At 39.8% G+C, this 144,179-nt stretch overlaps 1 protein-coding gene across 1 annotated transcript; it reads right to left on the reverse strand.

The window, feature by feature from the left end:
* Positions 1–1,682: 1,682 nt before the first annotated feature.
* On the reverse strand, positions 1,683–104,707 carry FBXL7 (F-box and leucine rich repeat protein 7). Its single transcript, XM_054381913.1, has 3 exons — positions 104,626–104,707; positions 6,985–7,596; positions 1,683–2,419 (listed from the first exon to the last, which is right to left on the reverse strand). Exons 2-3 carry the CDS (start codon positions 7,580–7,582, stop codon positions 1,683–1,685), a joined length of 1,335 nt encoding a protein of 444 aa, XP_054237888.1. The 5' UTR covers positions 7,583–7,596; positions 104,626–104,707.
* Positions 104,708–144,179: the final 39,472 nt, after the last annotated feature.

Genomic DNA, 144,179 nt, shown 5'->3' on the forward strand with positions numbered 1-144,179 from the left:
TGAAGGAACATGTCCAAATCATTGCTTCCTCAGCTGTTGTGTATATTTCTTAAGCATATGGATTTTCAATTCATATCAATGATTTTATTAGTGTTGTCTGGAGATGATGGAACTAGTGCTTATGAAAACCAGGCTTCCCTTCTTGTGTTCTCTACCAAGATGTTTATAGCTTTTGAGCTGAATGTATGAATTCATCTGTCAGTCAGGTGCAGGGGGTCTGCCTGTAAATATCATCATCCCTAACACGTCTGGCTTTCAGATCTGAGCATTACATGTGAAAACGCAGAGAAACAGCTGCTAGAAAATGGTGAAGAAAGTAATCATGAAATGGCCACACGCTCTAGGGAAGGAGGCAATGAGATGGGGGAACCTCCAAATCACTGGGTGACCATGAGAATACAGGGGGTTCCCAGTGTCACAGGGCAACATTGGCAGTTTAATTCCTGTTGAACAGCAGCTGTTTCTCCAGCCTAAGGGAACACACACAGACAAGGTTTCACAAAATCTAAATCTAATTTGAATAACACTCTAAGGCCCTCTGTCCCCAGGGGAGGTATTGAGCATCAGGCTGATATCTCTGAAATCTTGAGATCAGCCATCTCTCCCTTGAACAGGAAGGCCACAGAAAAGGGTCAGGTTTCTCATGTGTGTGAGAGCACATACTGAATTTGCCTCAATGCACGTGGTTTGCTCAAGGAGTGTCAGCTGCAATGATGCCATGGCTGCTGAAGAGATACAGTGAAGGAACAAAGAGTTTCTGGCAACAGTCCCAACAGCACAGCAGTTGGGACTGCTCTGTGCAAGCTGCTCCACAACACCTCAAGAGAGTCCCCAGTGTACTACAGTGTTGTCTCAGCTTGTTTCAGAATTACAGCAGCTTCTCAGGATGATTTGCTGGCTTTTCCCTGCCAGGTCACCAATATCTCATCTGTTTTCCTTCACCCAGGTGAATATGTCATTGCATAGCAGAAGTCCCTATCTACTAGCAGACAGTGGTACTACACATGCAGAATAGGGTAGATTTCTAAATGAAGGCAAGTAGTGATGACCTGGAGATGGGCTTTCTGAGAGAATTCATGCATGGGCACAATCTCCAGATTCATTCAACAGCATGTTCAGCAATAGCCAGTAGATCTTGTTCTGCCTCAGTCAAGTACATTTAAGAATATTACCCAGTATTTCCTGAGGGACTACAATGGATGACTACCATAGAACAACTAGTTGGAGACAAGGGGATGCTTTACCAGCCATACTGGAAGAAGTTGGAGAACACAGACACATATTTGCATAGTCAGCTTCATGAGCTCAGCTGGAATTCAGATGTATTTGACACAGCTTAGTGACATTTCCAAAGGAGGGATTATGTGCTATTTCCTTTGGAGGCAGCTAGTGTAGCCTGGGACAAGGTCAGGGCTGTTATGAAAATGCACCCCCCTGTGGATGTTGAGCACTCATTGCTTTTGCATTAAGGTAGCCTCTCCATGGAGACCTACCACATGTTAAAAAGTGATCATACAGAAACCAGACAAATTAGTCCTCTAGAAACCTCCTTCACCCACAACATAAAAGGAAAGCTGATTCCTGTGAGCTATAGAAAAGTCAGCATTACTGAATATGGGAGCACATGTTTATACATCAGTGGTTTTAATACTGCATTGTAATGATAGGTGTGGGGTGTCCTTTCAGAAGAAGGCAGGGTTGGTGTGCTCTATAATACAGCGTTTGCAATGCCGCTTAACAAATCGCAGAGCATCCACAGTGACATCACAGTCCTGCACATTCAACATCTGCAGGTCAAAACAGTTGGCAGCTACAATCTGCAGGCCCTGCCCAGTGATACTCTCACACGATTTCAAGCTCAGGCGCTTCAGGTTGAAGCAGTTGAGGGCTAGAAACTCCAGGCCGGTGTCTGAGACCAGAGGGCACTTGCCAATATCTAGTGATTTGAGTTTTGTGCAATTTTTGGCAAGGTACTCCACACCATGGTCCGTGATGCCCTCGCAGCCCCGCGCGTTGAGGTAGCGCAGCTTGCTGCAGTATTTGGCTATGTAACGGATGCCCACATCTGTGATACGGCCGCAGTGAGCAATGCTAAGGTATCGGAGACGCGACTCCAGCTTGGCAATCTCCCGCATGCCGAAGTCACTGACGAAGCGGCAGTCACTCACACTCAGTTCCTTAATGGATGTGCAGTAAATCATCAGGTAGCGGAGACCCTCGTCGGTGATGCGGACACAGCGGCGCAGGTACAGGTGGGTCAGTTGAGTGCAGTGCACGGCAATGGTGTGCAGTCCTTCATCCTCCAGGACGAAGCAGTCTGTCATGTCCAAGTAGCGAATGGAGATTTGTTTCCCATGCAAGGGAGACAGCTTGATGGAGGCTTCGCGTGTCAAACTGATGCATGTTACCTTGGAGCAGCCTACATGGAAAAACACAGTGAATTTAAGCAAGCAGTAAAACCAGATCAGACTGCAAGACTAGAAAGGTGGGCATGAAATTGTGTGCTGTATGTGATGTAGATATCTTCATGTTCCCAGAGCAGAGTCATCCTGACTGATTTGTCTGGATTCGCTGTGATGCATCTCTACATCAGAGGAAATAATGAACTACACTAAAGTCAGAGAGGTTGATTTGAGATTCTGAGCACAGGCAAAGCAACAGATCAATTTTTGTCCATATCCAAAATGTAAAATGACAGTCCTAGGTTTATCTAGGGATGGCCTATAACCCATAACTGCAATGTAAATCCAGTGCCAGTTTGAGAAAACGGTACTGCATGACAACCAATGCAGCATTTTAATCAGGGGCAGTCTCATGGCTGACTGGTTGAATTTGTAAACAAACATCAGAGGCCTTTTTACCATCCAACCCCATTATAAAAAAGACAAACCCCACCCACCCTCCAAGAAGCATTTGGAGAGCAGATGTGAATCCAGCCCCAAGCCTGCAGCATGGGAAGGATGCAAAACCTAAGGAGAATGGGGAGAGTCAGCAGGAGTCAAGACTGGCCAGAGCATGGGAAGACACGGACAGATGCAGAAAAGAACTGTTTCAAGTGAGAAAGTCTGGCCATAAATGGACATAACTAGACTAGAAGAGAAACACCAGACCTTGCCAGGAAAGATAAAGAACTAGATTAAAGGGGAAAACATGCTCACAGGATTCCCTATTTTTAACCTCCACTCTGTGTATGGTAGTGAATGAAAGCTTTCTTTGGAAAGTGCTGTTTCTGCTCTAGTGCAAACTGGCAGCCTCAAGCTCCTGAAGGGAAATTCTTATCTGTGCCAAGTTCAGCTAGGCACATTACATTGGCGTAGCCAGGAACAGCTGCAAGGAGTAAGGGAGGATTTACCTGTTGGTGATCACGGTCCAACTATTTTAGCCATAAATGTCTACTCAGACAAATTCTGCAGTTTATGTCTGAAGAGATGCCCTCAGATAGGGAGAAAAAGAGCTTTTCTGTATTGGTGAAACATTAGCCAACAGGGATGAAGTGACCCATGAAAAGCCAGAAAAGTTAGGATGATAGCCTTAGAGCTCCATGTATCAGAAACGCTGACAGACCTTGTAGTCTGGAAATAAAGAGCATGACAACGTGTTGAGACCACCTCAAAAATGAGACCATGTCTAAAGTGAATGACCCAAACCCATACCACTGGATACAACAGCTTCTCATTCAGAGGCTTAGTGGAAGGTATGAGTATACTTCAGAGCTTAAAAATAACAAAAGGAAAAAAATCCGCAGACAATTCAGACGGATCACAAAAATGCTGTTAAGAAGTATGAGATATGGATTTCAAACAGTTCACCACCTGCAATTAGATTTCTACAATAATAGTCTGATATTGCAGCTGGGTCTTTAATTTAGGCTTCAAATTTATTTGAACAGATGCAAATTTACCTTAGTCCTCACACAATGAAACAGGCAAATTGTCCACAGGTCATGCAGAATCTCTGGGACCTTGAAGCAAAGTACTTTGTTCAACGAATAACATCTTCATAAAACTGAATGCTGCTCTTTCCTCTTCAGACTGTGTTGCAGATCCATCCATGTTATGGTGCAATCTTTGGAAATACATTTCCCTTCAAATAAGTACTATACACATGCCCAATAATGCAAAGCAAGTTTTCTAAAGGGAAGCAGTACAGTGCTAATGGTATAAAAATTTCACCTCTAATATGTTCTTTGGATATAAAATGCAGCACAGTAGTTCCCATCCTTGCGCTGGATTTCCACAGAAGATAGCACCTAGCCAGATTTCTGCTGGACTTGATGTGGCTCTCTCTATTGCATTTCCCTGAGGAGGTTGCTGGATTAAGAAGTTAAGCCTGGTTATTTCCCATGCTGACTATAATTTGATTTTAAAATCTAGCTAACTAATAATGAGGCGTCCACAAAGCCAAGGAGAATGTTCCGTCAAGAAAGGAGAATGCTTTAATAACCACAATCAGAAAGCAAATAGGTCAGAAGTCTCAAGAAGGGTTGGAGTCACATTAGTGTGTGATCACTGCTTCAACAAACTCAGCATCACCTAGCCTAGTTATTTTGGCTACAGTGTAAAATATTTAATAGGAAGGATATTCCAAATAATTTCACCAGAAAGAGTCCATGTTGATACAGAACTGTCTGAATCTTAGGCAAAATGACAGGTTCCTGGATCTGCAAAATTTTTTGTCCTAAATAATAAAAAAATGTAAACCCCAAAGCTCTTTTAGCAGGATTTTCCATAAAGTATAACTGATTTTTTGAAGGGAGGAGAAACTGACAAACAGATTGAAAAAAAAAAATGTTGGCTAGTGTGTTAGATAATAACCTGCAGTCAGGCTCAACCAACTTCTAGAGATATCTCAGACCTGCTCACAAAGTGGATGTTGAAAGTGTCAGAACTTACATTGTGGAAAACTCTTACAGTTAATACAAACATCTGTTTTTGACATTTAAGATTTTGGTGTTATTGCTGCCAAGTAAGCATCCAAGGGGGAGAGTTATTCAACTATATGTACAACTGTGAACACTTCCAAAACATGCTCCAAAATCACCCACATCAGAATGAAAAAACATGGACTCAAAACAAGACCCCTGGAGATAAATTATCCTCAATTCATATGCAGGCACAGGCAGAAAAAGACATGTTTGAACCCAAACCACTCTGATTTCTAAGCATGTTCAAACCCAGGATTTTTCCTTCACCTGTTTCAAAAAGAAAGGACAGCTAGAAAAATGTGAGATTAAAATTAGCTTCCTGTCCTGTTGATGAAAAAAAAATTCAAGGATAGCAGGTATTTCACTTGCCTTCTACACACTTTGGATGAAACTGAGGAGCTCCTAGGGACAGACACCATCTTCTAGGTCTGCAAGTAACAGGCTTTGCAGAAAACACAGATGGAGACAGACCCCAAAAGAATTTATTTCAAGATGTGGTATCATCTTTTCATTTACTCAACTTTTGGAAAAGTCGTATCTATCAGTAAGACCAATGCATTTTCAGCCACCTACCAGCCCCCAAGTGCACCCAGAGTGTCAGCTAACAGACTGGTGTGCCAGGGCAGTTCACTCTCAGCTCAGCAATGCTATTTGTCCTATCTCTTCAGGCCTAGCATACTTAAGCCACTCAACTGTCCATAACACCCTAGAGGACGTAGGAAGAAAAGCATAAATATGCTGGAGATACAGCCAACCTTCAAAGTGATATGTAGGTATAAATCACACGGGCACAGACATTTTCTCCTGGTGTTGAAGATGCTTCAGCCTGAAAGTGTGTCCAGAACTAATGTCAGTATGTACCAACAATAAGAAATTTATATGCAAGCTCATTGTGAATAGATTCCATGGGACAGGACTTTCTTATCACCTGGTGGTTTATCATTCTGATTTGTTGCTATTTGTTTTGATAACTCAGATAAAAAAAAAAAGGCAGAAAAAGAGAACACAAATCAGTGTAGACCAGCCTTGGAAAAAGTCCGTTTATGTGAGGACCAGTGACTCACTGGCATTGCCTCCTATTCTCACATCATCCTGCTTATTGCCATTAGCACCTTTGCAATGGCAAACCTGGTCCAGATGGTTAATAATAACATTAGGCTGATAACAGTGAGATTAAAAAAAATATAAGTATTGAACACCAAATTTACCTCAGTACTCTGTTTGGCTACAACCTTTCCACTAAGTGCCAATCTATTTGTAGAGAGGAAATTCTGTGTGGCTGATCTTGAGAAAAATCATCTTGTTTCCCCAGAACAGGTCTTATGAAAATAGTTTAAAATATTTCTGCTGATCTAATCAGCTGCAGTGATACATTGTAACTGGGTGAAAGGAAAAGCAGAAAGTCACTCAGCAAATATATACACTATTTAAAAAAAAATCAAATAAAAAAATCCAAGCCAGCTAAATCTGGTTAAAATAGCTCTGGAAACAAGAGGACCTTGAAGTTTAGCTAGGGATAACAACAAAAGCCTAGCACTGATTCTGAGCTCCTCCTCAAGTTACATATTAAAAAAAAAAGGAAAAAAAGAAATTATATTTTTCTGAGGTAACGAACCTTCACCACATGAAGGCCTGTTCCTTCTGGTGCTTGGATGACAGCCAGCTGAGAGGTAGAGTGAGACAGATTGGAGGTGGTGAGCGGACCATGGCAACAATTTGCCCTGTAACTAGCCTTCACCATATGAGGGCTAGTTAGCACTGAATGCAATGTAGGCCCTTGCAGAGGTGCTTTGCGCAAAAATCTGTGAGTACTCTTCATGCTACTTGAGTGGACCATCTCTGCTAGCTTGTCTCCGCTGGAGACAACTTAGAAGTGGTACTGACATTTGGGGCACTGAGATTCTAGAGGTGCCTGCATCACTGGTACCCTGTTGGGAGACTAGCTTTCCTATTTCAAAAGACAACACAGAAAGTGAAAGTGTGCAGTTGTGGAGTCATGGGTTTGACAAGCATGAGACTTTTAGAATTAAAGGCACCTATCTTGAGGTATTTCCTGTTACCTGACACATCCAGATGTTCCAGGTTTGGGCACAGTGACACGACATCAAAGATTGCTTCATTGGAGATGTTGTAGCAGCCAGACACCTCCAGCCTCCTCAGTTCTGGACAGCACTGGGCAATGGTGTAGAGTCCTCTGTCTGTGAGCCGCCTGCAGCCACTAACAATTACTGTCTCCAACATGAGACATACGTTGGGTGTATCCTGACAAAGCCTTCGGGTCAGCACTTTAAGAGCCCTGTCTACATTGATTGTCTCACCAGTCAGGCGAATAGTCCTCCAAAGGCGGGGGTCCCAAGCAAGGTTGTACCAGCGGCGGCACACGTGGGCACAGCGGCACAGCTGGTTGGTAGGCAGGAAGGAGAATATCTGGATCATGGAGTGGTCAGGCAGGCGGTCTATGTTGGCCTGCTCCTTCTGGTGCTTGGATGCCAGCCGGATAAGAGGATGGGTGAGACGGGTTGGAGGTGGTGAGTGGACCATGGCAACAGTTTCCCCAGTGACTGAGGATGAAGATGTGGATGACGCTCTGCCATTTTGGAAACCAGGGGAATTTGGTGGAAATATTAATGCTGGACTGGGTGTGCTGAGTGTCCGCATGCTCAGGTCGGAGTCTGAAAGACAAAACACATTGAGTGGAGTAAGCAGTGGACAGATGCAGATCTTTGCATAGCACCGCACTCTGCCCATCCACTTGCTAGTGGAGCATGATGGACTTTGGAATGTGGAGGGTTAAGCAGTCACTTTTACCAGAAAGAGTGAGGAAACACATATTTTAAATATTTATCTTAGAGTAACCTCTGAAAACCCTACCTTAGTGTTGGGTACATGAGAAAGATGCACCCCTATCTGTGCTATCAAAGGTATGCTAGCAAAGGTCTGAGCCCTGTAGTGGAAATGGCAGCAGAAGTCCTGGGATTTTAATTCTTCATACCCTCAATTAAACACTGCAAAAATGAGTACATTTCAGTCACAGGGTTTTTTTTGAATAGAGAGTAATTGCTCATAACCTGGGCATTACCTACACAGCTGTGAGCTGTTAGGGTAGGAATATGGTGGTCCTTCATCCCTCAGCTCCTTCAGCCAAGAAAGGAGGCCAAAGAAGAGCTCGCAAGGCAAATACTACTTCCTTCACCACACCTCTGAAAAACACAGCCCTGTACGCATATTTTCATGTATCACTAAAAAAACTAATTTTTCATTCTTGCAAACTGGAACTCAGCAGTTCAATCAAGAGCCCAGTGACGCAGTTCTTGAAGGAAGGCTGGCTGCCTCTCATCATCTGCACGCAGAAAACAATCCTTTCCAATGGACTAAAGTATACTTCAGTTGATTGGAAAACAAAACAAAAGTCCAGAAAAGTAAGTGGCAAAGAAACAGTTTAAACTGTTACAGAGCTGTTGCATGATCTTTTTGCTAGGGATGATTATCACACTGGAAACAGTCAACCCCCCAAAACCCACAAACCAAATTTGCTACTTCTTTACTTTCTTTATTTCTCTTTACGGGCAAAAAGCACTCACAAAAATGAAAGGCCTCTGCTACTATGAAAGGTTTTCTTTCCTGTTTTCCCTCTGTGCTGACATTGCTGTCTATGAGTCATTTCCACTCTTCCTCCCAGCTCTCCAAGAAAAGCCAGTAAAAGACAGGAAGACAACTAGGCTATAATTTTGATAGTGAAGAAAATGCCATTGGCAATACATTTAGAGACCCTGAGATGATTCAGTACTATGTTGCACAAGATGCAATCAGCACATGAGAGATGAATGCTGCTGCTGAGAACATGCTTTCTGTCTCTGACCTCTCAATAAAAATTCTTTACGAAGGACTGCACCATTCAGAGGTGAATACAGGGACCACAATTCAGTGCCCATTGGAATAATGAATATCAAAAACCCCACAAGAATGGTGATTTTAGAACACCAAGCTCTCCTCCACGTCTTCTGTTATCACTTCAGTGTTCAATCATTTCATGGAAGTATGCAAAGCCATTCCTTAAGTAACACCAATTGTACAACTCTGTGATTGTGACAGCATAGACACAGGCTAAGCAGCGTAGAGTCATTAATTTATTCAACAAACTTAACAAAATATGGGTTTAGACAGAGTTTTTACATGTAGTACATTTTGATCAATGTATTACACATTTTACTTAGCCAAGCACAGGCATGGTGTGATTTCACTAATTACAATGCAACAGTAACAACACCACAGGCTTTCATTTTCACAGTGAGAAGGGCAAGGGAAAGGGGCACAACTATTTAGCTGAAGAACCCTAGACACAAAGTCCAGCAGCTTGACCAAGTTCACCCAGTTCAGTTGCAGAGAGATCAAAATCACCATTTCATACAGTGAAGGAAAAACCTATACTGCCCAGCTCCTTCCCTCTTCCTCCTCCATATCTCATTTTTACTTAGAAACTCAACTATTTCAGCAGCTGATAGGAAAAACATTTTCATCAACACTTCTGAGTCTGTGTTCTAGCTACATGGACTTAACCCTGGAATTTGTGTATTTTTGAGTAAGAACTGTATCTTCATGCAGACTGTTTTTTGTAGACACCCTATTCCCTTTCAAGACCTTCTAATACGTGTCAGCTATTGCAAATAATTGCATTGAAGAGTGTTATTTGCAAAGTATCTGGTATATTCTGGCATTTTTTAAATGAAATTTGCAGCTGTAAAGAAAAAAACCCAAAACACCAGCAGCGGCCAGGCTGCTGCAGGCAAGTACTGACTTCACTGACCACTTAGGCAACAGTCATCTGGATTAATTTTTGCAAGGAGTTACCATATGTTCAACCTCTCTTATATTACCACCAAACCAATGGCAGTGGTTGAAAAAATGCAGATAATGTGACAAACTTGGAGCCTTCACATTTTCCTCTTTTCTTGAGATTTTAACACAAGGATAGTTCTAATACAAAAGTATACACATTTTTTTCAAGTGCTAGATGTGTCTTCCACTATTTGATACTGCAAATTCCTCTCATTTCCTTATTTTTAATTTGCTTGTTTGTTTGTTGTTTTCACAAACCAGCACAAAACAGGAACACAAATGAATTAAATAAAACCCATAGAACAAACATTTATTTCTACATCACAAAACAGACTGAACAAAAATCAAGGTTTCATGTTTTAACATCTGCTGTAAACAATTTTTAGTACTGAGGGAATGATTACCTTCTGCAATACATTCTCCAAGTATATTTTGAAAACAAACATTTAGTCAGTTATTGTTAGCAACACCTGAAAACCTCTGTAGGGTTACATTCTTCCCTCCTTTTCATTCCTACTTAAGTATAAAAAACACATCTCTGGTGATCAAAGCACCAAACTAATACAGGTAAGTCTCTACTCCTTTTGGTTTAAAAGTGTCATTCCTTTATCACTCCTGGGCACTCTGTGAATAATCAATACCTTAGACATTCTGGATCACACTGTATTACCAAAATGTGTTTTTTAACTTAGACCTAGAGCTAAAAAATGTTTGACCTTCTGATTCATGAGTACACTCCATTCTTGCTTCATGCTTTCTTTAATTTTCTCATTAGTACAGCAGTTCCAGATGCACATCCCGTTTTTCCTTTGCTTTCAATTTTGAAGGTGCATCATTTGAAACTTTCTCCCTCCACCTTTGAGCACAGACTTCCAGACAGACACTTACACAGGCATATGCAGGCACCTTGTCTCTCCCCCCTAAGTATTTTGGAAAAAGACAGTAGTGCTGTAATTATGTTTAAACAAGAGAGTGTGTTACTGGTCTGATGAGCCCTTAATGCAATATGCTCTCTGACAGGAAGTTTGCTGGTAACTCAGCTGACCTCTGTACCTCTAGAGGTATTCCCACTTTCTATTCATTGTACACCCCTAAGGGGAAAGAATACAATATCAGGTTAGTCCAGGAGCTTTTTGCCAGTAAAAACTTGCAAAGCTCTTTGCTAGCTTTTAAAGCTTCAGCAGAACACTTGGTCTATTGCACATTTCCTAGTCTTTTCAAAGTATTGTTGGAGGGACTTCCTATAGCACTATCTGAATCTCTAAGAGTTTTCCTTTGGATTTTGTTCTTCACTATTATATTGAGTGCTGGCTAACAGGCTGAGTTAATTTGAGACAAGGCAACTTAACGACAGTGTACCATTAATAAATATGACCCTGCAAGTGCAAATGAAGGTACTGATTGCAGATCTTAATACACATCTTTACACATTCATGCTCTATGCAAGAATCTGTTTTCCTGACAAATCCAGTTGTTTACAAGCCTGAAATGCAGCTTTACATTTTGATGATCTTAGAAAGTAAAACAACAAATTACAAAGCAGCCCTGTGTTTCCTTCCCTACAACGCCTTTTGCCCCTTTTCCAATGACCAATCCTTTGTGCAAGATGCTTTTTATTAAATCTTTGCTTGGGCTCTAAAAATTGTTTGTTGATGTAAGAGAGAATTTCTTAACAATCTTTAAAGAAATCTCAAAAGATGCATGCCAGAAAGAGAACTATAAAAGCTGACACAGAGGGAGAAAATGCACTGGAGGGAGTTTTCTTACTCTGTTAGGAATCTGGTTTATTTTAAAGGGTTTGGTTTTTTCCCAATTTTGTTTCTCAATTAATATACATCAGGGGAAAAGAAGCCTTCAAATATATATGATTTAAACCAAGATCTAGTCTCTGTTCTTGACAACAGTATGCAGTCTCTGATTTCAGAACCAGAGAGAAAAAAAAAAAGGGTAGTATTTTGTCATAACACAAAACATGGAACACTTAATGTTCAGACCCCAGCATGGGCTTTTTAATACTGAACCATAATCCATGCTTAAAGCATGACTCCATTTGTGACTCCATTCAACTGCATCTTTCACTACAGTACTGCAGGTGTAGGGTTTTTTTTCAGAGTCAGGCCTGTACAGAGCTCCTAAAGTTATCAATAGTAAAACAAAAATGTTGGTAAATATCTGTTGTGGTTTAAGGGTTAACTGGTGGGCAGGTGGGAACCTGACCCTGGTAGGAGTCACCAGTCATGTTATTCCCTCCCCTTTCCTGCCTGTGGAACCCAACCCCAGTGGGAGTCCCTGGGTCATGTTATCCTCTCCCCTTTCCTACTATCCTCTTTTTAAGGGAGCAGGAAGTTCCAGTGAGCTCTCTAGGCTTCCACATAACTAACATTGTGGGCTGATTCAAGGAGAGACTTGTGAATTTGACAGACAGACGGCAAACACGGCTGTGTGCCCTTAGAGAAGATTGAGTAAAGGAGTTAGCTATGACATCAGACTACGACAGGGATGTTTGCTCTCTAAGGCCCTGGGCATGGCGAGGTCCTGGAAAGAAATATACCTACAAAAGAGCGTCTTCCACATTGCAAACATCCTTTTTTCTCAGGCTGTTGCTGTACTGACCTCAGTTCCTCCCAGCTCAAGGAGGCTGAGAGGAATCAGCCTGTGATAGCTGAAAGGCAGATGGAAAGTGTGCAAACTTGCACAGGGCTGCAGCATTCCAGTATGACAGAAGAAAGAGCAGTTCACAGGATTTTATAACTTATACAATCAAGAATGTACAGAATGTGAAATGGAGTTGGATGAGCTCTCTTGTCTCTCTCCAAGTACACCAAGTACACTTAAATCATCTCCTGTGTGCATGTGTCTGCCCAGCTCTTAACTTCCAGGGACAGCTATTACTCACCTTTCTAAGATGCCTGTTCAGTGCTGTCACCTTATCAAATTTCTAACTTTTCCCTCTTATTCAACTTATACAAGAAGCTCTTTCTTGACCTTCTTCCTATTCCTATAAACCCATGGATTTCTCACACGCATTTGCTCAAGCTTCAGCCATTTCTTTCTAGTCACATTACTAACACTCAGTTTCTCCTAGTTCTTCCTTTATAATTTCTCCAATTGGTGTGTACTTCTCTAAAAGCACAAGACTCCAAACTGAGCACCACACCTCACTAGCAGTGGCTAAAGTGGAGTCCTTCTCACCTGTATTTCATGGAAATCACATCATCAACCTTTCAGATTTCAACAGTCTCATATTGTACCCATTTCCAGTTTTCCAAATAGATTTCAGGTCCAGTGTCATAAATTCTGAGATAGTCCTTTGTATATTGGTAGTTTTGTGTCTTAATTAGATTTAAACAGATGGCTTCTGGAGAGTGATGGAAAGTATATCAACCTATTAATGAATACTGTAGGGTATAGCAGGGCAGATCCCTAAAAGGGGCCTCCTTGAAGTATCATCACAGATGACAAATACTCAGTGATAACTAGGCAATATACTAATCCACTTCAGTGACCACCTTATGATGATGTCATTTAGCCTGTATTTCACGAGCTTGTTTCCAAGACAAAATTCTAAAAATCCTGAGGAAGGTTACATTTACTGTTTCCCTCTCACCAAAAAAATTATTCTTACCAACACAGAAAATTAGATTAAAAGGTAATATCAAAGGAACAAAAAATCTTTAGGAAAGATGAGAACTTATTTCTTATTCTGTGAGATCTTGTAGGTTGTGTAACTCTCTTTTTGACAGAAAGGACCTACAACAAAGCTCTATTTTCCAATGTAAGAATAAGCAGCCTTGAAGCTCATGAAGTAATCACATTCACATGCTCATGGAAAGAAGAGTTCCACAGAACTTAGCCTTTTATAGTTTATAAAAACCTCCCATAGAATGTAATAAGAAGCTGTACCTATCACACAAGACTAGAGGCATTATTACAAGACCATGTGGAAGAGAGATATGTTAAATTTGAATCCATTTCATAGTAGTTTCTGTGTGACATTTTATACCTTGGATTATATTGGGTTAACTTGCCTGTGATGGTAAGCTCCAGTTTTCTTTAGTCTGTAAACTTCTCCATGTATGTCTAGAGACCTAATCTTGCATTTCTGGCATATTCACACTAGATGCTTAAAGACAAACAACACTGCAAGTGAAGCAATTGTTATAATTTTATTAAGCAATTTATTTGTCAAAAGCTGGAACTAATTTCTCCCCTACTGACTTTGTCCACTGCAACGTGGCAATTATTTTTATCCCCACAGTTTTGAACACTGCTAAAAATATGAAGACTGAGGGGTAAAAAAAGAAAAAAATGTAACCCATCTATTAATTTATGAAGTCAAAGCATCTTAATTTTGTCTTTGATACCACTCATTATAGGAGCACATCAGTTCTGAGAGAAGTGTTTCTCAATGAGTCATTTCTGGGAAATCACATAGAGATAAATGGGATAGTGCATTTTTTTCCATGTCCAGTAAATATCTAACCCCAAAATGAATTTCACACGTGCTTAAGCACAAATTCTTAAGCCCCTTCAGGACAGATCCTCTACCAACTCCTTGTGTATGCCACAGAGCTCCTCCAGCTGAGCTATATCTAACACTGGCAAGGAGTGCAGCAAGAAGAGCTCAGTAGGGCATGTGGATGTTAGGTTTTGGACAATGTCTAATTTAATACCCAAACCTGAATGCCTAGTAGGGGTTGGCTTTGGCACTTCCGGTATCCTGACAGAACACATTTTTTGCTTTAGTTTCACTTGAGAGTGACTGGGTTCATATTATCTGTGGTGCTAACTAAAACATAGTAAGCAGGGACTAAGGCAAGAGTAATTTCAAAACTGAACAAAAATGCTAATGTAAATGAACACACTAGTCAGTAAAACCCCCTTGTCCACTTCCTCCAAATCCTCAGTTACCATGACCTAGAGGAGAAGCATCTTGTATCATGCTGGGTTCTCAGGACTGGATTAGCAATGGACTGGACATGTTGTATTTCACTGTCCCTGATTTTGGGGATTCTCACACCAATGGGGGTCAAGTTCTTTTTTTTTAAAAAATGCAGTGAACAGCAATGTGCAAACCAATTGTAGATAAAATAAAAATAACCATTTACAAGATGTTTATATATATTAGCATCTCCTACATACTTTTTATAAAAAGGTTTAAGATAAGTAAGATGACAAGAAGGTAGCAACCTTGCTTAATTTCAAAGTCATACTAAAAAGCCTGTCATTCTCTCTCTCTCCACCTGACAAGCTGGTATTCACCATCCCAGGGGATGCAAAAACACCTTCCCAATTCATCCAGAGAATGACTTGGTTCAGTAGAAGAGGCTTACAACTGTTCTGCCTTTTCTTTGAGTTACTCTGACATTCTCCAATGTCAAAGTTTTGTAAGGTAAAACACTTTTCTGCCTGACTGGGTAACATTTACATTTCTGTGTTGCATTTTTTTATGTATTAATCTTATATTTTCCTTTTCAACCCATGTTACATAAATATATGTAAGATGAGGGCACATTGCTCAACAGTGGCTCTCAAGCCACACATTAAACTGGGACAAACAGATCCTACTTTGTCTTCGAGATGCTGATGTGGAGTTTATGTTGATGAAAATTTACTTTTGCAATTAATATAGGAAAGTGGAACAAATGTGTAATGGCTCCCAGCTTAAAAATGCAGAAACTCAGTCAGCTGCTTCAGTCAGGTGCAGCTGCTCCATTATTTTACCTTTCAAAACTGGAAAATTTTGGAATAAAAGATGTATCAATTTACATTGTTATAGAACTTCAAGTTAAGTTGCTGGACATAAATTTATGGGAAGAAAACCTTTTCAAAATTCCCAGCTCAAAATCAAGAGGACTTGGAAAACCCTGAATGCATATCTGGTAGATGTGTGTTGCTCTAAATGGAAATTAATATACAAAGAAAGAATGATTGCCTCTAGGGAAAGCTGACAATATAATCACTTCATTGTGTAATCAACACAATTTACATCCAGTTGGTAGGAAACTCTACAGCAGACAAATAACTCCCCCAAGAATGACTGTTTCTGGCAGTTTTACCAAAAGTGAATTATTAGTGTAAAAGAACATGATTTTTTAGAATCAAATACTGGCATTTTAAAAATACCACAACTCTCAGGAATGAATACTTCCGAACTTACAGGGGATTCAGGATTTGACCTTCAAACTCAGAGAAATAAAGAGTAAGCAATAGGCTAAACAATAGAATGAACAGTAACAAGAGATTCAAAGCCATGAAGTTGTGCTCCTCTCTTAACACTCAAGTTTAGATGCTAAAGATTTATTAAATCAATAGTCCTGAATTAACACAGCCTGCTCTCACAACCTCCTCTCACCCCACATGTATGGGAGAGAAAGTAACACAAAAACCTCTGGCTTGAGAGAAGGGATGTAATGAGGTAATACAAAGCACAATTACCTTAGGCTATTTGCAGAAAAGTGCAGCAAAATGCAGAAGTAGCAGCAGAAGCCAGTGATGGCCTGGCCCACTACCAACCTGCAGCCCACCCAGCATTAAAAGAAAACACCCCAAGACTGGAAACCAGAAGCAACAACCAGAAAAAGGAAGCCTCTCATGTTACAATCTGAATGTCAAGTCCCACAATACTTTGCTCCAGCCAGCACTTTCATTTTGAATCTGGCATGACGGCAGCATGGGATTGAATACACATCAACAGATTCAATTTAACCCATGACAACAATGTAATTTAGAATAGTCCGAATATCCTTCTAAAAATAAATTCAAGCTTTCTAAATATAGGCTTTGCTGATAATTTGGGAAGAGACCCTCTAAGTTATGGGACAGAGTTGTATGGTGTAGAAAAGACCTCTAGATTAAAAAACACAAAAACAAAAAACAAACCCAAAAAATCAACACAAAACTGCAAAACCAAAATGACAAACACTACCACCATGACCACACCAAACAAACAAACAAAACAACTCAGCTTGGTTTGGCCCAACTCTTTCTGGATCACTCTGTGAAATACATGCAAGTACCCACTTGGTGTCCCAGCTAAAGAGTTGTAATTCAGAACAGATGACATATTCCTCTACCAGCTAAGTTATTGGTAAGAGAGTGATAATAGAACAACAACAATAGAAAAGAGAACACAACCTCCTTCTGCTAAACCTGCTGAATTAGTCACCACATCACTGCTTACTCCAGGGTAGCCAGGTTGAGCTCTTTTCAGTAGAAGAATTACACTGAAGCAGCAAGAATTTTCCAGGCTCTACAAATCAGAAGTCTTTATTCAAAGAATTATGTTTTTGCAGATTAGGAGGGATTCCATCAAGAGCACTGCCTGGGACTGTAGGATGGCTATGGATTACAGAAATTTAGTTGAACTGTGCAAAGCATAAGTGAAGGCTGATGTGCAATGCTTGTTCCTAATCAGGTCAGATCCCTTTGCACTTTAGTTTCCAAAGTTTATTTTCTTTCCCAGGAATGAAATTCGTTCAAAAGCACAGCTAGCATCCTGGCAGGGATCCTCTCGTTTTGCAGGAAAATACTTAATTTCTAGGGTTGCATCCCTTTTTCCTTTTGACACCTGGCCAAACTGAGAAAGCAAATCTGGTCTTTAGGGATTTTTGAAACTGACATACACGTCAGTTTTAAATTTCTTACAAATCCACAATGCTATCACTGTACTTACCAACAAAGGAATAAATTCAGCAAAGAGATGGCCAAAGCCAGTTACCCAACAAATTGCCTTTTGGACCTGGGTGAGAGCAACACTCTGGAGAGGCTGAACAGAAAGAAATGTACGGTCTCCAAAGTAGAAACCCAGGACACCAGCACAATGTAACTTATCCAACACCTCTCTAACAAAGATATGTAAACCAAGAATTATGGATGATAAACATTTCATGTTATAAGGGCCTCTTCTGTTACAAGCACACAATATTCCTACAATGATGCACTAAGCAAGCACATAGTGCTTATTCAGAACCACAAGGATTAAAATTTTGTTTATGGGAAATTTGGGACTTCACATGGGAGACATGGCCACCAGCAGCTTTCTCCTATTCAAAAATCTAACTGGCTCAAGCCCAAGTGCACTAAGTTACACAGATTCCTGACCACCAGTGTGAAGTAGTCCCAGACTGTGTCAAAACAGATGGTACCTAAAACTGTAAAAGCAGTGCATGAGCCATCCTCTCCCTATTGTTGGAGGTCCCACTTGCTGTGTCTGTGACTTGAGATGTATAAATTGCAGATTGCCATTTATAAAAATAGCATATGGTACTCTGACATTTGAGAAGTATCAGATGTACATACATGTAAGTAAATCAAGAATTTTCTGCTTAGGGGAACTTCAATTACTTTCCAGTCTAGTGGGAAAGTCATGATATATAATTGCCTCATTGTTCATAAAATATTCTCTGACTGTAGTTATTCCTTTTCAATACACTGTAATTTCAGTTTACTGAAATGAGGTAAACAAAATTATTCACTGATTGTTTTAATGTAATTTTCATAGAATCATAGGATCGTTAAGATTGGAAAAGACCTCCAAGACCATCAAGTCCAACTGTCAACCCAACATTACCATGACCACTAAACCATGTCCTGAAGTGCCATGTGTACATGTTTTTTAAATACCTCCAGGGATGATGATTCTACCACTTCCTTGAGCAGCCTGTTCCAATGCTTGACCACTCTTTCAGTAAAGAAATTGTCCCTAACATCCAATCTAAACCTCCTCCAGTGCAACTTGAGAGCATTCCCTCTTGTCTTATCACTAGTTACTTGAGAGAAGAGACTAACATCATGGAATCACAGAGTGGCTTAGGTTGGAAGGGACCTTAGAGATCATGTGCTCCAACCTCCATGATGGCATGGCCAAACCTTGGCAAGTGGTCTGAGTAACAACAGCTTTTAAGACAGGAATGTGCGTGAACCATTTCACTGGTGTGCATGTCTAAAAAATGCATAAAACCAGAGGGTACTTTCCAAAACTGACCATGTTAAATGGAAGAAAAGCATCACCCTTCATCTAGTCATCTTAAAGACAGAGAAAATCAGCCTCCCATTCTGATGTCATAAGCCACCTGCATTCAGGCAGGCTGCTGCAGGCAGAGACCACACCATCCAGGGTGCATGTTAGCTCCTAGGTGCTGCCTCACCAGCTACAAGTCACAGCACAGGACCCCATGAGGGGAGATCACCCACAACTCCTGGGTGCACTCCTAGATGGGGCAAGAGGAACATTATAACCCACACACGCTGGTGGATTATGTCTGTATGCACGTACAGAACTTTTGGGAATTGAAGGTTGTCCTCTGTAGCTATTAACATTTATTCATCAGTCAGTGTTGCACTGTGACATTTGTCTGTGTGGCTGTTTAGGCTGCGTGCCTCCAAAAAGGAGGCCACAGAATTGAGACATCCAGCATCTAGTGTCCAGCCCAGTGGGTGGACGTAGGAAACAGTGTATTCCTATCCATAAATCCAGCACCCCTGGAAATCTGGCTGTAAAGTTATTGTCTTTCTCTTTCTTTCCTCTCTTCTCCCATGGGAGAGAGACACTCTCTTATCTGGTAACAATGGGGAGTGTCACAGGCCTCTTTGGCCTGAGTAACTTTTTTTTCTGTGCAATCTTGGCCTGTTCAGGCCTAATGCCAGGGTAAAAAGTGGAGGGCAGTTCAGGCCTGGCCAGCCTGAACCCAGCATAGCAGTGGGGGATGGGGGAGGAAAGAGCCCTGGGTTTTTTGAACCCCAGGTGGGGAGAAGGGGAGTGTGGGGTTTTTAGTCTGGTATAAAGGATCTTTGCTATGCTTTGCTATGCTCACCACTATGCTTTGCAATTTTTGCAATACACAAATTACTTTCCTATTTAAACTTTCCATTACTATCCAATCCATTTGTGTGAGCATTATTCTTTTGCCCCTTTTGGAGCAATACAGTAATCTGTCCCACTCTAAACTAGGACAATCTGTGACATTACATGTATTGATTCCAAGTGTGCAGTTCATTGTCTATTGATTAATTTTATGTCATTATTAAACTATTTTGATCCAAAATTTGGTTTGAATTATGTGAGCTGAATAGTACTTAACTGCTGCACCTGGCTGTCATTCATTACTCACTGCCATTTGTTTCTCTTACATCATTAAGGTTGAGAAAACGAATTTATAGCAGGTGTTGATGAGAGTTCCAAAATAAAGCTAAGGATTAAAGAGTGTTGTTTAATCAGCTGCAACAAGCCACTGCTTAGAAAAGGTATGGACAAACTCCAAAAGCAACCTAGATCTCACTGTGGATTTGTGAAGTACTGGTAGCACTGCATAGTGGAGCAACAGGGAGATGCTGAACACCTGCACATTCTGCCTTGGCAAGGACTGCAGCTGATCCAGACTCTAGATCTCCAGTTAGGAATCACGACCTTGGTAAAATCTAATTCTCTCTCCACACATAGATGTGGATTATTTCCATATAAAGGTCTATTTGGCTATATCTATAGGTAGATTACTATGATTACAGATGACCAGAAATGAAACAGTGGCTCTGAATTTTCTTACTGAGTATGGGAAGTAGTGGAAACCACAGAAGTGCAAGGATTGAATGAAAAGCTTACCTTTCACATATGAAAATATGTGCCAAGGACAACTTAATAATATATATTTGATATCATTAAGAAACCAAATTAAAGACAATTAGATAAATTATTTAAAACATTTTTCTAGGGAAAGGTGTAAAATTCCTTATAAGGATTTTCCAATCACACAATTAAGCCAGAAGGATTTTACCCTATTCACTTTCCGTCTTATCTTATTTCTTTCTTTAAAATATTTAAGATAATGAATTGGCATGATATGAGAAATTAGTTTCTTTGCAGAAAAACATATATATATATATATATATAAAAATAAAAGAACCAGAGGCATGCTAGTGATGACTATTTTTTAAGATGAGTTAAATATCTCATTATGCTAAAATTAATTAAAAATTAATTAGTTAAGCCACGTAATTTTTTTCTGACAAGTATTTGATATACTTTTACAATAAGAGGCACTTACATAGGCTCATCTGCTATGTTTCAAATTGAGACACTTTGTGATTGCACTGCTCAGAAAACAGATAGATATGAGCTGTAAAACTATAAAGATTCCAAGTTACTGAAATATGGTAACTACGAATTTACACCACAAAGAGAACAGCTTCCAGTGTGTCCAGTGCATCCTTGTAACCCAGCCAGGCAAAGCTCTTCTCATTTTCCTTCCTACTTGAAGTTGTACTAACCTATGAGATGCATGACTACACTATAGTCTTTTCCAGACTCCTACTCATGTTTTAACTCTATTATTGCTTATTAAACACATTTTCCTTTTCAGCAATAAACCCTGAGAATGATTTTGGGCTCTATCTGGTCTTCAGGTCAGCTCCAGTGCAGCTGGTGAGGCACTGAAGCCTGTGAACACACTGATGCAAGACCAGAACTCTCAACCACGGGAAACACAGCATGGCCCAGAGCTGAGGGGCAGCTATAGCTGTGGGAGACATGCCACAAACCCAGGCCATGTTCCCAAGTTAATGGGAAGCACAGTGGTTTCAGAGAATACTACATGTGCTGAACTGGCTGCAGTATGACAGTGTAAAACTACTGCTGCTTCACTCACTTACCTTTTGCACACCCCTCTGTTAAAACCCACAGCTCCACAGCACAATATCAAAAGTGTCATGCATATAATGACAAGTGGAGCCAGAAGATGAAGCTAGATGTTTATTCTTATGTTTTAATCAATGTAATCTAGATTAGGAAATACAATTTATACTTAATTGTGCATTTTCAAGTAAGCCATGGTAGCTGTTGCACTAACCTACAAGGAATTCTGATACTCTTGGAAGTCTTGGCAACCTTGATGTAAATTCATCTTCTGCTTCTTTCAAAAGTCTTTATCCAAAATGAATACTGCGTAAAATGTATCGGTAAGACTTTCCCCAGAACGTGCTTTGACATCTAAACAGATTTTATGAGTCAGGGTGGTTGAGACACTTAAGCAACAGACCTGGTGCTGTTGATTCCAGCAGGTGATGAACTGGAGAAAATCAGTTGCTTGACTTCCTTTGAAGACAAGCTGGACAGGACATCTCAGCCCCTTGGCTTCATGCTTGCCATCAATACATTCACATTCCAGTACTGGACTATTAAAGGCAAGTAATGTTTACAGAGCTGCAGAAAGACTTCTTTCTTCACAGGAATATTATAGGTTGCCATGACCACATGGTGCCACCAACCTTACTGTGTTAGCTATAACATTAAGATGATGCAGAATATGACATACAAAAAAACACATTAAGCAACACACTTCTAATAATTGGGCTCAACCTGCCATGCATCTTTCTCTCTCCTGAGGCCCCTCTACTACTCTGAGCCTTCAGATATGACTGCTGAAAGGCAATCTGTTGTTTCCCAGCACTAGTAGCAAAAACCATGTAGCCAGAGCCAGATGTAACTTGTGCACCATCAGCCTATCTGCCAGGCAGTAGTTGTGGCAGACAAAATGTGAATATGAAGATGCAAAATGCATTAGTTTAAAGGAAAAAAGAAAGGGAAAACAAACAAACAAACAAAAAGACATAAAAGTGGAAAAAAAAAACAACAGGAAAAGCAAGCCAATTGCAGGTGCTTGGGAATTAATCTAATGTACAATACAACACAAAATTCTCAAACACCTCAAGTTAGAGATGCAAGCAGACTTGAAATAAAACTCTCTGGGGCATGCCACTGTAGTATTCTGTTCGGAATCTCCAGCATCCTGCAAACAACTCTGGCAATCCTAAGGGTGACTTTTGAAATTGTTAATTTATCCAAGCTGTGACATGCTGTGGGGATTCTTATCTCTGGATAAACGTCCTGGCATGCACACATAAGCACAAAATGTTCCTTACTAAGTGAAGGAGTTTCAGCTGACCTTTACTATTAAGGAATAAAATCTTGGGATGGCACTAAGACAGTTACACACTGTAGATCCAAGTCTCAAACAATAACAAAACAAAACAAGCAACAAAACAAAGCAGAACCCCACCAAACTCAAAAAAAGCCTCACAAAGAAATGAAGAACAGCAAAATGAAAATAACCATCACAGAGCAAAAATGCAACTCAATTATTGTACTTTGTCCTGGTCCTCTCCTCTTAAAACACGTCAGTGTAATCAGAAGTGATCCAGAGGAGGATGCTGAGGACAAGCAAAAATAAGGAACAGCTTCCGCATGAAAAAGTATTGGACATTTTTCCATCATAAAAAGACACAACTGGAAAAGAATATGATGAAGACCTCTACAGTCACAAATGATGCTAGAAAGCTATACCTTGCTTTTTCTCTTGCACCAGAGAACATAGAACACAAGCAAACTAACCACGGATAAGCTCAAAACAATATCTAGCTGGAGGATGACAGCAGCTGCAGAACAAGACCTGTCAGTTCTCCTTCTATCCTATTCATAATCATAATGCTTACACTCAGCTCAGCAGGTGTTTTAAATCCTGTAAGAATGCCACATAACTGCTTCCAATAAATACAGGACTAAAACATATACTGCAAAGTGCCAGGAGCTGCTGTCTTTTCTATGTAGAGTATTGCAAGCATGATTAAAAGTGATCAGTCTTCTCAAGCCCTAAGGCTGAGTAGAAGGTGCAATTAAATGTCTCTTTTTATAAGACTATCTAAAGCCAAATGGTGGCAAAGTGATGCTGAGGTCCATAAGTTAAGAAAGTAAGCTGTGAACAGGGTCAAAAAATGTTTTGTAACAAACAGGCAATACGATATTTAGGACTAAAAAAAATAATGTGCAGTCAATTACTTAAGCAGGTAAATATTACTCTTCCTAATAAATACATCTGAAGGTAAGAGAACGAAAAAAGACAGCAGGAGATGGGCTGTATACAAAGGTAAGCACAAAGATAAGGTAGAGCTAGGTAATGCACACAGGATTTAACTCAGAAGACTGGAGTGTGTGGTGCCTATGCAAGCTCCTGTGCTTGCCAGTGCCATAACTGCATTATGGCCTTCTGAACCTCAGAGAACTGGGACAGTAGTTCCTTGACTAACCTTTGGAAGCAGCCTTCCCAGTACCTATACAGTGGCCAATGCCTTTGGCTAGCAATACTCCAAATGAACCTTGAGTTCTGTAGACCTGACATAATTTTCTCATCAGATTTTTAAAATTTTAGCCAATCTGTAAAAATCACACAAGAGAGTGGTGACCTATGTCTGACCACCTGCAGTGTTATACAAGAACTCCAATGGAAGCAAGGAGAATTTTATTTCCCCAGAAGGTCCTGCAAGACAAAAAAAATATTCAGAAAATGGTTAGTATTCAACACCAGTTTATTTAAATCTAGTCAAGAAAGAAAGGAGAATATTTTTCCAGCCATCCAAATCTCAGGATGAATAAACAGAACTGTAGAAGGTAGATAGTAAGGAAGGACTAAGTTTAATGCAAATGGGATCTAAAAGTTATTGCTTGTCATTGTCAAAGAAAAATAATGTAATACAGAAGAAACATCTCCCCTCTTCATGGCAAGAGAGGTAAGAGAAACTGAGGAACAGGCTCACACAAGCAGTGCACATACAGTAGTCCCAATCTGTAAATGCCTGATGTGGAAAAAGCAATTAGTTTCCAGTAAAGAAGTAAAAGCTGCTGTTATCATCTGAGGAAAAGAAGAGGGGCACTGGCATGGGAAGGAGAAGTGGTTAAGTTACCACCTGCTCCGGGACTGCAGACAGTTATCGGACAGCCTAAGCCAAAGTTGTGGTGTTTCGGCATGATTTACAGGATAACTGCAGTGGCATTTTCCCAAAATATGTTTTCCCCCTCTTGTCCCTTTAGCATCTCTCTACTCATGCACATGCCTGAGCTTTTGTAGTAATTTAAGACACCTCCACAAGGCCCAGAATACTACAGAAAGGCTGCCAGGCAGTACTGTGGCTTGTAGATACCCGTAGCGCATGCACCAAATACTGCCCAGCCAAAATAGGATTAATCTTCCTTGAGTGTACTGATGCTACAATGTCCTTTTAGTTACATGTAGTTACAATATCAAGCAGCCCCAAGCAGTGTGCAAGCACAGTAGCAAGCAACTTTTGATGCCTTACAGCTGTGAGTACTGCTTTGAAGCAGAACTGGATTGCTGCCAGAGCAGTGTAAGAGGCAGATAGTGTACCAAGAGCCAGGAGACTACACATCTATCCAGTGGTTTAATCCCAGGAAGGGAGAAATCAGATTGAACTGAAGGTGATTTAGTGAATTCTTCACGCTGACCTTCAAGACCGACCTAATTTCACCAGTGCAGAAAGGTCACTTTTGCAATAATAAGCAACTCTATTGAAGTAAGGAGATTCACTAATTGTTTTTCATTGTGTCTTCTTTCTGTTGGAATGTTTTTCTTTAATTGTTTTTCTCTCTGTTAGACTTTCTGTCTGTTAGAAAACTTTCCCAGTATCATAAGAGATAAAGTTTTAGCACAAGAGATAGTTTTTTAGACATAAATAAAAAGTCATTTAATTAACATATGTATTGACACAACCTTGAGCTCAGATGAAGTTGCAGCTGCCAGATGCAGCTGTTGAATGTGGAGGGGGCAAGGTAAAAATTTTCACCTACTTGAAGATTGGCTGGAAACCAAAAAGAGGAATTAACTAGAAGAAGAAGATTCAGCAGTAACATTGTCAGAAGATCAGAAGGTGACAGAAAAGATCCAGGAGTGAAAGGACCTTTTCTATGAAAAATGTTTTCAGAAATCCTAATGCCTATGTATTGTTAAGCTCTATACAAAAGGCATGATTAGCTTTGTTCAGGGTTTGCAGCCTTTTGAAATAATCTTCTGCAAATCCATGCATGCTCAATAAACCAATAGATGCTGCTTAATGACTACAGTGATCATTAAGTCTTTTACCCTGTCACTATCAAAAGCGTTATTTTAACAGTAGGACTGAAAACAATGTGGATCTGTGATTGCTGAAACAAGGAAACCCCACCAAGGTGTTTTTAAAGGGCTTGGTTAGAGCAAGAAGGCAAGAAAGCAACTTAATGAAAAGAAAAAACTTAATGAAAAGAAAACTTAAAAACAAAACATAATGCTCAGACTTCACAGGAGTTCAATTTGCATACATTTTATACACTTTCTTCAACACTATTACTGTTTCTGAAATGGTCTGCTGTACTCCAGGAACAATGAAAATCCACCAAAAAAAAAAAAATCCATCTCTTCTTATGCAAATTGGCCTTATCTCAACTAACAACTCTGCCTCCTGGGCCCTTTTTTTCTTTCCCCTGTCTGTGTCTGAGGAGGGTGGGGGGCTTGTGAGAGCAGCTGTTTTAACCCAGGACAGTCCACATTTGGTGCCCCATCGTGGGGCCTGGGCCTGAGTGCCTAGTTGAGATAATGAGAGAATTCAACTCTGCTAGAGTAAATTTCTTCACCCTATATTTGCTTTAGTACGTTTCTCTTCATGTTAAGTCTTTCAATTCTCAGGTTGTGTCGCCTTTTCTGGTTATGCCACATAAGCTCTTACGCATTTTATGTATTTGTTCTCCCTATGGTATCTTCTTTGGTGCTGCTTGTCACCTTGGGGAAATAGCTTAAGGCAATGGTGGTACCGTGCTGTTTAATGGCATGTCTGATGTGCAATGATTGGATTGTTTCACTGGTTGTTTGGTTAGGCTGGTTTCCATATGTGGTGTTATCATTTATCAGTAATCTCACCCAGATGATGAATGGAACAGAAGAGAGAACTTGTTCACCTTTTGAGGATTTCAAATATCCTTGGGACTCCAACTTAAATTAAACAGCTTCTGTTGTCATGTCTCTTCAATGTGTGCTTGGCCTTGACCATAGTAATACAAATCTTTCCCAAGAATGCCATCTGGAGACCTGCCCTGGGGTTGGATACTTATGAGTCACAGACTATGTGGAATAGTATAGGCAAATGCCTAGGACGGAGTTCACCTCCAGTGCTTTGGAATTTCACCTGTGAGCAAGTGCAAAATCCTGACAAGCTGTTAGAATGTTTGGAAAAAAGGATGTTGTCAGACCAGAAATTCCAGAGAGATACAAATCCCTGCAATGTGTTGGTGCCTGGCCCATGCCTATTGGGCGCTTCTCAGTGATGTTCAGAACACAGAGGAAGAGGAGGTCTCTGGGCCTACAAACAGACCAACAGGCATGGCAGTTGCACCAGAGAGCCAGCCTGTGCCAGTATCAGTTGCCCCAGTACAGAAAAAGTACACAAGAAATAACAGCTCATCCTACAAAGGATGAGGATGAACCAGAGCCATCATAGGAATAAGAGGAAGAGCCAGAGGTAATCACTTGATCTCTCTGTGAGCTGTGGGACCTATGAAAGGACTTCAGCCACCACCCAGATGAGCCCATATGACCTGGCTGCTGTGGTGCTGGGAAAGTGGAGCCAGTAGTTTGGAATTAGAAGGCAGTGAAGCCAAGCAGTTGGGATCCCTGTCAAGGCAAGGGGGTGTTGACAGGGTTGTCAGAAAAATGGCACAAACCTTCAGCCTCTGAAAATGACTTCTAGTAGGTGCAAAGGATAGGCACCCCTTCAAGAAAAATATGAGTCACCATGGAGAAAGGCATCCGATACTTGAGAGAACTAGCTGTGCTGGAAATGCTCTGTAACAGCACAAATGACAAACCTCAGCCTACAGATTCAGGTAAAGGTGTATGTGGAGAAACTTTCTATGAAGCCATGTGGAGAAACTTTCTATGAAGTGCACCACCCTCATATGCCAGCTCATTGGCAATAGCAACCCGAGCCATAAAAGATGACCAAGGACAAACAGTGGACAAAATTATTAGCCTGCTCTGGCAATATGAGGGAAGTCTCCACATGTATGGGCCTGTGCTCCAGTTGTGAAGAAACTGTCCCAAAAGGTTGAATCCAGGAGAACATGTCCTACCCCACATCTGTACAGTCTAATATTTCAGCTATTAGAAGCAGATGTCTCCCTGTCCAAGAGAGAGAATCTGGGAAGCACATACCATGACATATCCTCTGGTTTTAATTAAATGACCGGAGTGAGGACATGAAAATGTGGGATGGAAAGTCTTCTTCAGTCCCAGCTGCGCAAGTCTGTGAATTACAAGGAAACCCTTCCCAGAAGAACACTCCCCCAGTTGCAAGTGGAAAATCTTCCAAAAAGAGCAGACAGATTGATACTGCCTCTGATCCTCTTGAAGGGACTTCTAAGGCATTCTTAGAACATGCAAGTGATTCTGATCAGGGTTAGAGGGGCCCTAACCAGGTAGAAGAGAGGGACAATCAGGTCTATTGGACTGTGTAGATCAGAAGGCCTGGTACAAAAGCCTTAAGCTTTGGTGGATACAGGTGCACAATGTATTCTCATGCCATCAAACTATGACGGTGTAGAACCTACCTATATTTCTGGTGTGATAGGGGGATCCCAATAGCTGAGTGTGTTACAAGCTGAGGTGAGTGTAACCGGGAATGAATGGCACAAACATCCCATTTTTACTGGCCCAGGAGCCCTGTGCACCCTTGGTATAGACTACCTTAGGAGGGGATAATTTAAGGATCCAAAGGGATACTGGTTGGCTGGGGCTTATGGGACTTAAAATATATTCTATATCTTGTAAAGTTTCCTGTTCCAGGTTTTTGTGATTTCTTCCCTGACTTCTGGGCAGGGGTGCAGCTCTACTGCTGTTCTGGTTTCCGCTTGTGAGGTACCTGAAGGGGTTCGGTTCTGTCAGTTTTCCCTGCTGCTGCATACACCGGTGTTTTCTTTCCTGTTTTCTTTTGTGTAATCTGATATTCCTGCAATAGAGTAGCAAACTGTCCTTTTCTCAATTAACAACTCTGCCTCCTGGACCCTTTTTTTCTCTCCCCCATCTGAGGGGGAGGGGGAGCTTGTGAGAGTGGGCTGTGTTAACCCAGGGCAATAACATACCTCAGAGAAGAGCTTTGTAAATTTAACTGCCATTACTTACAGGAAAAAATAAAAATAATAAAAATAATTAAAAAAAATACTGATAAGTTCCGTCTCACCTAAGTCACCACTTGCCTTACCTCTGCAGTTTAAGCCAATGGTAATCTTTATTCTGCACTGTTATTTAAAAATAGTTTCCTATTACAAGAGGGATCTGGAGGTGCTGGAACGTGTCCAGAGAAGGGCCACGAGGATATCAGAGGGCTGGAGCACCTCTCCTCTGAGGAGAGACTGAAAGAGTTGAGGCTGTTCAGTCTGGAGAAGAGAAGGCTCCAAGGTGACCTTATTGTGGCTTTCCAGTATCTGAAGGGAGCCTACAAGAAAGCTGGGGAGGGACTTTTTAGGATATCAGGTAGTGATAGGACTAGGGGGAATGGAATAAAGCTGGACATGAGGAAGAAGTTCTTCACCATGAGAGTGGTGAGAGCCTGGAATGGGTTGTCCAGAGAGGTGGTTGGGGCCCCATCCCTAGAGGTGTTTAAGGCCAGGCTGGATGAGGCTCTGGCCAGCCTGATTTAGTGTGAGGTGTCCCTGCCCTTGGCAGGGGGGTTGGAACTAGATGATCCCTTCCAATCCTGACTGATTCTATGATTCTATTGTATGATTCTATTTAGTATGTTTATCTCAGCCTGCTTTATTTGACTAGCATAATCTTTGGAACTTTATGCTACTACTGCCAGTATTTAACTTTTAATGTATTGTACTTAAAATGCAAGCGACTCTAGGGAAAGTAACATTAATAAACATTATCATATATATATTTTATGGTGAAAATTCAATTTTACCTTTAATAGCATCTCTCAAACACTAACTTTTATTATAAGACCAGTAACTCAATCAGATCCTAGCACCAAAATCAGGTGTTTCATTTCAATTTTTAATCAATTGCTTCTTGAAATATTTTTGCCATAAATAAGATCAAGAAAGCCAATGTAAGGGTCAAATTCTGCTGGAAACTGGACTGATGCCTTCACTCTCCTCAGTTCCAGGAAAATTCTTCTTGACCAAGTAAAGCATTCCTCTTTGATTACCGCAAGATTCCATGTCTGAGACGCAGAGATACTAATGTAAGAGGTGTGTCCAGAAAGTCATTCTGAAACCTGTGTTAGGAGCAATTTCAGAGTCACACTACACTGAGATGATAACTTGACTGATTCTTATGACAAGAAGACAATAACTGTGATACAAGCTGATCATAGGTCTTTATGTTCATTTATTTAGTTTAAGTTGCCATAATGCTTTACACTGTACTCCTGCACATTATCATCCTCTGCAACTATTCCTAATCTTTCCATTTTAAGTTTCCAGAAATGCTCCTCACAACATTTGCAGTACACAGTCATTAGTTTCATTCTCAAGCAACAATCTCTTTAGCATTATTTAAAGGTAACTCCATAAACTTTGTATGCTAGGTTAGTGCATCATTAGCTTTTTAAAGGATGCTATTTACATCTCTTTTCCGATAACACATGGAAGAGCTTTTGCCCATTTGGAAATTCTGTGTGGGGCCAGGATTTCCATACTTCATGGGAGCACTCAGGTTTCTGGGATCCATCAGTTCTGAATGATCAGTTTAAGTCACTACATCCAAAATAGCTGTAAACAGCTGCTTAAGCCTCTCCAATAGGGCACAGGGAAGAGAATGAAGATACAAGATGCAAGCATAATCTGCCATACCATTGTAACATTTCTACCAAACCAAGAGAAAAACTAGTCTTGACTTTCAACTGCAACTTTGTGTGGCTGAAGCGTGTCAAGAAAAACAACAATTTGTGGTCCACATGTGCAGTTTGAAGTCAACTTTTCTGTACAAGTAAAAAGAAACTGCAGAGTCCAGGTTGAATATAAGCACTGTACATACAGCACAAGAGAAGAGATGCTTGGGTTCTGCATGGTTAAGGTTTTATCAAAATACAGAAATATTTGAAGGGAAATAAAAGCTGTCCTATACAATGTTGATCTTTGCAGTCCTATGGATTGTCATGAAATAATGAATGGCAAGAAACTTCCTGGGATCATAACTTTGTTATTACTGAATCTTCTGCACTTTTGTTTCATGACCTGCTCTGATATTGGTGAAAATTAGAGTGTTACAGACTGATATTGGTGAAGCTGCACCCAAGAGTCTGTCCTAAACTCAGTACCCATCCTATGGAAATTCTAATTTCATTTATTTGCAAAGATGTATGAAGTCTATAAAATACGTACATTTTTGTAATGCCACAAAATTATCCTTTCAGCCAGCTATAGTAGCTATTGAAAATGTTTTAATTACTTATCATTAATATTGTACTTCTATAGTGGAAACCGCCCAAAACTAACTGCCTTCTTTTCTAAAAGCTACTGTAGTTCTAAAAGCAGACAAAACTTACACACGAAGTAAGCTATCCATGGGCTTATCACTGAAGTATACAACATCATCTCTGGGCACAAATCAACCCTTTCATGCTCTCTGGAAAGAAAAATATGGCCAGTTCTGGAGGAATTCCTCAACTCCATTACCTGATATTCTGGACAACTCAGACGTATGTTTCCAGTGCTTCCAATAATTTAACAGGCTCCCATGTTTCTGCATTCTCTTGAGATTACTCATACTAGAGAAACTACATGCTGAAAGAACCACAATGGCACTACTTTGGCACACAGGGACAGAAAAGCTCTCTAAAAGCAGGAGCATAAAGGAACAGAAACCAATTATTCTCACAGAACACAACTCTGCAGCATTTAACACAAGCTCCAAAAGGACAGAGAAGATGAAATGTTCCAAGGGAGTTCTCACTAGTCGCAGAACAAGTTTAAGGAGCGAAATAGCAGCTGCCCTTGATTAACAGCTTGTTTCTGCTCTTCTGTATACTGCAAACCTGTCACGCCACAGGACAAAGTTACAAGATGTATTTTCTTCAGCACCAAGCCAGACACATGAGGTTTCACCCTGTCAACTGGACGGGTGCCCAAGTGGAGCTGCATCATTCACTGGATGGCTGAAGTGCTCTACTTGTAAGAGCATCCTATCATGTCACAGCACTGTATGACTCACACAGCTGAATCCTGCTGCTCAGAAGTTTAGCTCTAGCTCACTTTTTGGGAAGGCAGCACTACAGCCTCTTCTGCATGCCAAAAGAAATGGATCAGTGAACCCCAGGTAGTACAGGCTGTGCTACAGCCAAAATGAGGCCAGTTTTAAGAGGCCAAAAACATCTCTTTGATGTGTCAATAGATGTAATGCTCCACATCATCTCACAGGGACCACAATGAAACCCAAGGTTTGCTGCAGAGAGAAATGATCTATAACTCTACTGTCCTGAGTTCAAAGTGTGACAGCCACTGTGCTTTCATCACTAGTGAGGCAAGTTGCAGCTGGAATGTATGCAGCAAGAATGACAAAGGATACAATACGAGATCCACAAGTCAACTAATTCGTAGAATCATAGAATCACTAAGGCCTGAAAAGACCTTTAAGACCATTGAATCCAATCCTAACCCAGCTACCATGACCACTAAACCATGCCCTGAAGCACCACATCTACACACTTCTGTAACACCTCCAGGGATGGTGACTCCACCAATTCCCTAGGCAGCCTGTTCCAATGCCTCATCGCTTTCTCAGTAAAGAAGGTTTTTCCTAATGCCCAATTTAAACCTCCTCTGGTATAACTTAAACCCATTTCCTCTCATCCTATCACTAATTACTTGGAAGAAGAGACCAACACTAGCCTCAGTTCAAGCTGCTTTCAGGTAGTTGTAGAGAGCAGTAAGATCTCCCCTTAGCCTTCTCTTCTCCAGACTAAACAATCCCAGCTCTCGCAGCTGCTCCTTGTATGACATGCCCCCCCCAAGCCCTCTCCAGCCTTGTTGCTCTTCTCCAGACAAGCTCCAGGACCTCAATGACTTTCCTATATTGTGGTGTCCAGAATTGAACACAGTGCTCAAGCTTTGGCCTCACCAGCAACAAGAAAGCTATTATTGCCCAACAGACTGCCACATTAAGAGCTTACTGACGTAAGAAAATTATTAACCAAGGTCAAAAGCTTCAGAATTCACTTTGATGGTACGATCAGCAAAAAGCCAGAAACATTAATTCTAATCCCAAATCTGACACAGCCTGCTTTGTAACTTGGCTTGGCACTTAAATGTCTTGTCTAGCATTACACTGTCAAAAGCCTGGGTCATGAGTCAGAATGTACTTGGTATATATGTATATCTAGATTTTCCTTAGAAGCTGGGAATAAACGCCCATCCTTTGAAGATATAATGGGGCTAATTTTTCAATCCCTGAGACTTTTGAAATACTGTAAAATAGAAAATCCATGTACCTGAAAAATATGTGGTAAAACAAAGAGTTCAAACTTCAGCTTTGTTTCATGTTTTAACAAAATGTAAAAATATTCTTTAAAGAAAGATTGTCTGCAGAGGTTTACCTCTAGGCTTAATTCTGATTTTGATACTGTATTAGAGCATAGAGCAACAAAAGCCACAAAGATATTTCAAAACAAAAACTATTTTGTGGATGGTAAATATGGTTAAAAGTACACTTTCCAGTGCTGTTAGAAATGTATTTTCAATTGCTTCCCAAATCGAAGTGAGAGTTGAGGGAGTCAGTTGGAGCAGCACTTTAGAGGAACACATAGTTTTGCTCCCTGTCAGGATAAGAGGCCTCATGGCTCATTAAGCAGCAGCCACAAGTACTGCTACTCATGTCAGTGCATCTACTCACACTTACACCATATGTCTGTGCATTATCAGAAGCTGAAGTATGCCTGACCATGGGTTCTAGAAGCTAAACAACAATTAAATGCATACCCAAAATTCTTTAAAGCCATTAAGCAGTTCTCCTACAGCTCCTGGTGCATCAATAGTTTTCCAAATCAGTCAACAGACCTGCGGTACTACTCCAGGCCAGCTGGAACAAGATGGAAGATTTTCAGGTGGATCCCTAACTCAGCTGATAGAGAGGCAAAATCTGAAGCATTAAAGAAACTGAGGTGATGTTCTTTCCTTGGTGGTACGTCTGAGTTGTGGGGGACAGAAAAAAAAAAAAAAGGCTGCTGATTAAAAGCTTTTGTTGCATTTGGGTGCCCTGCTACCTAAACTGTACAGTCTTTGGTGTTGATATCTGCAGACACGTCCCAGGGGCTGTCCAAGCCATGTAGTGGCATGGCACATTTCATACAGAACAGCATAAGTATGTCAGAGGAGTAAATGTCCACTCCTAGCTTTCCTCTCCTCTGTAGCTCATACCAACTTTGTACATGTGCCAAGAGACCAGGTGTTTAAAACAGATGTCATAACCAGTCAGGTTAGTAGTAATCATCAACTAGACCAAATGGAACCAGTAATCTGTGTGCAGTGCTTAAAAGAAGAAGCACTCTAATGCATGGAACAAAGGAACTTTAATGGGCAGGCCACAGACTAAAATTAAAATAATGGGTAGTTCTAAGAAAGATCTATACATCTATTGACCAAGGCCTCAATATTTTCAATTCAATATTTCCGTGATCAAGCCTGTAGTTAAACTATGATAACTGCAGTGATGCCAGTTAAGAGTTCTACTAAATATTTTGGTTTATGTATTTTAAATAAGTCCTGAAGACAATAGAGAAAAACATCCTGTTCCTTTAATGCTTAACATTATATACATCTTAACTGGAAAACAAACAAAGAAAAAGCTGAAAGTACTATAACAAACAACTTTTCATTCAACAGCTTTTCTTAAGCATACAGTTTCTTTAGTCATGAGGACTAGTGTTTCTAAAACTAGATGAACAAGGTTTTAGTCCTTTGTTTTAAGAACGAAGGCATTGTAATCTATTAAATATCTGATGATGTGGTTCAATGCCATGTGAAAACAGTGCCTTGGAATAGCACAGGGAACATGTGCTAGCAAAAGCAAAGAATCTCACATTGCCATGAATAGAAAACAAACAAAAAAACCACACAAAAACAAAACAAACAAACACCCCACCCCCCAAAAAAACCCACCAAAACCAGGCCAGGCCACACCACTAAGAAGCACTTGCAAAAGTTAAGCCTTTTACAACAGAAATTAGATGGCAGGATATCCTAAGTTACAGAATCTACATTACCAATATTTCTAGTAAGTTGCTAGAAAGAAAAAAAGAAAGGAAAAAATAAAACCAAGGCAGAGAAATGTGACAAATTCAGAGTAATATTAACCATTTCCTCCAATGTAGTGCCAACTGAAGTGAATGAAAATAAGAGATACAGGAAAAAAACCAATTATTGCTAACCTCACAAATGGAGTGGTATCTAGAAGTCTGTACTGTGTAACACTTCAAATATTAATATTTGGATATTAAAAAAAAGTGAGCAAGCACATAAAAATGCTACTTCATTAGAAGAATCTGAAGGAAATCTTCCAATTGCTGCCGATGTGACTATACATTCTATTGAACCTACAGCTTCATCAGTTGAGTAATTGTGGAAGTGAAAATTTTGGTAATGTACTGAAACCATTACCTGAAATGTGAGCAGCAACCTTGTAACTGTACACACAGAGATATACTCATATATATTGAATATGAAAACACTGAAATACAGACAATCTGTTTTAAAATACTTTATACTTATAGCACGTTACATAGATTTAAATATCTTGTATGTTGTTTGGCTTTCAGAGGAGCTTTGTCACATGTTTTATACTTAAGATGAGTTTTATACTTAAGATGAGTTTTATACTTATGCTGCACCTGCATCTGTCAGGCCTGCAAAGCATGATGAGGTGACCATCCCAGTGGATGAGGGAAAGGCTGTGGACATTGTCTACCCAGATATTAGTAAAGCCTTTGACACCATCTTCCACAGCATTCTCCTTGAGAAACTTGCAGACCATAACATAGACAGGTTTATTCTTCACTGGATGAAAAATGGGCTCGATGACCAGACCGAAAGACTTGTGGCAAACAGAGTTAAATCCAGCTGGCAGCTGGTCACAAGCGGTATTGGGGCCAGTTCTGTTTAATATCTTTACTACTGACTCGGGTGAGGGGATCGAGTGCACAGTGTGCATGTGTGATGGTTTTAGGGCTATGCCTTTAAAATTTTTCACAGATCTTGAGCAGAAAGTAGTAAGAATGTAAACAATTTTGCTTGTACATATAGCTTCATTTGCTTCTGAATTGAGCTAGTCTGGTGTGGTTAATGTGAGGGGGGAATTTCAACCCACCACAGCATGTTTGCAGACCAGACTAAACTGAGTGGGAGTGTTGATCTGGAAGGCACTGCAGAGAGATCTGGACAGGTTAAATCAATGGGCTAAGGCCAATGGGATGAGGTTTAACAAGACCAAGTGCTAGGTCCTGTGCTTTGGTCACAAGAACCCCAAGCAACACTACCAGCCTGGGGAAGAGTGGCTGGAAAGCAGCCTGGTGGAAAAGGATCCAGGGATGCTGGTGGACGGCTGGCTGAATACAAGCCAGCAGTGTGTTCAGATGGCCAACAAGGCCAACAGCATCCTGGCCTGTATCAGGAATAGTGTGTCCAGCATGAGTAGGGAATTGCTAATGCCTCTGTGCTTAGTCCTGCTGAGGCCACAGCTTGAGTACTGTGTTGAATTCTGGGCATCACAGAGTAAGTGTGTCAGTAAGAAAGACACTGAGGTCCTGAAGTGAGCAGCAAGGCTGGTGAGGGGTTTGGAGGACACGTCTTGTAAGGAGTGGCTGAGAGAACTGGGATTGTTCAGTCTGGAGGAGAGAAGGCTAAAGGGAGATCTTACTGCTCTCTATAGCTACCTGCAAAGAGGTTGTAGTGAGGCCAATGTTTGTCTCTTCTCCTAGCGATAGGACAAGAGGAAATGGGCCTAAGTTGTGCCAGAGGAGGTTTACATTGGATATTAGGAAAAACTTCTGTATGAAAAGAGTGGTGAAGTGTTGGAACAGGCTGCCCAGGGAGGTGGTGGAGTCACCAACCCTGGAGGTATTCAAGAAGCATGTAGATGTGACACTTCAGGACACAGTTTAGTGGTCATGGTAGTTGGGTTGTGATTGGACTTGATGGTATTAGAGGTCTTTTCCAACCTTAATGATGCTATGATTCTTTGGGGGTGCTTTTCCCACTTATTCTCAGTTATGCTTACTTCAGCCTCCAATACAGTCAGTTCCTGAGATCTTCCCCTACTCAAATTTGGATCTGATGCCCATGTACTAGGACCAGAGAACTGCTCATGGCAGACTAGTGCAGCTCTCCTGGAAGAACTCTCTCTTCTCTTTACTTTTCTTTGTAACTCATGCACTTGTGCATGTAGAACAAAGGGTTACCATCCCATACTCATATTGTCTCCATACTGACACAGGAGAGGCCACAGGGTTCATTGTGGCATGTAGTGTTCCTGTTTATCTGTAGGAGAGTTCAACGCTGATAGATAAACCCATGGTCTCACCTTCAGCATAGCAGTGTCCTGGCTTCACACAGCCTGCTCTCAGAAGCAAGCCCCCTCCCCCACACACAGATGGCTGGGAAAACAGCACTAAAAAACACTTTGGGTTGAGATAAAGAGTTTACTGAGATGATAAGCTATACAATTACATTAGCAGAAGGTGTGGGGGTTTTTTTGTTTATTGAACTTAATATTGGCCTATCAAAATCATGCTTGGGTTTGTCAATAAATTATCTAATATCCAAGAGGAGTGGAACATCCTGAAACTATCCATATTAAGCATCTAGCAATCACTGAAAGTCAATTATTCATATTTGAATATTATTCTAATATCCATTCTTTCTCAATAACACTGGTTTCACAGTCTGCCACTTTTCCACCCCACCCACTCTATTTTCCCCCCCTTTTTCCCCTCAAATCCCAGAGCACCTGGGCTCTGATGGAGTCTCCTCCTACCCCAGGTGTGGCCACTTTGCCTCCCCACCCACTCCCCTTTTTGATCCCCCTCAGGAAAAGCAGAAGTCCCAAGCTGAGCCCATCTGGGCTGAGGAATCCTCTTCCTTTCATCACTGGTGAGTCCCCATCGTGCACACCATGTGAATGGGGGTGGGGGGAACAAAGGCCGGGGGGCCTGGTGGCCCCCCGGCTAGGTAGGGATAGGGTTGATGGCTACTCTAATATCATCCATGAGTGCTGGCTGAGCCTCCTTGGTGGGGCTGAGCTCCTCTGTTTGGTATTTTGGCTGGTTGAGGGTTTTGCCCCTGGCTCTGGGATGGGTGCAAGAATGGTTGTGGTGGAGCAGAAGCTGTTTAGGCAGGGTGGAGGGTGGTGTAGAGGGAGCAGGGGCTGCTTTGGGAAGATGGAGGCTGGTGGGGAGGGAGGCAGTAGGGTTAAACTAGATAATCTTTAGAGGACCTTTCCAACTCTGGTGATTCTGATTCTATGACTGTGATCTAGTTCCAACCCCCTTGTGATGGGCAGGGACACCTTCCACTAGACCAAGTCAGCATCCTTAAGGGTTTTTTTTTTTTTTTTTTTACTGTACATAAAAATCAAAGCATAATATGGTAGCTATGATGAACTGATGGGTTTTGAATTTGAAGTTACCTTATTTTGAAAATAAGGTCTTCTGTATATTGACATAAGAAATTAAATGATTGCATGAATAAAAATTATTGGCATAAGAACGATTTAAAATCCCACCAAATTTTTTGAAAGGATTTGGCTATTTCAATACTGTTGCTCAGCAAAAGGTAGTCTTTGTCTGAAGTGTAGGTAATGGAAACACTGAAGTCAATTCCTAACTCAAAGACAAGTTGTCTTACCAATATATTAAATTATGTCATTCTAGAAAGAAAATTCCATGATCCATGCCTAATTTTGCAGCCTGACTCAAATCTTGATTCAGAAAAAGGGTAGGAAGGATACTCCAGGAGAGTAGAGATGATCTTCAGAGGTCCTTTCCAATGCCTACCACTCCTTGATTCTGTGCCAGGCACTTGTTAATAGGTAGCTTTGCTTCCAAACACACTGAAATACATGGAAATAAATACTCTTGTGTCTACTGATTTCTTTTTTTTTTTTTCCCCAGAAATATATTAATTTAAAGGTGATTATTTCAGCAACTAACCTCAAAATTTTCTGATTCTTTTATTTAAACAGACTTCTTTTACAAGCCTTCATAGTACCTCAAAAATCAAATTTGGCTTCTGAGCTAGAAAAATGGTAACTGCCTTAGTAAATGAACAACTTGTTGGAATTCTGCTGTGCCTGTGCAAGAAATAAAGGTAAATATGTTTAAAAGGACAGTTACTTAATTTATTTCCTTTTTAGCAGCTCTTCTCAGTGAGATCAAAATGAAACATGCATTGTGATATAAGAAATATTTTGTCGCTACAAATTTGTGACAAATTTCAAGCCTTTCTGCAGATGCAGTTGAGAGTTTGCACACATGTGGAAGGGTTGGGGTTTGTATTCTAGCATCTCTTTCAAGTGACAGCTGAAGTTTTCAGTCACAAGTCTCCTTGTAGAGCCCAAGCTGCTCTCCTTTATCCATGCTTCCTGCACAGCTTGGAGATTGGTAATTTGGGACAGAACAGTTTGAGCTATGGATTTGACCTACAGCACAGGAAGTTCCATCTCAACATGAGGAGGAACTCCTTTACTGTAAGGATGATGGAGCAGTGGAACTGGTTCCCCAGAGAGGTTGTGGAGTCTCCTTCTCTGGAGATTTTCAGCACTCCTCTGGCTGCATTCCTGTGTGACCTACACTAGATTTTATGCTCCTGCTATGGCAGGGGGGTTGGACTCAATGAGCTCTTGAGGTTCCTTCCAGCCTCTAATGTACTGTGTGACCTGTGATACTTAACTGTAGTCCTTTATTATATTCTAGAAAGGTTTTAGAGACAGGAAAGTCACTCTCTCTAACAGGTATTAAAGCCTTCACAGTAAAGTTACCCCCATTCTAGAACCAATACCAATGTATTTTTTTATTTACCTACCTCCTTCTTCCTTACCCCGCTATTTTCCCTTAGCCACAAGAGGGAGCCGCTAGCACCCGAATGCCGACACCATCCCGACCCTCCAAGAAGACATGGAGTGAACACCAGCAGTTTAAACAAAACATACACTCAAGCTCCCAATGACGTTTTATATGTAGTACAGGAAAATTAGGCTCCCTAGAGAAGTGTAAATTGAATGCTTCATTTTTTCATGCGTGAATTCATATTAATTTCTTTACCTGTGAATTTGAAGGTGAAAACATGTTTATAATGCCTAGCAATGATACAGACAGCACAGAATGAATTTTCAGCGAAGTTTCATTCCTTTCAGGGCATCGTCCCACGCTCGCAGCCTTCAGTAGTGGTATTATCAGCCTGATCTCTGAACTGAATTAAAAGCTTTCAGCCTGCACACCCTGTTCCAGTGACTCTCAAGACTTCGGCACACAATAGCCAGTCTCCTGTCCTGTGCAACACTGTATCTGGCACAGAAATAATGTACTTTTGCCAATCCCCTGCAAGACAAATAATTTTAATCATCACTAAGCAGAATTGGATTTTGTGGATAGATGCTTTATGTTGGAAATAGTACTCAAACAAAATGTATTTAGTATATTTTTGTCTTTATGCTTTGCTTACAGAAACAAATTTTTATGTCCATTCCTACAATTATACAGAAGCTCCTAAAATATGGTGAACCAGATTAGAAACACCAAGCCCTGTTTCAATGACTTTTCATTTTTTTTGTGCTTTGCTTTTCTCATACTCTTTCTCCCTCACTGTGTTTTTGAAGAAGGGTAGAACCACCATCCTCATTACAAAGAGTATTTATATTCATCTTATAAGACAAACTACTTTCCTAGGATGTCTTGAAATCACACTTAATTTTCATGTTATACATTTCTTCTATCCAGACATTTACTTTGTCCTGATTCTGCAAAAAAATACTACCTACACAAGCTCTGAAGAGTTTGCTTCAAATCTACGAAGATGCCACAAAGACAGAAACAAAATATCCCATCACACACCTGAAACAGACCAAAAAAAGATCTGTTGAGAACCTCTAGTGGCTGGTGCAGTAGAGCAATATTAGCGTTAATAAGGTCACACAAAATAATTTGGGACCTAATTGGTAGTTTGAATCATCTTTTAGCCTGGTGACATGATAGAGGATGGGTTTAAGTCCCGATCCCATTGCAAAACTGCTTTCATAATACTAATTTCTGTTGTGAATCTTCTTAAGTTCTCCCAGCTACAGTGCAGCTACCATGGAAGCTATTAAAAAGTAAAGATGTAACAATTTTTATTGAGAAGTTGCCACAGAAGATCTCTGCATGGAAGCCTGCACAGCATAGCCCATAACACATCTAGGAAGCCAGTAGAGAGAACTGCTGGGTAGCCATGCAGGAGCATCCATTGCATTCGGAATTTTGTAATATCCTATTCACATAGGATAGGCTCATATAGACATGAGGCAAGATATGGACATCACCCTTTCCACTCTATTTTCCATTCTTGGCTTGATTCAGCTTTGATTAGCCTTTGAACCAGCAACAGGCTGTCAGCACTTAAAGGGCCCTGCATTGCCTAAGTTCAGTCTTTCTGAAAATTAATTTACCTATCCATTAATGCATTCCTAACAAGAAACACTATCAAATATTATGCTTGATGACATCAAAAGAAGTGGGACCACCAGGATGAAGGAAGTGATTCTTCCTCTCTACTCTGCTCTTGTGAGATCCCATCTGGAGTACTGCATCCAGCTCTGGGTAGCAGGTACAGAGGAGGGCCCTAAAGATGATCAGAGGTCTGGCACACGTCCCCTGTGGGGACAGGCTACAAGAGTTTGGGCTGTTCAGCCTGGAGAGGAGCGAGAAGAGAAGAATACCTTATAACAGCCTTCCAGTACTTGAAGTGGGCCCATAAGAAAGATGGGAAGGGACATTTTACAAGGGCTTGTAGCGATAGGATGAGAGGGAATGGATGGAAGCTTGTGGAGGGTAGATTTTGACTAGATATTTGAAGGAAATTCTTTACAGTAAGGGTGGTGAGATGCTTGAACAAGATGCCCAGGGAGGGCATGGATGCCCCCTCCCTGGAGGAGTTCAAGGCTAGGTTGGATGAGGCCCCATTGCCTCTGATAGAAAATCAGTCCTTAGCTCTCTCTCTTGCTTCCCAGTGCTCTGAAATAATGGCCCAAAATGCCAAATAAAGCCAATGTATAGACATCTTTTGTGCCACATGCAAAACTAGTGCTGAGTATGGTTCTCTTCTTCACAAACCCAATGCAAGGCACTGGAACCTGAATCAACTCAGACAAGAGGAGGATAAATGTAGGAGGCAGGCCACTCAGTTGTACAGCTCACTTGGACCTTAATGCAACTTTGAATTTTTGCCTGGCCAAAAAGCTAGAACCACATAAAACCATCAAGTTTTACATGTTTCCATCCACAAAGAATAAACTGGCCTAGACTCTCTCATTCTTAGATTCCCTCATAGTTCTGGCCAGATTTTCAGAGGGTTACTAACCTTGGCTGAGTTAAGGGTTTATAATGAAACACTAAAAATCAAGTATGTTTGAGCTAGTTTGGATTTTATTATGAATGTTTTGGATGGCTGTAATGTTAGAGTCAATTCAGACATTCTGGGTATTTTTCATCCCAAAAAATTGCTGCTTGGAAAAAAAAATTCCCACGTTTACAATAAATTAAAATCAATCATTATTTTGTGCCTGATTCTCCCCTGCACCATTCCAGCACAGCATCTGGTTTAAGACTAGGCTCCTGCAGTTACAGTGAATGTACCTTGGATTTATACTCTCTTACTTACCACAATAATGAAAATAAAACATTTGTGGAAAAACGTACTTGCAAATTCAAGAGAATCAAAAGCATAAGGTGACAGACATTAAGGGTCATGAGTAAAGAAACAAAATACTAAGAGAAAATTTCAGAAAAAAAAGCATCAGAAATTCAAAATATATCAGAAGCAGTGAAACAAGAGTCTGTGGTTTAGAAGGCAGCATCTTCAAGCTTGTGAAATGACATATGAAGATACCCCATTTAATTAATGGTTTCTCATTTAACTGAGAGTTTCATCCTCAAAAAGTTTAAGCAAGGACATACCTCAACTGCCAATCCACAGCTCTGGAAAAAAATGAAAGAAACTTTTCTGAGGCAACTGGTAATGCAAGGCAATACTTTTAACATGCTGTTAAAGCAGAAAGGGCCCAGTTCAGGGAGGTCAAGTAACTAAATATTGAGAGTATGAAGGCAAATGAAAACTCTACTGCAAAGACATCATGTCACAGGCTAAATAATGAAGGAAGTATTTTCAGCACCTGAAGTTTTTTCATACTTGGCTTGACAGGCTCTCAGGTTCTGTCAGCATGTAGTGTAGACCACTGATCTTCAGTTAGAACAGTGATTATGGGTGAGGATTCAGTAGGACAGAGGGAGGAAAAAGAAAAAATAGTGGATGATACAGGGAAAAATACTCTTTCTTTGGAGCTCTTCATACATCAGAGCACTTTAAAAGTGCTACTTTTAAAGGTTTTTCACACATCCTTAAATTATTCTTTCTAAGGAATTTTTTTTCATCTAAAGAAAAGACTAAAACTATTCTCCAACAATGAGGTTACAAAACGTAGTTCCACCGAAGGAACAAAATATTCTATGTTATGCTAATACTGTGCATACCTTAACAATAGACAGCCCTTTCAGAGATGCATGTTTTCATTTACGAACAGGGACAGAGTAACTCTGAGTTAATTTTGTCTGCACTTTATTGAAATAGTTATGAAAGGGAGAAGAAAAAGCATGCTTCAAACTTTGCCAATATCCAAACAAAACAAACAGCAGCAGGGTTTTGTTTTCACTTAAGTTTCATTATACTTCATATATAGAGAATTAGTGCAACTTAAAACTGTTTTGTATTTAAACCCATGTGTATGACAAGAATAGCCAACATGCCCGTTTGCAAGTGGAAAATTCTTATTCCTGCCGTTATTTCTGGTGCAATGTATTTCTGTATGTTCTTGGATTAGTATTTTTTCCTAAAACAGAAGTAGAACTTAACAAATCAGCAGACATGAACCAAAAGCCCAGTCAAGAAATCTGAACTTTAGGGAATTTGTAGCTGGCTTTACAATTTTCTACTACAGTAACTGAACTTGGACAATGGTAGCAAAAGAACACCAGTCACACAAGCAAAACTAACTTGGCAAGGCTTCTGCAACCCTGAAAACGAAACAGCCAGGAGCAAACTACATTTGCCCCAAGTCAGTAGAGGTTACACATCCAAAAGCTCTTTCTTTTTCCTCGAGCAGTTTGGCAGCTGACTCATGTCCTCATAATTTGTGTTACAACCCACTGCAGGCAACTGATGTACACAACCTTAATGACAATCAGGAAGGGGAAATAATTAAATTCATCAAAAATGCACCAATTGTAGATATCTCAGATGAAAACAATTCCCAGACAAAATGTGTCTGGTGCTTTGTGTAATGCATATGTGAAGGCTTGGAAGTTACCTAGAAAACATACACAGAGGAAGAGGGATTAACTTTGCCTAAGTGGGAATTCAAGGTGTCCACTCATTTATGGGTGATATTCAGCACTTAAAATAAGCAAGCTTAAAAAAATTAGCATTACCTGTAGCAGCTAATTAACATATGTTAAACTTCAGACAACTTATGATACAAAATGAGTGTTCAAACTCTATGTTCGTTACCTGCTCTAGTTGCATGCTCATTCCAGTCTTACATCATCCAAAGGAAGATGCTAAGGAGTAAAGTGAATGAAAGGGCAATTAGGATTCCAGTCAGCTGAAGGACTGGCAGGGTTTCTTATTGAAAGTGAAAAATATAGGAGACCTTTCCTAAGTCAGCTTTCTATACTTTTTATATTAACAATTACTCAAGAACTTTTAAGAAGAAATCTGTCAGGATGCCTTAGTAAAGCAATCATGACTTCAGGTAATCTGACTTAGCAAGGAATCAGACGACAGCTTACATCAGTTTAACTTGAAATTCCTCAGTGGTATTTGTGCCATAAATTCATTGCTGAGTCATCCAACAAATACTAGATTCCGTTCCCATAGTTTTCATGCCAATTTGCCAATCAGGCAAAATATTCCCTACTCTCTCTCCATACTCTGTCCACCCCTTCTCCTGAAATCAGACATGAGACAGTGTAGTCAACCAATATGGTAGGCAACACGTGACATTAGTCCACCCCCAGCTGTAAGGAAAGCTGTGAATATGAGCCTTTAACCTAAAGGCAGAATGCTGCATATTCCATCAACACTCCTACAGAACCTGCTTCCTGTCTGATTGGTTAGCTTTAAAAAGAGTAACAGCAGCAATCTGGGAAAGACCTTCTGCAGGTAGAGTGACCATGAAATCGTCACTAGACATATGCTTCAAAATCATGCATTCCTCCTCTGGCTAGAATAAAAATCTTGGGAGCATAACTTAAATTAGAAAATGACCTCATTATTTTTTTTTTCCCTAGACCGATATGTTAGGAACTCCAGAGAGTGAGAAGCTGGATAATGAAAAAGGCCTTCCAGTTGTGAAACAAGTATATCCTACAAAGTGGATGGATACAGAACAGACATGAAAAGGACAAAGTGTTAAGACAGAAGAATCAATCCAAATACTGGATTCAACATTGCTAGAATTTTCACATATTTTCAGAGATGGAAATAAACTTGTGAGGATAAAGAAAAAAAATTAAAATTAGAAAGGGTCATATAGGACTACTGGAAGCAGAATTCTATTGAAAAATATTTCTCTGGCACTTAAAACATTCAAAATAAAGACAAAACCATCACTTTAAAGATACTAAGAAACCCTGAAGAGAAAGCAAATCTCAACTAAAGAAACATGCAGGTGATGTTTTCTAGATAACAGCGTGCACTATTAGTCTATAAACAGTTGGAAAAAGCAATTCGGACTCATTTGTTCCAGTTCATTTAATCTCTAAACAGAAAAGCTTCTCAAGCCAACACTAATGGAGAAAGAATGTCTTCAGCTTCATAAGTCAAATGTAAACAGGCTTAAAATTAAACCATTTCCAATATATTAGAAATGACCCTACCCACACAATTGTTTGCACTCCAGTCAATTCAGACCTGACTCACAAGTTTTGTTCCTACCCAAAGCATTTACTGTTTAACTGAGTATGTGAAACCAATTTACTTGACAGATTTAATAACATTCAGTGTTATCACTGTGAATGAAAAAGAAGTTGATGGTTGTGTGCTCCTTGGAGAGCCTTACATAGCAAGATTCTCCTTCTTGGGAAATGAACAAGTCAGCTATTAACACTGTTTCCAGCCCTGTTCCTGCTGCTTTTTCACCAATTGATTCTCCTCTGCAGCTTCATAGTTCTACCAAGGGTTGAGTAAAAGCTGTCTACATTACTTGAACATCCTACAAATATTTATGTTTAGATGTTGTTGCTTCCCCCAAGTATTTTTTTTTCCTTGCATAACTATACAACAGTAGCACAGTGTTGGGACAAAAGCCAGAATAAAAGTGCTGGAATAAAACTCAGATCAACCCCTTCCCCTGCACTCCCTCAAAGATCCTAAAGCAGACAAAAACACACAATCCAAAAATCATCTTCCCTGCCCACCCTCCCAGCAGTCACTACAAAGAATATTGAATCAGAATCAAAGCCCATAAGCTCTCAGCGACAGTAATTTTCAGCCAAAACTCCAGAATGAATCCAAAGTAGCACCAAAACAGGGGTCAATAATTTTAAGAATTTCACAAGGAAATTTACAGATCTGAACAACAGCAGAGATGAGAGTTTTTTTGGCTTAAATTTTAGCCAGAACCTTTCTCTCTATATCTTCAATTTTTTGAAGCCTGATATACAAGTACTTGGGTTATAGGCTTGCTACCAGAGGTTCAAAGAATGCAAATTTCATGGCCATTGAGCTCATTGAACAGCACAAGCAATGAGGTGCTAAATCCCTTCTGCAAAGTAATGAAGAATGTCATTTTTTTCCTGAACAGACTCTGTGTACTTAGTGTATTGCTGGATAAGACCTTCTAATATCCTCTCATTAACAAAATGGTATCACTTCCTGTCTTGGCAAATCTGCTCGCTTCAACGCACTTAGCTATAAGAATGCCAGCTGTATACAAATAGCCTAAATACTTTCACCTATCCATTACATCTAACCTACCCTGAATAAGGACCAATCAATTATAACTTATTTCAGTGTTTTCAAAGGACTTCTGTTTCTAATCAAGATTTTACATTAGAACTATCCTTTCACACCACAAATACACAAGGGCAAGAGATTTTTTTTTTTCACTCTAGTTCAACAATTTAAAAGCTTCCTAGGAGCTCTTTAGGCTATCAAAATCACACTTGAATAGCATGACAATACCAGATGATGTTATACAGCTGCTATTTATATGACTATGTCAATGAATAGATGTCTTTTGGAAGGCCTCAAAATACTTCTGGGGTAGTCAGTACTGCATAAGTATTGGAAATAGTGATGGAAAGTTGAGTAGTAGGATTTACCTTGCGCTGCATAGAAAACAGCAGCAGAACCAAGTATGTTAATCTGACAGCCAGGGTGACAGCACAAATTGAAGTTAACTCACCTTACTTAGCATGGCCAGAATAAAATTTTTAAAAAGTTCATTGACACTGTTTTTTATGAAAACACCTCCCAGTGTCTATCCTTAACAGAGGCTTGTTTCCTATGAACTGTCATGTTATGGGTAAGATCCCAATGTCTGCCTGTCTCAGAGTTCAGGACTCTTTCTGGAACTATTAGACAAAATTAATGTTTGCCTCTTTTTTTTCCAGTGCCTCAACTGACTGCACTGAGACAGGTTCATAGTGTCAAAACAATCAAATGGTTAAATTTATTAAAGTGACAGGCACAACAGATTCAGATTGACTGCAAAATTGATCTCAGGTTAATAAATCCTGGATAATATCTGACACAATCAGAGATGCACACCTTTGCAATAGCTCCAGTATATAATAGGAATGCATCAAAAGTCAAGCAATATATGGAAGGTGTGATTCTCACCATGAAAGGTGTCCCCATCTTGAATGGAGGAAAAGGAACACAGGCCATTGACTGTTGTCTCCTCTGTCTTTCCTTCCTGTGGCAGTTTAGGCTGGATGCCCCCTGCCACTGTCGCATGAGATACACCTCTGGTGTCCTGGGTGCCCACCCACAGGGGTGGACACAGGAAACGGCGTATTTCTACCCATAAATCCTGCGCCCTATAAGGCCATCTGCAGAGTCATCCTCTTCCTCTTTCTTCCCTCTCTGCTCCCATGGGAGATGTCCTCTCTTATCGGGTAATGCCGGGGGAGTATCCTCAAGGCCTCTTAGGCCTGTCTAGGCCTAATGCCAGGAGGAGAATGGAGGGGGGGGCAGTCTCAGACCTGGCCAGCCTGAGACTTTCCTAGCAGTAGGAGGGGGGGAAGGAAGAGCCCTGAGGGATTGGGTAGACCCTCAGGTGGGAGGAAGGGAGGACTGGGAAGCTTTTGGGAATTCTGTGAGGGGGTTCTGTATGCTTTAGGATGTTCTTTTCCACTATGCTTTGTAGTTTGTAGTTTTCTGTAGCTTCACCAATTCGCTTTTCCATTTAAACTTTTCCATCACTCTCCAATCCGTTTGCGTGTGTCATTCTTTTGTCCCTTTCGGGGCAAGAGATGTTCTGGCTGGCCTCAAACCAGCACACTTCCCAACAACTGCTGCTGCTGCTGCTGCACCTCTTGCTGCTGGTGTGGGTACCAGTGCTGGTGCCACTGGTAGTGTACTGAGAGATGTTGATCTTGTGAGGTTTATGACCTAGCTTCAGCTGTCTTTGCTTTCTAGGTGACATATAGCATGATTTGGGAAGAGAGTTGAGTAGTCATATGTTTAGCATATATTCAGTTTGGCTCATCGTACCAAGGGGTGTTAACTTCAATATTAAAATTGCAGTTAATTAGACAAATGTCTTTGGTCAGCACTCTGGCCTTCAAAGCGTGCTTTGAAGTTGAGTGTTTATGTTATTTTAGCCTAGCTTCATCAGTTTTAGCCAAAACAGGGCCACCTTATCTTCACAGGACTCCCTTCTTTAGCTGTTTGGTAAGCTAGCTCTGTGGATCTTCATTTAACATAAACACCTCTTGATTGTAAATAATCTTGGTCCCAATGCATACTAAATTAATTTGCATTCCTATCCCACAGTAAGCGAGGCAGTTATTCCACATGAGTCCACATGGCACAAGTTCAGGAATTTGTGTTGCTAAAAAAATTCAGGAAGCACCACATACTCTTAGTGATGCCACAGTTCACGTAATTATTTACATCAAGAGCTGTTTTGAGTTGCTTTGTCAGAAGTGCAAGTTCTAAGACAATCTCTCTGTCAAGATTACCACAGATAGGGACATTTTCAGAGTCATCCTGCCAAATCAGTGCAGTGGAGTACATATGATAGGAATCCTGACTGACCAGGGTGCTGCAGATGTAAAATTTCTGCTCTCAGCTCTCAACAGACCTATTCCCAATCAGTTCCATTTCTTGTTGAACACCTGGATAGGAAGACCTGCATTTGATGTCAAGTATGAGAGGTTCTGAGTGGGAATAAAGTAATTTAATAATGCTTAAGGTTTTAATCTTCAAAAATTGGCAGACCATGCCTGCAAGGAGTAGAGGGAATTTTTTAATAATGCAAAACCCTTCCACTTCAGCATTAAATTAAATTTTCTAATCCAGCCCCTCATATACTTGTCCTGCTCAAAAGCTTCTTGATGGGATGAAAAGCTATCAACTTTGATTATTAGCTGCAGTGGATGTTTCACATTTCCACCACATTCAAACAAAACTACTTTGAGAACTTGTGCTATTAAGAAACACTGCTTCAAACTGCAAAGAAAGATTTCAGAAGCCTGTGCCTCCAGAAGCAGGAGAACATTAAAAGTGTTTCATGGTTCTGTGGCCTATGAAATAGCAGAAGAAAGCTGCAATCAAGACAGCTTTCCCTGGAGAGTTTTTCACCTTTGAGCAGTCAGTGACCTCTTTTGATCAGCATGTTGGCTGGGCTCTGGTGCATCTGCACATCTGCAGCCTTGCTGAAAACCCACTGAATGTCAAACACGGACAACATGCTGCTGCTGAGGCATTTAGTGGTGTCTGTTTTCCTGCAAGGTGCTCTTTTTGCCCTGGATAGTGAGCAGTCACAGCACATATTTAGTCAACGGAATATTCTTCTGCTTCACATTAGGCTAAAAATGTGTCACTTCAAAGATGTTTTCCTGAAAACTTGTATTTGCCTTGCTTAAAGAGAAATGTTATTTGGCTGCATGTCTCCCAAGTGTCTGACAAACCTCCTTAGTAACTGAACTGCTGACCATTTAAAAAAAAATAAATTTGGTACCTCTGCTTCCCCAGAGACAAGCATGTCTATAAAAAGTTTTGATTCCAACAAGTCAGCATTTTCCAAAGAAAAGTAATTCTCTTATCAGAAACATTCTCGGTGTCAACAGACCAAATTGTACTTTTGACATACATCTCTGAAAATCTTAAGGCTACTCAAGTGTTTTATCTTCTCTTATTAAATTTTAAATGATTAAAGGGAATGGAGAAAGAGAAGTCTGCTCCAGTAACACAAAGACATGCTGTCTCTGAGATCAAGTACCATAACTCTGCATCCAAATCTTATATTGTTAAGCTCATCCAGAAGTGGCATTTCAGTAAAAACTTTCTAGGTAATACTATAGTTTAAATGAGATGGCCCAGCACCCTAACAAGCTGAGTCTTAAAACTGACCAATGTTGGGGAATTCACTACTTTCTTTAGGAGATTATTCCAGTGCCTAACTGTTCTCATGGTGAAAAATTTTCTTCTGGAGTCCAATTATAATCCCTCCAAGAGTAACTTGTACTCATTATTCCTTGCCTTTTCCATGCGACTCTTTATAAAAAGGAAGTCTCCATCCTCTTGGGAGCCACCCTTTATGTACTGATACATGGTAATAAGGTCTCTCCTAAGCCTTCTCTTCTGAAGGCTGAACAAACCCAGTTCTCTCAGTCTTTCCTCATATGGTAGGTCTTCCAATCTTCTGATTGGTCTTTTGGTCCTCTGATCATTCTTGTGGCTCTTCTCTGGACACTCTCCAGCCTGTTTGCATCTGTTTTGTACAGTTGGGACCAAAACTGCAGGCAGTACTCCAGGTGTGATCTGACAAGCATTGAGAATGGGACAATGCCTTCTTTACCACTGTTGGTAATGCCCTTGTTGATGCAACACAGCATCCTATTGGCCTTCTTTGCCACTGAAGCACACTGTTCACTCATGTTGAGCTTACTGTCCATGAAGACTCCCAGGTCTCTTTCCACAGGGCTGCAGCCAGGTGGATCCCAGTCTGAGGTACGCTCCTGGGTTATGTATTCCCAGGTACAAGACTCTACACTTCTCCCCGTTGAACTTCATGAGGTTCTTGCTAGCCCACCCCTTCAGCCTGTCCAGGTCTTCCTGGAGGGACCCAACAGCTTTGGTAAAGACAAAAGTGAAGCTGGTGTTGAAGACATGTGCCTTTTTAGCACTGCTGGTGACTAGTTCACATCTCTCATTTAATAGTGCACCGAAAGGCTCCTTCTGTTCCTGCTTGTTGTTAATGTATCTGAAGAACCCTTTCTTGAAGTTTTTGCCATCTCTGAACAATTTCAGTTCAAGCTGAGCTTTTGTTTTCCTAACTGCATTTTTGCATACCCTGGTAATGCCCTTGTAATCTTCAATAGATAATGTTCTACTTTTCCATCTCTGATACACTTCCCTTTTGGTTCTGCACAGACCCAGAAGCTCAGAGTTAAGCCAGGAGCGTCTCTTGTTTCACCTACTTCCCTTGCCTTTAAAGGGGATGGATTGGTTTTGTGCATCTAGGAGAGTGCTCTTGAACAATTTCCAGCACTTGCTACTGCCTTGAACACACTGAAATTTGCTCTTTTTAAATCTAATTGAGTTAGTGAGGAATGCTCATTCCGTACAGTCATGTCCCATCTGAAAATTGCTCAGTGCTGCTCATTAATGTTTTCTTGCCTGTGATGCTCACATCACTTTTTCTTCATTTACACAATATGGTAAGTAGCTGCAGCAGTACTGAATGCCAAGGAAGACCAGGTGGTGTCTCTATCTATGGGAAAAGACCCTGTGGGTGTCTAAGAATGGGAAGGGCACATCCAGCACCACTAGCACAAAGGTGTTGTCCAAGCTACACATAGCTTTCCTACAGAAGTGTACACATTGATGCAAATTACAGCCACACCAAATACACACTGCTATTGCTATCTAAGATCAAACAGTCATGAAATAAAGTAGATGACTAAATTACATGCATATTTAGAGATAAATTCATTTCAGACAATGCAGCACTGGAACAGAGCACCACACCAACACATTATGAGAGGTGGCAGGCTAGGGGACGGGGTGGGGGTTGGGGTTTTACAGTTTTGGGTTTTACATTTATTTGGGTTTTTTGTTTGGTTGTTTTTTTTTTTTGATAAATGATTGACAGAAGTTGCAGAAGAGAAGTAGGATCCTATAACAGACTTTGGGAAACATTAGAGGGAAAGAACAATAGCTAAGGAAGAACAGAAGAACTGTTTTGTCTGATGCTCTGCCAAGCCTATGTTAAATAACAAAAGAGTGTCTTAAAAGAATTTGGTAATATGGCAACAAGTCTCCCCTGGACTGATGAAAGATAAGACTATGTAAAGAACTACTAAATTAGTAGCAGAAATTAGTATTCAAATAAAAGTTACAGATCTTGGCTGCTGCAAGTCTGCTCAGCTGACAAGGTTTGCTTTTCCAGCTTCAGCAAGTCTGCAGTGTTCATTGAGGTGCTGTAAGTTCAGCCAAGCAATTTTCAGATCTTTTCAGAGATCAACTCTTTCTCTTTCTAAAGTCACACATGATTATCTGCAGCAGTTTCAGCCTTACAAACAAAAAAGAACTAGCTGCCTACAGAAATCAATATATACTTTATTAAGATCATACACTTTTCAGAAGAGCTCTTAACTTGTTCTAATCCCACTAAAACAAAGGAATCAATTGAAACTATTCCTTTACTAGAAGTTTCCTTTGTTCTGTAAGCTATCCATCCATACCTACTCTCCTGATTCAGGTATTTATGTAATTTTATGCCACCTTTTCTTAGTACAGGAGATAGAATCAGATTCTGATCAAGATAATTTATCCTCTTATTTTAGCTAAGAAGAAAGATGGGGGAAAATAACTGGAACCTGGCAAAGAAGCTATATGGTTATGAAATGGTGTAAGATGCTTCAACAGAGAAATGGGAAGATTAGCAAAGAATTTGTGAAAAGATGCTGCTTTAAACAGCATACTGTGGTACTCCAGATTGAAAAGATGAAAATAGATTATTTGGGTGTGCCATGGATGAGAAATGGACAGTTTACATTACTTAGCTGGAGTAGTATCCATGATTTCGTCTTATGAATGTTACGGACTCAGCTGGCAACTGAGTTCCAAAACAAGTGCTCTCACAAACTCCCACACACACACTTCATAGGGGAGATGGGAAGGAGAATAGGGAGCAAAAGAAAACAAACAAACAAAACCCCCCAAACAAACAGAAAAGCCCTGTGGGTTGAGATATGGATATTTTAATGGAATATTTTTTAAAAATACCTGATTTTTTGAAAAGGGAGAGTAAGTAAGCCAGCCAGCAAGCAATAGGGAAAGCAGAAAAAAGCTACCAAACCCCAGAAGCAGAAGAAGAGCAAGAAAACACCAGAAACAGGAAGCACCACAGGTCACAGTCTGAACTTCAAATCCCATCATTCTTTGCCCAGACCAGCCATTTCCTTATACAGTGAGCATGACATCTAATACATTACCAGAATGGTATTAAATACCCATTAGCTGGCTTGATTGGTGTTTCCCTCCTAGCCAAAACCTAGACATTATCCACCTCTTATTTTATATCATCTGTGTCATGCCCAGCAGCAATTAGCATCATAAAACATACCTTATATAACATTGACTGTCCAAAATGAGATTGCCTTGCAGTACCGAACAGACTTTTCCATCCTCCCACATCACCCACCAGGAGAACCTGGGTTCCCTGTACAAAAGCAATCTGATTGATGGGCTTGCCTTTGCCTGATTCAGGATTAATCCAGACCATCTTGGCTATAGCTCCCTTGCTATAACACAGGTTTCTGATATGTTTGTCCTCCCTTCTCTTCTGGATGCTGCGGGGTGCTCCAAACCCCCCTTCCCTCACCTCCATCTACGGAGGTTTGAATGGGGGAAGACAAAAGCATGAAATTGCCTTTCTCTTCCCCTTTCTTTGCGCCGGGAGCTGAAGTGCCTCATGTGTATTCGCAGGACTATTCACCCAGGCTGGGATCTGGAATTGTGACTGGCTGGGTTCTTCGCGCCCAGTATATGTTGGCACTGGACACATTGTCTAGGGAAATCTCAAACAGAGTGGACCAGAAAGCGGTCTCGGACTCGCTCCGCTCTCGCTCTGGACTTGTGCTGGACTCGGTTTCCTGGGATTCATGCTGGGACTCACTAGATTCGTGGCGACATTAGCCGATAGCACCCGGACCTGGCGTCTCCCCGGACCTGCCTACCCTGGGTTCCTGCTCCCTGCCTGTGCCGAAGCGACCTTCCGCCGTTAACTGGAGCTGTTCGCTGGAAGATGCCAGCAGTGCGGCTTCCCTTGCACTGCTCAGACAGCGCTGCTCCACGAGATTTGCCTCGTGGGAGCCGTGTCTAAGGACACTTTAACTTTGGCGGGTCCCTTTTTCCTTTGGATTTGTGCAGTGTGATCCACAAATTGGATTATAAAGCTTGCAGTTCGGAAGGCAGCTGCTGAGAAGAGATCCAGGGACCATCTCCAAATTCCTGCTCTGTCCTTGTGAGTAAAATTCGATTCTCGGCTTTCCCTAGGGTCCAGGCTTGCCTCTGATTTTATAAGTGGGATAAAGCTATTTTGTGGCTTAGCCTTTTCTGTTTTCTGAATTCTTTAAATTGTACTAAAGTTGCCCATAAGCATCCTTGTAGAAGTTGCAACTGACTTGTAAATAAAATGTAACCAGTTCTATACGTAATCTTGGGGTGGGGTTTTGGGGAAAATAAAGATAACTATATTTTTATAATTCCCATCTCGATTTATTCCCAATCAAAACATATTAGCAGAGTTTTTAATGTAAAAGTTAACCAAAAAAATAATCCCACAACTATGAAGAGTTACCTGCTGAAAGCAACAAGTCTCTTCTCTCTTACTAGCATCATGGGACAGCTTGTATTTATCTCAAACACCAGTGTACGTATGCAGCTCAAATTAAGGCTGTGAGGGACTTGGCAGCTTTTATCTTCACAGGCTTGACACTGAGAATTTTGTTGCTTTCAGACCTGCATTACAACACAACAAAAGCAGCCAGAAATCCCTAGTTTTGTTTGACTAAAGGTCATAAAGAAGTGAAAAAGCTTGTGTAGTTAAGGTGGAAACTGAACTAGACTTGTCTGAGCAGATCTTGACTGAGGCCCAGATTGTTTAAAATAATTTTTGACAAATAGAGGTTTTTTGTTCCGAGGCCAAGTTTCAGGTTAGGATTGAAGATCAGACTGATTTTGTATTCATTTTCCCTGTGTGCAGTTCATTTTAAGTGCAAGGAGAGACAAAAATACTTAAACGTGGTAGTATTAGGTAAGATTAGCAGGTCCTTAATGTTTATAATGTAGAAAATAAAGCTACAAACTGAAAAAGCCTTTCTTCTTTTTTAAAACTAAATTTTATTTTCCACCATCTAAAGGCAATTATAGGATTTAATTTTTAACACTTGGAAATTTTCAGTGCTTGTATGATTTCAAGACTCGGATGACCTTAGGGAAAAAAAATTAAAAAAAAAAAATTGCACTCAGTAACCACTGTTATCACAGGTCACTAATGGCTCTGAAAACCTTTTGAAAAAAAAACAGAGATGCTGGTAAAATATTTAAAAATAACAGACTTGTCTCCAAAATAAAAGCAGCAATACTTAGTTAAGACTAAAACAATGCAAAGATGTCAGTATCTATTACCTGTACACAAAAGGCCTAAGGATTATATACTGAGTGAGGAAATGAAGGAGGAAAAGAAGCATGCATGTGAAAAGAAAGGAATTCCTATCCTCAACTGTTCATCTATGAAACAAACAAACAAAAAAATACTTTAAGGAGGAATTGGCATATGCTAATTCTGGCTACACCTATTGCTATGTGCTGCAGCATACAGACAATTGGAGATCTACCATCACCAAAAAAAAAAAAAAAAAAAAAAAGGCAGTTTGCCAACAACATACCAAACATAACATTAGTGGTCTCTAACATTACTACAGGTTTTGCTAACAGGGTTGCCAAGTGACAGCAGGGTTTTTGCTCAACTGCTTGCTTCACTTTGTCACTGTTGAACAACTGCCTGCCTAGCTATTAAAAACTGTGTACTGATAAATGTGTTTGTTATACAGAAAACTCATGAGGTTTCAGTCATTAGTATTCAACTCCAGAGCCTTTAATTGCACAATCATTTATCAAAACAGTTACTGTGTGAATAGTAGAAAGAAAATGCTATCATTTCTCACAACATAATATTAAGCAAAACAGATTTCCTCAGCAATAGTCAAAGCACGTTAAAAAAGAAGTTTTATACCTAGAAGCTCTAAAAGTTCATTCACTTGCTTTGATTATAATTTTACAAGCCATGAACTCTTAGTTTAAATGTGGTTGTGTGTAAGTCAACTTGTACAGGATCAGTTGAAAATACTTAAAGGCCATGAAAGGTAAAAATGGCTGCAGTCAATGTTAGCTTAAAGAGAACAAAATACCACCCTGTACCTGTCCATGACTATAGCAAAATTCACGTGAAAGCAGATGAAGTTTTCCATTAAGATGCACAAAGCAGAAAGACGAGTGCCTTCTTTAGTCAGCCAAACCATGTCAAAACTGTAGTGGTATAAAAATACAGTACAGGTAAACTGTGTTTTTAAGGGCAGAAGAGCACAAGATCAGTATCTGCGTGCAGTCTGTTCAGTCACAAACTGTAAGCGGTCTCCTGAAAACCACTGTTAAAGAAAACTAAAGGTCAGTTCAGCATCACTGGAGACAAGGTCCAGCAGTCTGCATCTAAACTGAAAGAACTAAGCAGGACATAATATTAGCATTTTGTCTTTTGTCAGTGGTGAAGTACAATCTTTGCTTTAAAACAGCATAGGAAAATTCAAGCAATATTCTTTCCAACTGCTCAGACTAGTCAGTTGACAAAAACCACAAAACCCAACCCAAACAAAAAGTGTCCAACTACTGAGCCCCTCCCATGAAGTTCAGTGGTAGATTTCTTTCCAAGTTAATAGATAGTCTTTGCTTATAATAACTTTTTTCCTATGTGTCCTGTGGCCATTCTTTTCTCCCTCTATACATCTCTTCCCTACTGAACATCACATACTCTTTCACCAAAACAGCAGCCACTTACGTACCTCTGCTGAGGGATGTGCTGCTATGTGCATTCCTTTTCCTGCCAACTAACTCAGAAGGACATGCACACGGTCCATGACTGGCCTCACATTTTTATTGCATAGTCCAACCCATTCCAAAGATGTTTGAGGATTGAAGAAAAAAAATTCACATTTTAAAACTTCCATATGCTACAGCAAAAAATATAAACCTGATGATCCATTAAGTTGGAACAATCAGCTCAGTCTCCTAGTCACGTTAATAATCAGCACAAAGCAGCAAAAGGAAAAGCTGCTCAAGCAGCAGTTTGACAAGGCCCAAACCTCTACATTTAAGTTTATAAAAAATATTTCTATGCAAAACCACCATAGTTATTTCCCAAAACCCAACATGCAATGCTTGCTTGCTGCTATGATACAAGTCTAATGCCAAGTCAAAAGTATATACCAGCGAGTGCTGGGCACTACATTAAATGAAGCCCACCACCTAAACTGAAATGATATTTGAATGACAACAGCAGTGTGCAAGGAATTACAGAAACGTGGGAAGATCATCAGTCCTGCCTGAAATACTTCTATAGCCTAAATTGAGTCCTAACAACTTAATTTAGAAAAAACATGAATAATTTCACCCTGATCTTTCAATATACTGTATTAACTATTCCACTGTATCTGTCAAGATGTATCAAAGTAAATGGAACAAGTAAAATAAGTAATTAATTAATAATTGAGACATATTGCTAGCATTTAATTAAGTTCTAGAATGAAATTGCTAGCATTATCTAAACACTTCGCTTATTAAACCTGATTAATCCTTCAGCCATTTCTTCTTCAGATAGCCCATCATACTTGCAATTTTAGTTCTGTAACAGCATTAGTCACAGGCTGATTATTACATCCACTACACTGAGGAATACCACATTTCAGTTAAAATCCTTTCAGTAAGCTGGTTGTGACAAAGGAAAGTTAGTTCAGTTATTACCTTTCCTTCTTCTGAAAGGAGATGGAACACTACCCATCACAACTAGCATCTTGCTTTTGTGTTTTGTTGATTTCCACCACTTCATTAGAACAAAATTTATGAACAAGATTTCAGAACTCCTGAGTTAGCTCCATGCATAAGGACAACTTAAATTTTCTGTTACCTCTGTTTTTAAAAATGTACCACTTACAGCATTTCTTAACAGTGAAGAATCACTGAGTTACGTAGATTCTGTACCATCCCATATTATATCTGCTTCTTTAAAAGCATTTTGTACATTTTGTGAATAGAAGTATTGGGTCAGCACCAGGTAATGCTACTGACAGCAGAATAAGACATAGTAAGAATCCAAACTCAGTAGGCAGTAGGCCAGATGTGGGAAAGTAGTTTCTGTATCTGCTTCCTGAAATATGCATTAATACTGAAAGTCACAGTCCTACCACCTGGATGTGACCCTAGAAGCTATCATACCACAAATTATGACTCTCCAATTGTAATACTACTCTAGCCTGACACACAGCCCCTTTGAACCAAGATAGGGATGAAGGAGAATATGCTAAGTCTTTCCTAGAAGAGGCTTCATATCCTATTTTACTTTGGAGAACTTGCTTCTCAGGACTAATAGGTACTGTTTACGTTACTTTGGCAAGTTATTATTTTCTTGCTGATGTATGCTGCTCCTAACAAGTGCATAAAGTCCTCTCAGTCTGGCTGGGGAATACACATAAACAAAGGCATGGTTGCTCCTCCAACAGGATTTGATGATTCTAAAATCCAAACTTTAACACACTGAAAATGCCTAGTTTCCCGTGCTAGACTATTTGATATCATCAGCTCAGAGTCAGAAACCCACCCTACCTGATTTTGCAGTTGTGTTATTAAGTATCTTCTCCAGCCATCAGTAAAACAAGATGAAAAGAAAACGCAAACTGGTGAAGCCACTTCCAGCAGATAAACTCCTTGCTAACTCTCTCCTGTCTGTTGCTAAGCCAGCCTTCTATCTAGAGGAAAGACCTTTGTGATTTTTTTTCCTGCTTCATTATTATCCTGGAAACAATAGGCTTTTTGTTCTATGGCAAGAACACAGGAGCCAAAGCCCTGTGTACAATTGTGTGATCATCACACAGCCTTGTGTCCCAACATTTCCAAAACACAGCAGGCACAAAGCTATCCAGCTGACTAGTGAGAAGATAAAGGACGGTCCAAGGAAAACAATGCACAAAATTGTCACTTTCAACAATGCAGAAGGCCACTTCTGTATTCCCACAACCTCTTGCCAATTTTTCTTTTCTCGTTTGATTTCCGTCATCAAATAACTACTGTCAGTTTTGACTGCTTAAATGATTCTGACCGTAAATATTCTTAGGAGAAATGAGAACACTGACCTAGAGGTAGAATATTTATTTATAATAATTTCATAACTATGTCCTTGAACATGAAGGAGGGTCTGAGACACTGAGCTGTTTAACTCCCTAAGCTCCAAACACCAGATACTGCCCTGCTCAGCATTTCCAAAGTAGGTCCAGCCTACAAAGGTCAAACTCCCAATCACATAGTCCTTGTGGAGGATGTCCACATAACAAAACTACTGTACAAGCCAGGCAGAAGTATCATTCCACAAATGAAGAGACTTTTCTAGAAATGTTTTGTGCTGGTCATGATGTAACTTCTTAGTGTGCAGCAGCAATAGTCACTGTGCCACACTTCAGCTGGTTTACATCTGTGCCTGGTCTCTGTAGTGTTGAAAGATTTCAGTTAGCTGCTTCACTCAGCCATACTAGCAGATATAATATGCTGTGCTTCTGTTTTCAGTGGGTCAGAGTCTCACAGGCATGTAGAAATTTTTTGTAATGTTTGGTCATAAGACCAAATCATTCATCTGCATATCCCATTCTGCAATACCATACAAATTAAATGGCCAGCCAGAAATCCAGATATACTATGAAAGTAAGAGGCTTGCTTCAACTCACACTGCTCAAACTTGACAGCTCAAGTGATTGTGACCCAAAATAGACTCTGACTCACGTGCTGGAGAAGAGAAGATTCATCCTAAATTCAGTTCAGTTGTAAGACAGGTATCACTCAATTTCAATCTGACTGTACTTCTTTGAATTCTATCATATTTAGGAGGGTGAGGCTGGGGGTGTATGTCTCTCCTTCCCTTACAAAAAAACAACCAACCAAAAAATCTTAAAAAAGGAAGAGGAAGAGACTTAATATCTCTCTTCTTTCCTTTGCAGTACTCCTGCCCTGTAAGACACAATACTTAACTCTTGTATTGTTGATACTCAGCTATTAAATTATATCTCATGTAAAATGTGCACAAAACATGTACCAAAAGTGTTATTTAGAGCACTAACAGTTCTAACACTTCTGGTTTTGAGACAAAAATCTCCTTTCAAGCACTGAGATAAAAATAAATAATCCAAGGAGCCTTTGGATTTGCTTCAGTTCATGATAAAATTATAGTTTCCCTGCTATGCATTTACTCAACTAAATAAAAACTTAACCTGCCAGGCAAAACTGACTGAAACAACAGCAGAAAAAAATCCATGCATTGTTAAAAAATTGTTTTATATAATGAAGTATTTCAAGTATAATATTTCATAACAGTATATTTGAATGTGTTACAATAATAGATATTATAATTATATACTAAAAGAAATTGTAAAATACTTCCATTTTCAAATTTAGCATCTAGTTATTTTCTAGACAACATACAGATAGGGAATTCAAAACATTATGGTAGAGCATTAGTTATCACATCTTACACATCAGCTGTAGGATGTACGTGAAAATCAAAAGAATGAACATTAAGACTGCATGCAAAATCATCAGTCCAAAAAGAATTTCAGTGAATGAGGTGTGCAAAATAAAAGACATCTTAAAATAGTGTCAAAAGTTATATTACACCAAGATTTTAAGTTAAATATTATTTTACAGTATTTCATCTGCCAAAATTATGGAAGCTGAAAGTAGAAATAAGACACTTAAATCCTCTCCAAACTAAACACATCCCAGGCTTTTAGGCTGTGTGCAACACCAGTTGCTACAAGGAAATTGACAACCAGAAGACAGAATCTTTACAGAAGCTGTGATAGTTAAGAAAGCTGTATGTGCTGGAACTTTAACTGTGGACATTTTATTTTCCTTGCCTCAGCTTTACCTTTCCCGTATGAATTAAAAACTGGGGAAACACTCTCACTTGTGAGTCCACAATGGGAGTCCAGTAGGTTTGCCAGTTTCTGATCCTGTGAGGCTAAGTGCTGCAGTAAGAAATGGATGAGCAAAAGCATTGCCTTAGACAATAGCTTGGCAATGGTCAGTTTTTCTTTACACAGTGCATCCCCTTCAGTGACATGGGACTTCATTGACTAGAGCAACTGTTATTGTTATTTATCTCATCAGAAAATGAACTCAAACCACTGGAATATCCTTAGTCTCTAATACCATTAAACTTCCTTTTCTTTCACAGTGATGACTTTTGTAATGCAATCCTTGCCAAAAGTGATCTGGAGAGCAAACAGTATCTTTACAATTACTAGATGTGGTAGATGACCTAGGAAACATCTACACAGCTTTCTCTGTCAGCCCACTATAAATACATTAATAGTTCAAATTTATACAGACTTCAGTTTTCTGAAATTCAGTTATAAGTAAGTACACCTGAATATTATCTCCACAATAAAAGCAACCAGCATAAATTCAGAGTTCTTGACCCCTCAACTGCTTGCTGTTATATAACATGACAGTCACTGAATGAAAGCCTTTTTATTGAAAGATCATTCTGCTAGGAATCTAGAATGTAGATGCATGCCAGAAACACTCCCTCTAGCTTAATTTTAAATTATTCCAGTATTTGTTTCTATAGTTTACATGAGAAACTGTTTTATCAATAGGCCCCAAGATTCAGCAGCTTTCTCTTGCAAACATAGTATTTTTGCCACTTACTTTTGCATAGGCATCATCTCACTTTAGCATGGTTGCACTAACTCCACAGTGAAGTCAGTGAAATTCCCTTTCTGTAAAAGACAGTAGTTTAAGAAAGATTTGACCTTATGGGATGGCACATGACACACTGAGATGTGTTCATAACTTCCACACAAACAGCTGTGGTGAATCTTTGCTTAATTTGTGGCAGAACAACATGTTGAACTTTGAGCCAATTCTGTCAAGTAATCACTACCTCCCCCTGGCACAGTACATGGGAGCGTTGTGAAAACAGATGAAAAGGAAGAGACCACAAGGATAGAAGTTGCAGACAGGAAGATAAACAAACACACACACACATCTGCTGACCAGTGCATTTTTCCCTTTCAGTGAGAAAACACAAATGGATTATTTTGGGATAAAGTCCTAAGGAGGCCAGCTCAGGTAAATCTACACAGAAATAAGCATGCTATCCCTAACAACTTAAATATCAACAACAAATGAAGGTGAGAGGATGACTTCATTACCTGGAAGAAATAAGTGCATTGTCATTTACTCCATGGCAATAAAGCTAGTGAGCAGTACTTTACAAGGTCATTTGGGACAGTCAAGAAAGTTTAATAAAAAAATGCTCTTTTTCTTCACCATGTCACTCCCACTTAAACTTTAGCCCTCCTAAGTGTAGTAGTGTAGTCTGATCCTCACCATTGAGCTAACTGCAGATGGGCACACGCTAGTGGAAACTGCTGCAGACACAGCAAAGGCACAAAAGATCACAGGAATATCTGCTACTGAAATGTTTAAAAGGGACACATGGGAGAAAATGGAACTACGTGTGTCAAAGAGGCACTGCAAGCCAGTGCAGAACTAAGTAAAGGTTTTACACTGCTCTTCTAGAGATGACAGAATTGTAGAATTGTATAAGTTGGAAGGGAGGGTTATAGATCATATAGTTCATCTGCAAGCAACAGAAGGCTACCTAAAATGAATAGAGTCCCAGAATGCCAGTCTGCAGAGTCCTTCAACACACGCCAGACATCCTTGTTTTAAGCCAGTATTTTTATGAAATCCAAATACAGCAAACAACTATACAAGATGAGAATGGAAGCTGCAATCTCCTTTTCACAAGTTTTATTAAGCCAGTTTAACTGCTGTCTGCTAAAGAAAAAAAAATTCCTAAAAGTTTGATGACTTCCTAAACTCTACACTGCAGGCAAATATCAACCAGTCAAGAAAGCTAGGAAGGCTTCCTGATCTCAGTAAAACTTACTGCTCTAAATTCACGTGCAAAGATAACAAAGTTTTACTAAAAACCCCAAAATTGAAGGCTAAGAGAGTGTAGTGGCTTGAACCCCACTATCAGAATAATGAATTTATGACTATGGCATTTATGGCTGTGCAGCATTACGACCTTAAAAAACACACCACCAGAGTCCCGGCCTGGCTCTCGCCTTTCCGGTCCTTGAGTGGACGGCTGCTTTTTTGCTTATTACAGGATTAGGACGGGTATTCCTTTCACTTTTCCTTCTGTTCTCTATATATACTGTGTAATCTGATATCTTTATAGCAAAGGAGTAAAATATTCTGTGTAAATCAGCTGAAAATTCTCCCCTAGCCTTTTTTTTTCCCCTTCCTTTTGTATCTCCTGGTAAGGAGAGAGAGAAGAAACAGGAGGGGGGAGTGAGGGGAGTGGGGCAAGTGGGGGAAGTGGAAGGAATATAGCCCTCACACTAAAATCATTACAGACAGGGAACAGATGAAATAACTGGAGTGTACAAAATGTCATCTTTCACTGGTCTTGTCCCCATCTGACTACCCTGGGTTACAAACAGTAACTATGACTGCTAGAGATGTGCTGCAAAGTATTTCAGGTGCTTCCGATGTTAGCCTGCACTGATAACAAGGGATACACGCTCATCTTCAAAACAGCATAAAGTAATTCTGGCAATTCATGATATACATTTAATTGTACTATCAAATTGCAATGGTTTCTCCCAGGCTCATCAGCCTGAAATTGAGCAGTCTGACTCTTGTACATTGGATCGTACAGCACATCAGCTGTAGCACCACTACAGCCTAACAGACAAAGCAATAGAAGAGAGTTGGCAGACAAAAACAAAAATGTGATTTTATGAGCTAGCATATACCCACAAAACCAGTGGTGGAATACAAGCTGAATCAATATAGGACCGTGGGGACCCCTGTTTATGTAACATGAAGCCAGAACACATTAAACCCTCAAGTTCTTTCCAGTGTTAGAGGTTTGCAGCATGCATTGTACAGACCTTGGAACAATATCTAATTTACTTTGCCAGCAAAAACATTACAGATGGAACTGTTAAGTCTTCTTGTTTAGTGGCGCCTGCTTTTCTAACATACGACTTCTTTTAAGTAACAACTGTCAATCAGCAGATAAACTCAATGTCTTTTCTAGCACCTGCAAAAAATGCTTTGAGGACAAAGAATAGGCCTCAAGAAATGACAATCTACAAACTTCCCTTCAGAAAACCATTAGGCTGTTTTAAACTTCATGCTTTTCATAATTATGAATCTGTTTTATTGTTGATGTGTAGGACTGCATCTTTCAATCACACATTTTGCTGTTTCTTCGGTTTTCCATAGTAAGCTAGTGTGCTAGGTAAGATCATCCTAGAGATAAATGGGGTGTGTTACATAGTGTCTCACAAGTCTTGTTCAAAATTTGTTTCCTCACACCACTCAGGATTCAGAGCAGGTTTCAAGGTATTCTCAGTCATGTCAACAGCAATAAAAAACAACACTTTGAAAGGCAGTCTTGGAAGCAGGACATCGTGAAATTTGTCTGGGGTCAGTTCCTAAAATCAGAAGCTGAAACTGAGTTCAAACTTAGAACTCAGAGTGTTCTCCTGCTTTCCTCACTTGCTCTTGTAAATGAGGACTGACTGAAAAAAAATTATAACTACAAGGTATTATATAAACCAGGGTGTTTTTGTTTAAATATGTTATTATTAAAAATACAACTCTGAAATTAATATCAGAACAAAGAACACTACTATTTCATAATGAAGAACCTACAAAATAGTGCTGCAGCCATACAGTGAAAGAGTTAACAACTATGATACAACAAAAGTTTTTTTGGGGTCTCCCAAAATTGTATGGGAAGTTTGCAGAAAATCAGTGTTACCAAATCAAATCACCTAACAATTAGACTATAAACTTTCCATTATGAAAATATCAGTAATAAATGCTGTAAACCAAACCAAACCAAACCAAACCAAAAACCCAGCATTGCTGTAGTTAATCAGAACACCAGGAAGGGAAAAAGTAGACTTGGAAGACTGACACTGGCACAACCCTTGCTGATAAAAACAAAGAGGAAGCAGCTTTCTCACACAATATGGTTTAAACCATACATATGCAAAGACTTAAAGATCTACAAGCAGAAAAATGAGTACTTGCTATCAAGAAGCATCACACAGAAGAGTAGCATTATTGCAAGGCATGGTCATAACAGGTACCTTGCCTTTTATCATTTAATTGCTTGTTTCTGTAGGAAACATTTTTTGCAAATATTGGCTGGCTGAACTATAAGAAAATATTTCACAGCTCCTGCTTTGCCACAGGTGTGGCATCAAGGCAGGAAAATACATCCTTCTTGTAAACTTCAAGTGCCATGAAAAAACCTGAGTACAGCAAAGTAGTTCTTTTCTAATGTCAAGCTATGGTGATTCTTCATACTAAAAGTAGGGATATTAAAATGAATGTTGTGAAAGGTGGAGTTACTTGCTCATGCTGGTAACATTTCAGTCTTTCCAGGTCCAGTGCAGACTTTGATGCATTAAGAAAATCATGATCATTTGCCAAAGACACCACTGGCATTAACTGTAATTATTATTGGAAGTCACTACACCTTATAACATCAACTTCTCTCCAAACATGCGGCATGTAGCAAAGTACACCTGAAATCTACCCAACAAATGAAGCTTTAATACATAAATTCTAAATAGCATTGAAAGAAACCTGTAGCAACATGCTTCTGTAATACAGATAACTATTTAATAGGAAGCAGTTGGCAGTAGTCCATCAGATGCTTACATCTAATTAATGATACACCCTAGTCAGCACTCAAGTGCTCAGTATTAATCAGAGCTGCTGGCTAATAAGGAACTATATACTTACATATCCACATTTATATATATAAACATGTGGTGTTAAATATGATACTGTCAGTTTCCTTTAACATTTTATCCTTTAAGATTTTATCATTTTACTCCATGTTTCCTGCAGATGTTTTTGAATGGATTTTTTTTTCCAGGTGGATCTTTTTCTTAGGGAATGATTGATAAATTCTGTTCTGCAGAAAATTTGCATGACAATCTAACCAGAAAAAGATCTATCTAGCATAAAGACAGCAACACCTTAATCACAAGCCACCTGTTGCTCAGTTTGAATGATGGTTTTCTAATCTAATCTTTATTCAGCAGCACAAAATACTTGCTTTCTCATGATACCACATTGTATAAACTGGTAAAGTTGCTTCCCCTGAGTTAAACTTACCTTATTGGCAAAACAGAGTCATAGGGTAGATTTCCATTTCAAGTGACTGAATTTCCAATGTTAAGCTATATCACCTTTACTTTCCTTAATGAGAGTGTCTGGAAAGTTTTTGTAACCCACAAAGCACTTCCTGAAGGTCTAAACTACTGCAGCTTAACCAGTTATATCTGTCAGATCTGAAATATTCACTAACACTGCAGTTTGACACTGTGGCAAAGTGAGTGTCTATGAAAACAGTGCAGCAGTTGCTCTGCGAAGTCTTAAATATGCCTCAGGATGCCATGGGAAGCTGATGCTCTTAGGCAGCCTAGTGCCGATTGTTGCTGTAAGGACACAAACACAGGACAAGTCACTTACAAAGTGAGGCTTCTACATTGTTCTCTGCACTCAATAGTAATGCAGGAGCCATCCCAATTCCCCACCAAGTGAACCAAACAAATTGCAAATAAATTCTTTAACATTACTAACTCAACAGCAGGACTAATAAGTACCATAAAACCACTGCCTCCTTCCTGAAGGCCTTTCTCCTTCTTGAGTCTCAGAATTCCCTGAACAGTCAGAGACATTTTTTTAAAGCTTTTAAGCTTTTAAAAATATTGTCCAAATAATCTTATTCTTGTGAAGGTTTAGAGGTAGGATGAGGGAAGCATCCAAGAACATTCAGCTTGGTTGAGGTGGTCCAACACACAGGTGATGAAGCTCTTCTCTTCTGCTTATGCAGCTATAGGTGCTGTCATTAATAGACTGCAAGCTGCATGCGTCAAGTGCAGCCCCTCTGCCACTGACCAGGTACCTGGACAGCAGAGGGAATGCAAACCAGACTCTTTCAACCTGACCACACAATGTTTCATTAAATGGTGCCAGCAAAACTTATGGAATCACTTGTTGGTATCTATGCTGCCTATTTGGGTTGGGACCCTTGTGTCAGGTACTCCCAAACCCATTTCCTCAGAAACAGTGATACATCAATCACCATGGAAACTTTTACAATTAAGCTGTACACAGCTTGTGAAACAACCAGAAGAGGAAGGAAAGTTACTAGTAAGCAAAGATATAATTACTCAGCTACATAAAGAACAGCAGAGGCAGAGCAAATTGGAATGTACTTGAAGCAGCTGCTGCCTCTAGAGGATGCTGGACTCTGCCAGCCAAAAAGCTTCCACTGTCCACTCTGGCTGTTTGGATGAAGACCTGAGTAGGAATCAACTATGAATACTACCTTGCCTCTGAAATTGCCTTACCTAAAGAAGTCCATATTTCTAACATGTTCCTGTGCCAAAGCATCTCTGCTGAAAGTGGGTGTTTGAGGGTGGGCTTTATGGGGATGCTTGTTTATTTTGAGGCATGGGGGTTTGTTTTGGTTTGTTTTATTGTTGTTGGTTGCTTTTTTTTCCCCAGGGTTGAAGAGGAGGGAATAGCATTTTTGCTTGTTTGCTTTCGGTTTGTTTAGTTGGTTTGAGTTTGGAGTTTTTTGGGGTTTTTTTGAGTGGTGGAAGGCAGACCTAGAGACAAGAAGGAAAGCTAGGAGTCTTCTGGTCAATCTAGATGATAGTTAGTAAAGAAAATAGTGAAAACCCTATTGCTGTATCAGGAAACAGAAATTAAAGTGGTGTGTACAAGCTATGATGACAGTAAACTACAGTTTTCCTCACATAGGAACAAAGCCCAAAATCCCATGACACCTGTAAATTTTCATCCTCTTTTCTATGTGAAAAGCAATAGCAAAGTTGAACTTCTAAATAGAGATGATTCTTATGGCAGAGATATGTTTTTATATGTGCAAGACATTTTACACCTCTGGGAAAAGATATGCATACTGCTCTGTATTTGCTTCATTCATTTTGATTTCCATTTTGCTTTTCTAGTGAGATTCAATTCCTGACTGCCTTCAGCTGGCCAAAATAAGACAGGCAGATCATCTAATCATTCAACTACCAGAAAAAAATGAAACACATTTCGAATTTTTTGCATTATAATTGCTTTAAGAACTACTGAATCAAAGTTACCTGGGTTATCCTGCTCTGTGTCAAAGAAAGGACAGGAAAATGTTTTTCTGTATGTGCATGTAAGTGAGGCTTTGGCAAGAAGGAGATGCCTCAATTTTTATTCCCTCTCTTTTTGATCTCAATGCCTTGGCCACTGCCTCATTAAAAATAAATAAATTTAAAAACCCATATATACATATATATATGTGAAAGAAGCAATGAACAACAAAACCCTCTCACATTCCAAGTATTAACTTCACATATGGTGAACATCAGACTCAATTACATTTTTAAATGTATCACAGATGGGTGCAAGATGTACAGTCGGATACGAGTTTACAGACGAGTGTAAAGAAATACCTGGCAGAAGACAGGCAATGTTGTTCACATTTTGCCAGCCGAATTCTTCTACCTTTTGCCCTTCCCCTCTTTCTCTCTCTAGGAGTTTTGGCATTTGTGTATCAAACTCTTTCAAATTACTGTTCTAATTGAGTGTTTCTATGGAAACCAACTAGAAGACACAGTACCTCTCCATAAAAAACTATAACAAGAGGTGCACCATGAGAAAACGAAGAGGGTCAATACTACCACAACAGGCAGAGTTCCTAACAGTGAAAAACTGCACAGCCTTTAACAGTTTAACAGCACAGGGCAAATCAGGGCCATACTGATACTGCCAAGGAGTTACCTCTGAACAACTGTTAAGACTTCAATTAGGTATGTCCAGTCGTGGATAATGAAAAAGAAATCTTACACCTATTAGAAAAATCTACATCCTAACAGTGTCCAATCACTGGGTCTTTGCACCCAGTCCATCACTTTAGCCCATGATAAATGAGAACCAGCAACAGAATTTCCATCATTTCAGATCCTGAGTCTATTGAGAATCAATTAAAAGGCACTGCCTACTAGTGAAGGAATGTCACAGCACCTTGGCTAAAAGAAAGTGTATTCAAGTCTTAATTAAATTACAACATACCACATAACCCACAACTGAAAGAGAGGGACAAAAAAAAAGGAGGAAAAAAATCAGTTCTGAAGCATAAATCAAAATTAAAAATTAGGAGAGGGGAGGGAAGAGGAATTCACTACTAAAAATGTCCATTTTGCTGCCTTTTTTTTAGGGTAAGGGCTAGGAGTGCTCAACAGATTTGCCAGCCCAAGCTTACTTCAAGATTTGAGTAACAAAAGCTGCATCAGGTCTCTAACAAGAGGTCTTTAGCATTTTCAAGCCATGGGCACATGACCTAGTAATTACTTCTGTTTATTTTAAAATCAGTCTTCAAGCATTCCTCTCTGCTTTTAGTGATACTGAAGACACTAACACTTGGTGAAAATTTCTCCCAAAGTCTCAAATGTAGTTCTCATTAATACACACTTGTCTCTTATAACTAAGTTTGCTAACTTCTGCCCCCTAGGTTGTTAGCTAACCTTTCCAAAATGCACTGTAAAAAGAGGTGCTACAGGAAATCCAGGGAAATTCTGCCTTATGCAGTGCCAACAACTTCTGCTATCCAGGTTCTCTTCTCAGCTCTGTCAAGGCAATAGAACCCTCTAACTGCAGTGGAGTAAAAAAGTAGAATTTGTCAATATATTTGTCAAATTTTTTTGATGGTTAATAAAGAATTACATTTATGTTACACACAAGATAGTAATTTATGGTAAAATTAATAATTTCTATACTATACCTTTTAAAAAGGAACATACTAGTTTCCAGCAATCAGTAGGATAAATACAGAATTTATAAAACCCTTGACCTTAACAAGTGGCACTGAGATCAAATCACAGATTTTTAACCTTGAAGTATAAATCTGAAATCCACTGGAAGTTTTAGACTGTTGTAGCAGTGAGGAGTGAAACAAAGTAATTTTATTCAAGGACATCTGTATCTTGGGTTTTGGTTGAGAATCTTGATACAAAGCTCCACTGAAGACTGCTATACTTAAGTCTAGTGATTTTTAAACAATATAGTTGCTACCAGACTCTGATCTCACCGTTGCCAGGGCCTACAAGCTCAAACCAAGGTGGAGACAGACAACAATAGGTCATGAAGGAAATAAAGCACTGAATAAGGTGGCCAGCTGCCAACTGTTGCCTTGGCATCAGCAGCTTGTTCTTCACTCTCATGCTACTCAACATTTAAAAAAAAAAAAACCTCTGTTAAAGAGAAGAGCAAAATCTGACATGTGATTAGAGTTAATAAACCATTCCATAACTACAATGCTGTAGGGACAAGTTTTCCTCTAAACTATAACTAATACTCTGATCTCACCCTGACAAATCCGATACTGATCTCACCCTGACAAATTTTCAACATTACATTCATAAATACAGCAACATAGGTTTTTAGTAGTTTTGCTATGAACCTGTTACTGAGATGAACACGCTTGTCTCCCTGCAGCAACAGGTATTCCTATCAGCCTAAGAGATGCAAAAGACTATAACCAGTGCCCTGGCAGAAGAAAGCACTATCCTGGAGATGCATCTGGCTAGCAGAAAATTCACTTGAAAGAAATATCACAAATATTTACTCTAATTTGTAGCAAATCCTTTATTCCCAGCTTTTGTTTTTCTTCTGCTGCCCTGGGAGCACAGAGAAGATTCCTCCCCACTCCTGCCCCCCTTCCAACCTCCCTCCCCCCCCAAAAAAAAATAATTAAAAATCACCTTTTATAGTATATGCAAGCACAAAAACATGCAAAAATAAAGGCATTTATAAGAACACTGTAATCTCTTACCTTAGCCCTACTCTTGATTTGGGAGAGGCATACTCATACAGCTTTTTAATGAAGCAATGCAGGAAGTGGTTTGGAGGAGCAAAATTTAAATAAACTTCTACACAGGCCTGCATGCTTACCTTGTGTTAGGAAGAACATTTACCAAATTTCAAGATAGAAATTATTTTCAGAATTATGAACAGCTCCTCCTGTTTGCCAACAAAATACCTTATGTGTGACCAGACAAGTTCATCTTTTATGACAGTGCTACAAGGACCTTAACTTTCATCAGTTTCTTGATCACTTGTCCTAATTTCCCCAGAGTACTAGGAACTCAAGTTCTTAACATCTGGAGTTCTTGCCTTCATGCTGTAAGCTAATTGGTAAGACAAATGATGAAAACAAACCCCTAAATAAGACACCTAATTACTAATTTTTAAATCCCATTGTAATATTTCTTTAAGTCTGAGACTATCTCCCTCCCTCAGAGAGAATATCTCTCTGAGAATATTTCTGACTTAGAAAAAAAGTCAGAAGTCATCTCAAGGATGAGTTTACTCATTCTCATTAACATGAGACAAAACACGTGGAATTTTGATAGAAGTAAGAAAAATATCCGTTTCCTTTAAAAAGATGAAAAATGCATGATACTTACAGAAGAGGAGACAGATGTAGGCTGATTCCTTACTTAAAATTACTTAACAACCTGTAAGCTTGTGTCCAAGCAAGGCAACACCATTTCAGGAAGCTTTGTGCAGCCTCACACAGATCAGAGAAACAACAGAAACTCTTACTGCACAGCACACATGAACTGAAGCGTCCATGGGCACTTACCTCAGGGAGTAGGCCAAAGTCATACCTAGCTACAACCAGTCAGCTGGGTTCATTGTCTAGAAAAATGAACATTTGCATGCATGTTCCATGTCATTTGAGCTATTTGTGATACAGAAAACAGTTCCTATATAACCCAAGTCCCATGCACCACAACAAGAGTAATTCTTGCTGCTGCCATGCTGGAGAGCTGCACTGTGTCATTGCACTACAGAAGAAAGCAGAAATTTTTTTGTTGTATACTCTGCTATAATTATTTTCAGAAGGAGAGAAAAGGAAATTCCCTACTTAAAAAATTGATGCCATATATTATGCAGCAGCACACTGGAACAAAGGAGAGGAAATTGAAGAATCATACTCCTCCCAACATCAACACAATATGCAACACAATACCCCTCATAACATCCTACTCCCTCTGTATGCACCTTCTGCTGTACCCACCCAAAACAGGGAGGCAAAGTAGGACAGTTTTTAATTTCAGGATTTTGAAAGAGAGATACATCATTGCATACAAACTGCATGATCTGCAGTTGTGCACTTCACATTTTTTTCATGATACCTCTGCAAATCTCCCTGCTTCATTTGGAAAAATGAATGGGGAGCAAGCAGTAGAGTTCCATGCGTCCAGGCAGCTGCTTATTGAGCAAACAATAAGCAGATCTTTGGATGATGCTGATTCTGGACTAAGTTTGGAGATTACTTGGCACACCTTCATAGTCTTCCCAGACAAGGCATTAGTTGTGGTCTATTGTTTAATACACAGTTGATATTCTTAAGCACCTTGCAACAGGTAAACAAGATATTTTTAGCAAGTATTTCCTAAAAAAAAAAAAATGGGGAAATTGAATCAATACATGCAGGTTTTAATCACTTTACAGTTTATTGAAAGTTGTTTCTGATTCATTTGGTCTACCAAATCATTAAACTGCCATGAAGTTTGATAGATCATGCCTCTCCAAGTGCTAGAAGTTATTTGCTTCCAACTCTACTGGGAAGGAAGAGCTGGGTCTAGGGATGTGCAGATTGTAAATAAAGGGCTTCTTTTCAGGTGCTGAGGTGTTAAGTGAAAAACAGAATAATGTAACTGAAGCCCCCATAAATTTAATATTATTCTAAACTGCAATTAAGTTGTTAGCTTCCATGACTTTAGAAGTCCCTGCTTGGTTTGATCTTCAGCTTTTTGTGACCTACATTCCTTGCTGGGATACGTCAGTCTGTATAAACCACAGCAAAAATTGTTAAAAACTGCAGTGTCTAGGCAGCTGCATAAGCCCAGCCAACAGCAATCAAAAGCACTTAAAACGTCTTCTCTTCCTTTTTTTTTAAAAAAAAAAAAAGAACAAAAAACCCCCACCAAAAACCAACACACAAAGACACAAAAAAATCACAAACCAAAACAAAAAACCAACGCACCACCAAAACCAAAAACTGACCTTAGAGGGTCTGTAGAGAAGTCAAATTAAGTAAATTACTCATTTCTGCTCTAAATAATAAGTCCCACTTTGGGCACACAAGCACCATAGTAGAAATAGGCATTAGCCTTGGAGTCGTGATTGAGTAGATGTAGAAGAGACAAGAAAGCTGGTGCATGTTTTAGGGGCATCAGCTTTGTGGGACATCCTTCTTTGGAGGGTTTCTAGACGCCACAGCTGAACAGGGATGATGTCCTCACTAGGGCATGCAGTTGATGCAAGGCTGCTGGAGAGACAGGCTGTGATGAAGAAACTTCAGAACAGCCAAAAATCTATTGTTTCCAGGCCCTGCATTTAAAACTCAAGGATACCAACAGAAGAGGATGAATACTGCCTGTTTCTAGTGCTACTGGATCAAAGCCAATGGAAAGCATTGAGAGAGGATGTGGCAGAAGCTGCGGTAAGACATTGCAGAGAAGCAGCCCCCATGCAAGCAAGCAGTAGGACTAGACCCAGAAGAGGTGAAAAAAGCTGACAAGCCAAGCACTGTCTGTAAGCAATAGAAAGAGAGTGCTGAGGAAATTTTTCATGCCTTCTGAAAGGCAGTAGGAACATCTCTGCCAAATATTCAACACCTATCAGTCAATGCAATAGTTATTTTGAAAGTTTATCAAGAGAGAGTTTTTTGCACCATACGAAACATCCAACGGGACACTCCACTGAATGCTTCAGTCAGCCTAGAGTCTGGTATCGGAGTGATGCTTTGTGTCAAAAGAATTTGCCTGCTCAGTATTCAGTCCTCCTGTGCTGCTAAACTGTATTAGCTACAGGGAGCAACAAAATTCATGGAGTTTTCAGCTCTGTCAATGCATATGAAAATCTTTACTTGGCAAAGTCTTTGGTATGAAAGACTGCAGCAGAATAATCATCCTGCAATTAACAGCTTCTTGAACTGGACCCATCCAAATCCTATTCATGTTACCTCTCCCATCTGAAAAGTAACTCAAACTTCGGAGTTCAAGTGAGTCTCCCTCTTGGAATCTATTTCTGGGCATGCATAAGAAAATAATTGGGAACAGTCGGTACAGCTTTACCAAGAGGAAATCATGTCTGACCCATCTGACTGCCTTCAGTGATTCAGTGATACTGGCTTTTTAAAGCCTTTTAATTCTTGTAATTAAATTGGTACATCAAGGTCTAGATGGCTGAACAACCAGATGGACAAAAAAATGTTTGGATGATAGGTCCCAGAAGGTAGTGATCACTTGGTTGTTCTCTATTTAGGCTAGTAACAAGCACCAGAGGTGTCAATTTTAGGATGTCTCCTGTTTTAATATCATTAACAATGATCTGGAGGACAATAGAGCACAGGCTGACCAAGTCTGCAGATCACCCTGAACTGGGGAGAACATCTGATGGCAGGGAGATCCTTAGAGACCTAGACAGACTGAAGGAATAGGAACCTCATGATATTCATCAAGAACAAATGAAAAGTCCTGAACTAAGTAACACTAATATCACACAATAATACAGTCTGGAGATTGCTCTGTTCAGAATTCAAGAGACCACATTTCCAATGCTTCCAGTTTTGGATTCTGTGATATCAACTAGACATTGAAAAACTGGAGCAAGTTCAGCAGAAGGCCCCCAGAGCGATCAGGGTACTGGAGTGCTTACCCTGTGAGGACAGACTAAGGAACCTGGGCGTCAGCCTGGAGGACAGCTTGGGGAATGGCGGTGGGGAGAAGGCTAAAACCAGTTTGCTATTGCTGCGAGAAGGTTATCAAAAAATACAGCAAAACTCTTCACCATGGTGAATGGTGTGAGGACAAAAGGCAGTGAGCATAAGTTGAAACAAGGAGCTCAAACACTATAAAAGGGAAAGTCTTTTTTACCCTAAGGCCAGTCAAGCAGTAGAATAGAATGCTCAGAGCTCGTGCAGCCACTGTCATTGGAGGTTTGCAAAACCCAGCTGGATGAAGACCAAGGAAACCTGGTGTGACATAACTGACCCTGCTCTGAGCAAGCAATTGTCCAACTTAAGTCATCTTCAACCTGAATTATTCTATAATTTCAGAAAATACTATTTGATTTTTACAGGAAAAATTACTATAAGATGATATATTCAAAGATGAGACAGATTTGCTGGCACAGACCTATATTAGCTATATGTAAACAAGCATTTTCAAAGCAGTTCTTCCCAGCATGGGTCAATCCACAGGATTTCACCCTTTACACTGCATTACACTCAGCACTGTCCAAAGGCTTCATATCAGTACATGTATTAAGAGATATGCCTCCTGCCTACTTTTATTAACAACAAGGTCAAGGCCAGGAAAAACACTACACCACACATGGAGCACTGGACTTGTAGTACTTCATTCTGCCGATTACTGAGTATCAAAGTCTTGGTCCCACAAGATAAATTTCTGTAACAAGTAAAGAAGACTCGGACCAAGGGCTACCAAAAAATTCCTGAACTCACGGATTTTCCACTGCACTTATCTGCATGACTCTCTTTTGGAATATTCTAGGTGTCACTGATCTCCCAGAAAGATGTCTGAAAAACTGAAAACAGTTTATGAAGAGTCTCGTATCTACAGCCAGAAAACCTCATACCAGTAACTCAGGTTTACTGTAAATCTTGAGATACTGCAAATTTAAACACACTTTGTTCCTTGGCTCAAGGAATCAGTATATCTCATTTTTAAGGCTGCTACTTACCATACGTGACTATGAATTTGTAGAAGTTGAAACAGCTGACCGTGCCCAGCATTACAGTGAGCACATCCCCACTAGTGGTTCCTAGAACCCAAACACCACTTTTGGAATCAGGGTTTTGAAAGCCAGGTTCCAGATTTTTATTCTGCCAAAGGCCTTAAATTGCACTTCAAAGTGCAAGTGTGAATGGCAAAAACTGCATTTGATCTCAATACTGCATAGCTGCAGTTCTGAAATAACATTTAGCTATTCTATAATGTACATTTATTTCAGAGCTGCATACTCTACACATAAAGACATTCAGAAAGCATTATTTCCATCACACTTGAGAGGGAAGCATTTGCAGATTCAAGTTACTACAGATAGTTAAAGCACCTGATTTATGGGTACAGGCACTGTTTGCCTCCACACATATGGTAGGAGGGCTTCACATTTTGATTTTTCTGGTTCCAAGCTTGCTTCAACAAGTCAGTTGTGGGTGGAAGTAATCAAGTAGCACAGAAGATGCCAAGTAGAGGGCTCTTCAAACTTGGTCCACAGTGTGTATACCTGTTAGTCTTGAGTTTGCTGCTCTCGTTATAATTGCCTGTGCTTCTAGCATCTGCAAATTGTTTAGCAAATTTAAGTTCTTCATTTATCAACTCAAAACACAGTCTGTTTTTCTATATTTTATCTTCACATTGGTTCCACTTGGAGGTTAGGTAAATTTGGATAGTAAAAGATGCTAATCTTTAGGCAATTGCCACCCAGAAAGTGCAAGTATTAGTAACAGCACGCTGCTTATTTAAAACATTGCTGTCACAAATGAAAGAGCAATAGGAAATATTAACAGATAGTTTGAAAGGGAGTTAAATACAGCCATGGATTTCAATTCCCCCAGGTCTCCAACCATAACATTATTTCATCCCTGCATGTTATGTTGTCATGATTTGTAAATGTTACACACTACTGTTTTGTAGGGTAGTTAACATCTACCCTACAAATTATTTAAGACTACTTAAATTATTTATCTTAGTGGTTTTTTCCTAACATAAAAACAATTGGGAAAGACATGCATGTCTTTGTATGTTTCTGACCAAACTTCTTGTGACACGAAAGTCTGGCATGACATTTGACCTATCCTTCAGCTCACACTGATATATATGTGCATGGAACTATTGCTGGTGTTTCAATGCATTAATATGCTAGTTTTTCCCCTGTAGCAAGAGAAAAGATCACATGATACTACTATAGAATAAATATGGCATATTTATGGAAAATACAAAATTGTCCTTAGTAAAATATGCTCACAAACATCAAATAAGCAAAAAAGTAAAGTTTAAAAGCAGCTCCCAATTTTACCTACAGGAAAAAAAAAAAAAGAGATTGAAATCAATACAAAGGGTCTGGCATGCAGAGAAGCAAAAAAAGTCTTTCCCTCACTTCAGAATTCAATGAGCTGCACATTTCTAGACAGCTGTTATGTTTCAAACAAACAGGCAGAGTCTGCCTCAGGATACAAAAGCTTCTCTATTAATATGTTTTTAGTCAGATAGGGTTAATCACCACGGAGTACCTATCTCTGTATATCCTAATGATGTAGGATTATGTCTCCTTTTAATCTAAAAAATGAAAGAAAACAAAACCAAAAAAAGCAAAACTAAACCCAAACCAAACCAAACCACCCCCAAAACAACACAAGAAAAGCCTCACCAACCCAAAAAAATCACAGCAAAACCAAGAACAGAAAACCTACAAACACAAACAAACCAACCACAAACCAAACCAAACTCTTAAGAAACAAATTAATATTTTATATTTAAAAATGCTACAGGTAGCTTTATTGCCATGTCATAGTGTTATTCCTTGTCTTGCAATGGAAGTTTCTCCTGCCTTGCAGATTTGATTTTCCCCATTGCAGATGAATTGCAAAAAAGAGTCCTATGGAGTTCTGGGTAATTCACTTGGCTCCCACTGTTCTTCTATCCCTTCCAAGACTGTAGCTGTTCCAAAGCAAGCAAAAGAACCCAAGCATATTTGCCATTTGATGTACTATGTAAGCAAATAACATGTCTGTCTTCTGGAAAGAGATGCAAGTTTGACAGCTGTACAGGGGAGATTGGCCTTCCTTCATGCTGTTTAATTCCTTTCAGTCCTGAACTGCTAAATGACTTAATCAGTCTCAGCAGCTGATTTGATGACCACATATGGCTAAACCCTGAGGGAAGAAGGCTGGAATTAGCATGGCAGCCAGAACTTTTAAATGTGCACACAGGTGTGAATACAGAAATCATCTGGTTATCCAAGATGGGCAGCTGCAGACATAAAAAAATTAGACAGCTGCTTGTAGTTGGTAGTGTTGACTGTTAGAAAACTAGTTTGCCTTGCAAACATACATACTTGCAATAGGTATCCCCAGGAAAGCACACAGGGATCTCAATTCCCTTTAAAAATGGAATTCCATTGTGATTCAGCTTATCTATAACAGATGCTCATTTTCAGGAAAAAAATAACCAAACCAAACCAAAACACCCCAAAACAACACTGAGTTCCCATCAAAATTAAATTCAAATATTTGAATGAAAACCTAGTAACTACATGTAATTCATAGCATCTTGGGAGTAGATATTATTGGCCACTCACACAGCACAGAAGAACATGCTGTTCATCAGATGCCAGCTGAATACTGCCACCAGACAAGAAACTTGGGAATTCAGATAAAAACCTCTGCTTTAAGACTTGAAAACTGCATTTGTCATGGACAACAAAGAACAACTCTCTTCTTTCCATGAAAAGTGCGTGCTATTATGCAGAACCCTTTTGTATAATACAAAAGGAACAGTAGCTGACTAGTGAGAGAATTACAGTTACTCATGTCCGAGAAAGCAGTTTAGATATGCAAAGAGCTGCACAATTACTGTAAAATTTCTTTTCTTTTTTATTTCTACATTTCCCAGAACCAACTTTCCATTACTGAACTACAGATCTCTTTTCTTAAGTGTAAAAGAAAATACAGTACAAGCAGAAGATTTTAAACAATATGAAGGGATTTAAAACAAGTAACAGCAGAGCATGAACAAATGGCTTAAATATGGTAACATGCTGGAGAGATATTTGTTGTCAACCATAAAGTGTATGACATTAATGTTACTTCTGGAAATGGGCATTCATAAATGGCATCATCAAGACCATGCCAGTGTGCCAGAAAAACCATTCCAAATTAAACAAATTCAACCTTTTCTTCTTCCCCCTTTCCATCACTATACTCAACAGCTTTGCAACAAGTAATGCAACACTGAATTTTAACTAGCAGCAATACTTAGAGAGCCTTCCTGAAATAGAAGGAGCAAGTAAAAAAAGCTGAGGTCCATCAAGGACAAAAATTCATCTATCACACCCTTTGGGTGAGAGAGACACATGGAATGTAGTACGGCCACATTAATACAGGACTTGAGAAGACTTTGTTACAGAGGGCTTGAGAAGACTTTGTTACAGCTACAGTGATGTAAAAGAGCAGTGGATTCTGCCTGAATGTACCAGACAGAGTTAGCTTTTGACAGGTTAAAACTCAGAGAACAGATTTTCTAGGATAAATAAAAATGGGTGTACTTAGAGTTGAAGGACACCGTATTTCTACATTGGAGAGCAGTAGGTGCTTTTTAAAACCTGAGCAATTCCACACAGAAGCAGCACAATTAGAATTTTCAAAGCAATCTAAAAGCATTAAAGAGCCAAATTCTACAACAAAACAAGCCCTCAAGTGACGTATTGTCTTCATCAAATCTTTAAGCAAACTAATTTGCAAGCTTAATGCTTGTAGAGGTGTTTTTGTAACATTTAACTAACGGGCAAAAAAAGTTGAAGTGATGCTTGGATGCTTGAGTTTACAAACAAATGTCAGGGACTTAGTTTTTGGCACAGATAAGTGATCCAAGTACTTTGAAACAGCTGACCAAGCTAGATGTATGTAAATGGAAATATACTAGAACTGAGTTCATTTACTTTTTGCTGTTTTTTTTTACTGGAATAGAAGAAAGGGTCTGGGACTTTAGAGCTCATTCACCTGCACTTTTGGCTGAGTAGCAGAGATGTATCTGAGCGTAAGGAAATCATTCAGCACAACAATATTTGGTTATAAAAATTTGATTATATTGCAACAACCCTGTACTAAATCAACCCTCTATGTTGGGTTTTAATAATGTTTAGATAGCTTCTATACTACTTTTACTGAAGTACATTTTCTCAGGCAGACTATATATGGTCAGAAAGCATTATCCAGCTGATGCACATTTAGTAACATAGATCTGCACATTAAGACAAAAGTTTGTAAGAAGCAACACTGACCAACAATAATGGGTTTACAAGCACACTTCATTCCATCTAGGATTGAACCGACCATGTCAGGTCATCATGGGGTTAGCCTCTTATACTGCCACTTATATAAAGCACTGAACAACCCTGTGCAAGTAGGGGATGAGAAAAGAGTTCACAACTTCTTGATGATCTCAGAGAAAAATCAACGGGCTTATATAGTTACCAAATTTTTCCTTTCTTGTTTCCACAATAGCTAGCCCTGCCAAAATAATCCCTGTCATTTAACAATATTTCCTTTTTCTGAAGTTCCACATTTACAGTGAAGGATAACTTAAGGTACTGCCTCTACCACTAATTGTGTTGATAGACCTCTCCCAAATCCATGGATCAGTATTTTGAACACCTCCAGGAAAAAAAAAAGTGCCACACCAATAGCTAGAAATCACACACACAACATTTTTCATATTGTGGATTGTGTTCAGTAGAAAACTTGTTTAAAGACAAAATTGTATTTATATTCTTTTAATCTTTATCCAAAGTAAGAGTTTAGCTTATCAATAGACAAGATTTTCAACTATTGCTTTTGCTTAGAACACAAGTGGATTTAATTTCTTATCAAGCTGACACTGCCCTGGTATCTGCTGTCGTACTCAGACAAACTAGCCATTGTGCTGTGTACCATAGGAGAATCACAGAACTTCATGAGGTTCAACAAGAACAAGTGCAGGGTCCTGCCTCTGGGTCGGGGCAACCCCAGGCAACTGATGCAGGCTGGGCAGTGACTGACTTGAGAGCCACCCTGAAGAAAAGGGCTTTGGGGTGCTGGTAGTTGAGAAGCTCAACATGAGCCACCAGTGTGCACCTGCAGCCCAGAAAGCTGCATCAAGAGAAGTGTGGCCATCAGGTCAAGGGAAGTGATTCTCCCCCTCTACACTGTTCTTGTGAGACCCCACCTGGAGTACTGTGTCCAGTTCTGGAGCCTCTATTACAAGAAAGATACGGATGTGCTGGAATGTGTCCAGAGAAGGGCCACCAGGATGATCAGAGGGCTGGAGCACCTCTCCTATGGAGACAGGCTGAGAGTTGGGGCTATTCAGTCTGGAGAAGAGAAGGCTCCATGGAGACCTTATTGGGGCCTTCCAGTATCTGAAGGGGGACTAAAGAAAACTGATGAGGGACCTTTTAGGGTGACAGGACTAGGGGGAATGGAGTAAAAAGAGAAATGGATAGTTCAGATTGGATGTTAGGAAGAAATTCTTCACCAGGAGGGTGGTGAGACACTGGAAGAGGTTGCCCAGGGAGGTGGTAGAAGCCTCATCCCTTGAGGTTTTTAAGGCCAGGCTGGATGTGGCTCTGGGCAACCTGATCTAGTGTGAAGTGTCCCTGCCCGTGGCAGGGGAGTTGGAATTAGATGATCCTTGAGGTTCCTTCCAACCCTAACAATTCTATGATTCTACAGCACAATGTAATCGTTTCTCAGTATATCAGTATACTAATGACTAACAGTAACTGCAGTGGAGGAAGAGGTATCTTTTTTTTCTTTGAGAGATTTTGGAAATTTCTTCCACAAAAGTGGCTGTAATTTAAGTACAATACTACTATTCTTAATCTTGTCAGTTAAGGTTTGTTACTTAGTGGTTTGACAAGCAAGGTTTAAACTTTTTTTTTTTTTTAAAGTAAATATACTTCAAGTAGGGTTAGTAGAAGGTATAATACCATACTATCAGAAAAAGTGTGGCCAGCAGGACTGCTAAGGCTGCACCTCAAATACTGGGTTCGGTTTTGCGTCTCTCACTACAAGGATACTGAGGTGCTGGAGTGGGTCCAAAGAAGACCAAGGAGTCTGGTGAAAAGTCCTAAGATGACTGGCTGAGGGAACTGGGATTGTTAAAGTCTGGAGAGAAGGAGAATCAGGGAAGACCTTATCTCTCTATACAACTGCTTGAAAAAAAGTTGTGGCAAGGTGGGGGTCTGTCTCTTCTCCCAGGTAACAAGCAGTAGCACAAAAGAAAACAGTCTCAAATTGCACCAGGGATGATTTAGGTTGGATATCAAGAAAAACTTTTTCACAAGGCTTGTAAAGTCCTAACAGGGTGCCCAGGGAAGTGGTAGAGTCACCACCCCTGGATGCATTTAAAGATGTAGATGTGGTGCTTAGTAGTATGGTTTAGTGGTGGACTTGACAGTTTCCAGTTAGACTAGAAGATCTTAAGAGTCTTCTAGAGCCTAAATGATTTTATGATCACATTCATCATACTGCATCTATTTTTTTTTGTTCATGCTAAAAAACTTGAAAAACAAAACAGTAAGCAAACAAACAACAACAACAAAAAAAAAACCACCAACCACAAAAAAACCCAAAAGGGTAAATACTTCTAGTATTGATCTTTTATCCCTGACCTCTTGAGGATAATCTCCTCCAGGCAGTTTGGAATTCATTTTTATCACAGTGTAGTTTCAAAACCTTGAAATGAGAAGTTTAGAATTGAAATGCTGGCAGAAACATTTCAATAGTTGCACAAATTTATGTCCATGTATGAATTAGTGTTTATTAGCTTTCAGTTATACACACTTAAAAAGCTTATTAATGTTTTAGGCATGGCAAATTAAATCCAGTTCTTCAGATGTGTAATTTTGATACCTCCAAACACAAAAATGAAACTTCAAATCATCTTTTAAATTCCTGTTACGAGAGGACATTCACATCAACAGTCTTCAGATAATCCATAAAAACCTCTTTTGTTTTTCTTTAGAGATTAAGAAAACTTCCATTAGATTTAATAAGAAGCAAATAAAGTATTTTAAGATGCCCAGAAGTTTGTGGGCAAAGATTGTGTGTCCCACAATCTTCAAGTTTCTTCCCAATTTAAAGAAAATTATTGGCATTAATAATTTAATCTATCTGAAATATCAATTAATATTAGGGAGAGACAATTTAGACAAATTATGAAGGCTTGATTTGGCTCGATTAAGAGTGATAACCTCAACATTTAGTTTCAGCTTAAGTCATACAGTGGTAAGCAACTAAGTCCTCCCTTCTCCTGTCTATGACTAAGAGCAAGTCCTTTAAAGGAAACGCAGCTTTGGATTTTAACAGGGACAGGGAATTCTTCAATTCTCAGAAAGAACTCCTCATTTCTTCTCTTATACTCCCCTCCAGTGGAATCCTCTGAAGGAACAACACTAGGTATCCAAAATTGATACCATTCCCTCTCCTCCACTCCCCAAACATCTATTGGCCCATTTGGTGACAGGTCATTTGCTCATGAGCTTTCTGTTACAAAAACTTAAACACCAAGCTTCCATCATTCCAGGTCTGGAGGTTAGGGAATAGCAAAGTGGTGGGAGACTTTTCCAGTCCACAACTGTGAAGTTTTACTGGTCAAGTGATGACATGAGCTTAAAGCTTGAAAATTTACCTTGAATAAAGCTGTAATATGCAGAGAGGAAGTGACTATACAGGCTAAAGACAGAATACTGAAATTAAGGGAAAGCATTTCCCATTTACCTGTATGTCCTCAGGCAGCTTAATGTAAACCTAACTCCTGGGAGACAATTATCTGAAGAAATAGTTACAATGGTAAAGGTTGCTTAATTTTAGAGACCTCCTGATGGATGGGCAAAGAACCAAAATTTAACATATTCAAGTAGTAAATCAAAATAACCCACATTCTCTCTTGGAAAACTTCATGTTTTCCAAACTAGCTTGTGTTCCCAGAACTCTGTAAGAGCAGGCATCCACATTCCACGTGAAGCAGCACTGTTGCTGATGCTTACACTCTCTTGTTAAATCTCCCATTTTATAGCTAATCACGATTTTATAGCAGGCATGAAGCACTCTACAAGGCCCATGCTGAGCTGTTCCTGTAAATCAAAACCTTATTCCATCGTTCTGCTTGCTGGCAGCAGAGTAAGGTTACTTTTACCATTTATGGTTGTAAAACCCATCCAGCTTCCCCCACCCCCCCCTTCAGTTGCTGCCTTTTTTTCCACTATTCTTTCTTTGTTTTGCTCCAAGAAAGACAGAATATTCTAAGTTCAGCTAAACAACTTCTTTAAGCTTCTTGTCTTTCAGTACACTTACAACCCCATGAAAACATCTAACGAGAAGACAAGTGAAATATTAATACAGCATTTAGGTCAAGAGCCTCATTCCCACCTTAAATAACACGAAACAAAACAAAGGCACACGAGAACAGCAGCAGCACAAAGGCTCTTTACACTAAGTTATCACTATATGGCCATACATACACTAGCTCATAAAATAAGGCCCAGATGAGACTGGAGGTGCTTGAAATCACAGTTTAACATTCTTAACTCCTACATTGGAGATGCATCACAGAATCACAGAATGCCAGGGGTTGGAAGGGACCTCAAAAGATCATCTAGTCCAACCCCCCCTGCCAGGGCAGGATCACCTAGAGCAGGTCACAGAGGAATGTGTCCAGGAGGGTTCTGAATCCCTCCAGAGAAAGAGACTCCACAACCCCTCTGGGCAGTGCATTCCAGTGTTTTTTTCACCCTCACAGTGCAAAAGTTTTTCCTTATGTTCACATGGAAAAAAGCAGCACCACAGTTAAATCTTACAATTAGGCCACCTATAAACAGACATACTCTGGAACAAACAAGTTAAAAATTTTCTGCTTTCAGATAAACTATCCAATTCCGTGCACCCTCCTGGCATGTAAGGTATTAAACTGAAACAGCCTCTATTCATAATGACCACAAACTGAAACACCAGATTCAGTTTTTGCTGGGTCTGCAGCTCTGAGCTGTATCATCCTGCTGCAGAAACAGAAAACTAAAACGACTGTCTCTGCCCTTCCACAAGTCTGTGCAGGCCATGTATCAACACAGCTCCCTATGTTGCATGGAAAACCAACTGCACACTGGTAACTCCTGAATTTTCAGATAGTAAGGATTCTAGCTCACATTGTTTACAGGAGTGGTCAGCACACAAATCCTTACAGGGATGTCGCTACAGGAAAACACGTATCCAGTTACAAAAGCAAAGCAACTCCTTTGTTTAGGAATGCAATTAAAGTACTTTTTCCAACTGATTTCAAATCCAGACCACAGAGATATGGATAGATTTCATGGACAACCTGATTTATCAGAACATCAAGAACAGCCTCTTTTTGATCTAAAATGGCCCTTTAAAAGTGTCAATGTACTGTTTTAAAATTTGATGTTAAAAAGCCATTTTAGCATAGGTCACTGCTGCATATAATTCCTACATTCATCTCAGCAAAGAATTTCCTGAAAGTGAGAAGTCAGCACTGAAAAGTTATTGACCTTTAAGCTTAACACCTGAATCACACAGGGGAAATGAACAAGCTAGAGATCATGATGTACACATGCACAGAAAAAGGCCTCCTAAGGAAACTATTCTCACATTAACTGGGTAGCTCAAGACAACAAACTGGTTTGTGAACCCACATTGCTCCAGTCTTTTGTCTCAGCAGAGAGCTGCAGTAGAACTGATGCAACTACCTGCTTATCGAGCGGGTTTGGTATTTTGTACCTCTGGAAGCATGCTCTAAATAAGCATGCCCTTAGAAGATGTTTGATTTTGTGCATAATTTATTGTACACATTCCATGCAGATGTGAGCACTGTTGTTAGCATTTTCCACCTGGAAAAGCACAGTGACTACACCGATTAATGATTCCATGATGATTACATCATACTTGACTTCATCCCTTGTAGTTAAGCATTTCTCCTGAACAATAGAACAGAGGATGATGAAAGGAAAACAGTTTTTAAGGTCATAAATTCTTAACACACAGAGCACCTGCACAAGGTGCTCAAAAGTATCTTAACATCCTGAACTCTTGGGTGCAGGATGAGGAAACGGAAGTGTATGGAGGAGGAGCTGGTGCTGAACATTAGGAGAATAGTTGTACATAATGAGAGAAAAGAGAAGGAGAGGAGCCATGCAAAACCCTGCTTTGTCTGAAGAAGCTGCCACTCACTCTCCCGAGCCCAGAAGAACAAGGTACCAAAAACGAGAGCTTCCTTTCACCCAGAGAAAGAGCCCCTGGGGAAGAGCTTTGCAAAGAGTCTTTGCAAATAACAAAGACTATGAAGATATATCCATGTTTGCAATCTCTTTTTATTGTATTCTCCTATAACTAACACTTCTACTAATGACAATTAAAGCAACTACAACCCCCTCCTGTTCATTGGCTGACAAAGAGGTCCTCACAGCTGTTACCTTTACCTTCCTGCCAGGAAGAGAAGATAGAACAACACCCACTGAAACAAACATATTTTAGAAATGTGCTTGCCTGCAAAAAGTTCCTTGCACTTTCTGGTAAGGAAATTTAAAAACACAGCCATCCTCTCATGCTTACCTTAATTAACTACAGATGAATGCCTTGAGAGCTTGTCAATAGAGGGAGAAGGAAATGGCTATAACCTTTCAGTTCCACAGCCCCCTTATGTCAATGCAAACCAAAGCAAACACAGGTTGCTTGCTCATCAAAGCCAGGTCAGATTACAATCTCACAGTAAGATGAATAAATATCTGGAGTAATGCTCTTGCTAATGCTACCCTGGATTTGCACACAGAATCTGGCTTGTTATATTCCAAATTGCTGAAAGCATGGCAGACACCACAACATAGAACAGTAGCTGAAAGATTTGAAGAAAATTCTACTTGGATGTTTTTCTGGTGAAGAACAACAGAAGATTAGATCCTATACTGCAATGAATTGTCAGATCTCAGCTACACTGCTGCCGTTTTATCTCCTGGGAGGAAGGACAAATTGTTTAATAAAGTCTTTTTGGAAAAAAATCCTTCAAAAGCAGAAACATCTGCTATTGTCTTTAGCCACTGCTTTGCATGAATTCAGTAGTAAGGCAAACTACAAACCTATTCCCTTTGTCTTACCTAGAGGTCAGAGCAAATGAAGTCATAGATTTATGGAAATCATAGCTAACTGGAAGGAAGATGGCTGTGAAGCTTACACTTTGTTTCATGTTTGCTCACAACAGCAAAAAAATGCATTCACACACACTAGCATCTGATGATCACAAGAACTCAAATTATTTTTGATAGACACAGAGGTTCAGGTAGGCAAAAAATTAAGTGGCTAAACCAGAAACCCAGAATATGTATTTTTTTAAGTGCATTAAGACTTAGTTAAAAAATATAAGCCTATAACCACATGAAAACTGGGAAGAGTTGAAGAAATCAGGCAATACGTCTGAAGCAAAACTGGGAGCTGAATCCAGATGCCAGTGGTTTGGTTTGACTCACTCAGTTGCTTGAGTAATTGGACTGAGCAATACAGGCATCCTACAATTTTGGAGTCTTTTTACATTTAAAAATACTAGTAAGTTCATGAAGTCAAACACTGTCAGACTATACCATACAGCAGTCATTTACAAGACAAAAGACTGTTTTTTCACTCTTCATTCAAGACAGAAGTCCACACACAATATGCATGAGGGACACTGCAAAAGTGAACTGTGTGGTAAGATTATTAATGGGCTAATTTATCCACAGCAACATCTACAATAAGAGTTTGCTGGTTTGATGTCCATTATTCTTGTGCCCAGAGTCTAGATATCTCCTAAGAAAGTCCTTAAAGCTGCTGGTCACCATTTTGCACACATGGAGCATTCAAAGGTAAAATTAAGGTTAAAATGTAAGACACTTGACAATGCCAAAATGACTGACTTGTTAGAGAGGCTGTCACGGTATCTTCAAGAACTCATAAGCAACTGAAGAGTGGTTATATGCCACACACCTCAAAGCTTTCTTGACACATCAGAAAGATAGGCAAATAGCTCTCTCTAAAATATGGTGTGAGGACTACATCTGAAATACTTGTACCACAGTTAGAGTGTTCACAGTTAACAGTATTAACAGTAGCTCTTTGAATGAGTACCCTCTGGTCTTAATGCCAATTGAGGCAAAAAAGCTCTGAAATGAAAATTGTTAGAATGTGTAAGCAGGACTAAGGCAAGTTACAAAGTTTTACAGAATTTCCTGACCAGGCAAGGAGTTATTCTTGTGTTCCTTCCCCCTTCAGATAGCTGAACCAGCTTGCTTTTCACATACAGCTGTAAATGACAAACACTTCCTCATCCAGTGTGTGTCCCTATTTTCTAGACTTTGGGGTGTGAACCTGAAGAAGGTGGGCTTGTTTGTTGGTTTGTTTGGGGGTGGGGGAGTTGTTGTTGTCCTTGTTTTGGTTTTTTTTTGTTTGTTTGGGTTTTTTCAAGTTGTTCAACCTTGCTTATTTTCTTTTTCTGCCTTCTCAGTCCAAATCACAGCATCTGTGCAAGCAGCAGAGAGCTAATGGGGAATTAGGAAGCAATTTATCAGTTTTATTAACTCTGCAAAAGATCTTATGTCATGTTGATGGTGACACCTAATGTTTTAAATGCTAAGCTCTAACAATCTACATTAAATAGCCAAACTGAATGTTTCAGTGTTTGTAACTCAGCATAATTTGGGTCAGACACCCCAAGGGTACCTGCTTTTGACAAACACTGTCCTAATGCAAACCAGGGACTCTGTGCTCCACAGCTAGAGAAATAAACAATAAAACTCCAGTAAACATCACAGTATAATTACAAAATATTTTTCTCAATTAGCCTTAACAGAAATAGTGAGATCTACTTCAAGGAAAAAGGTTTGAAAAAGGCAAAGATCAATAGCAAATACCACATACACACATCAATGTGACATAATTTAACTTCTGCCATCCTTTCATGTAAGTGTTGTGTGGGTTATCTTAATGGTTGAACAGCTTCACCACACATTAAAGAGCACTGCTTCAAAATAAGAAGCTTATCTGTTCCTCTGAAAGGTCTAAAATTATTTGCTAAAATGATTTATATTTTATCTTGTTATAACATTGGATCATATTTAATCTTTATTTTCTTTTAATACCACCACAATTTTGTACCTAAAATATTTCAGAAACAGTTTTTCATAAGAAAAGGTTCAATTTCATCTAGTAGTTGTGTTTGGGGGGTTTGTTTGTTTTTATGCTAAATCTCTTCTTGGTTTCTTGCAGGCCTAGAAGTTTCAAAATGAGACAACAGAGCTATATTTTTTCAAGCAGTACTGTTACTTAAACATTTCTGTAGACTGGAAAATAAAAGGACAGCTCTATGAGGTCTTTTTAAACCATTTGGTCCTCAAAGTAAACTTTTCCTCTTTACCTTCAAGGATCTTCCCTCTTTATTATTTATACTCTGCAGTGCTAGCCAATTTCACTTTCAGGAAAGAAAGTTTTCAGCTTTTCCTAGTAATCATGCTCACCGTCACGGGCATATAGGAAACCCACACATATACAACTTATGTCCAAGCTGGAGAAGGGAGGGGGAGACAGATTCCATATATGGAAAATACTCTGAGGCTACAGTCTTAGCAGTTTACTAAGAAAACTGAGATCCTTTGGGAAAAGCTGGTATAAGACAGCAATTATCATCCAAAATAAAAGGCAAGAAAATCATACAGGAAACTACAGATGAAACTACAGGACTTTAATGTAATAAAGAAAGAATTATGACATTAAGCATCTAGAATCTGGAAGTAAATTCTAACTCTATCACACTTTAGAGCAAGGTTAACATCCCAAGACACTCTGTTTCAGTCAGACCCTACAAGATTTGATGCAGCAACCAAACATTTTATTGTTTGCAGTGCAGACTATAACAGGGAAACTCCTGACCTTCACTCCTATTGCAAATAGTAATGCCTTTTTCTTATGCCTTTGCTCTAGCACAATATTTTATTAATTTATTCATTTACCATGCACGACATACTGTCAGTGAACTCCCTAAATGCAACAGGGGATCATCAAAGTTGTGGTTTTTCTTTTGTTTCTGTGAAGAAAGAGGCCAAAGAGTTGTCAGGTTTTTTTACCCCATGTGCCCTTCTGCTAGATTTTACTACAGTTTCAATGCTTGTAAAAGTTGGTTTAATGGTAAAACAGGTAATCAAAAGTACTGAAGGCTTTCTGTAGATCCTTTACAAAATAATCTCCAAGAAAACTACCTTGACAGTTACATTGTCTGTGATGCTTTCCTAGCCTATGAGGCAATTTGAATCCCTGTTTTCTTTAGGCTGGTATTCTCTGAAGGAAAAAAAAATCCAAAATGTTGTAGTAAAGCCAGAAGGATGTTATCTTTCACAGAGACAGGGAGCCTGTCCACAACGTGACTACACTCTTAACTCATAAATGACAATCCATTTCCAATTTACTGGGCAAAACTAGCACTGTCATGAGGAAAATGTTCCTTTGTGAAAAAAATTGACATGAAGAGCCTGCAAAAGGTCATCAATAAGCCCTTCTCATCTTTAGTTATTTTATTTCACAACAGTGACAGCTATTAGCATGTCCTACAAATATCTAAGTCAATTTCTTTTGTTCATGTCTCTGCAGAGACCTGAAAGCTTACCCCAGTCTAATTTAAAGCACATAAGAAAAAATACAAAAAAATCTAATTCATGCATAGAAACCCTGGACAGGATCTTCACCCTTTCTCCCGTGCAGTTATTTTTCCTGTATTCAAAGACACACTTATTTCCTCTTCCTTCTACAACCTTATCCTAGTCTAAATACAAAATTTTCAGTGATCTCCCCAGTAGGTCACGTTTCCTGGACTTCTGCTCATTCTTGTTTTCCCTTGGACTTTATTACACTCCTAATACAACACACTCAAACTCTCAAAATCCACTACCAAGGTGCTTCTTAAAAGTAAACATACAGCTTAAAATGCCAAGCACTTCAAATTCAGTCTAGAGAAACTGGCATATTCTGATTTAGTGCCTTGCAAACTGAAGGAAGGCATCTGAAATGCCAACCTGAAGGAACTCCGAGAGAACTTAATTTACATAAACTTTCCTTCTTAAGACTCCTTAAGTGCCTGTTGCCACCTACATACATAACAGCAGATTTTACTCTAAGTATTACAAGCTTTTATGGTGTCAAACAATATGCTTGGGCCTAGCTCATCTTCCTTATCAAGTTGGCTGAAATCCCACCTAATTGCTGCAGCACATGGACTTCATTCATTACAAAGACACTTGCCTCTCATGACACCCAATGGGCCACATCTGAGAACGGAAATACCTTTCAAAAGCCCCATGGTGTTAGAAAGTGCAGTGCTGGACGAACCAAGCTATTCCACTCAAGTTTGTTTTGGCAGATTTTCAGCTCTCTAGTCTATCCTTGCCTTGTTTTCACACACAGGACTTGGAACAATTCCATTTATCAAGTCTACTGAAATGGAGCATTAAGTTGGCCTCTAAAGTAAGACAAGGAGAAAAAGGAAAAACTCGTGCAATTCAATACCATTAATATTCTCACTACAGTTTTGTGTACAGAACAAAAGTAGAAGGCAGATGGGGAAAAATAGCCAGCATGTTTGAAATCTGAAGACTAGAAGACAACTTTTCAAGCCATGCTACTTGAACAGGACAATGTTACCTAAACATAAAAACTTATTTTTATGAAAAGTCATCATACATAAATAATATCTTGGGATAATTTTTTGTTAAGATAGAAAAGGGAAAGTATGCATATTTTCCATAGTTTGAGTGTTTTATTAGAACTGTCTAAACCAGGCAGTTGCTAGTATTTCTTGTAAGACTGACTAGCTTCCAGTCACGTACATATTCATACATTAATAAACTGACTATAAATATATGTGCTATTAATACATATATACTATATATCCAGCATACATTTTCTAATGGGAATATCAAGTTACTCTGTTACAGTGATTAAAAAGCTATGCTACATTTTACACTGTCTTTCAAGGGAAGCTTCCATCTCACACTTCCTTTAGATATGCTACCAGAAAACAATTATGAAATATGTATGCTTAGATATCTATTTATATAAATAAGAGCTTTCCAAATGCAGAAGAACTTTTGTAACAGCATAGAATAAAAATAAAACAAAAAATAATTGGCTAATCACTATAATTCTTTGAACTCTAAACCTTTTCAAAAAAAGGCAAAATCTTAAATTAAGTTCACAGGATCACAGGATGTTAGGGGTTGGAAGGGACCTCCGAAGCTCATCAAGTCCAACCTCCCTGCCAGAGCAGGACCATAGAATCTAGCACAAGTCATACAGGAATGCATCCAGATGGGTCTTGAAAGTCTCCAGAGAAGGAGACTCCACAACCTCTCTGGTGAGCCTGTTCCAGTGCCCTGTGACCCTCACAGTGAAGAAGTTCCTCCTCATGTAGAGGTGGAAACTCCTGTACTGTAGTTTACATATCCATTGCCCCTTGTCCTATCACAGGGTGCAACTGAGAAGAGCCTGTCCCCTCCCTCTTGACGCTCAGCCCTCAGATATTTATAAACATTTATTAATCCTCCTCTCAATCTTCTCCCAACTAAAAAGCCCTAAGGCTCTCAGCCTCTCCTCATAAGGGATGTGCTCCAGTCCCTTAATCATCCCCACAGCACTCTGTTGGACTCTCTCAAGTAGATCCCTGTCCTTCTTGAACTGGGGAGCCTGAAACTGCATGCAATATTCCAGGTGAGGTCTCACTAGGGCAGAGTAGAGGGAGAGAAGAACCTCCTTTGATCTGCTGGACACTCCTCTTAATGCACCCCAAGACACCATTGGCTCTCTTGGCCACAAGGGCACATTTCTGTCCCATGGATAAGTTGTTATCCACAAGGACTCCCAGGTCCTTCTCCATGGGGCTGCTCTCTAGCAGATCGCCTCCTAACATCTACTGATGCAGTTTATTATTCCTTCCCAGATGCAGGACTCTGCACTTATCCTTGTTGAACCTCATTAGGTTCCTCTCTGCCCAGCTCTTCAGTCTGTCCAAGTCTCACTGAATGGCCTCACAGCCTTCAGGCGTATCAGCCAAGCCTTCCAGTTTGGTATCATCAGCAAACCTGCTGAGCAGACTCTCTGTTCCCTCATCAATGTCATGATGAAGATGTTGAACAGGACTGGACCCAGCACTGATCCCTGGGGGACTCCACTCCAGCTCTCCAGCTGGACTTGACACCATTGACCATCACTCTTTGGACTCTAACCAGTTTCTAATCCATCTAACCAGCTTCTGTTTTCAGGTCTGCAGACCAGCAAGTTGACAGTCACTGTACATTACTTCAACTCTTAACTGTTACATCAAGAAGTCAATTCTTCTACAATCATCAAGAAGTACAAAACATAATTCTTATTCTCCTTTCTATGTCTACATTATGTGCTTCATTAGTGACATGTGTGTTTCACCAGTAATGTAAATAAACATCTTTAACAAGGAAGCCATGGAAAATTGTTTGCCTATCAGTAGAAATTAATCATACAGGACTTGTATAAAGCCTGAGCTCACAACAGACAAGACAGATATTTTGCAGCAGGACAGCATACCAGTAACTCACCACCACAGGAGCTCTTCTGGAAAAGCTTTACTATCCTCTGCAGGTCTCATCTTGAACAACAGGGAGTAATAGCAAAGTCTCAGTACAGATAATATTGCAAGACTGCAAGCAGATGATTTCCTCTGTATTAGCAGGATAAACAGGGCACATTTTCAGTCCATGAACTCATCTACTTTAAGTGTGTTCATTTTCAAAGATTTTCCCCCAGAACAACTCAAGGTTAAGCTACTCGGTTACAGCTTTATGTCTCAAATGAATTTAACCAGACATTTAACATCATCCAAGACAGTTAACTGTTTGTAACTTCAGAGGAAGCAGCAGGTAGATCATAGTGACCACTGTTCACATTCTGTGTTAGGTTTACAATCCAGAAGTCCTCTGAAGATTATAGGAAAAGCAACCCCTGCAGCAGCAGCAACCAAACACGAACAAAACAAACAAAACCCAGTAAGGTTTCTATTTTCTTCTTCCTGTGCACAGTATTTGGTGAGGAATAGTCATGACTGTCACTTAAGCATCAAGCCTCTTCTTCTGTTTGTGGAAGGAGATTGTTTCCTTTACGACTGCCATTGCTTATCATAAGACAATTTTCTCCTCAATAACTATACAATATGGGACATCATTTCATTTCAAATGTGATTATCAAAATCCAAAGCCTGTACCCTCCAGAGAAAAGGTTAAAAAAACCCCTAAACCAACAATAAAATCCACACAATAACAAAAACCTCACACATAAAAAAACCCACACACAAAACCTACAAACCACTCAAGCATTCTTCTGGATGAAACAGCATTCAGGTTTACTTTGCAATTGCACAAATTTCTGCCAGAAAATGCCATTTAATTCTCATCTCTTTCAGATAAGTACTCACTCTGCTTTCCACATGAAAACAGACTAAGTGACATGAGGTGTTTCAAGAAAGCTATCAGCCACTACTTCACATCTTCACCCCTCATACTAAGCTAAGAGAGGGCACCAAAGCCTTCAAGAGACACTGATTTCCCCAGATGGGCAAGCCCAAACCCAGCACTAATAAGTAAAGCAAACATACAACCAAATTAAGCACTGTCCCTAAACTGATCCTCTTAACCTTTAGACCATGTCCAAAAGTGAGGACTCTCAATCTCAGCGAAGATGCTTTGACATGAAGCAAACGCACAGCTCTGAGGGCTCCAGAGAAACTGGTGATTCATTTGCCTTTAATCCTGTGAATACAATCTGTCAAAAATGCCCTATGATTCTAATGGTTAACCATGGTTCTGCAAAGTCGTTTGTCTAGCTATCATTAAAAAAACACCTTAAGGTCTTCGTACTAAGCAACTCCAGCCCAGATAGGCAATGCAATAGAAAAGGGGTGTACATTCCAGCAGCTTCTGTCTCCCACACATCCATCTCACCCTCAACTTGTGAACCTTAGTGCAACCATACTTTATACATCCTTGGAGAGGATTAATTTAATTTTTATTTCCTCTCTGCGTTTGTTTTGGAGGTTTTCAGTGTGAGCAATACATATATGACTAAAATTTGGCAGCCTGTAATAGGATGTGTATCACTTCAACCTGGGCAGCATAGAGTCAGAGAATCACAGTCACAGTACATTAGAGGTTGGAAGGGACCTCAAGAGATCATCAAGTCCAACCCCCCAGCCAAAGAAGGCTCACCTAAGGTAGTCCGCACAGGAGCGCATCCAGGCAGGTTTTGAAAGCCTCCAGGGGAGACTCCACAAACTCTCTGGGCAGCCTGTTCCAGTGCTCCACCACCCTCACGGTAAAGAAGTTTCTCCTCATGTTGAGGTGAAACCCTCTATGTTCAAGTTTGTATCCATTGTTCCTGTGTGCCACCGAAAAAAGATTGGTCCCACCCACCCCTCAGATATTTATAGACATTGATCAGATCCCCTCTGTCTTCTCTTCTTAAGTCTAAATAGCCCCAGGGATCTCAGTCTCTCTTCATAGGGGAGATGCTCAAGTCCCCTAATCATCTTCATGGCTCTCCATTGGACTCTCTCCAGCAGATCCTTATCTCCCTTGAACTGGGGAGCCCAAAACTGGACAGCCCAAAACTGGATACAGTATTCCAGGTACAGTCTCAACAGGGCAGAATAGAGGGGGACAAGAACCTTCCTAGACCTGCTGGACACACTTTGCTTGATGCAGTTAGCCTTGGCCCAACAGTCTAACTTGTCCAGATCCTGATGGAAAGCTTCCCTACCCTCTAGCAGATGGACACAGCCATCTGGGTTGGTGTCATCTGCTGGAGTCCCTTGAAGACAGTCTGGTTATGTCTTTATCATTTAGACCACATTTGCTTCTGTTCTCCAAGGAAAACTACTATGAAAGTTCTTCCTCATGTGAGATAAACAACTGCTCTGCACAGTTTCTGAGGTTTTTGGTGCCACAGAAAGTTTTTACTGCTTAAATTGAAGCTAAGGATCTACTATGAGGATGTGATGGAGGCAGCTACAGATAGGCTACATGCCTATTAAGTCTCCATACTTCACTTTGCTGGAGGGTAACTGAAACTAACTGATCTAAATTGACTACCAAATTTACAAACAATTATCCACAATGCATCTCTAATGAAATCTGGGAAGCTTATGTACACACAAGAGGCCAGAAATCTTCTAGCTCAGTATAGTAGATAGGCTGCTATGGCCAATTGTTTTCCTGTATTAGGAAAAAAAAATCTTATTTAAATATTAAAACAGCAAGTATACTTTGAGGTTTAACAGATACAAACTCTTGAACCATTATCACAGTTCAAGATGAAAGGTAGCCTTAAATATTAGAAGAAACACCACCATGGAAAGTCACTGAATATGCAACAGGCATAACACTATACCAGAAGTTATACATTCAAGGGTGGCTGATAAACACTAGAAGAATATGTAGACTGCTAATCACCAGATGATATCCATGCTCATAATTTTACTTATAATTCCACTCTAGTCTACTGTAACTGCTTAAACCAGCAGTGATCCAGCAGTCAGAATTAACAGGAAAGTAAGAATTACAATTATCCATTCTTGCACTTCCAGTTTCATCAACCAGTCTCAGTACATGCTTCTCAGGGGAAATCTGAGGAATACTGGCAGAAACAAGGAGATGCCAAACTTCTGTAACTGGAGAAAAACACAGTAGGAAGCACTGTGGTGCAGTAGCCAGAATAAAGAACAGAATGAGTCATCAACTCTAAGCAGATATTCTCAAGCATGATGCTAGTTTTGGCATAAAAATTATGCAGTCATTTGACAAGCTGACATAAAAAGATAAGATACAGAAAAGTAAGGTAGGATATTTTGTGTGATAAATTTAAACAGCACCCTAACAATGATGGTCAAGTTAAAGGCAAAAACTTGCTGTTTCAATTTTATTTCATTATTTCAGTCAAGTGCTAAAATTAATCTGGATGAACTTGCTAATGTCAGTTCATAAATTCTAGAAAAGGGATAAGCCTAGTATTTAAATATACATTATCAGGTTGTATATATTCATTCAAGAACAATGGCTATTAGACTAGCAAAAGACAAGCAATCAGATGCTTCAAGATGACTTTTCACTTTTAAGGGATGGAAACTACTTCAAATACCTGGCATAGGCAATAACTAACAAACAACAGAATCTCCCTGTGATAACAGTATTTAAGTAGTTTGGTGCAGCGTTTTATGGAAAGAACTACATTTGGGATTGTGCCTTTCTCAAAATCCAATTTGCAGGTAATTGAATAAACTGTAATCACGCCCACCAAGTGTGGCAGTACATCCAAAACCCCTCCCCACGAAGTCAGGATGGGGGGAAAACAGTGAGGCATGGGAAAAGGGAGCAGGAGGAAGGCTGTGGTCGGTGGCCCTTTTCCCCAAGCCACACGGCAGGAACAGACCCCCATGCCAGCACAAGCCTGGGCACGTTTAAGCAGAGCCATGCCTTCTGGTACTGTTTGAGACACAAGTTAGGATGAGTGTTTAAATAAGTGAGCTGCAGGGCACGCTCTCGCTCTTGGGTTTTTTTCTCCACACATGTGGATTATAAGCAGCAGCGGTTCCGGGAGGATTTTCCAATAAAAAGGGACACCAGAGTAATTCCCACAATCAGCAAGCAGCATTGAGAGGCATGGATATATTCCTGGAGTCTCCAGGAAATACCTGCCTTTTGTTAGTAAGGGGAACATACTGCTTTTGGATTTATCTTTTCCAAATACTATTTTCTCGAACTATTTGCAACCATTCCAATATTCTGAAGATATTCCCAACTGAACATAAGAACCTGTATAAATATTTCATAACTTTTTAGTTACGTTGGTGGTGGAGCTAAATTAATAAAAATTTATATTTTTATTAATTCCCCACCTCACCCCTCTTTATTCACAACACCAAGCATCAGACCTCACTTTGGAAAAGCTAATGCCATTTTTTAACGTTTGGATCATTTCTCTTTAACTGTTAGTGCATTTTCTCCAGTAGGTCTCACATTTCTGGCAGCAAATCAAATAAGACTGCAGTTTTATGTACCTTTGCAATTTGTTTCTAGTATTGTTTATGCAAGTTTTAAACATTTGGCTATAGCATTTCAGTACAAATTAGCCAGAATAACATAAGGCTTCAATTTACAGCTTTAACTTTGCCAGTGTCCTAACTACTTTTGCCTTGCATTTAAACTCTGATTTAAATACTGGTTGCAATGGTGTTGTTGCAATTAGCAGAACAGTTTTGCAGGAATGCTGCCTATTAGATACCAAAAGTATAACAAGATGTGGTGAAACAAAAAAAATAATGCTTAAGAACAACCTCTATACTACTTTGTACATTCACATAGTGCTCAAGGTAATGAATTATATTAGAATATGCATTCAGATATGTTGATTAAAAGGAATTCAAAAACTGATCTCTGTTTATTCTGACAAAGTGTTTACGGTTTGGGATTTATTAACTGTCACGTCTCCCAACCCTTTTCATTTTTCACCAGTATTTTGGCTACAAATGATTCTGTTTTGGCACATCCAGCAATGCAACATTTCACTTTTCTAGAAAATTCCACTGCTACAAAAGTAAAACACACCCCAGAAAACACACCTAGCTGCCAATTTCACTACCAACTCAAATCAGCCCCAGTTAATTCAAAGCTAACTGAGTTTCAGCCCAGTTCCAACTAAGCAGGGGCAAGCACAGACATTCATATCAAATTCAGATATGGTCTGGTATGTGGAAGTCTGCTTAGACAGTACTTCAATGAAACCAAGAGCCCAAATTCCCAGTAAGAGGCACTTCAATGACACAAGGACAGATATAAATAGGACTGCTATCATAAGAATTAGGAATTATGCATATGCTTGCATGCATCCAGAAAGAACACATATAGGTTTCATTTCCAATACTGGGTTGGTAAGCTTCTAATGTTAAACAGAAAATTAGAGGAAAAAATATTAAAGAACTGAAGGGGGACAAGATTTCTTAACAGGTATCAGATGTAGGAAGGAATCAAAAGAGTTCTTTCTCCCCAAAGGATTGTCAAGAAAAATTGCTTGGAAAACAGCATCTTTTTTTCAGCAATAGTCTTTCGTCACAACACTTAATTAGCTCGATGTCCTGAGAGGATACACAAACCACTCCAAACCTTCAAAGGAACTCCAGTTTATTAAACATAGCTCCCTACTTATGATGCAAATCTTAATACACAGAAGAGTTGCCTATTACCAAACTGGTTCCCTAAGATTTTTAACCTCCTCTGAAACACCAGACTCATTCAGTAGAAAAGGACCCATTCCATCTTTCCAAAATTTTTTATGGTGCCCATAACTGGGCATACCACGAGGTCTCCTCCTCTCAAATCCACTGAATAAATTAAAAATTAGTTGGAGATCTAGAAGACACCCAGCTTTTAAAAGAATTTGATTATGAAGCCAAGAGAAATTAACAGAATGATGCATGTCCTCCCTGAAAATATTCTGTAACAAGTACTTTGTTGCCTCACTTGTAAGGTGAAATGAACGACATACAACCCAAATCTTTCTGTGTTCAAGAAATGCCACTTAATATACCCCCTTGTAGAGTAGTGATAAACTTTTTCTGATTATTATTCTGATTAGAGCTCAAGTTTTTCTAGAAAAGAAGTTTCCTGTAGAGCTAAGATACCACAAATTTTCTATACCTTTGAGTATGAAAGCCAAGACACAGTATGCCAGCTGTGTCTATCATTCTTGGACACAGAAAATAAGAATGCAAAATGACTGCTTTCAGAGATTGCACATATTGATAAAGCTCAAGCTGTCTTTCCACAGTTCATAAAATTTTCAAAAGTAGCTTCTTATTCCATCATTCACTGTAGTCTTCTAAAATTCCTTCAGTATCTTAAGTCTCAAAAGAAAGAAAGGTATGGCTGGACACTCTATTTCCACTTTACTCAATTAGCTATTAATTAGACATTAATTCACTTACAGTTGTTGTAGCATAAAGCAGTGTAGTAATAGCAGCAGTAAAATTCCAGTGATTTTGAAAGTCGCCTGAAGGTATTTTCTTAAGAAATTATTAGAAGAGGATAGCAAATGCATGAAGGACTTTTGTTATTATTACAAAACAAAACAAACAAACAAAAGCCAAAAACCCCAAAACTGAAGGGGCTAACTTCTCTTGAAAAACTTAGCCAGTTTCAGGTACTTAAGTAGCTGGTGTTTCTAAAATTGAAAAGTTAAGTCTATTCTGTATTTCTATATTCAGAATAGTACAAGTCCTACTAAGAGCTTCTAAATTCATAAAAGTTGCCACCATCTGTAACTCTTACCTTCAGGTATTTTGGGGGGATTGGATTTCTTTCTGCTGGATTGGGGAGGGTGTTGTTTCTCTGCCTTCTTGTCATTGTTTTGTTGTGTTGGTTTTGGCTTGCCTTTTCCTTGGCATTTTGTGGTTTGGTTGCATTTTTTAAATTGTTTTGGTTTTTCTGGGTTGGTTGGTTTGTTGGTTTGGTTTGTCTGTTTGACATCAGCAGAATGAAAGCCAGTACTGAGAGAAGGCTAGATCCCAATTCATAGAATCACAGAAAGTATCCATTTGGAAGACACCTCAAAGATCATACAGTCCAACCCTCGACCCAATTTAGGGTCAATCCTAAATCATGTCCCTAAGCACCAGGTTCACACACTGCTTTAACATCTCCAGGGATAGTGACTCCACCACTGCCCTGGGCAGACCATTCCAATGTTTTAGAACCCTCTCTGTGAAGAAATATTTCCTAGCATCCAGCCTCAAATTCCCCTGGCTCAGCTTGAAAACATTTTCTCTAGTCCTCTCGCTTGACACCAAGGAGAAGAGGCTGTCCCCTTCCCCTCTCCAACCTCCCTTCAGGTAGTTGTAGAGAGCAATGAGGTCTCCCCTTAGCCTCCTCTGCTCCAGACTGAACAACCCCAGCTCCCTCAGACACTCCTCATAGGCCAGGTGCTCCAAGCCCTTCACCAGCCTCATTGCCCTTCTCTGGACATGCTCCAGAACCTCAATGCCCTTGTAGTGAGAGACCTAGAAATGAACACAGTACTCAAGGCGTGGCCTCACCAGTGCTGAGTACAGAGGGATGGTCACCTCCCTGTTCCTGCTGGCCACACTGTTTCTAACACAAGCCAGGATGCCATTGGCTTTCTTGGCCACCTGGGCACACTGCTGACTCAAATTTAATCGACTGTCAACCAGTACCCCCAGGTCCCTCTTCAAGTCGCAGGTTTCCAACCACAAATCCCCAAGGCTGTAGCTTACCATGGGGTTGTTGTGACCCAGGTGCAGGACCTGGCACTTGGCCTTATTAAATTTCATACAGTTAGCTTTGGCCCATTGGTCTAATCTGTCTAAGTCCCTAATCTTTAGCATATTGACACAGCCACCCATCTTAGTGTCATCTGCAAATTTACTAAGAGTGCACTCAATCCCCTCATCCAGATCATTGATAAAGATATTCAAGAGAACAGGCCCCAGTACTGAACCCTGGGGGACACCACTAGTAACTGGGAGCCAGCCAGATTTAACTCCATTCGCCACCACTCTTTAGGCCCAGATGTCCAGCCAGTTTTTAAACCAATGCAGAGCACACTATTCCAAGCCTTGTGCCACGAGTTTCTGAAGGAGAATGCTGTGGCAGATAGTGTCAAATGTTTTAATAAAGACCAGGTAGACGACGTCCATGGCACTTCCCTCATCCACTAGGCAGGTCACCTGGTCATAGAAGGCGATCAGCTTAGTCAGACAGGATCTGCTTTTCATAAACCCTGGTGCCTGGTTGTCTTGTAAGTGCCTTGTGATGGCACTCAGGATGATCTGCTCTGTGACCTTTCCTGGAACCGAGGTCAGACTGATTGGCCTGTAGTTCCCCAGATCATCCTTACAGTTTTCTTGTAGATGGGTGTCACATTTGCCAGCCTCCAGTCAACTAGGACCTCCCTGATTAGCCAGGACTGTTGACAAATAATAGTGAGTGGCTTGGTGAGCACATCTGCCAGCTCCTTAAGTATCGTTGGGTGGATCCCATCAGGTCCTATAGACTTGTGCACATCTAAGTAGCACAATAGACCATTGATCATTTCCTCCTGGATTATGAAGGCTGCTTTCTGCTCTCCATCTCTGTCTTCCAGTTCCAGGGGCTGAACCATCATGGAGCAATTGGTGTCACTGACAAATACTGAGGCAAAATAGCGTTTAGCAGCTCAGCATTTTCCTTGTCTTTGGTCATCAGGTTCCCTCCTTCATTATCCAGTAGTGAGTGGAGGTTCTCCCTAGCTCTTCTTTTACTGTTAACATACTTAAAAAAGCTCTTTTTATTCTCTTCAATGACACTGGCCAGATTGAGTTTGTGTTGAACTTGGGCCTTTCTGATTTTCTCCCCACATATCCTTGCATGAGTCTGGTACTCTTCCTGAGTTGCCTGCCCCTCTTTCCACAGCCAGCAGACTTTCCTTTTCTTCCTGAGTTCTACCCAAAGCTCCCTACTTAGCTATGGCTTAGAAGCACTGCAACAGTGCCAGTGAAAGGCCAATGGGCACACCACACTGCACACCTCTGGAGGCACTGCTCCTGCCCCTCAGGGGGTGATGGAGGAACAGCAGCTTCCAGGAGACCATATGCTAGCAGCACATCTAAGGGCTCCAGTCGGTATGCTCACACAGTCTGCCTACTCCGTGCTGTGCATGCCATCTGCCAGCTCCACACTGTCCTTTGCCCAGCTCCTGATGCCACTCCCTTTCACACTACCTATGTAGTCTGCACAGCTCCCTCTGCCCATGCCTTTCTGCCAGCTCCACACTGCTCCTTTTCTGCCACTTCCACAGAGGAACCCTTTATCATAGTGTGCACCTCCTGCCAAGAATTTGGGACTGTTCCTGTGATAATTCTGCAAGCTGAATTCAGGGAATTGTGATACCTCTTCCTTTGCTCTCCAACTCTCTCTTCCTCTCTTTCTCTCTCTACTTTTGCCTCTCCTTTTCCTTCTCATTTTCCTTCTGCTCTGGTCCAATCTAATAAACCCAATTCATCAGCCGTTTGCTGTCAGTTTGCCTTTATTTACTCCAAGGGAATTATCTGAATCTTGACATGACCCTCCGCTGCTGACCCAGGGTTGGTACCTAGGACACATACATCTCACCACACACAAGACATGGCTCATTCATTGGACAGCATATGGTGCTGTGAATTTACAATGCAGAGTCAAAGCAAAGGACAGAATTGGTATACTCTTTCCCTGCAATAAACAAACCAGTCTTGTGGTGAAGAGCAAGACACACTGACCAATCTCTGTGGTGGGCAGGTACTATTGTATCATCGTAAGCAAATACTGGAGCATGCAGTGCTATAAAGCTAAATTCAACTAACAGTTACAAAATGTTATGTGAACACCACATTGACAAAACATAATTGCAACTATTTGTGCAGCACCTAACACGCTTGGACTCATTGTCTAAGTCTGTTCACCTAGGCTTCAGCAAGACAAGTCCTGCTTCATGAACCTCGTGGCTTTCTATGTTGTTTTCTTTAACGGTTTTCTCTTAGCCTTCAAAGACACTCTTGTAAAAACCTGGAACAATATGCTTTGATTTAATAGAGCAGATCTACTCACACATAAGGTGGCAGCAGGGAAGGATAGACATCTCTCTGTCCGTAGGCCAGCTAATGCAACATTGTATTAATGACACATAAGATATCTCCTTCCCCCAGATATCAAAAAACTAGTACTGGATGATCACATGCTCCAGTAACTGTAGGTGTGTTGATCTCATTAAATCCTTGACAGCTCTTCACATCCATAGCTATACTCTTGAAAGACTGGCACAAACAACTCACATTTTCATGGTGTTCACAATGTGAAAATAAGAGGCTGACATTTAACCTATAATGCATGCAAAAAAGTTTCCATTAATTACATTCTTTGAAAATAAATTCAAAATCAGATCACATCAAATCTTATCTATAAAAGCCTTTGCTTAAAGAGTAACATGCAAAATTACTCAAACCCTCTATCTTTTTGTTTTTCAGAAGTATCTTAAATATTTTCCACAAGCTTAAATCAGAAACTGCATCAGGTAAGAATGGAAATTTTAACAGGAAGGAGAACTGTTTTTCACTTTCTAGTAATGTGTTGGTACTGCACACAGAAGGAATGAGCAGGAGGGGTTCCACTGTTAGGGTTATTTTGGGGGGCCTGACCTGGGTAATGAGTACCAGATGCCTACCTTCACTGGTAGCTGCATTCTTCTGGGCTTTGGTGGGTGTGTGATCTGTACTTGAACTCACGTCGGATGAGATGCTTGAGCTGCCTTTGCCTGCAAAGGGAGAAAGAAGTGTAAAGGGTGGGAAAGAAACAAATATAATATCAGCAGAAAAACAGGAAGATCTTCCACATCACACCATGGAATGATTTCAGGAAGTTTTCATCTAAGTTTAAAGCACCTGATGTGCTACAGCATGCTGTGGTAAGAGCTAACCACATTATAGTTTACAGAACGTCTACCTTTACATGTGCTGTGGCTGCAAACAGGCTCCTGTGACACAGAGGCTATCATCATGTATTTGCTAAGCTCCACTGGAAATGAAAAAATTGTGATTACCAACATTAGGAGAATTTTCATGGTCACTTTTCAATTCAAGTATCTCTGACACAGGTCAGAACAAAGGGACACTGACTCTCATCAGCACTCAGGGTTATTCAGGTCACTTGGTCAAGTGAAAATGAAAGTGAGGTATCTGCTGTTTCCTCCTATACCATGATCACTGCTTGGTGTAATGCAACAGTTTAAAAACAACTTCTACAGTTGCTGGTCTTCAGCTTTCACTTCATATCCTCAAAATGGAAGAAATGGATGTTTCTTCTATTATCTTCAAGACCTCAGACCTACATGCAGGATGTCAAACCAAGTACGAGTTACCAAGAAAAGAAATGCAACTACAGAGAAAACATTAACCAAGAGAGACAACATGGAAGAGCTAAGAGGGATAAAGCAAAGTTGTCTTTTCGTTTACTTGTGAGGATCTAAAAGCGAGTCACTTCTGTTTCCCTTTGCTTAATCTCAGTAACTACTAATAGGGAATACATCCTGCTCTGCAGCAGGAACCAGATCACTTAATCAGCAATATGTGAGATTAATTCTAGAGAGAAAAAGTCATGAATACTGTTACACTTTAAGTAATCACCTATTTCACAGTATCACAGTATATCAGAGGTTGGAAGGGACCTCAAGAGATCATCAGGTCCAATCCCCATGCCAGAGCAGCATCACTTAGGGTAGTCTGCACAGGAATGCATCCAGGTGGGTTTTGAAAGTCTTCAGAGGAGACTCCCCCTGGGCAGCCTGTTCCAGTGCTCTGTCACCCTCACTGTAAAGAAGTTTCTCCTCATGTTGAGGTGAAATCTTCTATGTTCTAGTTTGAACCCATTGTTCCTTGTCCTATCACTGTGAGCCACAAAAAGAGCCTGGCCCCCTCCACTTGACACCCGCCCCTCAGATATTTATAGACATTGTTCAGATCCCCTCTCAGTCTTCTCTTCTCAAGACTAAACAGCCCCAGGGATCTCAGTCTCTCTTCATAGGGGAGATGCTCAAGTCCCCTAATCATCCTCATGGCTCTCTGTTGGATTCTCTCCAGCAGGTCTCTGTCTCTCTTGAACTGGGGAGCCCAAAACTGGACACAGTATTCCAGGTGTGGTCTCACCAGGGCACAAATACTGAATCAGTGAAGCTTTCAAGATGGGTTTTGAACCAAAATTAGGCTGTATGCAGAAAGCTAGCTGACACCACATTTCTGTCACTTAAGTAAAACTATAATCATAGGAATGTTAGCAAGAGACTTTTCTGATCTGTTATTTCAATCAAGCATTCCTTGGGTTTCTGGGTTACAGTATGCCTGGTTTTCATAACATTTAGATGTAAGGAGGTCTGCTTTTTAAAAGGTGCCACAACAGAACAAAGATTTAACCTTTAATGGGAAACAACTGGAGAATGTGCAAACGTAGGTTGCTTCACAAGCAAGCTACTGCCACTTAATCCGTTAGCCAGCCCTAGAGAATCATTCTCAACGTGAAGTTGCTAAAGTTAACATGCTCTGATTTGAGACATTATTTTGGAAAGAATGCATATTTAAAAGGCCAGAAAGAAGTTAAAAATATATGGTTGAGGTTAGTAGCTGAGTAAGGTGAAAAAAAAAAAAAAGTGTATTTTCAGTGATTCACTAACTGCTTTTTGCATTTCTTTAAGAAGCTAAGCAAACCCAAGAAGCAGTGCCTCTAGAATATCACTTCAATTGCTTTTAAACTGTGACATGTGTTGGGAGTAATGGAGTGTGGTCTTTACAGAAAGAACTGCCCCAAAATAGCTCTCCAGATAAAGGAACCACAGTTATGGTAGGGAAAAAAAAAAAAAAAAGACAAAAAGATGAGAAAAGAGAATGCTAAATAAACAAAACAAAACCAAACACAACAACCAACAAAAACCCAAACAAACCAACCAACAACAAAAACCCAAAGTAATTTTGGGGTGGAAAGAGAAGCCAGTGATACCAAACACAGCAGAGTTCAAAACTGATGTCTGTTTCATAGGTTGTTTTCACAAAGTGAATGCTTCATGCCTCTTCCAGTAACATTGATAAAATTTGTTTACACCACATACATGCAAGCCTACAAAAGCACAACAGAAATCTTTTACCCATTGGAGGGTGCTGACTGCCAGTACATCTGATAGCATAGTCTCATATTTACTATTGCATGCTTCTGCAGAATCTGTGAAACACCAGATATTAGTCTAAATATTTACCATTTAAATCAATTGAATTTTAAGACATTAATTTATTGGGACAAGTGAAAACTAAAAATCAAGAAAAAAAGAATTCATAGCGGTCACTGCTTCGGTTGGATAACAGTTCTTCCTGCAATTTGACAGTAGCAAAATATTAGAAGTATAGAATCTTCCCTTACTGCATACAACACCCAAATAAGCTTTCATCCTCACTTTCTACTCTGAAAGTCTCCACTGAGGTGGACGGGAAGCTGGAGATACTTTCTAGTGAATTTTCAATATTTGAAACTGACTAACAGACAAATCTATTCTTTTAGTGCAAAACAATGCTATTCACTTCTAATAGGCTAGATTTGGCTACTGCAGACTCATGTACACATGCAAGAGCTAACAAGTAAGATTATGTAAGTGTCCTCCAAACAGCCTGGGTTTGTTCGCAGAGGACAGAACACCCTCAGCAAGTTCCCAGATGGCACAAAACATGGAAGGATAGTTGATACACTAAGAGGACCTGCTCAGGCTGAGAAAAAATGGGCTAACAAGAACCTCAGGAAGTTAGTTCAACAGAAGAAAATTCCAAGTCCTACATTTGGGGAAGAACGTGCAGGGCTGATGGGCTGGCCCCTGAGGAGGGCTGGGTCCAGCCGGCTCCAACAACCCCACTGCAGGGCACAGCTGAGTCCTTCAGCCACAGGCAGGTACCTCAGAGTATCAAAGCCTTGTGACACTGCCTCTTTGCACTGCCTTTTAAAATCAGCATTAAAATAAGATTCAACAAGGCATCTCCAAGGTAAAGCTGTAATACCAAGGGCAATAAGGATTGATTTAATTCTGATGTAAATATGACCATGAAAGTTCTGCAGCTAGTAAGATGCAATGGTTTATCCACTATACCCTGAAAAGCTTGAAAAACTTACCTAAAAATGAATGCATAGGACTGAATTTTTCAGAACTATTTAGCAGAATGATTATTTCTAGGAAGGCAAGCTATTCAGAAAGGCTGGAATGAAAGTGTAAAGTTTAAGTAAATTTGTTCATATAGACACTTCTTGCACCGTGCTGGAAGCCTACTGGGCTTGTAGTTGTGGCAGCCTTAATTCATATCTTAATGCCAAATAACTCACCATGATTTCAGAATGGATAAAGACTTCATTTAACAAAGTCTTCACATGGACTCATCTAATCTAATGCCTAAAATGAGGCAAGGCATATATTTTAGTTCTCACAGGTAACCTGTCTTACTCCTGTACCTTTGCATTCCCCAGGTAACAGATGATGATATTGATCTTTTTTCTGGAGAATTTCTACACTCACTGATGAGGTTTGTTAACCAAGAACTGCTAAACAGGACTGCTAAAGACAGTACATCTCTGCATGTAATACTTTCTCGATGATGAATAGCACATACCCTTGCTGAGTTTGTAAAGAAAAAATAATTACTTGGTACAAGGGCTTTTCTTGAAGCCTACTAAGCAGCCTGAATGCCAGAAAGCAATGCCTACTTGCAGCCAAACTTTGCACCCACTCTAAGCATTAAGTTCTACATGTCAAACACTGGTAAAAGGCCCATGAACAATTTATGCCAGGAGATAAATATTATTTCAGTAATGCTGTCTAAGAGGGAAGAACACAAATACATTTATTACTTGAACTCAAAGTAAGAAAACTGTAGCATCCTATTTTTTATTCCTTAACAGCAGCAGCATGTCTTGCAAGCAAATCTCAAAATACCACCCTTTACTACTGAAATGACTTAGCTTGTACTCCAAATGCAGTTCCGACTCTGTAGCCTTCTACTTTGCTGCAGAAACAGGGCAGTAAAACTTTGGCCTTCCTAGCAATCACATAATTGTTTTTAGAACCTGGTGCAGCCTTTCAATATTGGGCTTCTCATTATAAATTATCTTTCGATCATTATGTGTTAAGAGGGTATTTTTGCAAGAAACACTGTTCTCAAATTTAGTTGAAAACAACACTTCCTTAGTATATGCTACCCAGCCTTAACTCTACTGTTTTAATCCAACAGCCAAGAATTATTAAAGCAATGTAAGAAATTAATAAACACAATTGAGCCAGAACAAAACAAAATAAGTCCTGTTTTTGGCTTTATTCTGTCTCTTGGCAATTAAGTCTCAATGTCAATTCTCCACTAATAGCTGCCTTAAATTTGAGTTTCCTCAACTCCACTGCAATTTAAACAAAATTCTAATCCCATCTATTCAGAAAAAGCAAGGGCTATTCAGTTTAATATCAAATAAATTGCTAGAGACTTCATTTGCATGTTACCATCCAATATATGCCAATGAGTAGAGGCAGCCTGGGAGGATCTCCAGTATAGACTCTGAAGTGGCTGCAGAACCTACCATTGCTCTGGGACTTTATGGGCATTTTGTATAGGTCTGAATTTCATTAGATAGTGACATACTGTTCATAAGTCCAAAATCAAAATCACCAAATGTATGTTTGTTTTCCACATTACTACTATTAACACTTAAAATCTGTATTTAGATTTTCTAAACAATTAGTGGCAGCATTTGAACACAGATGTTTTATATTAAATTTGCACTATCAATTTTATTGGTCATTTCACTTAAAGTTGTTACACTCTCAATGATAATTTTCATCCATTTATTAGAACTGCATCCAAAACATGCAGCCAAACACAAAGCACCTACTACTGCTGCATGAACAGATGCCCTGTGTTCACAGTCAAAAGTAGTTGTAAGTATTCTATCAAGGCCCAGATATCCTGCTTACAGCTTATAAGATATCATTGGTCTCACAGATGGATTTTAATTAGCACTTCAAGATGCAGCTACAGGGCATACATAACCTTTTCTTGAACACAGTGTTTAGTCCTCAATTATGCCTCATCCCTCTATCCAAAAGTGTCTAAAATCAAAATTGGCCAGTTAGTCTGGCTGCACAACTCCACTTGCTTATCCATAGGGATGCAAAGCAAATCTTGGTCCCAGTTCACTTTCGTCCCTTGTGTACTTGATTCTTAGCATGACTGTTTTGCAGATCAGGAAAGCTTTAGGAAAGCTTAACAAATGCAGGCAAGTTCTCCAATTTACCAAAACAAACACAGCAGCATCAGAGTGTATGAAGGCAATTGGCATGACATCTGTCAAGCTTAACTTCAGTCTAGATTTTTATAGTCTTTCCATTCAAACAAGAACTTCGGAGTGCTTAAATCAGACAACATATCTCTAAGACTTCTCCCATTGTATCAATATTTCCACAGCCTACTTTTGATGCTATTTGAAATCTAAAGAAGTTTGGGTACCATTCTGAAAATATGCACACAAGTTTATTAAAGGTGTTTTATTTTCCTGGTGTGATACTATGTTGGCACAAGAAGGTATAGCATAGATTGCCAACCTAATTGAAATACCTTTATCCAGGCAGCATACAAAGTACTCTGGTATCAATACACACTGTGGAAAGAGATGCAAAAATTTTTCACATGACAATACAGATGTGAAAGCCTAAGACAACTTTAAGTACAGAAGAACAAAAGAAACTGACTGCTAAGGAAAAATAGTCAAAGATCATTTTAATCCTTTAGATAAGCACAGTCACTTCCAGCTTTTCTTCACTGATGGATACAGGGAGGGGGAGAGCGGGAAAAGGAAGTGACCCAATCAAGGATACAAGCAAAAGGAGACTTAGAAAAATTGTGGTATCACAAAACTTAACAGATCTGTGAACAAGACACAGAGTGATACAAAGTGGTATCTTAAAGCATATTAAAAGGAGATGATGTGCACTTGAGAAGTATGTATACTTTTTCTATTGATCATTAAGTTTAGCACGCCAGCAGGATCAGAAACCAAGCTCATCAGCATATGTAACTGAATTTAAAACAGTTAAGTATATGAAAAAAGCCATGCTTACAAAAGAAAACTGACTCAAGCTGAGGCTTCACAATGTGCACTTGACAATCCAGTTTGAATTTAAAAGAATGCATGAAAAAAAGAATTCTAAAGAAGCTCTAATGCTGTACTAACCACAGATGTCTGCCAACATTCGCAAGCGAAATAGAAATCAAAAACAAACAAAACTCAGCACCACCAAAAAACCAAACAACAAAAAACCTCTGTACCTGCTGCACGTTTGGTTTTTTAACACAGTTTTAATAGATCATTTTACTGCAATAGAAAGAATTCCATAATCCCATAATCCCAACTGAAAATTGGTGTAGTTTCAATTGCACAACTTAATCACCTTCTAGTCTTAACTGTATGGAAACTGAGCAGACTGCAATTTGCTGCTGCAGTCACTGCCTGAACAGTGAGAATAAATGATTATTCAAAACACCACAGAGGCTCATCTGTTTCTAGAATATGAGCAGGATAGTAATTCTCCATAGAAATAATGTGTCCTTCAGTGCCAATTCAGCATTTTTGTTTCTTCTGCAACATTGTCTATATTTCAGCTGTCTTGCACAAAAGCCTTCCTTTAAGGTAACATCGAAACACAACACGGCAGCTCTCAGAAGATTTAAACATAAGTGCATAAGCCACAAGATATTCAAATATCCTCATCCCTATTAAGCATAACAAGAAACCCAACTTTTTAGCCTGCCCTGCAACCTTCTCCAAGGCCCTGTTATTTATAACCCCTGCAAGTATTCAGTGGGGGGAACAACATATTAAGGGAAAAAGGTAACTTAATATACACTCTCGTTGATTAATCAGTAAGTCATTTCATTTTTTTTTCATTCTCTTTAGCAGTATATGTGCCACTACCATAAAGATTGTTTGGTTACACTTTGAAGATAAGAAAAAAAATCCCTTCTGAATTTTATCTCTGAAGCTCAGATTGAACTGAGTCATTCTGAAACTGTTTCAGAATGGCACTGCTTTCAAAAGTGTTGTATTGAATATATAAAGAAAAGCATGAAAATAAATGCTTCAATCCTCTTGTTCTGCAATACTGACAAGAAATTATTCTGTTCTTGGGTATGGATAAATCATACTTGCAGTATTCTGTATTAACACCTCATTAGAGGAAACAAAATATTGAAACGAGCACATCTGCAGCAGAAGGGAGCAGAAACAACAGGACAGACACTCACAGCCAGCACCAAGATAAGCCACTGGAAGAAGGGTAAGGACAGTGACTATTTAACCAGAGTTTGACACTACCAGAGCAGCTCACACAGTTCAACTTTAACCAGCTTAGACCACCTACATTCAAGACAAAAACAGGAAGGATAACAAAAAGTAGATTAGGTCTGTAAAACCAAAAGCCTTTGGAGCAGGACACTGGAAGACAAAGGGGCTAGCCACTTTTTACCTAAAGTGAGTATGCTGGTGACCATTACACAACAGCCCAAACAGTCTGGGAACCATGAACCATACCAGAGGAAAGTCACTACTGTTACGGCCTGATAGTCACTGTTAGTCCTGTCTACCCATGACTGCCTCCTCCCAGCCCCACTGCCCACAGTCCAGAACCACATTTCAGCTCTGCCAAGGCCATCACTCCCTGCCTCTGCAATGCCACAGCAGGGCTGGTCCGCAGTTACCCACCATCCTGCCCCATAGCACAATGAATCTTGTAATGTTCGTTTCTTAATGGTTTATTCCTCACACCCAACTCATCACCGGTATAGAGAGAAAGACATGCTGTTTGCATTAACATTCTGTCATTTGACACCAAATATGCACCACACTTACCACAATGGCACGTGAGCACCCTGAAGCACTCAGTGTAACCTCAGTAAATCACCTCTGCTCCTTGATCCCACTGCATCGTTTCTCAGCTACAGTGTACTAGTAAAAACTAACAGAAGCCACCCCAAAGGAAAAAAAAAATTCTAAAATGGTCCAACAAAATGCATTGTTAAAAGCTTTGTAATAACCAAGAGAGTTCTTAAAAGTTCAGAGGGTATCATTATTTATGGTAGTAAGCAACAGCAAACGACTACAGAAGAAGCGGGTCACTGTCTCCAGAAAATACTATCAAGAGTCAGATTGGTTATAAGGGAATAGAACTAAAAATCCAAATGTCAGCTGGTCTGAGGCTAATGGAAAACACAGACCAGGCTCTGCGGTCAGCAGGCTAAAGTCCAACCATACTATCTGTCAGCTCCTTCTGATTGTGTCCTTGCATAAATTTCCACTCATTTATTCGTTTTAATGGTTTTTGCATCATCCTGAAACTATGCTACCTACGCAGTTTAATGAAGGGAGGTTGGCCAATCAGTTCTACTTAAGGGTTAGCACCTTATTCCCAGTGACTTTCAAAGATGTGACCTGATGAACCAAGCAAAATCAAGCAGAGTCCAGAACACCAGCCTCTATGGCAACTCTGTTAGACCAGAGTATCCAGACATAAGTGAATGCTTTTGTTATTGAACAAATATAACTGATTTTTTTCCAGTTCTTTCAGTCTCTCATTAGCTTAATTTTGTTGAAAGCAGTCATCACTGCTAATTCATTTCTGTGAGAACTACTCCAACTCCTTGACCACAACCTGTTTGACAAACATTTCCCAAAGTGGTGTCTGACAATTTAGCCATTTGGGATTCATTTTGCATCTTCCTGCATTTGCTCCAACATGTCTCTGATGATTTCTAGTAACTAAATGTAATAAAATTTATAATCACGTCAGTAAGTTTTTGCTAGCAGAGCAAGTCTGGACTTTTGTATGCAGAGGCAGAGCATGGAGCAGAGAAGTTATGTCCTGGGAATTGACAACAGTTGTGCATTTCCTCCTGCTACCTCCCCTTTGAAAAAAATGCCTAGTACTATTTAGCACCTTTCGTACCCAAGCACTTCCTTAACTTGTAGGCATCTACTTTTGTAGTTGCAGGCAACAGCAAGCCACATTTAATTTCCAGGGAAGCATATATTTTACATGAGACAGAGGGAAACACCTGCATTTGGCCGCATATTAGATCAAAACATAGCTGATGTCAGAGAGACACAGGTGCAGGAAGCTTGCTCCAGTGCTCATTTCCACAGTATCTTTTTAAAAGGACAGCTTATCCTTTGCTAACTACACTTAGGAGAGTTGTTAACTGCTCATATGATTTTCTTCTTCTAACATATGTTTTAACTAAATGCCACCATAAAATAACTTGAGGAATACTGCACACCATATCAAGAACCTGACTTACTCCTCTTAAAATTTAGTCTTCAGAAACCATCTGTATTGTAACAAGAAGGACCAGTACTGCTTGTCCAGCCCAGTTAGAAGTTTTGCTCATTTATCTCATTCTCTATTATGCTATCAGTGCCACATTCAGGGAAAAGTCCATAGGCTAAACCACTGCCCTACCACAGCAAGGTCCTTCAGAAGGTTTTGAGATAACCTTCTACCGGTTCATTATCATGTAATGCAAAATACAGTTGAACTGAAATGCAAAAATAATGCCAGGGCATCATTGCCAATGGGATATGTATTAATATCAAGACACATCAATTTACTAAAGCAGATATCTCCAAAACTATACAACATACTTGAAACTAATACTGAAGCAGCAATTTCTCACTTAAAAGTTATCTCAGTATTTCCTTGGGTAGTCTTTAATTTCGTTAGAGGAAACCAAAGGCTAACATTTTTTTCTTAACATAGGTACAAGCCCTACAGCAGTAGGAAGACCACCAGAAAACTACACCAGCCTGGAACAATCAATCCCACAAACTCTGGACAGAGAGCAGACTGAGTGCTCAGACCAGGTCCCAGCACAGCAGCAGTTGGTATTATGATTACCCTTACTTACACTGATGATAATAAATACTTGCATCTTGTGGAGCAGCCCCCATTCTTGCACAGCATTTCCCTTGGTGCACAAATCTGTTCAAGGCAGTTCCAGAGGCATTTTAAAACAAACAGGATGTTTTTTTCCACTTGTGGCAGTAAGTGCCCATTCATCGTAAATGTGCTGCCAGAGGATATGAGAGAAGGCAAGAATACTTAAAATCCTCACACCTGTTTTTTCACTGTCATAGCCTTTGCCAAAAGAAGCCACAAACTTTATTAGATATTACTTGCTCAAAAGCAGTGGCAGTCTGTAAAGGAAGGAAGGAAGAAGTAAAGAATACAAGGAAAACTTATCCTGTGCCTATGTGGAAAGGTAAGTAGAAATATATGCAAAGTGTTGGGTAGTAGCCTCCTATGCTTGCAACAGTATGGAAGAGATGCTTGTACTGATGGAATGATCATACTACACCTCTGAAATAAAAATGTACAAAAATAAAAGAAACACTTAGAGTTTTAGACATTAAAATACCATGGTTCATTTTCTAGAAAGGTCTGTACTGAACTGGTCAGCATGGCATAACTAGTAGTTGATACTTCTCCAAAGATTAAATGCCATATGGACATCCATGCTGACTTGAAAACTCAGCATGTTTATTTCTACATATAAACATACACACACAGATGCCTGCAAGTGCGAAATATAATAGCATTTCCATCTTTGAGATCACTTCAGAAATAAAAGTTGTACAATTCAACAACTGCACCAGAATTACTACTTTGAAATTCATGACTTTTATTTCACGTCAGTGAACACCTCACAGTGAGCTTTCTCACCAGATGATGATACTCCCTGACTTATTCCTTTGCAATACAGCATGCTTTCTATTAAAGTATCTGATTTGAGTCACAGTAGTAAAATTTAGCTATATATTTCACTATAAAATCTGAAGCTGTAGACAAAGGCATCTATTAATGGCAAACATCTTTAGTAAGTCCATTCACAATTGACCCTTTGAATCTACTATCTAAAGCATTTAGAAATCTACATAACTATTGAAGATCCTTTGCCAAAATGGTTTTGGCACACAAAGATGGATACTGGGCACACATGCACTGGACTGGATCAAACAGAAAGGTTGATACATCTCTGAGCTCCAGCTGACAATGACAGAGAGCAGATGCCTTTTTGGCACAATTATATCTGACTCTGAAGAAAAACACACCTCTCTCAGGAAGGACTATTATCACACCCTTGTCACTTTCTCTACCTTAAAACCACATAACAGCCATTAGTAACGACTGTTTAAAAAGGAAACTTTTATGAGGAATCCATAATGTAAAGCTTTATCTGTCACCAGGGTGATCTTTCACTATGTTAAACTTTCCTTATTTCAGAGAGGTGAATCTAAACCTCAGCTTTCATAACCCCACTCCACTGGTTTATGACCTTTAAACATTTTGGCAGTCTCCCTTTCCAAGACTGGCACAGCTAAGAAAAAAACCTCTTATGGCCAGAACTCACATGACATGCACTGTTCACTTAATTTTTATTAATTTAATTTTTTTAACACAACAAAACTCCAGGCACTACCTCACAGAAGGGAGAGATATGACTGGTTGATTCAAACATTTATTGTTTGCTGTACCCATTATGCCTGTTGGACAGCTGAAACAAACTAGCCAAACAGCTGTTCCTTCACAGCCTTCAACTCCATCTACTTTCTAGTAACATCTACAGGAACTTTCTCAAAGATGTCCCTCAAATTCATAAAATCTCTTCAAAGCAACCTCCCTCTTCGAGTCTTTCAGATGAAGTTCTCCATGACTTAAGCAGTCTGACAGTAGGTAGGTGAATATCTATCAAGCTAACTAGTATTAGATACTATTTGTTTGCTTAAATCTGTCTTTCTATATCTATCTGACTTATTCAAGACAAGACAACAAGCTATGGAGTACTGGAATTTTATTCTATTGCTGCAGTCCAGCAGCAGGGAAAAACAACCCAACCAGCATTTCAATTCTGGAAGAGTCCAGGGAAAGATTTTTCTCCTATTTCTCGCAAGGGCAAGCAGTTAATCTTCCAATTTTCACTGAAAAGAAAAGCAGAGAATAAAAACTTCTCCAGGAGCTGATCCAAGTACCCACCACAGTGGGTAAAATAAACTGCCAAGTGACACATAACAGGATCACTGCAAAGGAATGTAGGGTCATGACATGCACTATCTTCCACAGTGATTTACTCCTTTAACCAAAGTTACAAAAATCATAGGGTAACGTAGGTGGTCATGTCACTCTCTTCATCTAAAAAAATCTGCACTGATAAAAAACACTGAACTGACTGACTTTCATGACAGCATTGTCAAAATCCATAGAAGTGTCAGTACCTAATTAATGACTGCTATGTGCTTGCAAATGGCTATTTGTTACTATTTCTGCACACACAAGCAGAGGAGATTCAGTTCACTAAAAACTTTACAGTACTACAGATGAGCTTGTTTGCTCCCCATCTGTTCATCCCCTTTTGGCCTCTCTTCAAACCCCATGATCCCCAGGGTGATCAGGTTTCTGATCAACACTGACTGCTTAGTTTGCCTGTGGAGAATGTTTAAACTATATCATACTGGAATTTGGCAGGAGTTCTAGCATTTATTAAACAGCCATTTTTTGAAGCAGAGCCCACAGTAGGGCTGCCCAAGCGACACAGAGGCCTGATGATGTGCCTCATAGTAGCTCTTTCCCTATGGCCCAGTACTGACATCAGGAGCAGTCCTGTTCTACCAAAATTCAGCATTTCAGATCACTAGATGCCTAAAAGCCAGGCTAAAGAAAGTAATCTACACCTAGAAGTAAAAAAGCCACTCAATTTCCAAGAACAGTGAAAACAACAGCTGACTGATTTCAGGAAAATGAAAGTTGTGCAACCACTATTAGGAAAAGACTGTCTGGGTCCTTCCAAATTGCCTTCTCCTGTGAGAAAACATACATCGAGTTGCCACACCACCACATTTCCCCTAGACACTTAGAAATGTAAGGTTCAACAGGAAGGTAACAAAACAGCAAGCATGACAGTCAGGATATTTGAGGTATTTTTACCTAGAAAGTGACTTTTTCCCCATCTTGCAGAGAAAAGTCAGCACTGTTGTAACAGTTCAAAGACCTCTTGCTTTAACAGACTCCCTAACCTTGCTGCCGTGTCTGAAAGATAATTGAAAAACTTCATTCCTGTGATCAAGCATTATAACTTCTAGCTTTATCCTTTTTTCCCCTGTGACTGATTTATATGCCTCTGAATATTTGTAGAGGAACCGAGGATAACTCCGCAGAAGCACACAGAGAGTAAGCACATCTGCCCAGAACATCTGTTCTACCTGGGGGGTCAAGACCTGTTCCTAGTTTCAGTCCCAAACATAAGCCTTAAAGGAAGTCTACATGGAAGATAGAGTTCCCACTTTTTCCAAGTATTCTAAATGCAATTTCCTACAGATGTTGTGGTTTAAATCAGTATTGCCATCCTGACCCTCTAAATAAGATCTTTTGCACAGGTTCTAGTATTCTTTTATCAAAAATACTGTCCCTGATGTACAGTCTTTCCCCTGCCTCCAGCTATGAACTGCACTATGCTGACAACCCATGGTCAGTTTAGACTCAAGCAATACACTCAATCCCTTTCCTTAGGTGCCTCCAGTCAATGCCTGATAAAAATTTTACTATAATGTTTTTTTCTCTGCACTGCTCTAACATTTTTCACCGAGTTCATGCCAATTCTACTTTTATAAGTATGTGGCATGAAATGTCATTGTAGCATGTTACATCCTTTTGCAGAAGGGATGCCATTGTTACAATTTGCTGGAGTTCATCTGGTTCAAAGTCAATCATGAAAATGTTAGTCAAGTCAGGTCTCTGAGGAAACAGCACTTTATGGCAACTCCCTCTTTAAAACAATTTATACTATTCACATCAGCTAGGTACTTGTTCACTCGAAGACAAGTGTCATTTCAATACCCACTTTTTTCCTCAATAAAAAGATGTATCAGAAGATTTAATTAAATCTACATGGGCAAGGCTAATGTAGGAGATGCAAGATATCAGTTGTCTTACATCTCATCTAGAAATAACTCATCTTTGACATGGTGGCATCTCTGTTTAACTCCTGTGCTTGATCTCTTACTTTCAAAACCAAACAAAACTGGAGATTAAAAAGAAAAAAAAAATCAGACTAACTACCTGAATTATTTATATTGAGTACTCACTTATTGAGGCCAATCACATCCTTGGCTGCATCAAAAGAAGCATGGCCAGCAGATCGAGTGAGGTGATGCTCCTACTTTTCTCTGGTGAGACCTCACCTGGAGTACTGCATCCAGGTCTGGAGCCCTCAATACAGGAAGGATATGGACCTGATGGGGTGGGTCCAGAGGAGGGCCACAAAAACGATCAGGGGGTTGGAACACCTCTGCTATGAGGACAGGCTGAGGGAGCTGGGGTTGTTCAGCCTGGAGGAAAGAAGGCTCTGGGGAGATCTAATAGCAACCTTCCAGTACCTGAAGGGCACCTCCAAGAAGGCTGGAGAGAGACTGTTTACAAAGGCCTGTAGTGCTAGGACAAGGAGCAATGGCTTCAAACTAAAGAAGAGTAGATATAGATTGGATGTCAGGAAAAAGTTCTTTACCATGAAGGTAGTGGAACAATGGAACAGGTTGCCCAGAAAGGTGTTTGGGGCCCCATCCCCAGATATATTCAAGGTGAGGCTCAACACAGCTCTGGGCAGCCTGGTCTAGTCGAGGATGCCCCTGATTACTGCAGAGGGGGTTGGACTAGATGACCTCTGGGGGTCCTTTCCAACCCAGACTATTCTATGATTCTACGATACTCAGTTTCTCCCTTCTGCACTCAAATCACCACCGTCTTCTCCCCACCCTAAGAAACCTGCTGCTGTGCAGATTTGTTCTCTTTGCAGTTGTTACTGTATGGAAAAGAGATCTTTGGCCCTCTACAACAAACGATTACCACTTCAGGCAGGAAGGGGATTCCAAAACAGGACTGAAGGGTAACACAGTCAAAATGTGCAAATTTTGTTTCCTTGAGCCCTTGACATGTAAGCTCTATACAAATTGGCCTCACTTAAGAAAATCTGGATTACAATAGTAGCAGCATTTGCAAGCTCAGAAGCTAATGCCTTGCCCAAGGAGACAGGTCTGCAAGGATTACTGGTGGTAGGGAAAAATTAAATGTAACAGCAATGAGTTGCAGTGATGGTGCAAGTATCAGCCAATAGAAAAAGACACTGTCCTTTGGGAGTCATGTTCCCTTTCTGAAACACTAAACACAAACAACCTAAGGCAGAGTTTCCTTTCACAGAATCACACAGAATCACAGAACTGATGAAGCTGGAAAAGTCCTCTGAGATCATCAAGTCCAGCCTATGACATAACACCATGACATCAGCTAAACCATTTCATTAAACTAAAACTGATTCAGGTTTGGTTTTGATGAAATTTTACACTAAAATTCAGCTTGACAAAAAGTAAAGTTTAAAAATATGACACAGTAGCACCATTATGTCATTATGGCAACCATCACCACAAGCATTACAGCTTCCTATCTGTGAACTGTCAGTCATTAAACTTTGATGGCACATGGAGAGAAAAGGAAGACATCAAATATATGACAGATTCATTCAAAGGTCTACTCTCCCTTTACCAAACTTCTTTCAATCCAATCTAACTATTAAAAAAAAGGAATTAGAAAGTATAACAGTTGCCACGAACACAACATCAAGTGAACAGATGAAATCCCCTAAAAATGAACTTCTTGATTAACTTCTAAGTTAATCAACTAAGATTCATATTTCCATATATAAAAATTGAAAGCTAAACACCCACCAACAAAACAAAAATAAAAACAAAATTAAAAAAAAACACAAAAAAAACCCAACACCAACAAAGCCACAAAAAAACCCCAAACCACTGAAAAGGCCACAAAACAATAACAACAGTAATTCCTGCAACTAAAAATTGAAATATTACAAAAGTCAAGATATTTGTTTTAAGTATAACCCACATTTTCAAGAACAGCTGATCTCATTATACAAACACTGTAGTGCTCCAAATGTATTAAAAAAAATCTGGCCATCAGATCTCACTAAACTGAGCAGTTTCCAGACAGAGTACCATATAGGGAAGATGTGAGGTGGGACTGTCTTTACAAACACATTGCATGTTCAAACAAAAATTTGTGGGAATTGGGAACCTTTTAAAAATTCTCTGCTGTATACAATAGCTGCAGCATGATGAGTTCAAATGCCATGACTGGATTTCTAACAGACACGGTAGCAAACACTAAATTTCAAATGTAATCCCATGTGACATACCAGATTTTAAGTTCCCGTATGCGTGGTCATTTTAACTCTGGAAAGAAAGAGGTTTATTAAAAATAGAGATTAAAATTCTCCACAAAACTCCATCTACCTAAAGCCTGTCAAAACTCACATGACAGCAAACATTCCAAAACACAATTAAAGACAAGTTGAAAGCTGGTGAACACAATTTCTACTGTCAAGATTAATAACAGCAGATTATTTTCTCCATCTGTTTGAAACCAATGTCATTTCCTGGGTTATGGCTATGACTAGGACAGTAATTTCTGTTGTACCTAAGCAGGAGGTGATAGCAGTCCTGTGCACCCACATTTTAGATATGACTTCTTGAATATGTTTCCCAAGACCTCTACTAAATCATTACATCCAGAGTAGAAAGAAGTACTGTAGCATACAAAACAGAGCACAGCTGAAGCAAAACAGAGGAACACCTTTGCTTATACTTAGGGCCAGCAAGGTAGACGTGTCAGATCTCATCTCAGAAAGTTTACTCACTCAATCTTCTTTAATGAAAAGTGTATGTAACTACATATATATTGGCAAACCATATATATATATATGCATTGGCTGGGTACCTCACAATACACCTACATTCTTAAAGGTTCCCATAGTTTCATTAAAGAGTTATTTTTAACCCACTATTTCTTAACCATAACTGAGTTACTACATGACAATTATTGTGAGAATTAATACTACAAACACTTCACAGTCTACAGAGTCTTTGGGAGCTCTGCAATACCACTTGCATTAAAGGCTCCTCAAGGACACACATATAAAAGTGAGAACTAGAATGACTGCTAAATATTCCCTGTAACTATTCCAACTGCCTAGCAGATCTTCAGAATAATGTATTAAGAAGACAGAGCTCTTTGTCACAGTTGTAAATACTGGGGTCCATGTAATTACCCATATCACCATCCTAACCTTTAGGCAAAACCATATTTAAAAAGATATGCAACCATGATTCCTAAATAATATTTGCTGTGTTGGTCAACTGTGCAACTGAATAAGCAAATTCCTAGGTACAACAACAACTTATTATCAGGGCTTAACACAGACTGCTGCTAGCTCAAATAGTAGAGGTCTTAAAACAGCCTAGACAGACTGCTTAAGCTTTCTGGGTCATGTGCCTGGTGCAGATAATTCAGACAAGAATAGGAACAGAAACAGAAAACTAATGACAAAAGCAAGCTTCAATGAATGGATGCTAATAGAAGGCATAAATAAGCAGAAAATAAAAACAATTCATATATGATTTGCTGTTAAAAACAAGCAGAGCAGGAAGCCTGAATGTCTGCTTGGAAAAACTTCTGAAGACCTAGTCACACTGGCAGCACACTATTGTATCTAATTAGGCTGTCATATTTTCCATATGTTTCTTAATTTTGGCCTTGTGAATGAAGAACTATACCTCAATATTACACTTTTAGAACTTATCTTGACATATTTTTTTTTAAATATACAAATCAATTGATGACTGGTAAATCATGAAAGTTCTTTAGCTTTAATAAAGACCTGGCATTTAACTAAAAAGTAGTTTAATTGCTTCTGTATTTTCAGAATGACATAAATCAACAGCATACCTAAAATTCAGCACATACAGATAAAAAAAAAAAAAATCCTCAGGCTTAAGTTTCCTCTCTGCTTATACTTCTGAAGAACAAATTTCCCTGAAATAGGTTCCCCCCAGTTTGAACCAGATCCTGGCTGCTGTGTTTAACCCAGAGCATTAGCACGATTCCCCAAGGCACAAAGCAGAGCCATGTTGACATGTCAGCAGGTATCTGATGTCTAGCTATGAGGAGAATAAACTGGCCAGCAACAAAAATACTCCTTGGAAGAGAGCAGCAGGTGCACCTAACATATTCAGAGTACTTAGCATTCTTCTCTTAAAAGTATAGTGCAGACAGAAGCAACAGTCCTCATTTAGGTCTGAAGAGAAATATGACCTACAGAGTCAGAAAAGAAATAAACCTTTACTACCAGACATTTGTTTAAATATGGAGCAACCTTCTGTGCGATGGGAAAGAACTTCAGTCCTGTATTGCAGGAAATGCTCATCACAAAAAACAGTATTCCGGAAAAGCAAGCCTAAGTAGGATTAGATAATTACAAACAGAGAGACATGCAAGTTATGCAGCTTTGAGTCAGAGCTGTTACCAAGTTACAAAATCTGCTTTTTGCAGCATTCAGCCAATAATCACAGATAGTAAATGTGTCTGCTTGCCTGTCTTCTATCCCTACCAAGGAGGAAACAGACACCGCAACCCTATTATTCTTAACCCCCTGGAATGGCTTCAAGTCCATAAAGGAATTCTGCACAAATTTAAAATTCACAGGCTAGATCAACAATATTTTTCTGCTGAATAAGTGATGTCCACAGGATACACCATTTCTCCCCACACAAAGCTTTTACATGGATGAGAATCTCAGTTTAGACAATTGTACCATCTGACAATCCATTTATTGCTGGTATTTCACTAGATCTGAGGAAACCATTTCTGACTACATTTGAAAATGCCCTTTTCCCCATAAAAAACAAACTAACACTAAGAGGTCTTATAGCTATACCTACCTAGTAGGTTAGCTCTCACTATGTGTTCACCCCCAGTTTTAAAAGTAGGGCCTTCCAGAAGATTAAGCATACCTTCTGGATGCAAACCGAGGCTTAGACTTGCCGAGTTACTGGCAATGAAAGTTGTCGTAGTCAGACCCATTAAGCTCAAGCCAGAGTTTGAAGCTACAGCAGTCGCATGGGATACAAGCAAAGGATTTGAAAAAAGCTGTTTTAGGGTAAGATGAACCCAAGCAACAATATGCTTCAAAGCTTTTTACCATAAAAATATCTTATAAAAACCATCCCTTATTGAGAGCTATTGAAAACAGACGAACAATAAAAATGCTTATGCAGGAAAAATAAAAAAACTTGGAAAAAGCCAGGTTTATTTCTTATGGTCCATAAATCCAATATTTAGGGATGTACTACACATGACTAAATTGAATTTCCAGAACCTTAAAAAAAAAAATCTTCACAGTTCAATGCAAATTCTTGAGAGTTTCAATGAAACGTTATCATCTTGAGAGGAGTAATTAACACAGCTAGGTTAAGACATTGTCACACAACAAGGCTGCACTTTTGGAGCAGAGGTAGAAAAGCAGTGTTATGCAGTAAGGAGGAACCATCACCCTCTATAATTAATTGTCTCATATTGCTGCTGCTCTGGAGCTCAACCACAAGGTGTCAGAAACAATTTCAGGTAACTGTCATGATGCATGATCACAATTTGCAGTGTTTAATTTTTAAACACAAACAGGACTGCAGCTTTTCACTTCTGCTGACTACTGAAGTCAGTGGAGTTGTAGCATTTCAAACAAGGAGCAGTGAATACCTAACAAGAAAAGCATGCCCACATGTCTCTCATTCCTGCTTCATGTGTCAGCCATACCTCTGAAAAAAGGAAGATACGTTTCCCCCTTTACTACTTGATAATCTGGCTCTGAACCTCTGGCTTCATTTCCCCCTCTGCTTTTGTGGAAATAAACGAGCCTTGATCCAGTGCTGTCACTAGATTTATGAGAAATGCGCAACAGAGACCCAATGGGCAGCAAGGCCCAGTTCTGTCACCCCTAAATTTTTCTTCAGAGAAGTTTGCTGGATGCTATAATTTAGTTGGCTTTTATTTCCTGTGCCTCTCATAGCCAATAAACAGAAATATTCCAGACATTACTTTTCCTCCAGATCCCAAGAAACATTTTCAAAACAACACAAGCACTTCCATTTCTCAAACTCCACAGCAAAAGAGAAATAATTACACTCATTTAAGGATAAAATTGTGCCATTAAGCAAGAGAAAAGGGGCTTCTGAGCCACTTCACAATTTACTTAAAAGAGATTAGGAAGTGCAAGGGAAAATTCTTCAGGATGTTAAACACTTTGGACAACCTGAACTACACTAGTACAGAAAAATACTACCTTAGCTGCAAAATCAAGCAGTTGCAGCCAGCCAACCATCTCCACATAGGAGCATAGCTGCAGTTTTATTTACTTTGAAGACAATCCAACTATGAGGAACTGTAGTCAGACTTTACAAAAGGGGAGTAGGAAATTTGACTCAGTGAATCCAAAAATCAGAGACAAGTGATGGTCTCTTTGAATTCAACAAGTTGAATACATATAGAACTTCAGTTGAAGTTTGCTTTTAGTTGCAGAGAGACAGTTTGAGAGGTAGCTCTGGAAGAAGTGATATCAGATTTCACCCAAAATTACAAACTTCCGTCCTTTGGCAGCTTCTACATGGATTCACTACCTGTTCTGTTATCAACTTTATTAAAACACTCAAAGCCCTATCTGAAAAAAATAGGACAACTTTCATACCTAATCTTTACTGTTCCAATATTGTTGCAAAGCTTTATAGCAGTTCATACTGTACAATAGCATTGGAAGTCATTTGATTGGCAAGCTTTTAAAAAATTTTTTTTGAAAGCCCTTGTGTCACTTATCTGAATGGTGTTATCTATCTGTACAATGTTATCAAATCATAAACCCATTGCACTTCAGAATGTATCTTCATGTTAAGTGGCTAAGCAACTATAAAGCATAAGATAGGAAGAGTTGTCCATTTACTGTTCAAAACTGGTATGATCTCTTTGTCAGCATCTTCTTATGTCTACTGTAAAGAGTCAATTTTCAAGAAAAAATCAAACTACTGATACTCTTCCCAACGTAGAAAGCACTGAAGGAGTGCCTGATGTGCCAAATCTCTAAGGTGTCTTAGACTCTGACCAAACAGGAAAGATCTTATTAAGCTACTCTAGTTCTGTTTATCTACTGGGAAAGATAAAGTCAGTCCTTTAGTAAATGGAAAACAAATTTGTTTCAGTTCACAAAAGTTATGATTGCACAGCTCCACTTTAGAGGATACATCATCCATCTCTTCCATCACAGAACACCCCACCAAAACGTCCCAGGGGAATACCCAGCTCATTACATTTGATATTTCATCTCCACCAGAAAGACATAGTACTACAAAAACTCCAAACATACAAAAGAAAAAAAAAAAAAACAAACCCAAACAAATACCACACAAAACCCCCAAACAAACAAACAAACATTGTGCTTTTCTGCTAAAGCTTTCAATGACCTGCGAAGGTATTAAAAAAAGAACACCACTGGTGAAAAAATACCACCGACATAAAACCCATCAGACTTCAAGACATATATATCTGTTTGAGAGATACCAATTGCTTTATCTCAAGCAGGGTGTGACATGGCCTGATGGCATGGCTTAAAAGAGGTTGGTTTTGTGGAGGTGGGAACTCTCCACTGCCTTGTTTTGGAAGCACTGCAACAGTGCCACTGAAAGGCCAATGTGCACACTGTACTCGGCACAACTCTGGAGGCACCACCCCTGGCCCACAGTGGGTGATGGAAGAATGGCAACTTACAGGCAACTACACATTAAGCAGCACACTCGAGGGCTCCACTCAGCCCAGCCTGCCCTGCTACGCCGCTCCCTCTGCTCCGCACCACTCTCTGCCTCCTGCCAGCTCCTCACTGTCCATCCCCTGGCTCCCACTGCTACTCTGCCCACACTGCTCCACCAGCTCCACACCACTGCATTTATGCTGCTGCTGCAGAAGGCCCCTCTTTTCAAAGTGTGCACCTGCTGCCAAAAACTTGGGACTGTTCCTGTGATAATTCTACAAGCTGTGGTCAGTGGGCACACGTGTCCTTTCTCCCAAGCTATGTGCCAGGCACAGACCCCTGTGCCGGGACAAGCCTGGGCAGGTTTAAGCAGAGAAATGATGGTAATCAGTTTTCTGCCCTTTTCAGCTTTTGGGACATGCTTTCTGGTACTGTTACAACACAGAAATTAGCTTGGATCTATATAAACAGGTACTGAAGAGCATGAGGCTCTCTCTCTTGCGTTTTTGCCCTCCACACATGTGGATTATAAGCAGCAGCAGTTCCAGGAGGATTTTCCGATAAAAAGAAACACCAGAGGAATTCCCACAACTGGCAAGTAGCGTTGTGAGAAAACTGATATATTCCTAGAGTCTCCGGGAAATACCTGCCCTTTGTTAGTAGGGGTAACATACTGCTTTTGGATCCATCTTTTCCAAATAAACATTTTCTCAAACTATTTGTAACCATTCCGATATTCTGAAGACATTTTTCAACCAACATACCGAATCTGTATATCTCATAACTTTTGTATACAGTTACATAGATGGTGGAGTTAAATTAACAAATAATTTCTATTTTTATTCATTCCCCACCTTACCCCTCTTTATTTGTAACAGTAATTTGCAAATCTAGCACCAATTTCTATTACCTAAACATACACTAGATGATTCACTAGTGAAACAGATTGGCCTTATCATCTATAAGGCATTAATTCAATGATTTTTTTTTATTAGTTTAAGAGAAGTGTCTAGTGGGTACCCACTAAACATCTCCAAGAAAGATTTTTCCTGTCTACTTACATACATCTTTCCACTGCAGTTCCACCTCTTTGTATTTTCAGCTACAAGATTCAAGACTGTAAAACTTGTAGTTGAGATTACACAGAATTCTTTTCTGAACTTCCTATTGTTAAGTCTACAGCAAAGAAAATGTTTTACACAAAAATCCTCACATTGGAACAGCATATGATGTTATAATGTGATAAATGCTGGGAAGGGGTAACCTGCATCTTCAAATCAACTTAGAGTATCTACTATTTTAAAGAGGGGGAGAAGAAGTGAAAGTTTTGTTAGTCCTGGTTTCGACATCCATTGCTAAATGCCAACCGGCTAAAGAGCAATCCCCAATTTTCTAACAACCATAGTTGATTTAAGTAGTAATAATCTATATTGGCAACACACATCCATACTTATGAGAATGGAAAAGAGATAGCAGCAGCTCTTGCTCATTGAACATAACATAACCTCAAACACATCAAATCCCAACCAGGTAAAGCATAGCACCTGCAAAAAGAAACCGTATACCTTTTATTCCCGTTGAAATGTAAAGCTCTGGAGAGATGTAAAGAATTGTGGAGGGCTTAAAGGACAGCTAGAAAAAGCTGAGTGCAAAAGGTATCATAAAGCAGCACTGTCATCATGCAGTTTGTGGAGAGTATACTAATTCAAAGTGGATTAGAAATCAACAAAAATCATGAGTATTCTTTGCATTTGCCCTTGAACTCTCACATTGCTCATCCTGTACCTCCAGCACTGCTACAGTTATAAACACAAAAACCAAAAGCAGATTTCTGTTGTAAAACCAAAAATAAAACACAGCACACTTAAATGCAATCATGCTGCCTACTACTTAAGGATTTGTGTGAAAAGCTGAGGATCACTAGAGACACCACCTTCTTCCCCACCCTACCTTTCCTTATCTGAGTACAAGACCTGGCTTGCTCATCAGACATCTAGAATTACATCACTAGACTGCAACATACCAATAGGTAAGCTTGATCTATCCTATTTGTTAGAGAGATTTCGTGCTAAACTATGTTCATTATTTCTGAAAAATGCTACCTACTGGAAGACTTTACCATGCAAGGTAAAGGACTCATCTCGTACAATACAGTCGCTTTCGAGTATGACCCAGCAGGCTTGACGGCTCTCCTCACAGGGCTGCCCACTGCTTTCAGCCCTCAGCAAATACAGGATTTCTTCAACTAACAAAGAAAAAACACAGAAGAATGAGTGCTGCTGGCGGTATTTGTCCAACTCTGCTTGCCACTCATAAGCAAGCGTCTAAAGGGTTAAAAGCAAGACTGTGAGAGGAGTCTTATAGCTGGTCTTTGGTCAAAAATACAACCTAAATTTTCAGAATCCTTCACAATTTGTCTTATATTTCATCAAAAACATGGATAGCTAGCAGTATTAATAAGGTACTTACCAGTATGACTCATTTTACAAAAAGACCAGGCTCTGTGTCTTACCTCCTTTCAACCAATTGCAGATATCTTCAATTAGGAAGAAAATTGAGGAAAACATGGGGTAGGATTAATTGGTGCTTAAAAAGCACAAATAGACAAACCACACAATCACTAACAGCCAACTCTACTGTGTGAAAGGCTCCTGTGTCTGACTGGACTTACTCTGGTTTAGATTTTAATCCTGTGGAAGCCAAACTTCACTTTCTAGGAATGTTTTTGCTCATGTAGGGACTTAATGAAGAAACCTTACACTTCAATGTGGGACACAGGCCCGGGTAGGGCAGGAGGAGTTCTTATCCTCAGAAGGCATGAGTTTATTTTCTACAGAAAATGAGGCCTGGAAAAATAAAATCAGGAAACACAGAAAAGAACAGGTCTGTAGCATTCACTCGTGTCCAACTACAGCTACCAATGTTTCTTCCTGTCCTCTAAAATGTTAAGTGATAAGGTGGTTCAAAATTTCCTTACCTACAACTAGGAAAACATAATTTTTAAGATAATAGTCAGTCATTCCAGGTCATCTCTCATAGACATAAATACAGCTTGACATACTATGTACATTCAGAGTGAGAAGCAAAAGGCATCAATACCAAAGTCCTAAATCAAAATACAATACTTCGATCAATAAATGCCTGGCCAACCAAACTGAAACTAACTGACAGAAAATTGCTGGAGAGAATCCAACAGAGAGCCACGAGGATGATTAGGGAACTTGAGCATCTCCCTTATGGAGACTGAGATCCCTGGGGCTATTTAGTCTTGAGAAAGGAAGACTGAGAGGGGATCTGATCAATGTCTATAAATATCTGAGGGGTGGGTGTCAGGAGGAGGGGGTCAGGCTCTTTTCGGTGGTTCACAGTGATAAGACAAGGAACAATGGGTTCAAACTTGAACATAGATTTCACCCCAACATCAGGAAAAACTTCTTTACAGGAAGGGTGACAGAGCACTGGAACAGGCTGCCCAGGGGGGTTGTGGACTGTCCTTCTCTGGAGACTTTCAAAACCCACCTGGATGCATTCCTGTGTAGACTATCCTAAGTGGTCCTGCTCTGGCAGGGGGGTTGGACCTGATGATCTCTTGAGGTCCCTTCCAACCTCTGATATACTGTGAGACTGTAACCATTCCCCTTACAATTCCTGTGCCACCTCTAGATAAACTGTAAGCCCATTTACAGCTGGATAATTTCTCAGATATGAGAAAAGCTCTCTCTCATAGAGCCTCTAGAAGCCAGAGACCGCAGGGAGAAAGTTTGTAATTGTTTGAGGGAGAGGAAGCCTCACATTCACCTTTGTTCCAGCAGTTCTTGGCAAGAGAAATAATTGCCCATACCAAGCATTTGTTTTGCCATAAAGACAACCATGCAGGGCAAAATAAGTTACACCCATAGGGATTAAAGAGCAATAATTTCCCAAGAGAAATGAAGACATAAGCAAAATACTCTGCTTATGCCTAACAAGGGCCAAAGACAACTTCATACTGGACTATGCTGTATAGTTTATACATACAAATGGAAAGAAAAATAGTTTGAAAAAACTTTTATGTTTGAACTTTTTAATTCAGGCACTGTGGACAGTTCTGATCCAAATAACTTTCACAGACCTGATTATGTCACAAGGCACTTAACCTTCCATCTTTCTACAAAGTTACCCCTCTCCCACAAAGAACAAATATTCAAGGAATAGATAATGCTAACAGGTGAATTAACCTAGCTTTTCAGTACTAAAAACAAAATAAAAATTCCACTGCTAAGTAGCGTAATACATAGCAATAACCAAAACACATTGTGGTGTTGTACATGCCTTTAGTTTTAAACAGAGGAATCTAACTTGAGAAGTACCTACTAACAGTTTAGAGCATTAAAAATTAACTGTGCCATCCAGTAATGACTGTTTTCCATTTTCAGAAGAAAATTTGAGACAATCATATTTCATTATTTCACCTGTTCCTGCTAAACTGGAATAGTACCCTACCTCTGCAACATAATTTAAATGGAGGATTTAAATCCTTTTGGATACAATTCTAGAATATGTGGAAAGAAGCAAATCTTTGTACCCACAGAATATAGATTACTGTCCAGTACTTTTGCCAGCCATGCCTGCATTAGCTTGAAAAACTGCCAAAATTATTTCCTGCTATGATTAATACAAATGCTTCTTCATTAAAGTGATAATCTTCATTTTCTATGGGGGAAAAAAGTAATCCTGAGCTAGCTATTCTTTCTGAGAAAAGCAAACTCCATTGAACAAGCTACTTATAGAAGCACAGAGCACTTATGTTGCCAGAAACATCAAAAACAAAACAAAACAAACAAAAAAATAAAAATAGAGCCATATCCTACTACAACTCGTAAGAGGAATTCTGTTTCATCTGTTCTCTGCCAAAAGAAAGCACAGCCGTTGAGAAAGAGTGAGTTTCTTTATAAGTGGAGATTAAAATTTTTTAAAATCTTAATTATAGCTAAAAAAATCCAAACCAGCTGTACACAGAAGTTTACAGATCACTGTTTAGAGATACTCAAATACTGTAAGACAACCGTAACACTTGTCAGAACCTGATACAGTTGAGCTCTGTTGCTTCTGAAAACATGGTAGTACCTTTTTTAACATCAGTAGCCAGTAGAAGTACAGGAGGATCAAGTTAGGGAATATCTGAATAAACTGGACAGATACAAATCCATGCAACCTGATGGGAGGCAATTCTGAGGGCTGAGTGACCTGGCCAATACCATGACAGACATTCTCAATTACCTTGGAAAGGCAATCACAAGCAGGAGAGGTTCTTGAGGACTGGACAAAAGCAAAAATGACCCCTACCTTCAAGAAGAGCAGGGTGGACAATGTAGAGTGCCACAGGATGATCAGCAACACCTCAATTCAGGAAAAGTGATAGGGATTCCCAGAAAAAAATTCTAAGTCAGGAAGGTGATCAGGAGTTACTGGTGTGGATTTACAACTGGAAGCCATGTCTGATCAACCTGACAGACACTGATAATGAAATGACAGTCTCAGTGGATGAGGGGAGTACAACAGATATAGTAGTTTATCCTGACCAGTAAAACTTTCCAACTGTTTCCCACACCACCCTCATAGACAAACTGATGAAGCACATGCTAGCTAAATGGACAGTGAGACAAACTGAAAACTGGCTAAGCTGCTGTGTTCAAATTGCTGTGTAGCTAGAGCCCCATTACTTGCAGTGACATGGATGATGGGACAGAATGCACCCTCAACAAATTCACAGATAATGCAGAACTGAGAGGAGTGGCTGATATGTTAAAGGGTTGCCACCGTTCATATGGAGCCCAATAGGATGACAAATGGCCCAACAAGAGCTGCAGGTAGATAGCTCAATGAAAGGAAATGCAGAGCCCTGCACCTGGGAAGGTATGACTTGCTGGAAAGCAGCTTGGCAGAAAATGATCTGTGGGTTCTGATGGACATCATGTCGAACCCAAGCCAGCAATGTGTCCTAACAAACACAGCCAATGATATCCCAGACTTCACTGCTGTCAGAAAGCATCACTAGCAGATTGAGAGAGCTCATCCTTCCCCTCTACTCAGTGGGACTACATCTTCAGTGCTGGGTCCAGTTCTGGGCTTCTGACTTACAATCTGTGAGTTTGCATACTTGATGCTCTAAAGTAGACATTGAGATATGGCCAGAAGTTGATTGGAAGTTGTTGTAATATAACTCCATTGCTTGCACTGATCTCTACTGGCAGTCTAGTATTCCAGAGAGCAAGTCCTCTGCAAGAAGCTTTGGAGTAAGACTACCTACATTCTCAAACCCTGCTGAAGACAGATGAGGACTTTCAAGCTTATTGGCTACAAAAGAATACAATCAAATATGAACTCAAGGAGTAAGGTCAACTATTAGATCATCTTGACATACAAGAGCACATTGTTAGTTTCCACTTCATGCTGGCATGGCTAACTGCAATTGAAATCCTCATGCTCTGAGGCTTTTATTTATACCTCTTTTAGTAAATCCTAAAGTTCCAAAAATTCTAAAAGCATGTAATATCAACAATGTTCACCATGTATTCCAACAATAACTTACTGTTTCCATCACCTTAGTTTTAAAAAGTTATGTAAGACTCTACCTGGAGTATTGTGTCCATATATAGAGTCCTTAGCATAGGAAAGACATGGTCCTGTTGGAACAGTTCCAGAGGAAAGCCACAAAAATTATCAGAGGGATTGAACACCTCTCATGAGGAAAGTCTGAGTTGGGGCTGTTCAGCCTGAAAAAAAGAAGACTTTGGGGAGACCACTTAATTAAAGGGGGCTTTTAAGAAAGATGGGGACAAACTTTTTAGCAGGACCTACTGTGATTGGACAAGAGTTAATGGTTTTAAACTAAAAGAGCGTAGATGCAGACTGGATAAGGAAGAAATTTTTTGCAGTATGGGTGGAAAAACACTGGAACAGGTTGCTCGTAGACATGGTAGAAGCCCCATACTTGGAAAAATTCAAGGTCAGGCTGGACAGGTCTGAGCAATCTGATCTAGTTGAAGACATCCCTTCTCATTGCATAAAGATTGGACTAAATGACCATTAAAGCTCCGTTCCAACCCAAACTATTCTATGGTTCTATGTTGAACAGTTTATAGGGACATTGGTCAGAGAAAATAGAATATGGAGAATAGAAATATGTTTTACTGGCTGCTACAGAAAAGATGATCTGTTCAGTATTTGTTGGGACTGAGCTGTTGCCTTTTGTCTTGCACTCCAGCAGTGAGCTAGATCAAGTACTACCATTATTGCACCAGTGACAGGTGATCTAGAACAAGTACTACCATTACAGCAACATATTTCAAGAGCCATTAGCACCCTTAGAAGCTCAAAAGCTCAAATACATGCACCTTCTGTTCATTAGTTCCCACAACAGAATTAGTATCTCTCAAAGATAGGATTTAAATTTAATACTAGTTAAGTAGTTATTATACATTTTAAAGAAAAAAAAAACCACAGTGCACACAAATACCTCTAACGTCTTCTACCCCATGCAGTCAAAGTCAACACAAAAAGAATTCTGTGCAATCTGGCAACAAAGTAGTATCAGTGCCTTAAATAGATGGCTTGCTTCTTCACAATGCATGTAGTCACACAAAAAAAGTCTGGGCTCCTCACAAGCTGACAAGATTACACTTCTCATGTGAGAACTAGACTTGATCCACATTCTCCTTTCCATGTCAAAGAGTACTGTGTAACATGAACAAAAGTGATTCTGCCTAGTTAACTATCAGTGGTATTACGCTAGTGTTTCTGGTTTTTCCTTAATTTCTTATGGGAAAACTAAAAAAAAAAAAAAAGGACATCTGACCCCATAACTGCTCCTCTTATAATATCATCTGAAAATTTCATTAGTTTTCTTACAGGAACAAAGAAGGAAATTGAGGAACATAATTTTTAAAACAGATTTGCTGAAAACAGTATTAAAACATCTTCCTCCAAGTTCATATATTGTTTGAGAAGACTTCAATATAGAGTTGCTTCTGCTATTATACACATTTGTACACTAATCTCTGAGAAAGAGAAGTGTCACATGATTTAAAATGTTGATATGACAAATTTATGTATGGTAGACAGGAATTTCCTGATTCAAAACATGGGCATGAAAGAGAGCTTCCTGTTTCTCTCTTTGCTCCAAGAAGTATCTCAGGAAAGGTTTACTAGCACAACCTGTCTGAAACACAGAGCTCCACATTAAAGTACTGTACTACTATGCACACTACTGAGAGCATGTGATGGCAACATAAACATAGCTACATGACTCTTCAGCTCTTGAGAGTCACTATGCCACCTGTTTCTGAATGCAAGTTGATGTACATTATGCATTTTCATATCTCAACTCTGAAAACAGACGTGTTAGAAAAACTCTTCCCACTGAGTAAAGATCCACTGAAATCAGAGCAATAAATGATAGGCCATTATAGATTCCTCTGTCTAAAAGCCTATGCACATAAATAAAGCCTAGGACCTCATTTTCAGTGAACATGCTATTGAGCACAGCTCCCTGTGGTAATTAATACATACATATAAATACAGATACCAGTGTTAAACATCCATTTTCACAGACAAGTGTTCTTACAACAGGGGTTTCGACTTGTGGTGTGAGAAGCACATATTGGAAAAAAAAGAAAGAAAAAGTAATAAAAAATAAGTAAATATCACCCTTTTTTTTTACCCTTATTTAAGGCAGAGGTCACAAAAATGTGTGTGGAAGAGAACTACTATGCCAAGAAATTACTTTGGTTGAGTTTGAATACTGGCAGAGAGCTGCAGCCTTTTTTCTTAATAAACTGTTCAAACACAGCGAACTCAAGCCTGTCTTTAAAGGTACTACTTGAAAGTAGGAAGAGCTTCTACTGGCAGCCCACCACCCATTTTTGAAGTTTTTTCTCCTTAATGTAAGGGTTGCCCTAATTTAGCAAAGTATTTGTCCTGTATTAAATAATACAGACATAGCTAACTACAAAACAAAGAGTAGAAATAAACCACTTGTGCATTTCAGCATTCAAATGTCATCCACTGCCTTCTGCCAATCACTTTCCTAACACAAACAAGACCCACAAAGAAGCAAACCAATTCCTAGTTAGGAATTGTTCATAGAAGTGAGGAATCTAGAAGTAGCCAAAGGACTGAAAGTGCCAGAAAATTTAACTTGGATGAGATTTTTGCAGTTAGCAAAATAGACTTAAAACTACCTACCAAATTCTGAATACATACTAGTGTTTTTCCACAGGAAAATGATACAATATCAACTTCAGCCTGAGTTTTACAAAGTCCATGTTGTCAAGACTTCCTTTCAAGAAAATGAAACTACCATTTCAATTTAGGAATGCTACCAGAGCAACTCTAAGAAGGGTGGGTAAAAGAAGGTCCGGGGCATGTAAGTACTAGACTCCTAGTACCTTAGCTGAGAAAGATCTCTTGGAAGCTTTCCATGTCATGCATCACCAGCACCAAAGTTTATTCAGGCCTCCAGCTGGCACACAATTTATTTATTTTTTCGAATGTACAAAAGAGAGAGCATCCAGTCAATTTTGCACCAGGCTGAAGCATCAACTCAAGTCAAAGATAACTCCCTAGAGTACAGTTTGCTAGCTTATATACATTAACAAAATAATAAAATAGAAAATGCCCTATCTTCCTGCAGAAACACTTAATGAAACAGTAACATTTATGAAGAAACATGCATGTGAGCCACTAAGTTACCTTCCAGCGTGTTACAGATAACATTAACAACATTTTTAAAGCCTAAATCCGCCTCAGATCTGTTACTTCATGTGGGCCTGTATAAACACACATGCATGCCTACACACACACAGGCAGTTCATTTTTAATGAGAGAAAATACTGTATTATCAGAGGCTGAAAGCAGCATAGCAGCTAAGTGCTGTGTCCAATCCTCCATTTGCCATGCCATGTGATCTGGACAACAAGCAGCAACATAAGCACTGAGCTTAAAGTAAATTTACTTTCTGGAGACAAACTGAGTAAACACAATCCTTTTTTACCACTCAGTTGAAAGTTACACTAAAAAAAGAAGAAAAAAGAGAGTATCGTATGCAGCATTTATGAAAGTTACTTTTGGTTAGCAGCAATTAGCCATTGTCAGAGTGCAAATTCACTTTTAAAAACAACACTTCTTGAAGGACTGACATTTTGAATACTGTTGTATTTCCTGTTCCAGTCTTGCTGTAAGAGCCAAATCTCAAGCCCTTGAATACAGCAGACTGAAACCCAGCTACAGATGAATGCAAGAACCAGCCGTGGCGGAGCACCAGAAAGCAAAACACCATCACAAAAGTAGTGCAACACACAAAGTTGGATTGAGAACACCATAATATTTACAGTAGTCCTATTATGCACTGAGGTGTATGAGAGAAGACTAGCCAAACCACAACAACAAGAAGAAGACTCTACAAGAGCAACATTATGTATCTACAAGATGTATTATCTCGATATATGACCTGGGAAAGGATCAGAATAGTAAAAGCAAGACAGCAATACAAGTTACATGTCAAACTTCATGTTTAGCACACCATATAGTGATGTGTTTAATTGCAATTCAGATATCAAAACAAAATGGGGAAAATCTGCACAGCCCAGGAGGCATTTAGCACCTAACTTGATGAAACTCCTCACTAGATTCTGGGAATCCCATAGGGATGGAGGGAAGGGGAGGGAATCCACCAATAATCAAAAACAGTCCTTGCTGCTTGAAGATGCAATGCACAGAGAAATTACCACAAGGTGGGGGGCTGGGAGAATAGACATGTTACAATTTTGTAATTAAATAACTGAAAAAAAACTAATTTACTGTATTTCCTATTCCCTTACCCTCATTAAAATATGCTATGAGGCTCCACATATTCCAACAACCAATGGTTGACTCATTCATAAAACATCCATTCATCAGGTCTGAACATTGCTATTGTCAAAATACTCTATCATTATTTAGCTGATCTCAAATTTGATCAGTTTTCAAGCCTCAATTTAATGAAGAAATTGCTTGGGAAGAAGACAGATGTTGAAAAGTAATGGTTATTTTGCCATGCAGCCATTCCACCTCAATGCCACAGCTTCCTTTCCTATATAAGAACTCACATTGCTCCTCCAGAACATGTTACAAAGCCAATTTCCTTATAAAACAGAAGCCTGTGATTTTAAAGTCTTCCCCTTGTTGGTGCTGAATTGTCTTAGGTGGTAAAATGGACAGTGTTCAGTCACCTTTTCCCAAAGAAAGCAGGCAGATGTCAGCTGCTTTCTCCTCCAACAGCAGGCTCCATAATCAAGCACCCACCTAGTCTTGTGGTCAGGGCACCTAAGGTTGCTCTGCACAGATCTGTTATAGAAATAGTGTGTGTGAGACCCCAGGTGTTGGTTTTTTTTTTTTCCCCCACTGCTTTTCCATCCCATTTTCCCTCTATTCCGGTTCAATCTAATTAACCCACTTCATCAGCCATTTGGCATAGTTTCACCTTTATTTACTCCAATGGAATTATTTGAACCTTAGTACAGCTACCCCCCACGCCCTGCTGTCCAGGGTTGGTAAGGGGAGGTCCGGGCCTTGACATAATTGGCATCACAGACAAGATACCCTTGCTAGAGTAAAGCAGCCATTCAGACTGAGGTTTTTCCCAGGAAAAGTGATATCGGAGGAGAGGGAAAAGAGTCCCCTGCACCTTTTTGTCTTATTTGTGGCCCCACAGATGGGGGTTTGGCAGTTTTGGCTTGCAACCCCCACAGAGGGGGCTTGGCAGCTTTATTTGTGACTCCACTGTGGGGGGTTGAGAAAGGGAGTTTAATCTGAATCTGAGTTTCCCTGCCAGTTGGGCATGGCTACCCTGACTCAACTTGATTTCAATTCACCCCTCCTGTCAGAAGTGCTGATGGCAGCACAGAAACATAGATGTTTTGCAGATCAAACAAAGCCAGAAAAGAGGAAGGCATTACAGGAATTGGTTGAGGTCTTTCAGATGAAGCTGGAAGCTTGAGTGGATAAAACATCTATGGGCTGAAACCAAACTGGGAGTTGAGCAAGACAAATGGCTGCAAACAGAAATAGAATTGGGGAGTGAGTGAGAAAAATGTCTGGGAGCTGAAACTGAGTTGGGGCTGAGCGAGAGAAACAGCAGCAAGCTGAGATGACTGCAGATGGTCCACAGAGCCAGCTGCGCATTGCTTCCGCAGGCAGAACTGTCTGAGTTGCGACAGGGAGGCCTTTGGGAGTGATTGTGGGTTCAACAGTCATTATCCCTGGGCTGGAATGGAAGAAGCAAAGCCTAAGCAGAGAGATAACCTAACTCCTCAGCTTCATCCACTTATTAAAACTGAGATCCAGTATGATGGGCCGGAAGTTGTAACTAAGAAGATACCCTATCGTGTAACTGAATTGGCAAAATTACAAGGGAAATACAGCCAGCTCCCTTGGAAGTCTGAGACTGAGTGTGTGGAGAATCTCTTACCAGGGAAGACAGGATAAAGATGACTGAGGATGAAGCCCAGGGGTAGTGGGGTCTGGGTGTGTTTCTGACTGTGGAGGATATACATGCACCCTGATCTCTGACTCAGTGAGCAGCATACTGGGCTGGAGGGTTGGAACCCTGGAAAAGGGGAGACCTGGTAGCCATCCCCACTTTGTGTTTAAATCGAAAGCGTGCAGAAGGCAGCTTGCCTTCAACTAATGCATGAACGGCAGCTGATTCCACAGCAGCCATCCCTGATGATGCTAAAGGCTATTCCAGTTGGAATGATACCCCTGATAAGGCCCTTCCTGACTCTTTGAAAGTGCATGCTATCCAAATCCAGGAACACCTGAGGGCTGCACCCTCAGCTCCCAGTCCCAGGGCAGGAAAATTCATATAGCAGCAATGATTTCTGATACTTCTCTCACCTGGTGGGGGTATGCCCAAGAGTTAACCTGCTATAGTCGCCTTGTGGGAGACTTAAAAACCAAGGCTACAATTAGGAGAGTAAAAGTGGAAGTGAGGGTTAGAAAATGCCCTAAAAAATTCTTAGGCCCAGGGACTTACAGGAACCAGCTCTGGAGAGAGGGCCTTGGTAAGGGGATACCAGAAGAGGAGATGGATGGCCTTTCCCTTTCTAATGTGCAGTTGCTGATGAGGATATAGAAGGGACCAGATAAAGATTTGCAGAAAATTGCTGCTAACGTCCCCTCACAATGGGGATAAGTCAGCATAAGCCCATCTCCAGTAAGTGAGCCAAGGGGTGGGCAGTGGATTCATTTTTGAAAGCTCACTGAAAACTCCCCTGGATATGTGCACCTCGGTAGCCACTGACACCCACAGCAAGGAACACAGAATCAGTACTTGTTGGATTGTTCCCTCTTTTTAGGACTGTGTTCTTCCTTGTTAAAGTGCAACATGTGTGATAGTTATGTTCATCATTTGTTCAACAATTGAGTTTTGTATTGTTTGGCTATTGGCTGTACGCATGTACATTGTTTAATAGCTGGTCTTGGGGGACCCTTCTCTTTGCCCTTATTGCAAACCTTGCCTAGCAACTGATTAAGTCTTTTTGTGTTGCTTGTAAGTTGTTATTTTCTTATACCACCTCTGTGACAGCTCTCAACAGAGAGTGGAACACCAGAAAGGGCCAGTGGGGAGGTTACCTATCAAATTCAGTGCCTCTGGCTAAAGAATTTGGTAAAACCCCTCCATTTTGTGGGGGGAGGTAGTAAAAGTACTCTGTTTTCCCCTTTTGGTATAAGTGGGCCAAATTCACTTTTAAAATCTGGGATCCTGTCTCGAGATGGCACTATATGTGAAAGGCAGGATTAAAGTCCCCTTTAGAAAAGGACTGTGGACCCCCTCTCTTCTCCCCAAACTGATATGCATTTGCATTGCAGAAGTATCTGTTACTCTTCTCAAGGATGTTGCTGCTATAGGAATGTTACATCACCCCACCACCTCTGTTGATGAGGCCAAGCTGTGTTGAAAGAAATCTCCAACCAGACCTCTGCTTTCTTCTCTCTCTTTCCCTGTACACTGTGTTCATATCACCACTCTGAAGACAAGAAGATAGAAGCAATGGCACACCCAGTGTTTGAAGCAGGGGGTGGAATGCATCTCAAATAGTGCTAGTGAATGGTGGGAGTGCACGCAGCACTCTGCAGCCCTATGGGAGCTACCCTGGCTCCCAGGGAGGGGGTAAAAAACCAGGGGACATCCAGGAAAGACAGCACGAACAGGGGGTCAAAGGAAGCAGTGACGCTCCTGCCACTGTTTGGCTCCCCACAGCCTCACTGCCCACTTCACAAAGGCAAGCTGCGTGGCATGGCCCTGCTTTGCGCTGCCTGCAGCCTAGAGAAGACCATGTGGCATGGCCCTGCTCCCCGCCACCACCAAGAAACCTGCAACTGCTCCCGAGAAAATGCCACCATTTTCAAGTGAGGGAAATGGTGATATCCCTTGTCTTTGATATGTATTTTTCCCACTGCTTTTCCCTCCTATTTTCCCTCTGCTCCCTTTCAATTGAATAAACCCAGTTCATCAGCCGTGTGGTGTCATTTCCTTTATTTACTCCAACGGAATTACTTCAACCTTAGCAGGGCTACCTCCCAACCCCCCTGCTGACCAGGATTGGTAAGGGGAGGACCAGGCCTTGACAGTGTGAAGCAAAGTACAAACATCAACTGCTTAGGTATCTAACTTGACAACAGATAAAATATAAACTTCAATTCAGCCTTGTCATCTGTAACAATGAATTGTGTCTAACTTAACTGCAATTCTCTTCAGCAAAACATTTTAACAACGGTCTTTGAACAAAAATCCTGCTTTTTTGGTAGCTTCTAAACAAGGCTGCTCCTGCTATCAGACATGAAGCATGGGTATGTGTCCTCTTATTTGAAAAGCAAAGAGCTAAATCAATGACAGAAAGGTCAATGATTTATTCCTAAGGCAAGAAGGTGAAGGACAATAACAAGCATTCTTGCTAAGGTAACTGATGATACATTTCCACTGCATAGGTGCAAGCCTTATAAGAACTGTTCCAGATCAGACAGATTTATTGCTTCAGTAATCTATTAGCTTCAGTCATGCTAGTCAAACACGACTGCTGGAATGCATTCAGAAAAGCTAACTTCAAGCTTTAACACCTTAGTCAGAATCTTCTTCATATTTTAAGTTTGTAATCTCAATGTCTATTATGGTGACATTTTAAAAGTCAAACGAAAACTAAAAAGATAAACTTGTATTTAATAACTTATTTTTTAAACCAAGCAAACCGCTATAGAAAAACTTTTTGGCATGATATAATTTTATTATTTTTAATAATTAGTGCTGTGTTCATAACCCATCTGCACGACATCATTATTTTTCAGATAATTAAATTGAGTCACATTAAAGCTTCATTCAGAGCAAGTTTTAGTTTGTCTTAAAGAAGTAAATTTATAGAAAATGGACAAAACTCAAAGGTGCCACAAATTATTCACCAAATGCTATAAAAAAATTCATTTAGACTCTAGCATGTAGCTATCCTGTCCATCTTAACACAATAATTGTAGCTTCCAATAAAATTCTATACAATAAATCCTTGTTGAGGAAATAAGTAAGTACAGGCAGTACAGTATAGTTATGTGATTATTCTGAAACACTTAGCTGCCTGAAATTACATACATGGTGTACATGTGAATGTAAAAAAACTCTCTAATACTGGTAAATGCAACAATGCAACAATCCATCAAAAACCTAGTATCCTAGTAATAGAGATTATCTAGTGTTTTAGGAGTGGTATCTTGAGGAGGAGTGATCCTTCCCCCCTAATGCATCTCTTCAGTTTTAAGATGAGGAGCAATTCAGGCAAGCAGATGGGAAGGCCACATGAAAAGCAAGAGGTATTTAAAATATCATTTGTAGTTGTCTTTCTGACATCTTACCTAGGATATTATTAAGTAGCAAATCAGAAAACAGTATTCAAGAAGTTCAGCTAACAGAAGTACTTTTCTCCATCCCTAAAATGGCATACTGCAGTACAATGTCAGCCCACAAAGCCCACTATACTGAAAACTATGTGCCACACACTTAACCACAAATGCCACTCTATGAACTTCAACTCAGATATTCAGGTTACCCTTAAAGCACACAGCAATTGTTTCCTCAGAGTGCTACCCCACTCCACAACTGATTCTAATCACTCTACTGCAAAACAACTTTTTACGACAGTTTAGCAGTTCATTTACCAGATGTACCAAAACACCCAACATCTTGGGAAAAGGCCTCCCTTTAACAAATTTAGATTTGTTGTCCTCTGCATCACCCAGAAAGCAAGTAGCATACAGGAGCTTCACAGCAATGCACAGAAGTTGGCAGGAAATCCAGATCAATAAGCACTCTAAAATGAAGGATCAAAGACCATGGGATTGGGGAACTTTTAATTTATTTTGTTTTTTAAACAAATATTCTACGTATTTCTGAACCCCTGTAATGGTCTGCACAGCAAAGATTAATTTGCCACATGTAGTCTGCATTCCTAGGATCCAACCTCCACTCTGAATGGAGGAAAGAGCAGAAAAAATTGAGACCATCCTAGTCACGCCAATCCTCCTCTTCTTCACACTTCCTGTAACGTAGTTCTGGAACAGTAAAGTTCTCCTCCACTTCACCAAGGACTGCAGAAGACAGCATCATCATGTTCCTCCCCCTTAACTGTAGATTAATTGAACTGAACTCACAGGAAAGTTTGAAGATGCTGCCACACCTTCCTATCTCCCCTGGAAAAAGGATTTTTAGCATGTGACCAGAACTTTACCCACCAATCCTTTCAATTCTGGGGACAAATTAGGATTTCCCTTTCCAGAAGGAATCCAACTTCTGGTTTCACCTCATTTATGCAAAAGTTATTCTAGTGGTGGTACCAAGGGTGCCCTGTAACAGGACAAGGGGCAATGGATGTAAACTACAGCACAGGAAGTTCCACCTCAACATGAGGAAAACTTTTTTATTGTAAGGGTCACAGAGCACTGGAACAGGATCCCCAGAGAGGCTGTGGGGAAAGTCTCCTTCTCTGCAGACCTTCAAGACCTGTATGGATGCGTTCCTGTCTGAACTATGCTAGATTATATGGTCCTGCTCTGGCAGGGGGGTTGGACTCGAAGATCGCTGAGGTTCCTTCCAATCCCTAACATCCTGTGATACTGTGAGTTAAACCCCACAACCATGAGAACATCTGTAGCTTAAAGATTCTGACTCCAATTCCCCTGAAAGCATAGCTTATTTAACAATAGATGGAAGGAACTGCAGAATCTCTTGAAGAAGTGGTGGTTAGTCCCTTTCCATTGCACAATTTTCATGCATATTCTGGGTGTGAGAGAGGCATATTCATTGGCAGTTGGTCTTCTGCACTCCCAAGTAATGGAACAGATCATAGGACATTCTCATTCTCCCTCCACCCACAAAACCTCAACAACAAAAAACAACAAGCAGGGAATAGGGTATATG

The sequence above is a fragment of the Indicator indicator genome, chromosome 6, assembly GCF_027791375.1.
Source record: "Indicator indicator isolate 239-I01 chromosome 6, UM_Iind_1.1, whole genome shotgun sequence".
NCBI classification, from domain to species: Eukaryota; Metazoa; Chordata; class Aves; order Piciformes; family Indicatoridae; genus Indicator; species Indicator indicator.

Bases quoted from the DNA above. Each gene is read 5' to 3' on its own strand.
- FBXL7 (XM_054381913.1), bottom strand. From the start codon at position 7,582: ATGCGGACACTCAGCACACCCAGTCCAGCATTAATATTTCCACCAAAT. The intron at 2,420-6,984 runs GTAACAGGAAAT...TTTTCCATGTAG, and splicing joins GGAACATCTGGATGTGTCAG to GCTGCTCCAAGGTAACATGC.